The 144,179-nt window shown below is 29.9% G+C and overlaps 2 protein-coding genes across 4 annotated transcripts; one reads left to right on the top strand and one right to left on the bottom strand.

The window, feature by feature from the left end:
* Positions 1 to 2,872: 2,872 nt before the first annotated feature.
* Positions 2,873 to 107,604, top strand: LOC142328938 (lipase 3-like). 3 transcript variants are annotated; one of them, XM_075373119.1, is made up of 9 exons: positions 2,873 to 2,956; positions 61,353 to 61,450; positions 62,701 to 62,893; positions 66,666 to 66,774; positions 76,726 to 76,978; positions 80,739 to 80,906; positions 86,984 to 87,068; positions 92,930 to 93,072; positions 107,219 to 107,604. In XM_075373119.1, exons 2-9 carry the CDS (start codon positions 61,373 to 61,375, stop codon positions 107,480 to 107,482), a joined length of 1,293 nt encoding a protein of 430 aa, XP_075229234.1. In that variant the 5' UTR covers positions 2,873 to 2,956; positions 61,353 to 61,372; the 3' UTR covers positions 107,483 to 107,604. The 3 variants fall into 3 exon arrangements, with proteins under 3 accessions (XP_075229234.1, XP_075229236.1, XP_075229235.1); XM_075373121.1 differs by lacking the exon at positions 2,873 to 2,956 and adding an exon at positions 5,349 to 5,519; XM_075373120.1 differs by lacking the exon at positions 2,873 to 2,956 and adding an exon at positions 36,007 to 36,095.
* Positions 18,647 to 34,629, bottom strand: LOC142329426 (solute carrier family 2, facilitated glucose transporter member 3-like). Its single transcript, XM_075374045.1, has 2 exons — positions 34,469 to 34,629; positions 18,647 to 22,693 (listed from the first exon to the last, which is right to left on the bottom strand). The coding sequence occupies exons 1-2, from the start codon at positions 34,474 to 34,476 to the stop codon at positions 21,286 to 21,288; spliced, it is 1,416 nt and encodes a 471-aa protein (XP_075230160.1). The 5' UTR covers positions 34,477 to 34,629; the 3' UTR covers positions 18,647 to 21,285.
* Positions 107,605 to 144,179: the final 36,575 nt, after the last annotated feature.

Genomic DNA, 144,179 nt, shown 5'->3' on the forward strand with positions numbered 1-144,179 from the left:
AGTATCCAGCCTTCTTGTGAATATAATCTGCAGCGCACAGAACATTTACACTCTTATACGAACATTAGTCTGTATCCTAATTCTTGACATAAAGAAATAAATACAGGTTGAGTTATAAATGTGATGAAAATATTGTGGAAACTGGAAATTGTAAAACATCAATATAGTCTTATCACATCAAGGTAATAAAAATGATATCAACTATTATCATACCTTAAAACAAAATATAAATTAAAGTTGAAGTACAACCATAACAAATGAACATAATATGCAAGGAACAAAAATATACTTTCAAAATATACAAAAAAAAACCCAATAAAACAGCTCACAAATTTAAGAAATCTGACACAATGTATCCTTCAGAATAATAAATTTAAAAAAAAAGAATATTATACACAACAACAAAGTAACACACAACATACCCCTAGAATACAAGCTCCTGCTACTAAATAATTTACGCAACTCAAACAAAGATGGATCTTCAAACAAAGATGTACACCTAAAACCCCTCCACAGCAACATCCATTCAATATCTGTAAACTACCTCATAAAAGCAAACCATAAATCCATCTACATTTACAAAATGCTGACATAATACATATTTACAAAATACTTAACACAGTACCATATCTTGAAGTACACAACCCTATACTAGAAGAATAAGCTAAATTCAAATTCATTCCACTTTTTGATCGTATGCAAAATATGTGACTGCATAACTAAAAAAAAAATATCTGCCAGTCATAACTTCACTAATGTCTGCATGAGAACAATAACATCAGTCGCTAAGGATGGGAGTAAAAGTAAGTTTAAACTTTTATATTAGTTATGAAACAAATGATTATTTATTAAATTTTGTTTAGTTTATTATGTACAAAATTTGTATTATAGCTGCTGGTATTTTACCTCAACACTCAAGCATTATAAATCTTATCAGAAGAGGAAATATGGTTTTATTTGATTAACTAGGTGTATGAAATGTGATTTGGTTTACAAAATCAAATCTTAATTTTGATTTCAGTTTGAGATTTGAATACAGTTCAGATGTCTCAACAGTAGATCACAGCTTCTACATTCAAAATCAACCCATTATTAATTACAAAAAAATTTTAATTCATAATTGTTTATTTTTTCTTGATCATTCAAAATGAATGAAAAATATCATGATGATTATGTAAAATAAGTGAGATTTAATGGTGCCATTGCAACACCTACATAAAAATGCATAAGAAAAAGTGAGGGTTGAGTCTAAACCTTAAGGAAAAATTTCAATTATAGATGAATTTTTTCTCTTTGCAAAATCAAGGTGTACTTCCTTTAAGCAAACCAGTGGGTTATCATCACCTACACACCATAAACAACAAAACACTGTGCGCTATTTATGAACTGCTAATTAAGTTAATTTTACATAAAATAAGGGGGTAATTAAGAAAGAAAAGAGCCTACAAGCCAAGCTTGGAAAATTAGTAGAGATGCGATGCAAGAAACACAGATAAGTTAATCTAGTTCATTCTGAAACATTAAAGAAATATAGCGAAGGTTTTGCGCACATAAAAGACAATAATAATTCATTAATACCCTGGATACTAGTATAGGAAAATGGATGAAAATCACTAGTCACGTACCTATCTATATAACATATCACAATTTATGAATTATTATTTCTGCATGTCATAGATTCAGCTTTTATTTATTAAAATATTACAAAATAAACACACAACCAAAATAAAATATAAAATGAATTTAAATAAGTCTAAGTCTAAGTCTACATAAGTCTTAAGTCTACTTATGTTAATATTTTCACAAAATAAATCATTATGTTTTAGAATAGTTCCAGTGTTTTGAAAAAAAAAGTTATGTTACATAGCCTAGTGGAAATAGTATTATCCTAAAGTTTGCTGAAAATCTGGAAAATACTGTAATACAAATAACATCAAAAATAATAATTAACATTAAAAACGTAAGCATTCCTAATGTAAGAAATAAATGAAACTTATTTTTGAAAAAAAAATTATATTAAGACATCAAAAATGTTGTTAAGAGGATAAAGGGATCAAGGTTAAAGAACAAAGATATTGAGGTTTACTGCTGATAAAGTGTTGTTTGGCTGAGGAAATGATTTTAAAATTAGAAGACATTATGACATAATATAGTAGGAAAATGAATGTTACGAAAAGGAAATAAAAACTAGTGTAGTGTATTGCAGTATATTAAGTATTTAGAGAAAGAAATTGTCATTGCAAGGTAATGTGAAATTAGATAATAGAAGCTTCTAGTTGTATTATGTTTAGAGAAAACTCCTTTCTTAATGTGAAATACATGAACTGTAAGGAAAAGGAACAAAGGAAGGTGAGAAGCACAAAAAGTGAAAAAAAGTAAAATCACAGAGAGGATGAGAAATGAAGTAGTAATAAGAAAATGAACAGGATCAGAATAGGAAAACCAACTCGCTTAAACACAACATAAGAGGTGAAGAGTTAATTAAAACAGTACCAAAAGGATCAGAACAAGGTGCAAAGAAGAGAGGACAAAAATAATTTTAAATGCCTTATGGGAATGAAAATAATAATGATAATAACTTAAAAGTTAAGGTGTAAATAGGAAGATATACAGATGTAGTGCAAGGGACTAGAGGCAGAATAAAAAATATATGACAACAGCTTACTACATTCTACGGTAATGAGTACGCAAATAAATATTGTTTGCTCTCATAATTTAAATTTAACAATTAAAAGATAAACAATTTAATATTATACTACCAATTTATATAATCTCTTATCAACAAGATTATTAATTCATCACAGAAATGATAATAATTAACAGATAAAAAGCACAGTATTTACATTTCTGTGTTATTTAGAAAGTAACTAACTATCTTGATTGCATGTATTTTGTAGTTTTCAAAAATGAAATGTTATTGATAAAGTAATTAGAAAAGCCCCACACATAAATAAATGTAAGTAAAAAGTTATTCATATTTATTTTACAATCTATAACATTAAATTAGTGATAATATTAATATAAAATTTAATTTCTTATATGTTATAGCTAAACGTTTTACTAATAAAAAAGTTTTTAAACTTTTAATTTTACGGTTCATTGTTTCAAATTGACAGACAAGAAAGTTTTAAATAGACTTACTTATTTTAAATTACATTTTTGACGCAAGTTATTTATGTGGACTAGGTACTCTATAAACGATTGATATTTTAATCAAAAATAAAACATTATTTTTTATTAAATATGTATATTTATATGAGCAATATTCTACATTGGTTAAATGTATCTAACCAATTCTATATAAGTTACAGACTTGTTTTCTACACTGGTTAAAGTTTCCATTTAAAGTCTTTCCACAGCCATGTAGTTAAAATTTTCCATCCATCTTATTGCTACAATTTTGAAATCCAACTACCTTTGTATTCCATAAACTATTTGGAAACTAATAATTTTAAACGCACAATATTTTAAATAAATAGTTACAATGCAAATCCAACACACTTTAGATGCCATTATAAATACACATCTAATTAAAACAATTGCCAACAGTAACCCAGCAGATGGTGGAATGAAAACAGCAGTGCTAGTTACTGAATGCAGCCAAAGAAGTAATATAAAACATTTTGAAGTAAGTTATTAGATAATTAAAAAGGTTGGTTCTTTTATCACCACTTAAAACATTAAGAAGGCATTACTTTACTTTCTCTAATCATAAATGTATCAAATTAACAGTAAGAATTTCAATGGAAACTTAGTACATTGGAATTTACTGTGATTCATCATTAGTTATTTAATTATTATCTCTGGCAATGCATTGGCTTTATATTAAAACTGATAGTTTTAACTGGTTACAATTAAACCAGCTATATAACAGAATATGCGTGTATATGTGTGTGTGCGTTTGGATTTTTGGAAACTTTTGGTTGTCAATTCCAATCAAAACCAGAGGTGTACTACTACATGTTATTCTAAATACAAAATTTCAACATTGTACGGCTAATAATTTTTTAGTTATGCGACATACATAAGTATGTACGTACGTACAGACGTCACGCCGCAACTACTCAAAATAGATTCAGGGATGGTCAAAATGGATATTTCGGTTGAAATCTGAAAACGAAATTTTAAGCGCCAATAATGTGTAATCTATCATGTAATGTTAAAATACGATGGGGGGGCGTAAAACGAAAAAAATACCGAAATGCCAGCAATGTAAATACTTCAGAAATCAGATTCGTTAACAGTGGATATCGAAATTTATGTTAATAAAGGTACGTATTTGTAACATAATGTTCTTAATTTCACTTTATTAAATATACAAATAATTCCATTAGGAACACGCAGTATGTCTAAATGTGTAAAAATTGATATAAATTAATTATTATCCGTTAAATAGAATATGCCAACATAAATTGTTATTGTCATACTTACAATTTTCGTAAATGCATGAACTTCACGCTAATATGAGAACGATCAGTAAAAATTAATCAATCACGTTCAAACATTATTTCACTTAGTAAAACTTCATCTCCTGTTTAACTGAACGGCACATGCTTCCTAGATCACATCATTCCAGATTCTGTTCCCGCCAAAGCTATGCCATTTTTTGTAATTACGTTTAGCCCGTCGATCAATATAAATTGCAAACTTTTGGGTTATTGTTAATATCACGCGATATAACCATTATATCACTATTTTTATAACAACTTATAAATATAATTTAAACAAACTTAACCTTCTTCTTTCTTTTTCCTGTTTAGCCTCCGGTAACTACCGTTTAGATAATTCTTCAGAGGATGATATGTAATGAGTGTAAATGAAGTGTAGTCTTGTACATTCTCAGTTCGACCATTCCTGAGAAGTGTGGTTAATTGAAACCCAACCACCAAAGAACGGCGACTACAGGTCGCCGCTGTAGTCGAATGGTCTAAACAAACTTAACCTACGCTTGCTTTGCTCACTAACCTTCACTAATGACAATGTTTACAACCTTTACACGGCAATGTTTTGAGTATTTAAATAATAAATTCAGTAATTATTGCAATTATTATTATTTAAATAATCAAAACATTATTTAGTCGAGATTAACGAGCGTAGGGTAAGTTTGGTTAGATTATAATTTACAATTTACATCTATAATTATAAGCAATAATTCTTATATTTTTAACATGCAATAATTTTTTGACGGGCTAATACGTAAGTAACCCATTTTCAACTGTTGTTTTAACTGTATATGTTAAAATAAATTTTATAATATTTCCGAGGAAATAATTGTAAAATATAAAAATAAAATTTCAGTTCAAAGTTCATTCATAAATTGAATACTTTTAGAGTCGATTTATCGTTAATGATTATCTCGTCGCTCAATTTCTTCATTGTCAAATTTGGTTATAATTTGCAGATTTCCTCTCCTTAGTTGTAGAGATATAGTTTTTTTTTAATACACTCTGTCTTTGGGTTTTTTTTCTTAATAGTTGTGCAGAATCTTTTTTGCGTTCAAGTGTAAAACGTCACCAACAGTAAGTATCAGTACATTTTATGTATGTCATATTTGAATTTTTTAACATAGTTCTCATATTCCATTTATTCAATTATATAACTGAAATTTGTTTTTCGATTTTACAGTTTAATGTAGTAATGAAATCAAATTGTAGGTTGTTTTTTAGTATGCCCAGCATGGTTTTAATTGTAATGTATCGAATTATGTAAGTCTAATGTTTTTTAAAACATTACATTAGAATATGTAAAACAAATTGTTAGGGATGTAGGATGTAGAGGGTATACTGAAATGAAACCACTAGCACTAGTTAGGGAATCTTGGAGAGCTGCATCAAACCAGTCAAATGACTGAAGACAAAAAAAAAAAATGTTTTTTAGCGTAAGTACAGTATAATTATAATATTAGTAGTGTTAAAAAGTAATTTTACAGGCATCAACTGCTATGAATAGTTATTAGCCTTTTGGCAGTGTATTTAACACCAATAATTATGAATTGTGTATATTACAGCATTTATTACAAATTAAATACATTACAATTTAAGTTTGATCCTCATTAGTTACTAGTAACATTAAAATTTAATTTGTAATGTAATGTTAATCTAAATTCATTCTCTGAATACATTAGTTTTTGATGTTTTGAGAGTATTATTATACTCATTCAGTCAGTTGTTTGAAAAATTACAGCAGTAATTTTATTATTATTATTTTATTAATATTATTTTTGTAAAATATCCGACACTGTTGAGTATTTTTTTCTAAAATTGGAATTTAATAAAGAAAAAAATGTTATGTCTCTTCAAGCTGCTTTTTTGGACTTTAATATAAACATGTTTTCATGTTCAAGGCCAAAAAAGCAGCTTCTTATAATTTAATTTATATTAGCAGTATCGTAGTATTATTAACAATTTCAACATATTTAGTTTGAGTTTTTGGAATTTTTTAAACATTTTTTATAATTATTTTTTATTTAAACATCATTATTATTTTATTGTTCATCATACTATCTACCCTCAGGCAGGTCTCTTATAGAGAAGCATTCTTACTCTCTGCTAAACTTTCAAGATCTGTTTTTTTATTTTAAATTATGATATCTCATAACCTTGAAGCTTATGTATGGGATTATGGAAATGGAATTTTGTAGTGTATGAAAACGTTTTTACAAACTACTATTCACCAACATATGCCTTTAGTAATTGAGTTAACAGTGTACGAGTATAATTATGTAAAATAATAAAAGGTAAAGTAATGTATTTAGAGTACACAAATGTACATTTATGTAATGTATTTAGATTACATAAATGGAGTCGGCAGGAGTTAAGAATTTTGAAATGTTTTTTATTCAAGTAAGAAAATCTCATTTTGCAATACAAATTTGTAGTTTTGTACTATCAGCTTGATTGTGTTTTTTTCTGTTCGGAACTAGAATCGTAAATTAAATATTTCTTTTTGAAAGAATTAAAATTACTCTTTATCAAAATGCATTGGAATTGTACTCCACAAAATTTTACTAGAGCTAGTATATGACTAATCTGTCATTCTAGTTGCATATAATTTTTTTTTTTTGCATCTACCCTGAAAGTGGTTAGCTATTAAATCTGAACACATAATTCCTTTTACTGTATTTTAAAAGTTATTTTAATTTTCTTAAAATTTACACTTATTATAATTTATTAATTAGCACTTATAACTGAATTTAATTTGTGCTATTGAAGTACACACTTAGCATTATTCCAAAAGCAGAATTAACATAATTTAACTGCTTGTCTTTATAAGTGTGCGAGTGTTCTTGTACACAGAAAAAGAATTTTGGTTAGTTTCAAGTAATTAATCATAAATTTTCCATTTTATCTCTTATCTGAATTTATTGTTAGGAATGTGCTGTACTAGTTATCAAGGTTGTTGCCACGGCTCCTTCTCTGATATTATTATATATTTAATTTGACCTTCTATGTGCAATTCATTATTTCAGAAATTTTAGATGGATAAACTTCACAATGTTTGATAGAATTGAAATTTTTGTTAAACTAGATTGTGTAGTTTTAGTAACAACAGTGAATGGTTTACTTGAAATACATTTTGATGTAGTCTTTTCAAAGCAAATAATAATTCCATGTGATGTAGTCTTTTCAAAGCAAATAATAATTCCATGTAAATTTATGAAAAATTATTAATTACCAAATTGGGATATGATGTTTCCCATTCTACTTTTTAATTTTCACATTTTTTCAGACAGAAAATCAACTTTTACAAATATTTGAAAGTTGTAATGGCAGTTACCGGGCAGGAAGTACCTGTTATTGTATATATAGGAAAATGAATTTTACACAAACAGATATTATTATGAAAATTAAAGATACATTGAAGTTAAATGTCCAAGTTTACAAAGTCTACTTAAAACTATAACTTAAATATTAACACAATTTTTGTTAGTGATATAAGTATTAATTTACTGGACAGTTCTGTACATACTCATACTCAAAATTACCATAATTAAATCAAAATTACCATAATTAAATCAAAATTACCATAATTAAATTAACAATTACATTTTTATATTCTACAAAAATGTGATCTGTAATTGTTAATTTAACTATGGTAATTTTGAATAAGTACAGAACTGTCCTGTAAATTAATGTTTATATCACTAACAAAAATTATGTTAATATTTATATTGGGCATATAAAATGAAAATGTTTGTGCTATCTTGATAAAGGACTTACTGATCATTACATGTCAGGTGTAGATAGTATTAGTTTAAGGAAAACAATTCTTTTACATTCTAAACATACAATTGATTTTGAGTTTGTGTTAAAATCAAAACTAAATTTGTTTATAGATTCCATGATATTTTAACTAATATTTTAAATCTAGCCGTTGCCATAATCGGTAAATTATGTAAAGCCAAAAGTATAAGCCCTTACTAGGATTAGTACAAGATTAGTACAAGCCCTTAAGTACAGGATTTTATTTTATAAGTACAAGAAACCTTTTATGTTAGGTTTTAATGTTAAGTATTGTTAAAACGTGAAACTGACTCCCATGAAAATGATGTCTATCTGAAAAATATATATAATATATATAAATTGCAACAGTGAGCTTGCTGAGCAATGGAAAATGATTGAGACAATTAAAAAAAACCATCGGCAGAATAGTAATTAAAATTATCACTAACAAAGTCACAGTCACACTGTCGCTTAAACTTGCCTCCACAGGCACAACCTAACTCTTAAACTTTTTTTTTTATTACCTCATCAAACATTGTTGAAGTACTTAGTCATAAAAATTTTAAAATATACCTCATGTTTACAATATATTCCTAAACAAAAATATTTCTGAATTCAGTGTACCAGTATTGTTCATATAACAATTTAAAATCCAAATTCTAATAAGTTAGATAAAAGTTGGGGGAACTTAACATCAGTTAAAATTATGAGCAACTGACTTCCAATTTATCCTAACAGAGCAAAATGTTTAGCATGAAGCAGAAATTCATTTCACAAAAGGGAAATTTACTGTTGACACACTCAATTTTAGAAATTTAAGTTAAATAAAAGAATAACACACTCAATTTTAGAAATTTAAGTTAAATAAAAGAATAATAACAGTACTTTTTTTTTTCTAAATAAATTTTACTATTTAGTTTATAATCCAGTTTTGTTCAAATAAATGCAAACAGCCATTGTTAGAAATCGATTGTGTTATTTGTTTTCTTACCTGTAAAGCCAACAGATTTTTATTAGAGAATAGTTTGTATTGAAAATTGAAGTTGCTGATAGCACCTACTCTTGTAGTACCCATATTGTTACAGATAAGGGAACTTAAACAAGATTAGGTGCTATCAACAACTTTAATTTTTATGAATGACTTATTAGAGAGGAAATGCACATTAAGTGCATTTGCAGATGATATTTTGTTCCCTTGAAAATTTAGAAGTTCTATAGAACATGTAACTGAAGATCCTATTTTAAGTGAAAGTGCCCAAGTTTATGTTAATCATAAAAAGTTTGATTTTTCATTCTTAATAATATATTATAAAATTAAACATGGAGAAGAAAAAAGTAAATGTGAATCTATAAATTTAGTTTTAAATATTTAGGAATAGTTCTAGGTAAAAGTTGTTCTAGGTAAAAGTTAAATCATCAGGAAGCTCACATAACAGACATCTCTTCTTAAAAAAATTTAATTTTCTATATGAAAACTGTACTTCCTTAGAAACGTTTGCAACATGTCTTTGCTGCTTTCTTTAATTCATCCAAAGCCATATTGGTTAATCTATGCAGAAGTGGCAACAGATACATCTTTATCACAACCCGTACATTTTTTGAAAACTGTTTTATTAAGCCTGAAATACTTAGGCCAAAGTTATTTTAATCTTTTAATAAGAATTAAAATTCTTTTAATTTGTAATTAAAGCACTTTTATAAAGTGCTTTATAAATATTAATTTATATAGGATTAAATAGTTATTTTTGAAATTGAGTCTTAATACTCTAAATAAATTGATGTAATTAACTGAAGAATTAACTGAAGTTTAGTGATATCATCAGATAAATAAATGAATTGATTGATGGTTCTAGAAATTGGTTGTGTTAATAAATTGGTGTTGCAGAAAAAACCTATTTTGCTGTTTCAATAAAATTAAAATTACGATTAAATTAATTAAAATTAACTACTTATTGTTTTATACACAAAAATTATTATTGTTTCTACTGTTCTTTTATAAAGTTTCATTATTTTGTGTATATTTTTTAAATATTTTTAATTATGTATGGTAGCTGGCCAAAATACTGAAGAATTGGCACTGATTATATTCTAAGTCAAGATTGCACACTTTTTTATTTTTTAATAAAATAAATTTTCAATTTACTGTTTTACTGTGATGATTTACGGTATTTACTAGTTATAAATAATATTAATATTAAAATTGGAATTTTATTTACAGTTGGGCCATGAGTAATTATTGCTGAAGCACCTTGCTGAAAACCAATAATGATCTTAAATCTGCCAGCAGCATTTTCTGTAACAGCATTACATAATTTTTTCAGTTTGCTTTATGTTATTTATTACTCATTGTGGTTATCCTGGGGATTTCATTTGTTATTATTTTGTTAGCTTTGTATAAATCATTTGTTTTCTGTTATCATGTTTATTTCTTTAGATGTGTGTTATTTTCTTTGTAGAAAAATATTGATAAAGTAAGAACATGTGACCATCTCAGATTGTAAACTTTGTAGAATTTTATATTAATAGATTACTGTAACACAAACAAATGGTTGTGTTTTTTATAACTGACTAATATGTATTTTTTAGCGCACAAGCCTGCGATGGTTGTGTTATTATGTATTTTTTAGCGCTGAATAAGAAAATAACATTCATTTTTTCCATCATGTTAGTACTTTTTTGTAAATTGCAAATTTCAAAATTCGTAAAGTTGAAAAAATGTGAAATATTTATAATAAATTAATATAATATATTCACTTTTTTGGCTTATATTATGCATTCTTATAGCTAACCAGTTGATCTGAATGATCTGAAGGTGAGGGTGGTCATGGACCTCTTAATTTCTAATGAAAATTGCTTCAGAATAAGGCTAATTTCTATTAATTTCTATCAATTTTTATGAGGTACATCATGGCCTTTGGAAACCACTATCCCTCTTTACCCACCCTTGACAATGTATAATACTTACAATTTTATTTCATGTGTCAAAGTTTCTTTGGACTGGTTATACTCTGATTCGCACTTTTCCTTTTATGTTCTCTACAGGGTTCAGTTTGGTGTAACATCCAGCAACATCTAGCAATACACCATTGTGGTAGTCCATTCTCCTTGATACCTCCTTTCCCTTTCTTTCATGTCCTGATGATAAGACATTTACCTTCTTTTAGTAAGGCTTTGACAAATTGCTTCATCAAGCCTAACTTGATATGCAGAGGTAGAAGGAGAATTTTACTTGGATCTGAGACAGCTTTGGCCAATCATTCCTTATCCAATAATCTTCTCTGGCTGCTATCCTATTCACACAAAAAACAAGGAAATTTTGTGTATCCTACTTCTGTCCTAGGAGCATTGATATTATTTTGAGATCATATTTAATTTTATCGAGAGCGAATTCCAAATTATTGTAACCCTCTTTTAAATGGACATAATGTTTGATGGGTATTTACGCACACGTATACCCATCAGACATTATGAACAGGCTTTAATTGGTACTTTTGTAAAAGTAAAAAGGTAAATTGAGTCAAAATTTCACACGTACATCACTGCAGAAGACTAATTCTCTTTCTTCTGAAAAATATGGAAAAGTCATTCCATGTTAAATCAACAAGGCCCACAACCTGACCAACTGGGATTTTCATGAAATTTGGTATAATTAACTGTTGATAGAGTTATGAAAAAATTTCAGATCTCCATCATTAACAATTTCGTTTCTAGGATCCTTCAAATTTGCTGGAAAAATGCAAACTTTGACTTGCAGCTATAGTGTTAGGTCAACATAACTTTCTTATTTATTGAGGTAGAATGATAAACTTGGTCTCATTTTAAAGCTTGCTGGATGCTCTTTTCTATGCTTATGTAACTTTTGATTTCAAGGTCATTAAGGTCAAGACCATTGGTCTTGAATTTCAGAAAAAAACATGTTATCACTTTTTTAATAAAAAATATATGTCATATTTGTCATACTATGAAGCAGTTGAGAAAATTTGAAACTGGGGACTGCTTGGCATCAGGAGATAAAAAATAGAATTTGTATCAATGTTTTAGAAAAATTTACTTAAAAATTTCTGATTAGTTTTGTAGCAAGACTCCAGTGAACATTAATTAAGTCAAAATGAGATTGAAAATCATTATACTTTAAGTATACAGTGTAATGATTTTCAATCTGAAATTAAGTTAATAATTTTAAGTAAAACAATGGATCTCATACATTTTAGATGATCTGAAAAACTCAAGTGCAAAACATAATTATGTGTAAAATATAATTCTCAAGACTCACTTCTCCTAATACAAGAAGCTACAGTAATATAAATAATAATATAATATTATAATGCATATAATTAAAATATAATGTATATCTTTAAATAATTACAGTTATAGTATTTATGATTTGGACATTTTGATCGTCCTAAAATCGTACACAATATACAAAATGTAAAGCAATTCAATAATAATTTTAAATTAAAGTTTGCACATTCTTAAATTAACTGTTTCATTCCAGTAACTGATATTTTAAATAAATATTTTAATTTTTATTAATTTTAACAATAGTTTGATAAAATACATCAACAGCATTTATATATTGATTAATGTTAATGTACTGATTAATTTTTCAAAGTAATATCTCTTAATAAAATTAATTTTTTGTAATAATGATTTAAATCTGATATTTTCATTGGTTTTCAATTATTGCTACTTAAAAATTATACAAATAACTTTTAAATGTGCTTATTTGAAATGATTATTTCGGTGTCAGTTTTTCATTTGTCTTGAGTAGTTTCCATTTTAGATAATTATATGGTGAATCCATTTGAAGTGAAGGGTGGTTGCTTAACAAATTAAAAAAAATTGAAACTTGCCCACTTTTTTCCTACACCTCAGGACTATTTTTTTTTAATTTTTTATTCAAGCAGTTTACCTGTGGCGACCATTTTTGTTACTGTGCACACACCTACTTTTGTGACTGTAAGGGTTTACAGAAAAAATCTTAACTAAAGAACTATTGGTTCTGAAAAGATTAAACAAAAGGCAATTTAATCATATTTTCTCATGATAAAAGAAAGGTTCAGTGGTTTATTTACCTATCTCTCTTCTTTCTGTCTATCTCTCTATCATTCTCTTTGTGAAATTTGTGTGAAATTTTACTATTGGTAATCTTTTTCAAGACGCAGGCATGGTATACACAGTTTGAATTATTTTTTTTTACATGTAGGTGTATGTTAGTAGTTTTACCAAAAAATGTTTATTTAGTAGTGGTCTGTTAAATTTATAAAAACTGATTTTTTTTTTAAATTAAACTTTTGGCTTCAAATAACTGTGATGAGGGTGGTGATAAAAATCTCAAATTTTCACAACTTGCAATGTTTTTATAGATGTTTATGGCAAATAAATAAGTTTCTTTGTATTTTACTAATAAAAAAAGATATAACCTCTCAAAAATCATGAAAAGCCTGTTAAAAGCGACACCATTTTGACTCGCTGAATAAGTCCACCAAGTGTTTCTTGTTTTCTTGGCACTTTAATATTTTTATACTTATTACTGTAGACTTGTTTGAATCATTCAACTGCAGTGTTCATGTTATATAACAAGGGCTTAAAAGTCATTTCCAGTTGTCAGGAAAATTCATGTTGCAACATCCTTATTTATGCTTGTTGCATCATTAAGCTTTGCAGTTATAGAGTGGTCAGTCTGATATTAGTCAGTGACCTGTTCACATCTTTACAGAGTGTCTCAAATTTCATCCTGTGTTTGGAAATATTTATTAAATAAATAAGTTTTACTTAATATTATATTTGCAAATTTTAAAATCAGTTAAATTTTTACATTTAATTTCAAGTAATTTCACAGAAAACAATAGGAGAACAATGTTCCATAGGAATTTATGTGAATGAAGAGTGTCGTAAAACAGTTTATGGTACATTGCCAAAAGAACTCATTAAAATTTGTGAATTAGTGATGGAAAACCAACAACTTATTTTTATATGCGTTAATTTAGATGTCATTAGTGTTCTAAATATCATGAAAAAACGTTTTTTCAAATTCAGTTACCTGTATGGACAGTTCTGTGCGACTGAGAACTCGTAAAAAACAGTTAAGAAAAACTTAAGACAATTATATTAAAGCAAGCTCTTGAACACATTTTTCCAAATTTAAATTTAGTTTCTGGAATTCTCTTTGTGTTTACTGTTTCAAAAGTAATTTTTCTCGGCAGAATAAATTACAATATGAATGCAAAGACCAAGAGCAATACATTGCCCCACATCACAATATTGATTGGATGCTGCTTATAGCATTTTGGGTCTATCATCAGCATTAAAATTTAAAATAAATAAGGTATCTGTAAAATTAAAAAAGAATACTGAATTGTGTTTTGATTCAAAAGTTTCTGAAAATGAAAATCCAGCTCAATATTCTTCACATGAATATGATTATCTTATTTTAAAACTAAAAGAAAAATGTGTTCTTGCTTCTAAAGAAGTTAAGGTTAAAATTATAAGTTTACTTTCCCAGTCTTGGACCAGATGTAAAATAATATCAGAGTTCAATGTGTCTTGAGCATTTGGTTAGACTTACTAGAAAATTTGTTAATGGCAAGGCATTCTACCAGAGTTAGGTAAAAGACATAAATTAGTCACACAATTAAAAAAATTGTGTTCTTTTATGAAGATGACAATAGTAGCAGGCTGTGTCCTGGTAAAAAGGATTGTGTTAGGATGCATGTTGATTGTGTCCCTGCATAAGCAAAAGGTTCTGATGAACTTAAATGAATTGTGTGTCTTCTTTAAAAGTAAAAACCCTGAGGAAAAGATTGGAAGATCAAAGTTGTGTGAACTCTGACCAAAATGGTGTATCTTGGCTGGTGCATCCAGGACTCATACAGTCTGTCTGCCCCCACCACCAGAACATCAAACTCATGATTGATGGTCCCAAACTCATTGTTGATTATAAGGACGTAGTAGATATCTTTGTTTGTGACAAGGATAACTACAGCTGTGTGATGAATGTGTGCACCAAATGTCCCGGTAAGTAGGCAGTGTTTGACATGCACAAGTTTTCCGAAGAGTATCATGTGTTGCCAGATACAATAATGTATAACAGTGGGTAACAGCCAATAGGGAAGAGATGATTACTGTTCTTCTAATAGTACAGAGATGATTACTGTTCAGATCAAAGATGGGTTTTACAAACAATTAGGAAAAATTGGAAAAGCTGAAAACTAACAAGTTCAGTTTTTCAAGAAGAAAAATTCAGAATTTAGTGAAGAAGAGTATTTGGTGTTGGCATAAAGCTTTTCATTTCTTGTTAAAGATGAGATAAAAAAGCTTCCTATGGTCAACAGCCAAGCCACAGTTCACCCTTTTTGTTCTATTTCAAGGAAAATTATGTATTACAACACAAAAGTGTCTGTATTTTTTGAAGCATGATACAGCAACATTTTACTGCTTTCAAAAACTTTTAATAGACCATATCAAGGAAGTACATCAGAACATTAAAAAACTCATTTTATTGATGGTTCTTCAGTCAGTATAAGAATAAAAAGAATTTTGCTAATTTGTGCAGTCTCAAAAAGATTTTGACATTGAAAGTGAATGGCACTTCTTTGGATAATCCCATGGGTAAAATGCCTGTGATTGTGTAGGAGGAACAACAAAACAAGAGGTGGCAGAGGCCATTAAACAGACACTCAACACTGATGAAATGTTTTCATTTTGTAAATCACAAGCTGAGAAACATCAATTATTTTTTTATTAAACTTGATGAGATAGCTAAGATTTCAGAACTCTAAAAAACAGTTTTGACTGCTGTGAAAGAGTTGTTGGTACTAGAAGCAACCACAAATATGTTCCTGTGTCAGAAGACATTGGAAGATGTTACTCTGCTTCAGACTCCAAGGACTATGAAGACAATCCTGTGTCAAGTATTGTACCACTTTCACTTATGGAAAATATCTATTGCTTGTGTGTTTGACGATCAATGGCGGATAGGAGAAGTGGTAGATATATTTGACTTGAAAATGACAATGTGCAGGTTCATATTTTCCCACCCAGCTGGAACACATACATCCTTTCAAAAGTCTCAACAAGACAAAGAGTGGGTACCGATCTGCAATGTCCTGAGAAAGTTGACTCACTTGAACTAACTACAGTGATGAGTAGTTCTCACACAATTTCAAGAGAATTATCAGAAGAGTGGTGGTAGTTAACCACACTAAATAATAAACTTGAAGAATAAAGAAAATTTTTTTTCTTTATACCACACAGGTCTTTGTACCACACAGCACCATTATAAACGCATGCGACAAAACTTTTTATATTAGAAATTTCAGGAAAACCAACTTCTGTTCCTTGCAAAACTTTATGTTATTCATATTCTTCATTTTTGGAAATAATTTTTGTTTTAAGATATCCTTTCCTTGACTGGTAAACAAGCATGCAACTTTTGAGTACCTGGGGATATCCACCGCTTTTGCTAAACAAGGTGCTAAATACTAGTTTTTCTTTCTGATATTCCTCATTTGAAACAAGTATGAAATTCATATTTTTATTATTTGACCGAGCTTAATTATAAAGCAGCTGAGCGACTTGTTATTTCATCTTGATATGGGCATCGTAAACTTGCTTTTGATGCTAATCTTTTTAAGAATACCACCAAGACAATCGCATACACTCTTGACATGTAATTGGCAAAGAAGTGCCATTCCACCTCGGTACCAAAGTTGTCGTTAAGTTATGTTATATTCACAAACATTTTATGATTTTTATATTGTGCTGCTGAGCCATCTTATAAGTAAATTAGTTTATTCACAACATTAAACGTTTCTTCTAAAAATTGAATTATTTATTCAATTCAATTATTATGGACTGATATTGTCATGCTTAAGGCAGCAAGACATAATAAAATTATTATAAAAGTGTCTGAAAATCCTTCATGTTTAAAATAAATAGTGAAATGATGAATTGTAGCCTGTAGATTGTTCCAGTGAAACTCTTGGGTCCATCTTGTAACACAAATGAATAATTTTCAGCAAAGTCACATAATATGATAAAGATTCCGGGTTCAATTACAGTTTTACATTTTTTAAAGAAGTTTGACTGCTGAAAAGCAATGAATGAATGAATGGCAAATGAGAATTTATAATTTTTCAGTAAATGAATCAATAAAATCTTGTATGTTGTTTCTAAAATTGAACGATCCGGTTGATATCCATTGCTTCAAAGTTATTTTGTCCACAGAATTTTCAACAAATAATAAAATCTAAAATGTTTTTAAAATTGTCAAAATCTGGACAACAATTCTTACACCCACAAAGATAACAAATTTCTTGAGGTGGATTACAAATCATTTGTGCCACACAGTGTTTATAAGAAGTGAAATAATTGCTGGACAGTCTTTTGTTACATAATTTCATGTACATCCTTCAAACATTGATTTCATTTTCTGATGCATAACGCACACAAATACACTATGAGTTCCCTGCTGTCTGCTAAAACACAATTTTTAGGACATAAAGCAGCAAAGATAGAAAACCCAGTTTTAATACCTGTATGATATCTCTTTCAGATTAGCCGTACTAGTCTTTTGAACTTTAAAGTTTCCGCAAGGTGATTTGATTGTGGCAGTCTTTATCGCCTGGCATTATACGACTTAAATCATCTGATGTATAAAACGCTTGAACACATCAAACTATGTTTTGTTCCAGACGCTTTCCAGGTTTAGGGTTCAGTGATGACAGAATCCATTTTTTTTACTAGTTGTTTTGCCTGTCTTATAATGTAATTGGTAGTTCCTGGAAATTCATCTTGCGCTTTTTTGATGCTCCAACTTCATGAAAGAAGAGTAAGAATTGTTGTTATTTTAAGACTTCTGTCCTTTGTGCGATTAAATTTTTCTTTCAACTGTACCAAGATTTCACTATCGGGTTCAACTTAGGATGAAGTCTCAGAGTTTTTACTAGCTACATTGTATATTTTTCCCCTCATTGATGACTCAGTTTTTGCAATCTTTTTGGCAGGATATGTTTTCAGATTCAACCAAACCACACCTAGCCAAACTATTCCTAAAGGCATAATCAGACACGTCATCTTCAACCCAAACTCCCCCTGACCCCTCTTCTTCAGACCACTCAACTGTTTAGCTGTAAGAATGCATAGTATAAGCCAGAAATTTCCCTGACTGACCTACAGAATAAAACTGGAAAAATTACAAAGCTAAAAGATAAAAGCATTAGATTTAAACAAAAAACAGACAAACGACAAAATACAACGAAGAGGGTGTTTACGGATGAAGAAAAGAAAGCAAGATCTGAACGGATGAAGAAATACTGGGCAGCTCGAAAGAGTAAAATAACACGCTTTTCTCAGAAAAGATCCAACTAAAATTGACTTAAGTGGTCCCATGTTGGCCGTAAAAGCATAATAATAATAATAATAATAAGCCAGAAAAGTGAATATATTATATTAATTTTTTATTTAAAAAAAATTATTTTACCACATTTTTACAATTTTTCAACTAAAAATTATATTGAAATATATATTTTTTTGTATTCAGTCATTTAACTGGTTTTATGCAGCTCTCCAAGATTCCCTCTCTAGTGCTAGTTGTTTCATTTCGGTATACCCCCTACAACCTACATCTCTAACAATTTATTTTACATATTCTAAATGTTGCCTGCTACACAATTTTTTCCTTCTACCTGTCCCTCCAATATTAAAGCGACTATTCCAGGATGCCTTAATATGTGTCTTAATATGTGCCTATGAGTCTGTCTCTTCTTGTAGCTGTATTTTTCCAAATGCTTCTTTCTTCATCTATTTGCTACAACACCTCTTCATTTGTCACTTTATCCACCCATTTGATCTTTAACATTCTCCTATAGCAACACATTTCAAAAGCTTCTAATCTTTTTTTCTCAGATACTCCAATCGTCCAAGTTTCACTTCCATGTAAAGCGACACTGCAAAGTATACTTTCAAAAATCTTTTCCTGACATTGAAATATAATAATATTAATATTAAAAAAAAAAAATATATATATAGAATATATTAATATTAAAATGAACATTATTTTCAGATTCAGCATAAAAAAATAGAAATCAATAATCAAAAGTTAAAAAACGTTCCAGAAACCAAATTTTGCAGGCTTTTGTATTTATTTGTTAGGTTATAAAATAAAATTTATGTTTTTAAAACACGATGTACTGTATTCATATATTGCAGAATACCAACATTGTTTCCAGTTTTATTACAGCTGTTAGTGCTATTTTAATTACTACTAATGTTACCATGCAACTGAGTTTCTCTTACAGAGTATAGACAGTTTGATTAATGACTAACTGTACTTTCATTGTAACTATATTTTTTTCCATAATTTAAAGGGATACGTGAATTTGTTACTTTACTTCTCTAACTCTCTCACTCTTTCATATGCATTTCATATTACCTAAGTAACTGTAGTAATGGATAACATCAGTCAGAATTGCTTTCTGTAAGAGTAGTGATATTCAAAATAGGCTTGAATATTGGCTTTGATGCAAGCAGTGATATATGCTTTCTCAATAACGAATGTGTGAAACCAGCAGAGATTATTTATAGATTGCAGTAGCAGTACTGTAAGAGAGCTTTGAGTGGAACTAGATTGAATGGATAGATTGCTTTAAAAATGTTTCTTTATGATAAGTAACAGAAAGATAGTCCTTTAAATTTCTTTAAATTTTTAAAAATTCTGTGCTTGCTAAGTTTCACATTATCTGACAGACTTTACAAAAAGCAATAATAAACAATATTAATTTGAAGAAAAGGCAAAATACTACTAGCTATGATTCCAACAAGATGAGCCACTTTGACAGAACTTGTTAATATTTTATAACCTGTTTCCAGTTCATATTATCTCCAGATTCAGCAATATTTTGTGACCAGCTCACTTCCCAGCTGCCAGCTATTGATTAGTTCTATGTGGATACTTCAAAAGTTGAGTTTTTCCAACAGGCCTCATATCATAAATGAAACAAAAGAGAAAATCTGCCGTGAATTAACAGCATCATAACTGAATTCTTCAGAATGTTATACCAATTTTTGCATTTATAAGAAAGGAATATATTTTTAAACATAGGAAAACAAGTTGCTCAGAATTGATCTCACATTATATATATCTTAAAATAAAATAAAAAAAAATATTACATTTTGAAATGTGTCAGTTCCTTTTGACTGTATTTTGTATTGATCGATTCTGTTTAAATTTCTGTGTATGGTTTATAACGTAATACAGTAGTGAAATGTGTAATCATTTTCTTACAATACATATGTGTAGGGCTACATGTAATTTGTATAATGTGTGGTAGTGCATATACATAACTCAAAATAAGAATTTATTTCAAATGAAAAGTAATGTTTTTATATGTATAGTATTATATACTATTACGTGAACATAACACAATTCAAATTATGAGTTTACTTCAAAACAAAAGTAAAATTTTTATATGAATGGAATAACATTTTTATATGAGTACTGGAATGTTTGCCACACTTCCTAGTGGCTACATAATACTTTTAATATAAGGTATGTTTAATGTTAATTTCGCAAGTGAAAAGTAACCTTTTGCAATAAGCATTTAGAAACACGGTTCCCATACAATTTTACAAAGAATTGCTGTTTAATTTCAGAAAGATATATTGAGAAAACTGGTTATTGCCACATTCTACAATCATCAGAGATGATTGCATAATTCCATAGGTCACCTGAATTACACTACAATAATGAGGTCTACTTATGTTATTGTACTTCACTATCATGTTATTGTACTTCACTATCATGGTCTTCTTAGAATTAGATTAATTTTTTTCCTTTTGAAAAGAAACTAAAAGTTTAGTAGCATGGAACAATTAAATAAATAGCTTATCTGCAAAAATGTGTATTCTTTCTCATTTTTTGTTTTAAAAATCAAAGTTTTATTGTTACAAAAGTTATTTTCACTAGGACAAAACATTTTGTTGTCATACATGTAAAAGGTTTTCTTATCGTGTATAAAATATTATTTACAGTGATTACGATTTATTTTAATAGTTTATCTTATTACTGGAAGTTTGCTGAAATCTCCTCATATGTCTTATTCTTTGTTTCTGGTACTTGTATCAGTATGTATAAAAAGAATAGTATTTGTAAAACAGCAAATATAATGAATACTAGCGGCCCAAGTATCGCCTGTATAGGTAAAAACAGGAGACTTACACAAAAATTTGCAATCCAGTTTGCAGCAACTGCTAAACTTGCTGCTAGTGGTCTTGCATCTTGAGTGAAAAATTCTCCTACTAAAAACCATGGAATTGAGCCAGCACCGATTGCAAAAGATACTACAAACAGTATAACCAATACGACACTTATTGCTGAAAAAACACTAACTTCATTAATGAATTTTAATGTAACTGTCAAAGCACAAGTCACTAGGAACATAAACCCAAAGCCAGCCAATAATAAAGTTTTCCTTCCAAAAATGTCTACTAGGAATAGCGATATGATTGTCATTAAAATATTCATGGCACCCATACCTAAAGTTCCATTTTGTGCTGCTTCTTGACTGAATCCTGCATCTCTGAAAGTTGCTGTCGAGTAATAAATAACAGCATTTATACCTGATAATTGCTGTGCCAACATTATACAAATACTTATTATTAATGGTTTCCTTAATATTTTTTGTGAGAACATTTGTCCACATGTTGTTTTTCCTAATGATTGCTCTTTATCACATTCAGCTTTTATCTCATTTAATTCTTCATCTATATTATCACCTCTTAGCCACACTAATGCCGCCTTTGCCTTTTCTTCCTTTTTTGTGCCATAAAGATATTTTGGTGTTTCTGGGCAACAAGGTAGTAAAAGCATTTGTCCTACAGCTACTATTGAAATCAAACCTAGTAATATTGGCCATTTGCTATCTGTTCCTAGTACGAAATCTAACCCGCAGATTTGGGAAATTAAAATAGATATAGTTACAATTAACTGATAAACTGAACCGATAGCTCCTCTCATAACTGTTGGAGCTATTTCTACTAAATACATAGCGCATAAGCCTGAATTTAATCCACAATTATAGCCTGTAAAAAATCTACCTACTACAAACATTTCTGGTGAATTGAATTTTTTTGAAAAGCCCATGAGGAGTCCTGCAATAATTGCAAATATGTTGTTTGCTATCAGACCACCTTTTCTTCCAAGAATAGATGCATAAAGCGATGTCATTAATCCTCCAAGGATACCACCAACACAATAAATACTTACTGCAAATGACCACAGGAAAGTAATGAAATTTTCATCGGCTTTCTTGCCTGATCGTGTTTCATATACTTCCGACATCCACTCTGATAGTAACTTCCCTGGAGCATTCACCACTCCAGTATTGTACCCATGCTGAAAACCAGATCCAACTCCTGCTACTATTGTTGCAAACAGTAGTTTTACTGTTAAACCCATGGGTACAGTGTACCTAAAGAAAAATAATTAAAATGTGAGAAATTTTATTAGGTATATGCTGCTTTTGTGTCATACATTTACATACTTTTAATCATTCATTCGCTTACACACAATGTGATTAATCGATAGGTTATCATTTACTATATGTAACAATACATTTCACTCCAAATGTAATTTATAGATTATAATATATTTAATGTACAAAAATTTGGTCTTTAGAAAATTTGGTTTATAGTGTATTCCAATTATCCAATTTTTCCAGGTTTTTTCCATGTAAATGGATTATTTTCTACATACTCCTGAAAAAGATGACATTGCATACTCCTGATCCTTTTTTGATGACATTTAGCCGAGTATAAACCAGTACCGTAATAAAAAAAATAAAAACTATATGTTAGTATAGAATAGTCACGGAGAAAAGATTTTTTTCCTGGGCGCACAAGAAAGTGTCATTATCAGTGCCTTTACACAATATTAATACAGTAAGCGATCAAATATTCAGAATTAACTATTAAAAATTAATTTAAAAAAAAACTAACAATAATATAAAACCACAGTGTAGATCTAAAACACCTATGTTTATATACTAAAGGTAAAATAAAACTAATAAATAGACGAGAAGCATCATTATATGAATAATTAAATATTTGAATGCAAATGGATGGCCTTAATAAATCATTAGATATTTGATAACATATTCTCATTGTTCAGTAAGATATTTTGGATGTTAGCCCCCTAGTTTAAACCTCCATCGCAATGCCACATTACTGACACAGTTCAAAGGATATGGTGTACATTAGCTGGAAGTCACAGCAAACACAAACTGGTGCTTTGATCCGCTTCTCGAGGTGCCCTATTCACAAACTCCAAATAATAACCTTTCAAAGGTTATTCCTCTTGAAGAGCTCCACAGCGAGACAGTGTTCTTAACCGGATGAAGTTTTTTGTTTAAGGTATCATCATTCTATTCACTTGGACCACCCTCATAAGAAAACAGGCAGGATCATCAGAAACAATACGATTAGCAAATGGAGGCTGCAAACAAGCCTCTTTTGCCGCGCTATCAGCGTGCTCATAGACTGCAATTCCAATAAGGTTTGGGATCCAACAGAAGCTCATATTTGTGTTACAATGCGTCAACATTGTAACTCTTATCGTTTATCAGAAAAAATAAACAAATAAGACGATAGAGTGAATCTCACAGATAACATAGATCGGCATAGAGATGGACTTTATGATATCTTTGTACAGACGGTCAAATATTCTTATAAATCTACAGATATTTTGTTGTAGGTTTCACAAGTGACTTGCTCACAGCAGTACCCTCAGTCAGTCAGTAAGGATGTATTATTATCTAATGCTAAAGTAGTACAATGTTTTTGACATCCTAGTTTCACAACCGCATCCTACTGACACAAACATTTTACTTGTATGTATGTGAATTTTAAGCGTTTGTGGCATTATAATACCGTAGTAGATGTTTTAATTTTCACGCAGTAGGTATCAAATTGCCTCTTTCTAGAACCGACAAAGATCGGTTGTATGACAAAAGTAGCAGACTCTTACTTGCACTTTTTTTTTTGAACAGAAAAGTCAAAATTTATTTATGAAATATTCAGTACTGAACAGTTACCTAAATTAATAATAAGAAAATAAATCCTGAAAAGAGTTCAGCTAAAAATGTTTTTCATTTTCATATTTTTTAAACAAATCAGAGGAAGTATTGAAAGTGTTATTCTTTTATCTTTATTCATTTTTGAGAATGTTTAAAAGAACTAAAATATACACTTTTCCATCAAAATTTTATTTTGATTTAAAAAACTGGATTGAGTTTTTAACAGCTTGAGGCTGTGCAATACATCTTAGGATTTAAAAAAATTGTCTTTTTCGATTTCCATTATGTCAGATTGCAAGGTGTCAAATCACATGTGTGTGGTGATCATTAATTCAATCATTCCTTAGCACCCTACCCGTTTAGGAAACGTTTGCGGATATATTGTTGATTTTATGTTTTTGTTTTCAGCAATCAGAAATAACCCTTTCTAGATTATGTTTAAGGGCTCTTTACTAATGTTAAGGAACAGGTTATTCCTATTTCTGAAATGAATATAATTCTACACCTATCTCTGATCATGAACAGAGGATCTCCAAAGCCTTATTTAGTATTTTCTGATTTTACGTTAATCTTAAACAAATGTGATAGTTCAGTATTGAGATAAAGGGAATAAATGTTACTAGGTATTCTTGAACGGCAGCAGTATCTTTCACGGACACTGCAGCATAGTAAGCCATCTTTTTGTGGACTTAAATGCTATTATTTTCGGTGCGGATACAAAAATGAAACGAATAACAGTTAAATAACAATGATTATTACCTACTTTAAAAATCAAAATTTCCCGCCTGTTATTGTGAGCGTTACAAAATTGAAATCTGCAGAGAAAACCGGTTTTTAGTTCATTGTGTATTTAAAAATAATTATATGAAGACAAAATTTAATTTAAACACATACGCACAGTAGTAGAATCAATTTTTGCAAATTATAAAAACAGGACGTGCATGCTATGATATTAAAGACGGCTCTTAAATTTTTTGTAAAATTCACAATTTCAACGTGCTTAAACGATATGAAATTTATAAACTGAATTTAACAAAAATTAGTTATTATATGAACCGGTAGAACACAGATTCAATTTTTTGATTTCACACATACTAATTCTAAAATTACGTGTAATAATAGTTGAAATTCTTATTTTGTAGTACGACTTAATTTATTAAAAAGATATTCTATATTTAGGTTTTGATTTAACGAAATTTTTAGAACGTTTCATTTATTCTAATCGTTATTTATTTAATGATTGTTAATTATTTATTAAAAAAATGATTCTATCTGTATTGTTTATCTTAAATACAGTCAAATGTTTATTTAATATTACATTTGAATTTTTTTACTGAAATTAATCTTTTTGAGATTCATATTATTCCTATTATTCTTATTTTAAGATTTGTAAGTTCAATAATTAAATGCTATTAAATATAAATATATGCTATTGATTAATTTAAATGCTATTAAATAAACAACCGAGTACAGGGTATATTGAAATAAGAGAATTAAGGTAATATTTCTTATCTCAGTATTCTACACTATATGGCTTATTATATTTAATTATATATATATTTTTTTTTTGTAAATTATTGTGATTACAAAAATAAGACTGTTGCAAAATCTTAAAAAAAAAAAAATGCTTGCTTAAGATATTATAGTGCGCATTTCTGATATGCTTCAATTTTAAAATTTCTTTTCTTTTTTAAAAAAAACAAGTAATTTAATCTGTAACCTTGACAAGAATTATACTTGGATTGCCTCATTTGCTATCGTGAAAAGTTTTGGCTTTTTATTGTACCTTCTTAAATTTTTTTTCAGTAACTAGATATCAAGAGAATTAAAAATTACAAAGATTTTAATTTAATAAAATATTTTTGCAGTCGATTCTCAAAATTATTCGATAATATTTTTTCTAAATAAAAGCAAACGATTTGGTTTTAATTCTAATAAATGTCATACTATGCAAATTACTGCTAAAATAACTACATACAAGTAGTAACACGAGCAATTTTGACTTCAGCGGAGAAAAACATTCCCAAAACCACCGAAAATTCTAGAAAACCCACAGTACCGTGGTGGAGCGTCGATGTACGTATAGCGATTAGCGAGAAAAAGAAGGCCTTTAATTTATTCACGAAACGTCCAGCCCAGGATTATTTAATATCTTATAAGAAACATTGTGCTTACGCAAGAAGTACTACATTGTCTACGAAAAGAGCATCCTGGGAGGCATATGTGACCTCGCTCGATCGATAGCAGGATGTCTGCCGCGCTAGTATGGCTAAGGTTAAGTCTATAGCTGGCCGTTCCGACAACCGTTCGGTAGACACGCTTGACGAAGCCGGTGTCGTTATGATCGATCAGAAGGCTATTGATAAATTAACTGTTAGCCGATCAGTTGGAAACCGTGAGTAACGATGAAAATCATCGCATCGATTTCATTCGCATCGCAAGAGAACAACTGGTGCTAAAATTTGTGATAGACAGCGAGGTTTTTTTCGACGTACCTGTCTCATTCGTCGCATTCGGTTATGTTCTGCGAGACTCCAGTGATACTTCACCTGGATATGATGATATTCCGTATGCGTTCGTCAGAAATCTTAAAAGACTATGATAAATCGTGGATATTACGCTTGCTTAATAGGATATGGGCCTCGGCCTAATATCCACAGGTGTGGAAAGAAGCGGTGGTCGTACCGCTTTTGAAACGGGAAAGATCCTTTAGGTGTTAAACGTTACAGACGATATCTGTAACATCGTGTATCGGCAGACTCTTAGAGAAAATAATAAATTTTCGTTTAGTGTGGTTATTGAAAAGGAAGCAACTTCTTTCATCGTAACCGGCTATAGAAAACGTCGTTCTGAGACTGGCAGTATGATAATTCTTGAGAGCGGTGTACAGTATGCTTTTATTAACATATAGCACACCTCGTAGGCGTATTTTTCGCCGTGAAAAATTATTTGTCATGACCTGGAGCCATGGGATCCTGAAATAAATGCATGAATGGGGCCTACTTGGAAATCTCCCCGTGATTATTGCCAGCTATTTAAGCCGGCAAACTATGAAAGTAGCCTCGGCAATACCTATTCGACAACTAGGCAATTGCAAAATGTAATTCCGCCAGGATCACCCCTCAGCGGTACCCTGTTTCCAACTGCTCTCAATAGGGTTCTACAAACAGTACCGATCGACATTGGTAAATTTATGTCTGTCGACAATCGGCCGATCTTCTATGCCAGCACGAAGACTGCAATGGTCCGGATTAAGTTGCAACAAGCAATCGATGATATCGTCCATGCGGCTGAAAGGTCTGGCTTTAGGTTCTCAACCGAAAAATCATGTGCCGTACACTGTCGCTTTAGAGGAGCACACCCTAGTTCATGACTGATGATGAAGGGTCTCCGTTAAAGCCCCAATTGGCAAGGAACGGAGGGAGTGGTGTAGCGACTAAACACGTTACGAGGCAGGATCTTCTCCCCTCGGGAGGGGAATCGAGATGATAATGAAGGGTTCCCGTTAAAGCCCGACAGGGCTATGAACGGGGGGGGGGAGGGTGCGGCGACCGGAACGTCCCTAGGCGGGTATCCTAAGGGGTTGGGATAATGATGAAGGGTGTTTAGATTCCATATAAAGAGCAGGTGAGGTTTTTGGGGTTGGTCTTCAATAGAGGCCTTACATGACGTCCTCATATACGTCAATTAGTGACAAAATGCAAACTACAATTAAACATACTCAAATGTATGTTGAATATTAATTGCGGATCGGATCGACTACTCCGTCTGCATTACTCCTTGATACGATCACAGATCGACTATGGCTGCATTGTTTATTCCTCAGCTCGAAAGAGCTGTCTAAAAGCCTTAGACTTGATACAAAACGCCGGAATACGATATACTACTGAAGCCTTCTGCACCAGTCCAGTCGATAGCCTTACAAGTGAATCTGGATTGTCTCCGCATCGCTTTCGGATAGACGTCCTGTTATTGCGCTATGCGGTCACTGCCGCATCATGTAAATGAAATGGCGTTTACAAGACACTCTTTCCAAACAGCTTACAACCGATGTCAGACCTATAACAGGTCGCCCGAAATCAAGAGTCGAGAATGAATGAATAAGTACGGCATCGTACTTCCCAGAGTTGTTGAATCAACGGTGTGTGAATCACCACTGTGGCTACTTCCGTCAACACTGTCGATTGGCTTTAGCATCTTTTAAGCAATGTAATTCTCGACTTGGAGAGATTGTGGGCGAACACGACCAGTAGCTCTTTTTATACATGGATGGCTCTAAGATAGCGCACGGGGTCGGTAGTGCCTTCCATTGTGTAGGCATTAGACATTCGTGGTCCTTACCGGCTGCTGCGTCTGTTTTTACTGCGGAGTTGTATACCATCTGGCAAGCTCTGAGGTATTGTGAGCACTATTGTGTAACATCTCTTTGATCTGCAGTGACTCTATGAGTGGTCTTCATTCACTGCGGATACATGCTCGATGGGTGCAAGTGATACTTGTATTGCTCAGAGTGCTAAGCAGGAAGGGGCAACGATGTACACCGGTGTGAATCCGGAACATTGCTGGAAACGAGGCAGCTCGAGTGGCTGCTGACGTGCTTGAGCACGAGAAAATTACAGTCAGACCTGGCGATGTTAAGTGTCACGGGTCTGCTTGTGTCAGACGTAAATGGCACGAAGCTTCAAGCTGAGGGCGTTGAATACTCAACGCCGTGAAGGACGCAAATGAGAACTCCTCGCAGATGGGCGAGTCCCTCTATGATCACGCGGAGAGAACAAGTTGTTATAACAAGGCTACGAATAGGAAATACGAACCTTACATCTAGCTATATGTTAGCTGGCGACAACCAGTTTGTAAGGAGTGTCAGAAACCGCTGATGGTCAAACACTTACTGGAAGATTGCGTCGTGTATGGAGGTCTGCTTCGTCAGTTTAAAATAGAGGGGGTAATGTCTGGAAGTAAAATATATTTAGTTATTTATTGTTTTCCACTTGTTTTTTGCTTACTGAGAGGAGAGCTTTTACATGTCACTAGTGTAATTCCTTTCAGTTGTGGTTTTATTTTGGGAATTGGCAAGGGCTAATGAAAAGCCCTAATCTATTCCCTGTAAAATAGTAATCTATTTCCTATAAAAAAAAAATTTACAAAATGACAAATTTAAAAAAAAAAATTTCCTTACGAAAAAATGTGAATAATCTTAAAAAAAAATATTCATCCTCTGGTAATTATAGAGATGTCCAATTAAAGCTAGCTTATTCCATTTTTGATGATAAATATATTTTTGAAACGTGTGAAAAAATGCCAAGCCTAACAGAGAACTTCTCAGTTGTACAGTTTGAAAATATTTGTAACAAGAACTTCTCAGATAAAAGGTAAAGAATACTAACAAAACCACTATGGTTGAACAGGTTTTGTTGATAAAATGACAAATAAGAGATATAATTTTAGTCAATAATTTGTATTTTTTTTATTTTTAACAAGGAATAAGGAAAAATATTTTTTCTATCCAAAAAATTAAAAGGGTTCGATTCCTGCTCAGACTTTAATATTTTTGGACGCTAAATTCATATTTTATCATTTATATTTTTATAAGTAAAACAGGCGGATGGATATTTGCTGTAATTGGTTGTTGACCTGTACTTGAAAAAATTAATAAATAAATAAGTAAAGATAAAATATTTATATATTCTCCAATTTTTTGGCTAGGTTATGGTATCTGATGTAACCTTCGAATTCATATTTTCTTTTTACTTTTTATGGTATTTCCTTAATAAATAACTGCATAAGTTGGAGACTATACATTTATTTTCTAATGAACAGTTCAGATGAAAAAATATGATAAATCCAAATTTATCAGTTTTTTTTTTTATAATTTAGTATGTTGATGCTTTTGTAGTGTAACTTGCTATTATTGTTCCTTCCAGAGAAATCTAAAAATTTATCAAAAAGTTTATCGGAGAAAGTTACATGAAATAGGAACAAACAAGTTACCTCCCATAAAAAAAAAAAGAATTTAATAAGTGCGTGAATCTCTTATATTTTTTTACTAAAAAAATATTGCAATTACTCTTTTCATTTGCTTTGCTTGTATTCACCCAGTCTTATTATCCCACAAAAATAATAATTTTGTTTTTTTAATGTAGGTCATGTGTATATCGTTTCTTTAATTTATAACTTGGATTATTTTGTGCTTGAATAATTCACTACATCACATAAATGCTTTAAGTTTGTGGGTGGAAGTATGAAAATGAAAACTTTGTAGCGAATGAAAAATCCCATGCCTGATGAAGTCAAACCTGGGAACACCAGATGAAAGATGAAGATGCTGTCACACCACCATGGAGTTCAGCTTATTTTCAAGGTTTCAGCCCCTTTTTTATCTCCATTATAACATTATGTTAACTGCTGTAGAGGAAAGGTAACTTTTCATCTGGGTAGCGGTTTTGAACTTGTGTTTTGGTCAAACATGGTGTTTTTGCTCACTAGAAAAATTAATTTCTTTTCAAGAAAAATGAAAAATCAGACTTGTCACCACTATAGAAATTAATCCCTATTGTATAATTTTGGAGATAATTTTTTTCTTTTTTTACTTTAATTTAGAGAAATGCAAGGTGGCAGTATAGAAAGTCATGTAGTTTTCTGCTTTGATTTATGCAGTTTTCATGTACCTATTACTGAAGCTTAATATTTACATTATGTCCGAGAAGTCATGTACCCTTAGACAAAATACTTTGTCTAGGGGTAAGAGGATTTCTTGGACATTCTGTACATCGCGCTTACAACAGAATATGTTAAAGTTAAAACATTTTGTTTCAAATATTTAACAAGTGGAAATTGTAAACTTATAATGAAAAATATGTAGTATGAGAATTATTCAGTTATTAACCTACCTAACTGTTGTATTCCTTTGTAAAATAAGACAATATAGTTAAATTCCTCTTAATCCTTCCAGTTTAAATGTCCATGTGATTACAATATTTGGTTTTAAGTTTAATTACCTATCTTGTCTTAGAATTTCAATTTTGTTTTAGAAATGTGTATAACGTTATGTGACAAGTTTATTTTTTATATTTTTATTTTAAATTGATACCATGATGATGTGAGGTTAAATTTTTATTTTTGTACATATTATTTATATTTGAATTATTTCACTTCCTAATCGTTAAATAGTGTTAATTTAAAAAGAAAAACCAAAAAACATTTTAACTTCTATAACTACTTAACACAATTATTTTAGGATAAATAAACATTATTATTATTCTTTTTATTTTACCATCTGTTTTTTTACGAGTACTAATCTATATTGTAATTCTTTTCTTATTACTACTAATGTTACTTCAGATGTTTTCATACAAAATGAAACACGGTACAGATGTAAAAATGAAATTAAATGATTAATTTTTATTATTCAATACTGGAAATAATTAAATACTGGTAGATTCTGGGTTTAAATCCAGAACTTTTTTTTATAAAAACTACTTTATATTGTACTTTTTATTTTTATTTACTTTTATTTTAAATATGTACTTTGTAAAAAAAAAAATGTTTACATGAAATTTAATAGGCATACAAGGAAGTCATGTAGTTTCCACTTCAGATATTTTTCTGTACATATTTAAGCTATTCTTATGTTTTTAAAGTATTATTTTAAAAATGTTCTGTTTAATAATTTTGATTTTATTTTTAACATCTATACAGTTTTTACAAAATTATTGAAAATTTTTTACATTTTTTAAAGATGCTACAAAACTGAATTTTTGGAAAAAACTTTATGATTTTTTATAAATGTTTAATAAAATTGTTGTCATAACGAACAAAATTTTAATGTTTTAGACATCTGCAGAAATTTGTCACAAAATTACTGATGAAAATTATGTTTTTTTTAGTTCAACATGCTTCAGAATGTCAGCCACCATTGCAGAAGTATTCATCCATCAAAGATAATGTGTGTTGTTATAATATGAATATAATTTTATTACAACACATTTCTGTTCTGAAATATTGTCAAAATATGTGAAAAATTATTTTTTCTGATTAATATTCTACATAAGTTGTATGCTTTTGTATAGGAATATTGGAAACATTTTTATAGCATATAAAGTCAGTCTGATGAGAGTTTGAACCCAGGACTTTTTGGGTGAAAGGTTGAGTTGCAATCTCTGTACCGTGGAAGTTGCTATTTGCTACTTAAATGGATTCATGCACTTGTACTGTGCATGCTACTAAAACTACCTATTTTTATGTTTCTACGTAAAAAAAAAAAAGTTCCATTATTTAATTCCAAAATTGTAAGCCCATTCCTCTTATGATTAAATAGCAATTGTGTTAACTAAGAAGTGCATTTCTGGAGAAAATATTAAAATTAAGAATAATCTGAGTTTTATAATTTATAAATAAATAAATAAATTTACCCTTGTGTTGTTTCACCCTTGGTGATTCCATTGGAATTTTACTGGCATGTTTTAAAGCTGGTTTGCCATTACCTTCCAGTGTGGTTTATTGAAACTCAACCGCCAAAGAGCAATGATATACGTTATCTAGTATTCAAATCCATATAAAAGTAACTGTTTTTACTAGGATTTGAACCTTAGAACTTTCGACTTCAAAATCAGCTGATTTGCGATGACGACTTCATCACTAGACCGACCCGGTGGGTTTTTTTTTATAATCTACAAGTCATAAATAAACAGATTTTCTGGGTAATTTTCATTAGTAAAAGCTATAGGTTAAATTCTAAATTAGCAGTTTCAATAATCATTTTTTGGATGGTTTATTTTAACTGTATTATTTTAAATATGAATAAAAATTCTTGCACTGTGCTTCTCAGGTAGATTTATTATTGCTAATTCAGAGGCTAGTATTCTCATTAGTGAAAACTAAAATAATAATGGTACTCATAATATAACGTCAATATAATAATAAAGGTATATAAAAATAATTATTTCTTATTCAAGCGGTTAATGGCAGCTGCTTCTGTTAGGGAGTGTCAAAGAGGCATTAAACAAGCCTTGCTTGTAAGACATACCGAGGTCAGGACTGTTCTCATAAATCCATAAGATATTATTAAAAATAAATGTAAAACACATGATGTTTTATGTAAAATTAAGAAATAAATTTAAATTCAAATTTTAATGAAATTCAAACGGTCATTTAAGATCGAGTTTAAACTTATTAAATTACATCACAAATTAAAATTATAATTTGAAATCAAAGTTATAATTATTGATTTTTAAATTTATTTCATAAAAAAAAGAAGAAATTATATATTGTACTTGTTTCATACAACTGTAATGCATCTATGAATGGGTAAAGTATCACAGTATGAAGTACATAAAAACAGGACAAAAACCTCTTATGTTCACTTACTTTAGCGGAATCATTTGTTCTTCAATAGATATTTCACACTGGATAGATTAAAAAAAAATACATTTCATATCGTATCTCTTTTGATTTATCAAGATCGATAAATAATATTCAACAACAATAATAATACCAGTAAAAAAAAATCAGAAGTGATTTCTTGAAAAAATAAAAGAAATAGCAGTATACATCGTCTTTAAATTTTATCAAACCATACAATACAAATATTTTTATCTGAAACAAATGCTTTTACATATGAAAATGAGGACCTAATATGTTTCTGTTGCTATCTTTAATGTGACTTATTTAAAAGATCTTCTCAGCAGTTTACTTAAAACTAAGTGAAAGTATTAACTTTTAAAATTTAACTATTTATAAATAATACTAATTAAAAAAAAAAAAAATCAACTGGAAAAAAGTATGCTTTAAAATTTGTTATCTTATTTTGACATGATTTTATTTATTATTTTCACGTCTGCTTTATTTATTTCATATATATGCTTTTTTTTTAATTGATAAAGAAAATTTTAACGCTTTATTTATTTATTTTTTTTATTCTATGATACTGTCTTCATGAAGGTTTTCGTGATCCTTCCAGGCAAATAAATGTTGAGTTATTTCCTTTTTTGTATATAGATTAAGACATACATTTATGTGTACTGATAGATGTTTATGATGTTTAATTTGAATAAATTGTTGTGTATTTAATGTAGAATGTCCTGATGCAAATGAGAGATTTTTTTTACTTCAAGCATATTATAATAGAACATGTATAGTAATAATATGCATAGTTTGATTAACCTGTTTACTTACTTAGCCATTATCGGTTTTGTTTATTTTCTTCTTTTTAACTATTAATCAATATAGTTTTATAAAATATACTTAACACTTTATAAACATTTTAAAGAGATGTTTGTTTAACACTGTTCAAATCCGCTTGGTGTCTTGTATAGTACAAAACTAGAAATGTAATGATGATTTATCATGTTTTTCCTTGTATTTACATTAATTTATTCCGTCAATTATTTTTCAAGGTAAACATTTTTATCATTTACAACCTATTGATAAGGAAAATGACTAAAAAAATTATTGCAGTATTACTAGGTAATTAATTTTAGTATTTTACAAAGAAAATTTTAAAATATGTCTAATCAGTTGTTTTGCATTTCAGTATAACTTTTATGCATTTGTAATCTGAAGTTAATTATGTATGCAAATTTTTTTGTAATGACTATGAAATGTGACTGATTAGGTATAATTATACTTTATAATTTATGAATTAGATGGGATGTGAATAATACTTTTTACAGAAAAAAGAGTAAAAATGAATGAAAGAATGAGGAAATCTTGTTTTATTTATATAATTATTATCGACCGTCATCTATTATAGTCATGAAACATTAATAAATGCTAAATTCATGTAGTTATAATGCATTACATTCTACTTTGATTAACTGTTGATCTACAGGAAACTGGTTATTAAACCATTCAAATGGGTTTTAAGGGATTAATGTACTTTCTTATAAGTATAATATATTATTATTTCTTAATTTTTATATACCCTTGACAGATACTTGTACCTGAAAAATGTTTCTTTTAATGTAGACTTTATTGTTTAATCGTGTACAGACTACGTTGAAAAATTCTTGAATTTCTAATTAAAGTAGCTTTTTTATAACATCAAAAGTCCCATTTCATCAGTTCATCAAAAGTTCTTACTCGCTGCATAAAATTTTATTAACCAAAAGTATGTTTGATTTACATTTATTTATTTGAGTTTACTCTTAAAAACAATTAATTCTTCTTTGGAAAATTTTCTATGTACTTATTTTTCAGAGCAAAAGAAAGAAAGGTTGTAAAAGAATTCATTTTAATTGTGTTTATAATATAACCAGTAATAATATAACTTTCTATCAAAACTTTATCTTTCATTAATAATTTTGCACTAAGAATCAGATTATTTGTTATATTTACATTGTCTGTCAACATCAAGTTTCTAAAATCATAAATCATCTCTTATACAATAGTTTGATTGAAGTCCCAAACATCTAAGTTTTTATTTTGTTTTAGGAGTAACAGAACACATTATATATTATACTCATTTTTTATTGAAACTGAATGGGAAAAAAGAGAATGTTCTTAGTTTCGAATTAAAAAAAAACATATATATATATATATATATATATATATATATATATATATATATATATATATAGTAGTGTATTTACATTATGATATGTTTGAAATTTTTGTCTGCCATCTTGGATTTGCCATATTGAATCTTTTTTTTTTATAGGAAGGAGGAAATATGATAAATGATTTTAATGTAAAATTTTATGAGATAAACAAAGGTAAAAAAATGTTTCTTGATAAATGCCTTTGTTGTTGAGTTATAAGCAAAGTTGAAAAAACAGAAAAATGGTGGCAGCAATAAATCGAGGTAAAACTCTCCATAGTCACTTTTTTGTTTCATATTACTTTCAGAACTACATCCAATAACAAACTTTAAACAGTTTATGGTGAAATTAGTGGTCCAAACGCTAATAATAACAGCCTTCACAGGAATAAATAATAATAATAATAATAAACAATAACTGATGATGTGCAACATTACTGCAAATTATGAATGGCCTTGGTTAACTGATGTTATTTACTTTAATTATCACAATATTTAATTTAAAAATTTAGTTAAATGTTTTCAGTCCTAAATTACTTGATATGATAAATTTTAGAAAAAATTAAAATATTTTGAAATTTAAAAACTGTATTACAAGTTTTGAGTAGTAAATCAGCTGTTACTTTACAACAATATAATTTGTATTATTTTACAATAATGCGAGTAATTAAATTCTCATTTTGCCTTATTACTTCAACATACAAATACTGTATTTAATGTCTCTGAATTAAATATGTATTGGAAAATTAGTGGTTCAGATATTTGTTCTGTATTTGTTGTACTGCTTTAAAATATTTGTTCTCTAATGTAAATTTTATAGCTGTTATTATTATTATTATCGTCTTTGTTTATTCATTTAGTTTTATCTGATAATAATCCATCCTTTAAATGAAACTTAAACAACTGCTGTTGATATATTATAACTTTGTTTACAATAGGTACGTAATTTATTTAATAAACAGAGAACCAATAAGTAAATCAACTGTGATCAAGACAGTAGAACAATTTGAAGAAACCAGTTCTGTAAGAAATCTTCTGTGCATTAGAAGACTAAAAATTGCGTCTAATGATGCAAGTTCATTAGATGTTTCACAGATGTTTGTTACAAATGACATTTTTTAGACATTCTTTTGTTTTAATGAATCATTGATTAAAAAAAAGATATCTCGGGTATGGTTCCGTTAAATAAAATTTAGAAATTAAAATAAAAGTTTGTTGCTATCAATCTGCAGATTGGTTTGCAATGAATTTCCTGAGCAAGTCTCTTAGTTCTTCCTAGCTTGAGCAACGTTTATCATCCATGATCTATTTTACATACTTCAGTCTACCTGTTTCTTTGTGGTTTTTTCCTTCAATCATACCCTCAGTAATCAACATCAATAAAAAATTAAATGATGTAAAACGTGAATTTTAAACCTACAGCCTGCATCAGTGGTGTTTTTCAAGTCAAAAAGAAAAAATAGTTATAAAAATTTATCTTATTTTATTTTTTTTTTGTCTTGTCATTTGACTGGTTTGATGTAGCTCTCCAACATTCCCTATCTAGTGCTAGTCATTTTATTTCAGTATACCCTCTACATCCTACATCCCTAACAATTTGTTTTACATATTCCAAACATTGCATGCCTACACAATTTTTTCCTTCTACCTATCCCTCCAATATTAAAGCGACTATTCCAGGATGCCTTAATATGTGGCCTATAAGTCTGTCTCTTCTTTTAGCTATATTTTTCCAAATGCTTCTTTCTTCATCTATTTGCCACAACACCTCTTCATTTGTCACTTTATCTACTCATTTGATTTTTAACATTCTCCTATAGCACCGCATTTAAAAAGCTTCTAATCTTTTCTTCTCAGATACTCCGATTGTCCAAAATTCACTTCTATATAAAGCAACACTCCAAACGTATACTTTCAAAAATCTTTTCCTGACATGTAAATTAAATTTTGATGTAAACAAATTATATTTCTGACTGAAGGCTCGTTTCGCCTGTGCCATTCACCATTTTATGTCGCTCCTGCTTCGTCCATCTTTAGTAATTCTACTTCCCAAATAACAAAATTCTTCTACCTCCATAATCTTTTCTCCTCCTATTTTCACATTCAGTGGTCCATCTTCGTTATTTCTACTTCATTTCATTACTTTCATTTTGTTCTTGTTTATTTTCATGCGGTAGTTCTTACGTAGGACTTCATCCATGCTATTCATAGTTTCTTCTAAATCCTTTTTACTCTCGGCTAGAATTACTATATCATCAGCAAATCATTGCATCTTTATCTTTTCACCTTGTACTGTACTTCAAATCCAAATTTTTTTTTAACATCATTAACTGCTAGTTCTATGTAAAGATTAAAAAGTAACGGCGATAGGGAACATCCTTGTCAGACTCAATTTCTTATGACGGCTTCTTTCTTATGTTCTTCAATTATTGCTGTTGCTGTTTGGTTCCTGTAAATGTTAGCAATTGTTCTTCTATCGCTGTATTTGAACCCTAATTTTTTTAAAATGCTGAACATCTTATTCCAGTCTACGTTATCGAATGCCTTTTCTAGGTCTATAAACGCCAAGTATGTTGGTTTGTTTTTCTTTAATCTTCCTTCTACTATTAATCTGAGGCCTAAAATTGTTTCCCTTGTCCCTATACTTTTCCTGAAACCAAATTGGTCTTCTCCTAACACTTCCTCCACTCTCCTCTCAATTCTTCTGTATAGAATTCTAGTTAAGATTTTTGATGCATGACTAGTTAAACTAATTGTTCTGTATTCTTCACATTTATCTGCCCCTGCTTTTTTTGGTATCATTACTATAACACATTTTTTGAAGTCTGACGGAAATTCCCCTTTTTCATAAATATTACACACCAGTTTGTATAATCTATCAATCGCTTCCTCACCTGCACTGCGCAGTAATTGTACTGTTATTCCGTCTATTCCAGGAGCCTTTCTGCCATTTAAATCTTTTAATGCTCTCTTAAATTCAGATCTCAGTATTGTTTCTCCTATTTCATCCTCCTCAACTTCTTCTTCCTCTATAACACCATTTTCTAATTCATTTTCTCCATATAACTCACCCTTCAATATATTCCACCCACCTATAAATTTTACCTTTCGTATTATAAATCGGTTTACCATTTTTGTTTAACACATTATTGGATTTTAATCTATGTACCACAAAATTTTCCTTAACTTTCCTGTAAGCTCCGTCTATGTTGCCATGTTCATTTCTCTTTCCATTTCTGAACACGTTTAATCCACTCTTCTTTCACTAGTTTGCATTTTCTGTTTATAGTGTTTCTTAATTGTCGATAGTTCCTTTTACTTTCTTCATCACTAGCATTCTTATATTTTCTACGTTCATCCATCAGCTGCAATATATCGTCTGAAACCCAAGGTTATTTACCGGTTCTCTTTGTTCCGTCCAAGTTCGCTTCTACTGATTTAAGAATTTCCTTTTTAACATTCTCCCATTCTTCTACATTTTCTACCTTATCTTTTTTACTCAGACCTCTTGCGATGTCCTCGTCAAAAATCTTCTTTACCTCCTCCTCCTCAAGCTCTCTAAATTTCACCGAATCATCTGGCAATTTTTCGTCAGGTTTTTAAACCCCAATCTAGATTTCATTATCACTAAATTACGGTCGCTATCAATGTCTGCTCCAGGGGAAGTTTTGCAGTCAACGAGTTGATTTCTAAATCTTTGCTTAACCATGATATAATCTATCTGATACCTTGCAGTATCACCTGGCTTTTTCCAAGTGTATATTCTTCTATTATGATTTTTAAATTGGTGTTGGCAATTACTAAATTATATTTTGTGCAAAACTCTATAAGTCGGTCCCCTCTTTTATTCCTTTTGTCCAGCTCATATTCACCCACTATATTTCCTTCCTTGCCTTTTCCAATGCTCTTGCATTCCAATCTCCAACTATTATTAAATTTTCATTTCCTTTTATGTGTAATTGCTTCGTCAGTTTCTTCGTATACACACTCAACCTCATCATCATCATGGGCGCTTGTAGGCATATAGATGTTAACAATCATTGTCGGTTTAAGTTTTGATTTTATCCTTATTACAATGATTCTATTGCTATGCATTTTGAAAAACTCTACGCTCTTCCCTATCTTCTTGTTCATTACAAAACCTATTCCTCCCTGCCTATTATTTGAAGCTGAGTTAATTATTCTAAAATCACCTGACCAAAAAGTTGTTTTCCTCTTCCCACCGAACCTCACTAATTCCTACTACATTTACATTTATCCTTTCTATTTCCCTCTTTAGATTTTCTAATTATCAACCTTTTTAATCTTCTAATATTCCTCGCTCCGACTCATAGAATATTATTTTTTAATTTTCTGGTGACACCTTCCTTAGTAGTTCCCCACCCGGAGATCCGATCGGGGAACTAGTTTACCTCTGGAATATTTTACCAAGGAAGGCACCTCCATTACATGGGTTACATAGGAAAAAAAGTGAAATAAGGTATTTATAACTTACCTTAAAAAAGGAGGTTTTCAATTAATATTAAATTAATTAATTTAGTTTTAAGCAAAATCACTTCTTTCCTGGAAAGTTTGATCTACCTATAGATCTAAACTAGTACAATTAATCCAAATTGAATTTTTTTAATGTATGAAAAAGTAAATTGTTTTTTATTCCCATCCCGTGATTGAGGATTATAACCCGAGACCATTTGGATGAAAACCTGAATTGCAACCTTTCTGCCACAAAGGCCTGCATAAATCTTAGTGTTATTCTTAAGAAAGGCTGTATCTCCTTTTGAGGAGTTGTTTGTCTCATGTTGAGTAACCTACAATCACTTGGAATTTAATTTACTACATATATATTACAAATGAATTGCAAGTCATGTTTAATTCAATTCGACACCATCTTACACATTGTACTCGGTTATTTTGCCAATCTACCTCAAAACACATTAATAAATTTATTAAAATAATGTTAAGAGGTTAGCTGTTTCTAACTTCACTTAGATTTAGTTAATGTAATATTAGAAATTAGGATAAAGTCAATTTTGGAAATTTAACCAAAAGAACCAAAACAATATTTTTTTAAGTTAAAAATGTTTTACATGGCAGTTAAAATTAAAATAACTCTTATATCTTCTTAAATTATTTTTTTACATAAAATTCCAGTTTTATAAATTTCCATAAAAAAGAAAAAAAACAGAAAATTATCAGGATGGATTCTGTTCTCACCACCCAGCTAGATGGGAAATCTTTGATGTTGGTCATGAATTCTCTCTTTTTTGAAAATAATTTTTAGCCCTATTTTCTTTCCGATTTCTTTTAGATGCTTTATTTCAGAAATATAAATATTACAAATGTTTTACGTATGGTGTAGACATTGCACTTCAAAATTTTATAATTAAAATTGAACAGTTTTATGTTTTTAGCATTTCTTTTACATACTCATTTCTGTTTTGAGGTAATAAGTAATAAAATTTTAAAAATTTTGAAAAATATGTAGAAAATGTAGGCTAAAGTTACTGAAATACCAAAACAATTAAAACAATAATTTGCATGTACTTGAGTTAAAATCGAATGGGAATTTGTATATTTCGATAATAAGTTTTTCCAAAATTCTCAAGATTTCTATTCAATTCTCTAGATTTAAACTTTATAGTTGGGAACAAATTAAAAACACCTACCGACAATATACTCACCGTTAATTTGGCACCGATTTCATTAAGCTAAAATTTAAAGTAAAATAGAAAAATATCAATCTTTACGTATAGTGAATATTGTGAATCTGTTTTATTAATTGCAATTGTATAAAATGACTCTTTAAAAGAAGTGTGAAACCGATTTCTTAATAAAATTAAGAAAAATACTGTAGGAAAACATTAAGCAACTATTATTGGGAGTAAACTATAGTTTTCGTACGAGCATAAAAATACTTTGAATATAAGAATGGTTTAGACCATAATATTATGGTACAACTATCTAATATCAGTGATGGCAACAAAAAATGAAAAATAAACCGCCGATCTCCGTGGCGGAGTGGTAGCGTCTTGGCCTTTCATCTGTAGGTAATGATTTTTTATCCCGGTCAAACATGGCATTTTTCATACGCTACAAATTTTCATTTCCTCCGTGCGCAAGCTCTAAGCTTATGTGCCAATATCATCAAGTAAAGAAAAACTATGTACAATCGCCGCCTAGTAATGGCGAACTTGGAGTGGTGACTATTACTACCCGATGTAAAAACATGTTCTTCGTCTTAGTAATCCTCCTTATCAAATAATTATTCTATTTTTAACAAATGAACGCAAGAATTTTGAAATGAAATACTGTAATTCTATAATGTACATTGTCACCGAACGGCTTCGACAGCACGTGGCACTTAATAATCTTGCAGTAGCCCTGAGAAGGGCTGCTGTCGTCGAATGGTTTCGACGGCTTGTAATTTATAACACTGTGGTGGCCCTGAAAAGGGTCGTGTTTTGTGTTAGCTCTGAGAAGAGCTGTTGGGTCCGGAAGCTGGTCTCTGGTGAAGTCGGGGAGTTGCGGCTCGTCGATTGAAATTAGACCGGGCTTCCCCTCAGTGGCAGTTGGGTCCCTAACTACAGCGTGACAGTGGTGGTACCCGGAGCCTTGCGGTGTCGGGTCGGCGTCGTTCGTCCTTCGCCGGCGCTGCCGTTGCCGTTCTCCCCGAGCGATCCCGCACTGGGCCGGCTCCTGCTGCTGAGTCCGCCGGCCAGAACGATTGAAGCCCGGCGAGCTGGAGCAAGAAGGTAGCGTTTGCTTCCAGCGGCTCCCTCGGCGGAGATATTAGCATCCGCCTGTAGGTCCCACGTTAATGCGGCCAGGGAACTTCTGTCTTTTTCCATCTTATTTTCTTCTTCTTCTTCTTCTTGGTCTTCTTCGGATGGTGGTCGACGATGAATTAAAAATTTACTCTTGCGCAAGCTCTTTTATCGGTGCCTGAGAGTAGAGAGGCCGCAGCGTCGCTATGGTGGAAGAATGCGCGGCGGGAGTGACGCTTGTACCAGTGTGCACGTATACTGTGCTCCACATAACATGTGAGTGCTATCGTGTTCGTCCGCCGATATTAAATTAGACATATATGTGACTGTCTCCTTTTAGTTCGTGGAAATTCACGACCACAGCTAGAAAGCAGAGCGCAGGCGGCTTTGTCAACCGCCGAAGGCTGGTTGGACATACAAAATTTAAAGATTTCTGTGCCCGAGACGAAGTTAATGCTTCTGAAGGGCGGAGACAAATTATCATGCAGTCGAAACCCCCACATTAAGTATAAAGGCTGTGTAATCAGCCGAGTAAGGGTTCATAAGTACCTAGGTGTTTTGTTTGATTACAAGTTGCTTTTTAGCAACCACATTAAACAAGTTGCGGCGGACGCTGTCTCTGTGATGCACAAACTTAGAAGGATTGCTCGGAAAGACTACGAGCTGTCTGGTCGCCAAATGTGTCTTCGAGAGTATGATCGCATACGCGGTACGCCAGTTTGGGCGCACAGGTTGAATAGAAATAGAGCACTGCTTCAAAATTTAAGGAGTGCCCAGCGCAGAGCCTTAATTGTATGCACTGGTGTTTTTAAAACAACTTCCTACGAGGCTACTACCTTATTGGGAAAGGCTCTCCCTATCGATTTAGTGGTGAAAGTTTGAGCAGTCATGTGGAAGTTGCGAAGAGGTCGGGAAACCGAGGTATTCGGGATGCGGTTTCGGGCCGGGCTAGAACCGGAACGGAACGGCTATCACAATGCACCGGGTCTAAATTTCGAACAGTTGCCCATTTCCCGCCTGCGGAAGAGGCTTTGGAGCCTCGCGATGAGGGCATGGCAGCATGAATGGCACACAACGACTAAGGGAAGATCTCTGTATAGATTTATACAGGATCTGGGGGGATGGTATGCCTCGAGTTCATTTTTAGGGGCGGCGGGTGCCCAAGTGCTCACCAACCATGTGAATTTGATGCAATATCTGTTCAGGTTTCGCCTAGCGGCTGATGAGTTGTGTGTCTGCGGGGAGGTCCAGTCGAACGAACATTTAATGTTCGACTGCCCTGCTCTTGGGGGGGCCAGAGACCGGGCCACCCTGGAACTTAGAGGTCAGGGGGAAAACTGGCCGCTCATAAACGGCGAGTCAATGTGGCGTGAGCCGCATTGTCGGACCGTGTGGGAGTTCCTCGATGAGGTTGCGATGTTCAACCCTCATCGTTAGATTGGTTAATTTAAATAGGATTTATTGATTCCTGTAGCGTGTCTGTGGGAAGTCTTCCTTGAAATAATGGCTGCCATCAGCCAGTAATAAGCTCCAAGCGCTTTAAATGGTGGACAGGCACTAGCTGGCAAACAGCGACCGAGGCGTGGCGGCTTAAATTGCCGTCTTTTTAATGTATAACTCTATAGTTTTTAATTTGTAACAAGGGGTGCGCCTCCCCGATCTAGTTTTAATGTGACAAGTGAGCGGAAGGGACACATAAAGCGGGTGCTGTACGGCACCCAGCTTAACCGCTCACGCAAGTTAGGAGCATTAGGAAAACGAGATCGCAAATCTGTTTCAGAGGCACAGTAGCCGTTTTTTGGCACGGAACATTTGGCTCTAGGGTGACCGAATGGGGTGGTGGCGGGAGAAATGCCAGCTAACCAATAGACATATATGTGGTAACAGCACGTAATAACGGATGACAAAATATTATCTTTTACAAATTACACGGTAAATATTGCGATAGACAGTTATTAATGTAACGTTAATTACTTTCTGGAAAATGTATTATCCGTTTAATCCCTCAGCTGGAAGGCTCTCCTCGCTGTCATCACTACCTTCAGTGTAATTGCCACTATTATCACTGTTGCTATACATAAAGAGACGATGAAAGATTCAGTCAGAGAATCTATTAACGATACTTGACTCCAATATTCACCGTCGACTCAGTAAGGTTTACATTGTTCGTCGCTCATTGAATTAATTTTATCTTCACACAGTTTCTGCACTTCTGATACCTTAAACGCTGGGTTGTGGCTCATGACATGTCGTTTTACCTTTGACATACCATCTCAATCAAATTTAAATCGGGACGGTAAAGTGGAATCCGCAGAACTCGGATATCCCCTTCTTTCCGACAAATCGTCAAGTTAGTATCGTTTTCTGTTACTTTTGTTCTACTAAATTAGTTTATACGAATGCGGTTTAAGTCTTAAAGATGAAAATGGAATATGATGTTCCTGTAGCCAAACAGTCACCTCTTGTTTCTTGATGACACTGGATGTTTTTCAGACAGGTTATTATTATACGGAGCATTGTCAGTAATTACTGTAGACTCAGGAGGAAGGTAAAGAACTAATTTTTCTTCAGCCGGTTTCAAATAATTTTTAGTATTCATGCTATTATGGTAATCGCCACTTTTTGATTTGGTTGCCCCAAGTTAACATTGCTTTTGCAATAAAGCCCGTTTCCCCTCCGGCGTGAATTAAATTTAAGCATTAACCTTTATTTATTGGTAAATGAAGTCCTGCACCGCTATCATCAGCCCTTTTTTTGCCGTTGAATAGAATGATAAACATGGGATTAATCTAAGTATAAGATCGCCTGGTTACAATTTCTAAAATAATTTATTGCCTGCAAATATGAAATCCTGTTCTTCCGAATATCAAGTTTTTCAACTAAAACTTTTTGTTCGTTTTCTGTTTTCCCCACTTAAAACTTAATCCTTTCAAAATTCTTCTTTAACTAGTTTCACTGCCATTAAAATTAATTTTAATTTTTGATTCTTTACAGAGTTTTTAATTATTGGCAGCTTTCCTATCTTTGAGTGAAATTCATTCACAATTCGCATAACCACACCTTTATCAAAATCATCTAATATGGTAACCGGATTAGAACTTTGTTTTTCGTGGTGATGAATGTACATTCTGGCCCCTCGGATGGAAGTTCTATTTTTTTATTTTCTTAGGCTTTGAATCTGAGTCCTGGAAAAGCAACAGGAAGCTGCAGTTCTCTCTTCACACTTCTGTGTATGACTACCGTATTTATTCGAGTACCCCCCGCACCACGATTTTCCGGGCCAAAAATCTAAAAAAAATCGAGTATATACCGGTATTTTAAAGTGCAACAGATATGATAAAAAAATACGTAAATACGAGAATATTCAGAAAGTAAAGCAATTAATTCGTTCATGTAAATTAAAATATTAATATTACATTAATAATTAATTACCTTAGGTACTAGTTTAGTTCAGAATCAGTAGGCCAATAAAACGAAAAGAAAGTATTATGTTGAAAAGGATAATTTCAATACACATTTTAATATGGGATTTTATTTTTAATTAATCACTGTCACTGTCAATGTCTGTAGAAGAGTTACCGGTAGTCTCCACGTCGCTCTACCAAAGGTGATCGTCTTCACTACCATCAAGTTCATTAGTTATTCCGCATCTTTTATCCAAACACAAATCTGGTTAAAATCGGGGCGTTTGATTCTTTCTGTAGGCGCGAGAAAGAAATTTTCATCAGCCATCCATTTACTGTACGGTTGTTTTAATGCAGATTTGAACGGTTTATTAATCAGACATCTAGTGGTTGCAATAGAGATGTCAATCCGCCTGTAATTATTACTTGGTCTGTCATACCCTTTTTTAAAATGTCTTTCACTTTATCAGTCGTATGCTACCGATAACTATCCATTACGAGCATAGCAGTATTTTTTTTATTAAGTAAATCTGATCGCTTTTGCCATACACACCTGATCCGATCTAAAATTAAGGTTTCGTCCATCCAACCTGATTCCTGTGCTCTGATAATAACTCCATTTACCTGTACGGTAGGAAGAGTTTTTCTTTTAAAAACAATGTTTGGAAGTAATTTTGATCCATCAGAAATAATGCAAAGCATAACACTACACCTTTGTTTTTCATTACCATCAGTGCGAATCGTAACACTGTTTTCACCTTTTTTGTTTACGGTTTTGTCAAATGACATTTCAAAATATACGGGGGTTTGATCAGCTTTCCTATTTGAGAAGGCTAATAGTCTTCATATTTTCTAAGATTAATTATGTATTTGTGAAAATGTAATATTTTTTGTTGATAAGCGTCTGGAAGCGTGTTTGCATTTCGTGCAAAAAATCGTGTTATCCATCCACGGCTTGTTTTAAAATCAACTTTATTCGATGATTTAGTGATTTCACGAGCATATGATCGACACATTTCTGTCGTGACAGCATAACCGCATTTCCTTTTTTCCATAACAAAATCATACAGTTTTTTCTATGTCTTTGTATTTTGGTTTTAAGGCAAGAAAAGTCCTTTTATTAGTCCAAAACATTGCGTTGCGGACGATATTTGGAACTCCGTGTTTCGTCAGGAACGCCACCCTCCGATCCGATGCGAGATTGCAATCCGTGTCCGAGGTGGGGGTGACGCAGGCGCGCAGACTGTTCGGGAGAGCGGCTGTGTCTGAACACAGTCATCTTCGGGACATCTGCCGAGAGAACCCAACCCCGACAGTTGTAAGGAAGCGGCCTCACGCCGTACTGGACGAACCACCGTGATGGTGCGGTGCGGGAGCCGAGAATCGACAAACCAGGCTTAGGGGCCTCCATATCTGCCACAACAATATTGAGGGTAAGAGCAAAAACGCGGCTTTTTTTTCGTGCGTGTTTTGTTTCTCTTGTTTCAGAAACGGGAGAGTTTCAGAAACGATTAGGTATCATCAATTTGTAAGTTCCCTATTACCTTTCCTTTCAAGAAAGAAGAATGAGGGAAAGAACCCAGCAGCCATCAGCCCAGCAGTCACCTGCCCAGCAGCCACTGACAGCATGGAAGAAAGAAGAAACCTGCACTTTCCCCCGTTCAGCCCTTCGGGGCCATGGGAATACTAAGGTTAACGGTATGTAACTTCGGTTACTGCCAATTCTCGGAAAGTGCAGACCAAAGAAGAATGAAGAGGTCATAGGAAGAAGAAGAAGGAAGACCCTCTACTCGTCCCAATATCACGGACAGGAGTCCGGAACAGAGCCCAGCAGAGATGCGTCCTGAAAGGCAGCCATAACAGAAGTGGATGAAGACCTTCTACACAACCCTTCCTTTAAAATGTACATATTAATTAACATAAATCAGCAATTGCGACTCCTCCGGAAAAGGGGGCGCATTGCTCCCTCCATATAGCTAGTGCCCCGTTGTGGCGTATTCCTGCTAGCCTATGAAGCGTTAGCACCGAAAGGACTTCAGTGGACGGTCTGAAGGGGAATTACGTCGGGAGGACAGGTTGCATAAGCCTAGCCTTCCGCGGTCGGCCCATAAAAATGGGTTCGATAACGCTGGTTTAACAACGGATTGGAATGCAATTAAATCCGTCCTTAAAAATACTAAATATTAAATAAGACAAAACTTGAAAAATTAGACCCATCACTTAAAATAAACCTTTTAAAAAAAACACGCCCGGTTTAGAATCATCCAGCAGCAAGGGACTCTGTCCAGGTTCTGCGATCCGAAGGAAAAATCTATAAACTCCCGCCAACTTTGCATTCCATTCCATTCCTTTTATTACCAGTGCCTTTCACCAGAAGTTGTTTCTTCTTACGCCAGTCTCGAATGCAGCTTTCATCTACGTCAAATTTTTTTCCTACCGCCCGTTTTCCAATTTTTTCAGCCTCTTCTATAACGCGCAGATTTTTATTTACTGTTAAATATCGTAGACGCTGTCCTTTTATACTCATTTTAATGCCGTAAATAAAATAAATCACCGTATTAAACTTTATAAGATAAACTAAACAGATAAAATGCACATTACCGTCCACATATACAAACAGTACAACGACTATGGCGAATACACAAGACGACGATGGGTAACTGATACTGTAACTGTAGCGTCATTAGAACCGGATGCAGCCTATACAGAATGAATGGGTTTTATAAAACTACCGTAACTTCGTTCCTATCGATAATATGAACAGGATGTTAATAATTAAGGATGTATTCTGTATAAGTGGCATCTGGTATTGATAAGCGAAAGCCTAATGTAACTATATTTATGCGATTGAATTTAGGTACTTCTAAGAAAACGTTTACTTTACATAATTTATCCTAGCTAAAGGCTATATTTCAAGTAAGTCCCGCACCCTTATTTTTTCTCTCCAATTCATAGACAAAAAGTGCTGGGGTACTCGAATAAATACAGTAAATGTTTGACATTTTTTTACTTTCCTACAGTTAAAGATTCGTTCTTCATGAAATCATACGTGTTGTTTACAATTTCACACGTTTGTCTTCGAAGTTTTTACCTTTCACAACAGACTTAAATTCAGTCATAAGTATTCGCATGTGAATGAACTACTTTAACAATTTTGAACCATAAGCCACGATAAAAACGTTTTACAAAATATCATAATCGACTACATAACAAAATAGATGACACATGCCAAAAGAAGTGTACCATGAGGTAGAACCACAGAACTGAACTTTTAGAGAAATAAAAATAACTGGTTTGTATTTGAAAAATCAAGATGTGACGATACTGTAAACACACAAAAACAGATTGTTTTGTAAACAACAGTTGCATCATGTTTATGCTACTAAGAGATAACTAATCGTGGTGTGCCAATCCTTCAGAGAACAATAGTATAGCAGTTGCGTGCGAACTGATCATTCAAGCTCCGCCGTTACATGGCATATACTGTACACAATATTATATTTTATTTAAATTATCTTCTACTTTAGTACTCTTGAAATTTTACAATAGCCCAGCCAAAGAGAATTCCTTTTCATTATAACAAATAACCTTATTGAAATATGTTTGGTAAAGAGTAGGGATTAAATATACATAAAAAATACACTTGGGTCATATTAAGGATATTCTCTCCTTTTATTATGCTGTTAAAATATTATTATTTTCTAATCAATTACTTAGATTATTCTCTAATCACCATAATTAAGTTAGGTGATTAACTTTATTTATTAAAAACCGCTATTCCAATAAGTGATCGTATTATTCCACAGAATGAGAGATGAGAAAAACATTAGATTCAGTTTTAGTATTTTTCTGTTAAAGAACAAAAACATTTTTCCAGTTATGTAATTTGCATTTACGACTTAAAGTACTTTTACCACATTTAGTTCATAAATGTTTGATATTATCATTATTTTTTTAATTAAAAACTAAACTACCGATAAATGTTAAATAAGAAATTTAATGAAAATTAAGCTTAAATATAGTAGAAAACATAAATTTATTATTGCATAACATTCTTGAATAATTTAAAAGAAAACTATTATAAGGTAATCATTATTTAATTTATTTTGTTGTGTAAGTAATGAATTTTTGCAACATTGTAATAATGTAATTCACATCATTTGTTATTAAGGAAATTTTCTAGATTCACTTCTTAATAGTATAGTGTTTTGTAAAGAAAATGATTCTGTTCATAGAAAATTATTGAAATGAATGTTGTTTATTTCCTTGTAATAATTCTTTTGAGTAATAATAATTATGATTTCTTAGAATTTATTGTTGGTTTTTATTTTAGAATATATAATTAATTACATACAAGGAAATATTTTTACTTTCCTGGATGTATCTTCTCTATTTCTGTTACAACTGCATAATTATAAAAGAAAAGAATAACAGTTAGCAAAAAGTTTGAGTATCAGAGGTTTGTAAATGCCAATGTTTCAAGACTCCCTTGTCCAAAAAACACAAAAACGTTGTAGAAATTGTGGGAAGATGTACATATACAGGATGATTCACATAGTGTCTTCAGGGCTTTCTTACCTCATTCTACTAGTGAAAATAATTTAAAAAGTTTATTATAAATTTAGGTGCGAAAATGTTTCATTAGTGAGTTATGGCTGCTCTGATTCCGGGCAAAGAGTGAAACATAGCCATACTGAAATTCTAGGAAAATTAAGGGATAAACATGATGGTCTCTTATAGTTTTTGACCTGATAAATTGAATAAAATAGGTTCAAGAACCATATCTTTAGAGGTTTTCATAACATTTGACGTAACACAGATTATTGTCTAAAAACATCATTTTTTACGTTTTTAATATAAAATCTTTATTAAATGACTAATAAATTCATAAAATTTATTATCAAAACTTTTAGAGAATATAATTCTAAAAAAATTGGTGTAAACTAAACCAATAAAGAACAAACATACGTGCAACAAATTTGATTTTATTATTAACACTTACTGTATTAAAACTTTTAATCAGCTACAGAAAATGAAGTTATTATTCAATTAATACAGTGTTAAAAACACAAAAAGGTAATCGATTCATTTAATAAAGTTTAAAGTAAATTTTCAATAATCTGTCCTTCTACTTCAATACATTTGGCTGCGCACTTTTGGCTTACTAGCGTTGTTCTCTGCAATTCTGTACATTCTTTCCTTAATTTGTGGTGGCACCTGTAGTACAAGCCACCAAATCTTCACGCATATGAACGTTTTTTCTTGTAAACAATACTTTTCATCCAATCCCTTACACAAAAATCTAATTCTGTTAGATCAGGTGATGTTGGTGACCAGGAGTGTGGTCTGCTGTGGCCAGTCCATCGCTCTGTGCTCACTTAAGTATGGCCAATATGGCACGTAAGAAGTGGAGAGGCTTACCATCATGCTGAAAGTACATGTGGTATCTTGATGTTAGCGGAACATCTAATAGTAGAAGCAATTGTTTCTTAAGGAATTCCAAATAGATGTCAGAATTTAGACGTCCTGGGAGAATGAATGGTCCAATTAGCTTATCATAAACTAGACCGAGCCACACATTGACACTAAATCGATGTAGGAAATTACGTTCTACTATCATGTGTGGATTGACTTCTGCCCAACTGTATTCCTTGTGAAGGTTATTGATGCTATCCCGATTAAAATGAGCTTCATCAGTAAATAAAATGAACCTGTGCAATCGGCGGTTATATTCAACCAGTTGCAATATTGCAAACAAACAGGAGGATCTCTTGGTTGAAGATATTTTGTACTTGTTGATTATGGTAAGGATACAGCTTATTGTTTTGAAGTGTCCTCCACTCCATGTGCTGGGAAATTACAAACTGTTGAGAAAGTTATGTACTAAGTTATAAGTTGTATTAAGTTGTGTACCCAGATTACGCGTTGAGTAGCCTCAATAATGGTTTCATCAATATTGACCATCATTGTAGGCAGAATGTTTACGGTGAATTCTAATGCTAGAATGTGACCCCCTTCTCATAACAAATGGAATGTTCGATTAATTGTTTTAGGATTTGGAATTCTGCAGTTAGGAAATGTTTTTTGGTATTCTGCAGCAGCAGTTGCATTTCCATCACACACTTCTAAGATAAATACTAGAGATACTAGTTGTAACTTGCTTATGAAACGTTTTGGACACATGTTTATTGAATGTTTTTCATTATTTTCTAGTAAAATGAGCTCAGAAAGTGCCAGTAACATTTCACGAATCAATCTGTATATGTTAATTATGTTGATTAATCACCCTGTAATTTGATTAATATCTCTGGAATGGCTCAACATAAATTCTGTGATATGGCCTAAGAAAATAACATAAATCAGCATTGATGGCATTCAGTTTTAGACTAAATTAAAAAAAGGATGAGGTGTAGTTTTTGAAATTTTGTTTTTTTGTATAGTGAGCTTAGATAATTCAGCATTAGTATGATGAAAGTACTTACTAAATAAAATTGCAATGTTTTAAGTCGATTAATTTTACGTGGAATCTTAACATTATTTCTAATCTGTTTTTGCTTCATATCATGAAAACCCATTGGGCAAAATAGTTTAATTTAGCACAAATATTTAGGTATATGTATCCCAGCTTTGGCGTGATTTTAACCCAATTGGACAAAAGAGCGTCACAGAACCTGTTTTATTTTTTAGAAAAAAATTTTTTTTAGCCTTTTTGAATAACATTGCATCAAATCAAGCTGACCTATTGGAATAAATAATATCAATGGTAACATAACTTTTAAGCCCAAAAAACAGGAGGCCTGAATAAAATCTGTACTTAAAATATCAGTTTTTTTAAATTTTAGTTTTTTGTTTAGTATCGGTGTAGACAATATGGAAACTTTTAAAGAAAATAGAATCCTGTTTGATCCAATTTATGAATTAAATTTTAAATACAATTTTTTATAACTCCTGATACATTATCACTTTTTCAAGTTGCAGCTGTTATAAGTTAATGTGTAACATTTTACCCTTGGACTTGTCAAACATGGGATAAATGAGACCCAGATTTTTTATTAAGAGTTTTGATTTTTTTCTCAATTATATTTTTAATACTGCATAATTTTTTAGTGAAAACATCATTTGATCCAGGGGATAAAATCAGACCCAAATTTTGTTATTGACCAATTTTTATATTTTTTTTGAAATTGTAGGGTTAAATTATTAATATTTTTAAACTATGGCATATCTTATACATATATGAAAATGAATGTTTCTTTGTCCTGTGTGCATTCCTATACCATTCATTCGATTGCGTTGAAACTTTGGTGAGTTGTGCGCACGCTCATGAAGGTTTCTGAGTTAGTTTTGACCCGCTAGGAGGTTAATTGTATTTAACATACAATTTAACATTGTATGTTAAATTCAATAAAATTGTATTTATGTTCTGATTTGGCTCATATTCAGAATATATATTAGTTACTTGAAAAGAAATATTTTTTTGTAAAAAATGGACCCGATATGTGGCACTGGGGTCGAGATATTTCGAAAAATTGTATTTATGGTCCAATTGGGCTCTTATTCAGATTGTGTGTTACTTACATGAAAGAAATACATCTGCAAAAAATTGACCTGCTAGGGGTTGAGATATTTAGAAAAATTGCATCTATGGTCTGATTTGGCTCATATTCAGAATAATGTATTAGTGTCATGAAAAGAAATATTTTTGTGAAAAAGGGGAAAGGGAAGATGGGAAAAAGGGAAAGGTTAAATTTTGCGAAGTTCCATAATGTTCAGTATTTAATGTTTTATCAAAATTTCATTTCATCTATATATATATATATATATATATACTCAAATCTAGCAAAGGTTTTAAAAAAGCGAACTAGCTTACCCGGCATTGCCGGGGCTGCTAGTTTCAAATAAAAATCTGTTCAGGGCAAAGCTGGGAAAGATATCTTTCCATACTTTTTCAGCTTTCTTTTAAGGAAATTTAAATTATTTCAAATTTAATCTTAGATTTTTTGATTTATGATAATAGAAGTAGAAAAATGGTTGTACCTGTTACACACATCTTTTTTTAATCAAGAAAGAATGGGTTAAAGAATAAAAACTGGGAAAACTAATATATAGAAGACTGTCTCTTATAAGGGAGGACTGGGTACTTAGTAAAACGTTTAGAAGATGGGTAACTAATAAACAGGTTGAACATGGGGTACTGTAGTGAATATAATATCTGAAGGTGGGTCAGTGGCATCCCCTCCACTGCTCTTAACATCATAGTGACTTCTCCTCACACCAACAGCCAAAGTTGTATATTCCGAAAGTCACATCCATTAATTTGCAATGACTTTCACCATATCCAGTTATGATGTTACTATTATAGCAATGAAATATGTTCTGGTAATTTGTTAATACAAATAAATTATTTACGCCTAATAATTTGTTCAAAAGGTATATGAAGTAATTTACATATTTTTTCTTGAAAGTATGTTTTATTTTCAGGTACTAAGGTTTTGTAATAAATAAACATAAACAATGACATAATATGAAATTATATGAAATGAGTTGTTTATTTATTATAGGCTATAATGTTATGATTTTCTTTGATGTGGTATAGTTATTTACGAAAATTTTTTTGAAATATCATGTACACACACCAATTACTAATGTTCTTTTGAGCTTTGTAGGCCTTTCTTTCTTTTTCCTGTTTAGCCTCCGGTAACTACCGTTTAGATAATTCTTCAGAGGATGATATGTAGGAGTGTAAATGAAGTGTAGTCTTGTACATTCTCAGTTCGACCATTCCTGAGATGTGTGGTTAATTGAAACCCAACCACCAAAGAACACCGGTATCCACGATCTAGTATTCAAATCCATGTAAAAATATCTGGCTTTACTAGGACTTGAACGCTGTAACTCTCGACTTCCAAATCAGCTGATTTGGGAAGACGCGTTAACCACTAGACCAATCCGGTGGGTTGAGCTTTGTAGGCCTAAAAATTACAAAATAAAAACATTAAATTGTACAAAAAAAAATACATAAATAATTAAAGTGTTAAAGAAATGTGAGTAAAAGTAATATAATCATAATGATTATTAACTTTCTTATAAAAGAAATTATACTGAGATATTAAGTTCATATTTTAATAAACGTAAAATCAGTTTAATTAATTAAAATGTTAATTCATACTATATTTTATAAATAAATATATTAATACAGTAGAATAAATAAATAACAGATGAAATAAATAATTAATAAATGACAAATTTAAATAACTAAATAATTACAGAAATTAATGAATGCAGTAGAATAAACAATAATAAAAAAATAACAGTAGTAATAAGCACAAGCGATAACATTTGGAGGTGATATTTTTGTAGCGACCAGTAGCAGTGTCCTGCATGATGGGTTATAGGAATGGGATAGAGGAGGCAAGTAAAGGTACCTTGTAGGGAGAACCTATCCTTAGATTTCACGTACACTACGGTGTCAGTATCAATGGTTATATAACTTTTTAACTAACCCTCTTTAAAAAATAGAGTTGGTTTTACCATCTTTGATCCATTTTCCTTTTTTTTTTGTCCTCAGTCATTTCACTGGTTTGATAGAGTTCTCCAAGATTCCCTATCTAGTGCTAGTCGTTTCATTTTGGTATACCCCCTACATCCTACATCCCTAACAATTTGTTTTACATATTCCAAATGTTGGCTGCCTATATCATTTTCTCCTTCTACCTGTCCCTCCAATATTAAAGCGACTATTCCAGGATGCCTTAATATGTGGCCTATAAGTCTTTCTCTTCTTTTAGCTATCTTTTTCCAAATGCTTCTTTCTAAATCTATTTGCCTCAACATCTCTTCATTTGGCAATTTATCTACCCATTTGATTTTTAACATTCTCTTATACCACCACATTTCAAAAGCTTCTAATCTTTTCTTCTCAGGTACTTCGATCGTCCAAGTTTCACTTCCATATAAAGCACACTCCAAACGTATACTTTCAAAAATCTTTTCCTGACATGTAAATTAATTTTTTATGTAAACAAATTATATTTCTGACTGAAGGCTCGTTTCGCCTGTGCTATTCAGCATTTTATGTCGCTCCTGCTTCATCCATCGTTAGTAATTCTACTTTCCAAATAACAAAATTCTTCTACCTCCATAATCTTTTCTCCTCCTATTTTCACATTCAGTGGTCCATCTTCGTTATTTCTACTACATGTCATTACATTCGTTTTGTTCATGTTAATTTTCATGCGGTAGTTCTTATGTAGAAATTTATCCATGCCATTCATTGTTTCTTCTAAATCCCTATTACTCTCGGCTAGAATTACTCTATCATCGCCAAATCGTAGCATCTTTATCTTTTCACCTTGTACTGTTACTCCGAATCTAAATTGTTCTTTAACATCATTAACTGCTAGTTCTATGTAAAGATTAAAAAGTAACGGAGATAGGGAACATCCTTGTCAGACTCCCTTTCTTATTATGGCTTCTTTCTTATGTTCTTCAATTATTACTGTTGCTGTTTGGTTCCTGTACATGTTAGCAATTGTTCTTCTATCTCTGTATTTGAACTCTAATTTTTTTTAAATCCTGAACATTTTATTCCAGTCTACGTTATCGAATGCCTTTTCTAGGTCTATAAACGCCAAGTATGTTGGTTTGTTTTTCTTTAATCTTCCTTCTACTATTAATCTGAGGACTAAAATTGCTTCCCTTGTCCCTATACTTTTCCTGAAACCAAATTGGTCTTCTCCTAACACTTCTTCTACTCTCCTCTGAATTCTTCTGTACAGAATTCTACTTAAGATTTTTGATGCATGACAAATTAAGCTAATTGTTCTGTATTCTTCACATTTATATGCTCCTACTTTCTTTGGCATCATGACTATAACACTTTTTTTGAAGTCTGATGGAACTTCCCCTTTTCCATAAATATTACACACCAGTGTGTATAATTTATTAATCGCTTCCTCACCTGCACTACGCAGTAATTCCACAGGTATTCTGTCTATTCCAGGAGCCTTTCTGCCATTCAAATCTTTTAATGTTCTCTTAAATTCAGATCTCAGTATTGTTTCTCCTATTTCATCCTCTTCTTCCTCTATAACACCATTTTCTAATTCATTTCCTCCATATAAAGCTTCAACATATTCCACCCACCTATCAATTTTACCTTACGTATTATAAATTGGTGTACCATCTTAGTTTAACACATTGTTAGATTTTAATTTATGTACCTCACAATTTTCCTTAACTTTCCTTTATGCTCCGTCTATTTTACCAATGTTCATTTCTCTTTCCACTTCTGAACACTTTTCTTTAATCCACTCTTCTTTTGCTAGTTTGCACTTCCTTTTTATAGTATTTCGTAATTGTCAATAGTTCCTTTTACTTTCTTCATCACCAGCGTTCTTATATTTTCTACGTTCTCCATCAGCTGCAATATATCGTCTGAAACCCAAGGTTTTCGACCAGTTCTCTTCGTTCCGCCTAAGTTCGCTTCTGCTGATTTAAGAATTTCCTTTTTTAACATTCTCCCAGTCTTCTTCTACATTTTCTACCTTATCTTTTTTACTCAGACCTCTTGTGATGTCCTCGTCAAAAATCTTCTTTATCTCCTCTTCTTCAAGCTTCTCTAAATTCCACGGATTCATCCGACACCTTTTCTTCAGGCTTTTAAACCCCAATCTACATTTCATTATCACTAAATTATGGTCCCTATCCATTGATAGGGACCATAATTTAGTCCTGGAGCAGACATTTCTGCTCCAGGGTAAGTTTTGCAGTCAACGATTTGATTTCTAAATCTTTGCTTAACCATGATATAATCTATCTGATACCTTGCAGTATCGCCTGGCTTCTTCCAAGTGTATATTCTTCTATTATGATTTATAAACTGGGTGTTGGCAATTACTAAATCATACTTCGTGCAAAACTCTATAAGTTGGTCCCCTCATTCATTCTTTTGCCCAGCCCGTATTCACCCACTATATTTCCTTCCTTGCCTTTTCCAATGCTTGCATTCCAATCTCCAACTAATATTAAATTTTCATTTCCTTTTTTGTTTAATTGCTTCGTCAATTTCTTCATATACACACTCAACCTCATCATCGTCTTGGGCATTTGTAGGCATATACAACAATCATTGTCGATTTAGGTTTTGATTTTATCCTTATTACAATGATTCTATTGCTATGCGTTTTGAAATAGTCTACTCTCTTCCCTATCTTCTTGTTCATTACAAAACCTACTCCTGCCTGCCCATTATTTAAACCTGAGTTGATTATTCTAAAATCATCTGACCAAAAGTCGTTTTCCTTTTCCCACCAAACCTCACTAATTCCTACTACATCTACATTTATCCTATCCATTTCCCTCTTTAAATTTTCTAATCTATTTACCTTTTTTAAACTTCTAATATTCCACGCTCTGACTCGTAGAATGTTATTTTTTAATTTTCTGGTGACCCCTTCCTTAGTAGTCCCCACCCAGAGATCCGAACAGGGGACTAGTTTACCTCCGGAATATTTTACCAAGGAAGGCGGCTCCATCATTGTTATATGAAAATGCAGAGAGCTACATTTTCTTGGAAAAAAAGCAGCAGTAGTTTTCCGTTGCTTTCAGCTACGCAGTACTCAGAGGACTGAGTGATGTTGATATGGCCGTTTAAGTCGTCCTGACTCACATCCCTAACAACTACTGAAAGAGCTGCTGCCCTCTTTTAGGAATCATTCCTTAGTCTGGCTCTTAACAGATACCTCTCCGATATGGTTGCACCTTCGGTCCAGCTACTCTGTATCACTGAGCACTCAAGCCCCCTCACCACCGACAAGGTCTCATGATTCATAGAGGGAGATAAATTTTATGTATTTGAATAAATATTAGCATTTGTTTTTTCCTGGATTTTAGGAAAGTCAGAAAGAAAACTAATACACGCTTCGAAAATTTATTGTTAAATTATTAAAAATAAGATTGTTTACAAATTGAAGAACGTAGAATTGAGCTAGACTTAAATAAAAAAACTTAACAATTTTTTATAGTAAGTTTTCTCATCTGTCCCCATAGTAAAGTGTTATGTAAGTTCTGAGCTAGTTGTACTGATCTTTTAAAAGTTCTGGGCCAAGCTACTTTCCAGTCATTAAATGAAACTTAGCGACCTGTGATTTCCTTTGGATCTGTTTATTAGCTGGTTCTTGTCTATTCTGTGTTTTATTCATAAGTAGATTAATTTTTTCATCATTACTAATCAATCTTGATGGTTTTTAGTAATAATTAACCCTTTATAAACCAACTAACATGTCGCATTATTGCCCATAAGAAGACAACCTGTAAATATGAGGTTATCTTTTAGAATTATAACATTACAGATGTTATTTTTAAAGCTCCATAACTGTATCTGATGAATTGAATTAGAGGTTTTTGACATATCATTTTTGGAATAGGCTGACTTTAAATTCATAAGAATGATGTCTTAATATTAAGCCAAGGTCTTGTTAATTGATGTTTTAGCACCTCCCTAACTTCATGTAGTTCTGCTTCAAAAAATAGCTTCTGATTTTAGACAAATGAGAGAATTTCTCTCGATAAATACCTCCTCCCATTTCTCCTTTTGTTCCAAATCCATCAGTATATTTTTGGATCCAGGTTTCTGTTGGATTAAAATGTTAATGATCTCAAATGTGATGCTAGTCACTACTGGAAAAAGAAGCAGATTTTATCGACTGATAGTTGTAATTTTAAAATTTTGATTAAATTTTGTGAAATCAAGTTGATTTGTTAACTTTATTAGCCACTATACTTTTAAGTTTGTTTGAGGTACTTATTCTGAAAATATAAGTTACAGTTATTTAATTACTATTATTTCTAACTGAAGGTAGAGAATGTAGTAAGGAAGATGATATTTTATTTGTTATTATAAACACATTAATCTGAATTTAGGTTATTTGAGATAGCAGGGAAAAAATATTTTATGAGAATTTTTGTCTTCAAAGTAAATTTAAGTTTTCAGTGTTAAAAAAATGAAAAAAAAATATGTATTTCAGATTATGTAAATTAACCATCATAATGTATGCTGATTTATTTTATTTTAATTAATAAGACAGAAAATTCTCTGAAAGAAGATGAAGAAATCACTGTAAGGAAAATAAATTTTATAAGGTTCATAAATTATATTTATGAATATTACTTGTTTGTTACATTATTATAATACATTTTTAATTACAATTATATTTATGAGGAAGAATAGAAATTCATTTAACAAATAAGTTCAAACTTAGAAGACACTGTACAGAATATGGCATGAAAGTAAACGTTTAGGAAAGCTGAAGTAATGAAGTTAGAATAAGGAAGAATAAATCAGTTTATGTTTTCTTAAAAAAAGAGAAATCAAGCAAGTGAACTACTACAGATATTTAGTACGATATTAACAAAAGATTTTCCAAGTGAAAATAAATTAAAAACAAGAATAATTGCCTAAGAAACCATTAAACAGAAGAAAAATTATTATATAGAAAGATGGAGTTGGATTTGAAGGGGCATTTTGTGAAGTATTACATTTAAATTTACTTCTGCAGTATGATGTAAAATATGGATGCTAAGAAAAAGAAAGGTGGAAATTTGAGCTTAAAAGAGACTGAAAAAATTAAATGAACAAAGTGTAAATTGAAGAAGTAATGAGAGGAGAGTTAATGAGCGTAGAAGCTTAGTCAGAACACTTGGCAATAGGAAAGCTAACTGTCTGGGACACATCATGAGGAGAAGGACTCTTCAAAACAGTATTACTAGAAAAATCATCAAATGATTAAAACAGAGAGGCTAAAGATAGTAAAGTTTTTAGACAGTCTAAAGGAAATGGGACTGCCAAAATCTAACTAGTCCAGTGGAATTAGAGGAGAATGGAAATAGGCATGGTGCAAGAAACCTATGTCAGGGCATGATGATGAATTAAGACAGTACAGGCAGAAGTAATTGTTTTTCATGATTTTAACTGTGATATCCCATTTGGCTTTAGAAGTATTGTATTTTGTTTTTTACAGAATAAAAATGTCTATTTAAACATTTAAAAAAAAGTTAGTTCTATGTGACGTACGGGTAAATTCACAATAGTAGATTCACATTTCTAAAGTTGGAAAAAACTTCATTTAATTAAATGTAACATTAAATATTAATGTTTCTATATTTCTGTTGTATTTCTGCTTATATCAAATAAACAAAAAATAAATAAAAATTCACTTTTTTATGAATTAGTACAAATTTTTAAATATATTTTAGTTAATTGAACTAACCTGACGTAATTTGTTTTTATGCATGTGGTTTTAATAAAAAAAGAAAGTATATTTAAGTAATTTTTTTGTTTCGTTTATTTACAGTTGTGTAATGGTAAAAAATAATGAGACATCTCATCCTTTGGATGATTCAAGTTTGTCGAGTAATGTCTCGCCAGTGGAAGCCTCAAGATATGAATACTGTACGTGTTTTAAATGCGTTGACTAAAATTTATTTAATTTATACTAAACTGTAGCATTTTAATTCACACATATTTATTTTTTTGTATATAATTATAACACATTGAAGGTTGGTTATAAATTATTGATTTAACCCTTAAATCTTGGAATTTCCTGATTTTTTTTAATGTCTATGTATATCGTTTCATTTTGGCTGGTCTTCTGCTTTTTATTATTTTTGTTTACTTTTTATATATTTTATTTGTTATTTGGATTTATCTATTTATTGAATTTATTTCAAACCTTCAATTAAGAAATATAAAGTTCTTTTCTTGTACAAAAATTAGGTCAAATAACTCTTTGTTCTTATAGTAAACATTTTTAAATGCTTATAATGTCTGAATCCTTGGACCATTATTCAAAATTAAAGTTTGCTCTTTGTTATTATTATTTTCTTTCACATAATGTGATGAGACTTCCGGGTTTATCACTTTTTTAAGGTTTTTTTTATTTTGTACTGAAGAAAGAAAAAGTGATGTTTCATTTAACCATTTAATCTGAAAGTCACAAAAATGTATGGACTGATATCAAAGATTCAGATTTTATTATCTTAACATTTTGTTTTATTCTCTCAAAAAAAAATTAGAAGTTCAGTGTTCACCCTTTTCAGATTTTGTAGTACTCGTACGATAAAGAAAAACATTTTAATTAGATAAAATGATTATTTCAGTAAATTGTCAGTAAAGTGCGTGCATGCGTAGCATAGTATAATTTTTTTATTCTTTCAAATATTTCTAGTAATCAAAATATTACATAAAAATTCAAATTCATAAAAATTAGTAAATATTTTCAGCTATAAATGTACAAGCAGAATATTTGTTTATTAGTTACAATATTATCTTGGAATTATACCTCAAACCTTCCATGTAATGAAATCACCCTAATGGAAAGGTTTGTGTTTGCATTATTGTATTTGCAAAGGGTTGAGTGTATTTTTTCTAAATTGACATTATTTTAAGTATTAAGATATTAATTATTATGTTTTGGTTTAGCTGATGAAGCTGCTTATTTTCATTAAATTAAAAAATTTATTTTCTACTTAGAAAAAGAATGAAGTATGTGATGTGCTGGGTTGAAAAAAATTATTGTGAATAAATAATCTGAAATTAAAATTAATTTTATTGAATCATTTAAGTAATAAAACAATTATTTATTGACCTAAACTTATTGTTTATTCTTTATTTAAATTAGTTTGCTTTGATTATTTTTTTAGGTAAATCTTATTCAGTATCATGGTTATAGAGTAGAAACTCATGAAGTATGGACAGATGATGGTTATTTATTAAGAATGCACCGTATTCCACATAATCTATATTCAAAATCTGTTGGGCGACCAATATTTTTACAGCATGGGCTGAATTGTGCTTCAGATATACTTGTTATAAGATCGCCAAATAAAGACCTTGGTAAGTCAGTGAAAAAATTACATTTTTTGCTGAAAGACTATTTGGTAAGTATTTTTGTTTTTTATGGATTAATTTTGTTTAGTAATGAATTAATAATTCATAATGTTAAAATTTATGTTGTAGGTTTTTTTTTATGAATTAGTAAGTATAATTTGAGATTTAACAAAAATGTTTCCCATTAAAAATTAAAAACTGTGTTTTTCTTCCATATCCTACATGTTCAACATACTGCTCCTGTTATGTACAGTCATTTTAATTCAACAGCTAAGTGGATAAATTATGTGTTGTTTTCAGTGGTTTTGAAAACTACAGTAGAGCTTAAAGGGTTTGGTATAAATTTTATGAAAAAAAAAAAGATGCATAGCTGTAATATGATAAAAATTGTTGAAAAAGACATTTAATGAGATTAGTTTGCAGGAATGCGAGCGCTTTGTAAATGGTATAAGTGCTTACTAGATAAATATGAAGATGTCAGTAGAGCTGGAAGACGAAAAATATCAATGAATGATAAAGGAAATAAGTAAAAAATTATGACTAACCATTCACTATCTGCTAAATTGCTTATGAGTTTTTATCTCATATGGTTCATGCAATATAATGTATACTAAAGTTTTAGGCTAGTCAAGTGGTAATACAAATTTTTAAAACTTGATAAAATAAAATATTGTGTACTGTCAAATAATTTTTGTGGAAATGATAAGTGAAGCTGTAATGCTAACTTTGCTCTACATTGTAGCTGGTGACAAATCATGGGTGTACAAATATATCAAAACAAAAGTCAATCTCAGTGGAAGGTTTCAGATGAATCAAAAGAAAAGCCATTAAATCTTGGAAGTTTTTCATGCTATTTTGTTTTATTTTTATGATATTGTGATTTGTAAATTTTTACCCTATTCAGTGTTGTTAATAAAGAGTATTATTAGGATATTTAGTGATGTTTGATTGAAGCTATATATACATTTGGTCAAGATTTGCAGTAGGACAACTTAGACAAAATTTTTTTGGAAATTTTTATTATAAAAAAATCTGTATTCATGAAACATTGCTCCACAATAGAAGGAAACATTTCTTTCTGTTTTCATCTGAAAATAGAAAGAAGAATATTTTCTCTTGTGGGGAGAGAAGATTTTGCAAATGTTGCATGACTTTAACTAAAGATGTACTGACCAGACTGAAAACTCGGTGCTAGATAAAATGTTTGCTTAAGAGATTACTTTAATGAGATAACAAAGCATAGATGAATAAAGTAATTTCTTTTTTTCAAATAGATTACACAAATGTTTAGATTAAATATCATTTAAAACCATAGTCATCTTAATTTTTTTCCAACATACTAATACAGTTAATTACAATAACTGGATGTATATCACTAACAAATATATATAGGGCTGGTAAATTGACCACCTAGATCAGCATACCATACTCCCTGAGGTTACTGTTTATGGATGAATGAAATGCAAAGTATACAAGTGAAGTGTAGACACACGTGATGAACTAAATGCCGATGCCCTCATCAAGGAACACAAAGATATCATTAGGTTACTGACAATAATGCAAGGAAATGAGTTGAAAAGTGCATCATTGTCAGTGATGGAATTTTCAAACATTTTTTGCAAATTAATACAGTATAAACAACAGTGAGTATATTTTTTAAAGAAAAAAAATTAATTTTTTAAATATCTAAATTTATTTTACTAAAAACAGCTGTTTTTAATTTTTTAAATTCATAATAATTTTTTTAGTAATAAAAGTTGATTTTTTTTTAGTTTTGTTTTCATAGACTTTACATCAATATTCTCAGAATTAAATTATCTACAAGTTTTTATAATAAAATTTATATGTTTATTAGTCATTTAATAAAGTTATTGTACTTCAGACCTACAAAAAGGTGTTTTCATCACCCACTTTTACTGTTTTACATTGGATATCATGAAAACTACAGGAGTTACAGTTATGGGACCTGTTGTTTTTCAGTTTTCAGGTCAAAAAACATAAGAGATCATGAAGTAACCCTTTATATAATGCTTTAAAAATTTCAGTATGACCTCATTTTACTGGGGAAACTGAAATCCAGGCAAAATTTTTCACTAGCCATAACTTGACAATAAAGCGTTTTTGAACATGTTTGTATGTACTTTTCCCTTATTTCAAGCTCTAGAATCAGTTCCCTTTCATCCTGAATCAACCTGTATATATTTATGAGCCTAAAAAAAAATTAATAAGCTCATTTTTATTTTAATATCTTTTATTGTTTATCATTTCATATTTATATTTCATATATGCACTAAAAAAAATAATGACCATTTTATGACACATGGTAAAAATATTTAAAAAGGAATCCTTATTTTTATTTAGAAAGGCAAAATATACATAAAATGAATTACATTTAACAAATTAAAATATAATTTTTTATAATTTGACTTTTTTTAAATGGTTTGCATTTCTCGTAGCGCAAATGTTTTGTGATTTACCGGTGTTTGGATATTTTCCAAACATATTTTCAAATGATTGAAAATTAATGCTGTGCTGATCACAAATTGGAATATGTGTTCATCGATAGCCATTGTTATTTAGAATATTGGCAATCCTTTTTGCTTGTTTATGTAAAATTATTACAATATTTAATGCAGACTTTTCATGAAACAATTTTCCTTTAGAGTGGCATCAGTTTCTTTATTAGGAATAGTCTTTGTATGTTTCCATTGGGATATAAATTATTTGAAGTGATAGCTTCTTCAGAAGTGTAACAATAGTGTGAACTAATTTTTAGTAGCATCTGTTTCAAGCCACGTAAATTTCTTGAGTTATGGTCTAATAAATTGGAACTTTTTTTGCAATTTCTAATGTTTAGACTGACGTGAAGCCATAATAAACAAATATTGTGCTATTTCTTTTTAGAACACTAAGGTAAAGATTAATGTATAATTAATAGCCAGCTCAATAAACTAACAGAAATGTGTAAAAGATCACTGCAATAATACTGATACATTACCTTCCAGTAAATTTATAGAAATTGTAAATATAAATAAAGCATCAAGACTCAATAAAATATTAAAACTGTAGGCAAGACTTGTCAAAACAGACAAAGTACAATAGGACAGCAAGCATAGTCTTTTAGCAACTATTTTAAGTTAAAGCTTAAAATCTGGCATCACCAATAAAATAGTTTGGAAGTTTTTGGTACTTCTGTAACAAATATTTTGTTGCTGTTACTAGAATATGACAACAACATGCTGATGGAGCAAATACTTTAGTTAAGTACAGTAACTCATAGAGCACAATCAATTAGTTGGTTGTAATTTAGAGCAGCGCTAAACCTAATGTTATTAACGCTTGTTTAGCAGGTAGTTTCAAAAGGTTCTTCACTAGGGTACTAATGTGACAACAGATGTAAATGAAATTAAAATTTCAGCAGTGTTATGACATTTTGGTAATGCTCGGTCATATTATACTTTAAACTAAGAGACAGTAAATTCATGAAATATTATGTACATTACGCTATAACAAGTTGGCAATCCACGTAATTACTGTTAGGTAGATGACCAAGATATATTGTAATAAAGGTTTTTCCATTGATTTTCTGCAAAATTTAAAATTGTATTTGAATATCTTAGGGAAATTTTACTGTATCTTTAGAATAATTTTTAGGATAGTATCCACTCTGTTTTGTTGGTGTTACTACTACTAATACTACTTTTGTAACGGTTAAAAATAAATTTGCTATTATAAACCTTACTGAAACATCTTTTTAAAGTTACTGATTTATTTACAGCATACATATTATCTGATTCTGGATATGATGTTTGGATGGGTAATTCACGAGGGAATCCATATTCCCCTGGTTATGTCAGTACATTCAATCAGACATTTTGGAATTTCAGGTTTGTAAAAGTGTATCCTTCACTTACTTTAAATTCTTTTTCAACCTCCTAAAAATCATGGATTAGTTAGTTATTCAGAAAAATCCTTAAGAAAATTTTATTTTTAGTACCAAGAAGTTAGTTTATTAATATAATTTGTTATAATGTAGGAAACCTGTACTTATATATTGAATTGTGTCAAATTACACTTTTATTCTGATTATCTATTCTGCAATCATCCAGTAACTTTGTTATATTTGATGTTAAGTTCCTACTACTGCATAAAGTATCATAAACCAGGAAAGCAAGTTTGTAATTTTCTTTAAAAAAAGCAAATTGCAATTTTCTTATAAAATTATAATAATAGTGGCAATGTAAAAAAAGTGCCTAAAAATAATAATAAACGTTCTTGCTTAGAATTGGAAAGTTTTTTTTTATCTTGTATAGAAATGTGCAAATTAATCCAAACAGAAATGTTATTTAATAAAAAAAAACTTTACAAAAAAATTATACTTGTACAGAATGTGAATATCTAGTAATTAATATTTGTTACCTAAGTAATTAAGTAATCTACTATTATTTAATTAATAACAGAATCCTCCTTTAATACTTCACATACACAATCTGACATCGATTCAACAAGTATACAACACATTTTTTTTATTTCAGTATTACAATATTATTGCTTTAATGAGGTCAATTTTCATAGTACAGTTAATATTTGAGAGTCGTTTTTTGACTATTATCCAAAGATTTTCAATTGGGTTTAAGTCTGGGGAGTTGCCTGGCTATGGAAGGACTTTAATATTTCATTCTTCAAAAACTTTTTCCATTTTCTTGGCAGTATGGCATAGCGCCAAATCTTGTTGAAACACTCTGTTGCGTTATGGGAATTGGTTTTGAAGTTGTATTGCAATCCTTTCCGTCAGAATCTTGATATACCCATCACTTTTCAACATACCATCTACCAGAAATAATCAGCAAGGGCCTTCAAATCTGAAACAACCTGAAAACTGATTATTGAATATGAGCTGATGATTTGTTTCATTGATGCTTTTCTGACATATGGAACCTTTTGCCCCTGAACATAAAAATGTGACTTGTTGAAAAACATAACATTTTTCCAATCTTCATTGATTCAGTTAGCATGTGCTTTGGTCCACAAGAGCCTTTTTTTTGCACATTGCTGTTGTTAAAAGCTGCTTTTTTAGATGGTCAATGAGCTTTCCATCCGGCTACAAGAAGTTGGAAGGAACAGTTGTTACTTGTAAATCTATTCCACTTGCTAATTCTCAATTTAAGTCCACGGCTGATAATTTTGGTTCAACTTTAATTTTTTCAATAATAAATGAACCTGTGTTGTAGTAGTTTTCCTTTTATGGCTGGCTACATTTGTGGTGAAAAGGAACCAGTTTTTTAAAATTGTTGTAAAGTAACACTCACTGTCCCTAGTCCAACACCACCCTCAAACTATTTATCGTTGTGTGATGTTGCTATGCTTAGAAAGAAAAACAATTTCAAACATTTTCTTGTAGTTATGTCCATTATTAAATATCGATTGCAAATATGATTTTGTAATAAAAAATTAATTAAACTTTCTCAAAATACTATTATAACATAAAAATTTCTAAATAACCAAAGAACAATAGCTCACATTATACAGACAACTTAAGTAATGGGTATGGTCAAGTAGGGTAGCTACAATATGGAAATAAACAAAAAATTCCCTATGTTCTGATTAATCTCCACATTACTGCAGATCTTTTTAAAAACAATACAAAAAAATTCTATTTTCATATTTTATAGAAACTTAGTGCATTAAATTAAAAAAATAAATTCAAATATCAAAGTACGATACATTATATAAAATAATAATGTTACTTAAATTTTTTGGTAGTGATTCTTCAATATTCTTTGTTGTTTATACTTCATTAAAGAAAATCTGTAGTTCTAACACTATTTTGAATACATATAACATTATCTTGCAAAAGGGGAAAATTCAGAATGTTACTATTATACAGTTCACACACAACATTAGTCTAATTTTTCTTGTTATCTTTTAAAAATTTCTATAATATAAATTTCAAAAATATATTATAGAAATTTGATTAATTTCTATAATTTATATTTGATTATAAGACTTACAAAACAAAAAAAAAAAAATGTAAATAAACTACAAAAGTATGCCAGAGAAGACAAACAAACTGAAATATGCTGATTTGTTTTCAGCTCATTTTTTTGTGATAATAATCTCCTTCACATGTGAAGGAAATTTTCTCTTTTTTTCAACAAATATGAATATTCTAAAAGGGAAACTAGAATGAGTATTGTTTTATAGATCAAGTACTAGTGATAAGGATGAACATTACGATAAGTTACTGAAACAAATCTTGCAAGTAACATTACAACTGCTGTGTTACTGCTATGTCTGTAAGATCTTGCATCTATAAAAAAAAGGAAAAAAGTTTTTAAGAGGCACACTCACAGCTTAAAATGCAGATGTTATTGCTGTTTGTGTGTGAATGATAGGTGAAACAGCATAAATGAAAAAGGTTTTAAGTAGAATATACAATGTGTGAAGATCCTGAATAGAGTCTTGCATTATCAAATATTGAATAAAATAAATTTTGGGTGCACAGAAAGAAATGATATGAAAAAGCTAGTACAGGCAAGATGTCTAATTCATAACTGACTGGAGAACAAAAAAATTTAAATCCTAGCTTTTGAAATACAGTAAAAATAGATTTGTGAAAGCTCAGATAAACTTGGGATTCTCTGTTGAATAAGTTAATGGAGTGATGTATGTCGTATTGTAGTTTTCTTATTAATGATTTTTATCACTTATAAAATATTTAACCATAAAAGAAATTTGTAGACCAATGAATGGAGTAAAATAATTTATGATAGTCAATTAAAGCAGCAAAAGAATAAAAAGATTTGTTTTTCATTTTTAGCATTAATATGATAACATTTTTTATTTTAAATGTTTATTGTTTAAAATAAAAGCCGGAATATAATTACATAACTTTCCTGGCTTCTCTGGTCAAGTTATGAAATTCATTTTTCAACTTTCTGCCTAGCCTAAAAGGTTTTTTTTTAAATTCAGAAAAAATACAGCGTACGAATGTTACAAAATATTCAAATATTCAATTAGCTAGCTTCACTTATTTTTTTATTGATGTATTAAAAAAAACATGTATTGTTGTTCAGATTCATGTGTTTTCTTCATACGCTTTATAATTTGTAAACATCTTGTCATTTTCTTATTTCTTATTATTTAATAATGAACCAGCTGAGCTTAAGTATTGTTAAGCAATTAATTGCTTATGACTTCACTTTCTTTAAAGTGTGAAATGAAGTACATTAATAATTTTACATCTGTTCTAGCTAGTATGAACATATTGTGATTTAATGTAATGAATAATTAATTCAATGTAAATTTAGAAGTAAATAAAGGAAGTTTAAATTATCCATAGTTTATTTATTTGGTAATTACTCAGTGTATGCTGTTGCCACAACCAATGTATTACACAGTGGCTGGAATGACTGTACAATTGTAATAAATTTTAATGTTATTGATTAAAAAATTTTTTTATTAAATATAAAATTACTTATTTGATAATATTTAAATCATTTAATTTTAATTTTTGAAGCCAATATGTTCAACTAAATAAAGCAATAACAAACATTTTCAATATTAGTATATTAGCATCACAACTTTAAAAAATATATTTTTGACTTTTTGAAAATTTGGGATTCATGCATCAGGTGATTTTTTTTAAGATTAAAATGTTCATTAAAATTGATTTTAAATAAACAAAATTGAAATTTTTAAATTTTTTGAATTTAACTTATTTTAAATCTGAAATTCCTATCAGGGGAGCAGTATTAAGATATTTCAGTGACTTTATTGTTTAACAATACATTTTAAAATTTAAATAGAAAAAGATTTTTTTTTCATTTTAGGGATTTCCTTACTCAAGGGGAAACATTCAGGTTACATTAATTTTGAAGAAAATAATCCCTAAATGGTGATAATGAATTTAAAGAAAAATTGTAAAAGTGTAACCATATTCTGTTATACTGATTAGTAAATTTTGTTTAGTTATACTCTTCATAAGACATAGACATTCAGTACAAGGATTTAATTTAAAAAAAAGAGTGCAATCTGTTCAGTTAAATTCTTTTCTTTTTTATATATTTTCAATATGAAATCCATTGTTAGTCAACTCCACTGAGTTGCACATTTTCATAGATATGGATAATGTATTTACTTAAGAAAAATTATGTATATAATTATATATATATATAATTTGGACATGCACAATATCCAAATTAACAAATACTATATTCTGATCAGTAAATACTTTATATAGAGCTTGTGGGTGTGTATTATCCTATGGAAGGAAGGAACTATACCAGTATTTTCCTCAAAGGATGACAGAAAAGTGTGGGTTATATTTATCAGAGCAACATCACAATATAAAGTAGTAAAAATATATTTAATACTTTAAAAATAAATAAATAAAAATATATAAAATAATAGGGATGTAAAAATATGAACATAATAAATGAATGCTGGATTTTGTCAGAGATGAAGCATCTCGGCCTTTTATCCAGAAGATCCAAGGATTAATTCCAGTTAGGCTGGTATTTTTAATATGCTACATAATTCCCATATTATATTCCCATAAACAAGCTTTATGCTTGTATAGTGAATTAATCCTTAAAAAAAAAAATATTATTTTGAAGATCTTAATTGAAAAGTGTTTGAGACAAACTTACTGTTTCTACTGTTAACATGATGCAGAAAGTTCTGATTTATTTAATTTAAAATATAAATTGCATGTTTATGAAGAAAGCAGTGTAAAATAATTGAAGCTAAAATGAGTTGAAATGAATTTAATTAGTTTTATTTGAAAATACATCAACATAACTGTATTTTAACAATATCAAAAGCTATTACCTAGCTTTAAATTAAACTTGCCTTCAAATTACGAAGGATTGTTCTTCAAGAAAGATCTTCTTATTGCAAATTATATATGTTGCTTTTTTAAAAGCTGATTTGCAAAGGTTAGCACAACAGAATCAACCATTTGTAATCACCACATAACAGAACTTATGTACATACATAAAGTATGTACATATTAACCACAAAATGCAAATTTTCCATATAACACATCAATTTCAAGATTTCAACATGGTTGAACAATTTAAGTTTCTAAAACTTGCTGAATTTGAGATGAAAGAACTCATCAACATATTCAACAGTTTCAATTTATTATTATCGTCCAATTTTTTAATTTTAAAATTTAATTTTTCAACTGGTATTAAAAAAATTTTTCTGTTGACCTGAATAATTTATTTTTAAATCTATCAGGCATAAAAGCAAATAACACATCTGAATTATGTTGACATATCTTGTTCATAGCACTGTCTGATTCACATTGAATCGCTTTGTTTTTATGTGGATTTTTTCTATCAGTTTTGTTAAATTTTTGTTTTATAATAAATGATGAGTAACTTTATAACAGAAAAATATTGTTTGAAAGTGGTTATTTTTGTTCAATATTTCTGTTTGTACAAATTTACCTTTCATTGACAATAATGTAATGTAATGACAATACTAATAATAATGATGATTTGTTTACAATATACAGAAGTTTCAAAAATTATTGACTGTATTTTCCTTTCAAAACATTCTTGAATGTGAATGATAAAATTTGGTGGAGCACTGCATAAGTACTAAGTCCACTTGAATATTTTTTTCTGTAACTTAACAAAGCAGGTCAGTTGTTTTCATTGTGTCAGTTTAATGCATTTGAATTTTTATTTTGTCAAATTTTTTTTGGTTCCATCAAAGTTCTGCTAAAAACCGGTACCCAAACTGATACAGTTATAAGATTTTCAGGAAGGAACCTATGAGGGTTACAGTAATTAAAGAGGGATATAACTGTTTTCAAAGTGGCTGAACTTCAGTTCACAGTAATCGGCAAACCAGTAGGCACTCAATAAACCATGATCTGCATAAGATTAACAATGCGCACAGTTTAATAATATTTAATCATTTGCTGATTTTCCAAAAAATTGCAGATGCTATTGCATGTGTTTGTTATACATATTTTTAAAGAATGATTTGATAGCCAAAAAATTTTTACCAAAATTGCATTTGCTTGAACAGAAAGAGATTTGTATTGACATTCCCCAGGACTTAGTGGAGCGTAACAACAGTGATCCTAACTTGCTTATAACTGTGCTACTTGAATATACTGGTGCAACTCAGAAACTAAAGTTGTCACCGCAGTGTAAGTCATCATCATTCCCAAGGCTAAAACAGGACAACTGAAAAGCAAAGTTAAAGTGATGTGGACAGGTATCTTTACTACTAAGGTGTTGTGTATCACAAATACATACCAAAAGACAAACAGTACTATATTGAGGGTGTGTATTTGTATTTTTGTTGTAGTTCAGCCCAAAAAATTATACCCATGTTAATCACACAAGTGGCAGCTGCATCACGATAATGCATCAAACTTGACAAAGAGGGTTGCATTAATATAACATATAGAAATAAAGTAAGTAAATGCCTATTCCATTTACTTAGTCTAAATAAATTTGATCAGTGTTAAATTTTTCGGTGTAACAATAAGCAAAATTAATGGAATTTATTAAGTTATATATTAAAATGATTTCTAACCTTTTTACATCAACAATTTCACCAGTAAAACTCCACTTATGATGAGATGAATAAATTAGCTCTGAAAAGACTTGATTTTGATTTTTCATCAGCTAGGTTTTGAAACACTTGATTTCTACATAATTTTAAAGTAAACCATTTCCAATTATTGATATTTTTACAAGTGTTACGTTAATATATGTGAATAATATTGTTTTTCTTATAGAAAGGTTTTTAATTTAATTTTAAACAATTTAATCTACAATTTTTTTTAGGTATTTAATGCTTTAAATGGAATCAAAATGTGTGGACCTGTGTTGCAGGGTTGAGTACTACCTAAGTTTTGTAAAAATTGTTTTATTGCCTGGTTTAATTTAATTTTTTTTAAGTTGCTATTTTTTGTTGTTTTTTTTTTTGCCCAGGTAACATTATTAAAAAGAAAAATAATGGAAATGTGACTTTGTTGATATCTTTTACACAACACTTGGTATAATTGTACAGTAACGTAATTTGAACTTTAAATTACGTACAGATGATAAATTATTAAAAAAAATTTGCCTTCTGGTCTTGACAGTATTTATTTAGATTTACATTCGTAATAATCAGTAAGTCATGGATTATTCAATAAAAAAAATATATTTAGTTCCCAGTATTTGTGCTTTTATTATCATAAAATAACATATTTTTTTGTTATTTTTGTGTATCAATATTTTTTAAAATTTAGGCTGTTAGGTTAGGTTTTTTTAACAAATTAGTGTGAAAAAATTTTCTGTTTCTGGTAATGTGTATATCCAATATCTGAGTAATAATAAAATGTTATGCTTTGTTAAATCTTTATTTAGTGTATGCTTATCTGATAACAGTTTAAAAAATATCAAATAACTTACGTGGTTTTGTGGTTAACTCACTATCTTGTGATAATTATATGTAATAAAATTTAATTATATAAAATCACAAGTGCTTGTTTCAACGCTTCGTACATGACTGAGAGAAATACTATGGATTGATAGGTGAATAGCACAGAATGAATCATTGTTATAAGTTAATAGAGTGTAACCTGCTTTAGTAGTGTAATATCAGTCATTGCCTGTCTATTTTATTGATCAGTATATTGTAGTCATTTTATTCTTATTTTAATTTTTATGTACCGTTTATATTAAGTATTTAGTATTTAATAATTATTAATTTTTAAACTATTAATTATTTATTTTTAAATGGCTAAAGTTATCTTTTTTATTTTATTTTTTAAGCGATTAACCAATGGTGTATAAACAAACCTTTTCATAAACATTTTTCTTTTCAATTTCTACCAGATTTTTTGCACTTTTTTCAATTTACCTTTATTTTCAAAGGTCTTGTAATTACAAAAAAGTTATATGGTTATAGGTATTTAATGAGTGAGTTTATTTGCATATCAACTTACGGTATCTTACGAGATCGTGTAACCCTCTTCTGTATAAGATATATACTGATCACAATATGCTTATTAAAAGTAATATTTCTGTTTTGTTTGGATATTTAAGTGCTGCTTTTATTCATCAGTTCATGAAAATTACTTATTTGAAAACTGATAATGAATACTGGTTGTTAAAAATAATGGTGCAATTACGACGTTAGGCTTATGGAGTGATAAATCACATGCTAGGTGTTCAATATGTTGCTCTTACATTACTAAAATAACTTCGCAATTCCGCATTGTACTATTTTTAGGTTTAAATTTTTGTTTAGTCTATTATTTTATTATTTTTATAGACATTGTTATTTTATAGAATGTTCAGTTTCTGTGTTTGTCAACAAACAGAACGTACAATTTGGTGTTTTTTCTCATAATGTATCTATTGATGAAGAAATGGTGCTATATTTTGGTAGGCATTCAGCAAAAATATTTATCAAAGGAAAACCAATTGGATTTTAATTTAAGCTTTGGTGTATGTGTAATTCAGATGGGTATTTGTACCAATTTATTCTATACGGAGGTGCAGACAAAGAAAATCTGAATATGGTCTTAAGACAGAAGTAGTACTAGATTTGTTAAATGTTGTAGCAGTCCTAATGAGCATAGAATTTTTTTGGCAGTTTCTTTCTACGTATGATCTGTTTAATTTACTGAATGAAAAAGGATATTTTGCAACCGGCACTGTTGAAGAAAATGGCTTCCTAATTGCCCATTGAAAAAAAAAATTTGTGGAGTTGCTGGATGGAATGATAATGCAGTGGTGATAGTTGCCAATAATCACAATGGCATATAACCATTATCGAATAAAAAAAGATACAGCCGAAAAGAAAGAAAAGACACCATGTTTGCTCAGCCATTAATGATAGCAGATTACACTAAAAGTGGTTGGCATTGCTCTTATGGAAATATTGGAAATATTTCTAGCTTTATATACTTAATAATAGATAAAATAAAGGGTTTATTTAGAAAAAAATTGCATATCTTTATGTGCAACAGTTAATGGGTTAAATGAAGAAAATTTTGGTAACTAATTTAGCGTACCAGAATTCTCTTTTTACATATTCATGATTTTATAGTAATTTACTTGAATTTAATTGAATATACAATCAGATTATGATTTTTGGCTAGATTACTTTAAATATGTATAATTAACTGTATTAGATCTTGCTCTATTTTATTCTTTAAAAATCTGTTTTTATAGTATATACTTATATGTCTTTTATAACAAAAAAAAATATATATATATCTTGTAAAGATATATTGAAACAATTTGAAAAATTAACTATAACAGATATTCTTGTTTATCTTCTGAGAAGTGACTGGGTATCAAATTTCATTTAAATATTTAAAAAAGTGAAAGATTAAAATATGAATTTAAGATTAAAAATAATTTAACTGAATTTTTAAATGTTATACTATGCTGATATCTACTATCTACTACCTATGCTACTATCTATGCTGATATATCTATACTTATATCTATGCTGATCTCATTTCATCATGGTTTTCTTTTAAATTTTACTGTCTTAATCCTCTCTAAATCAATTAAATTCTAGCTGTTAATTTTGTGAAGTTTCAAGGCTTAACTAATCGTGAAATTATATCATTAATTGAACCACATTCATCAAATACGTTGGTTTTTTTTGATAATGAAATGTGGGCACAGCACCAAGTACTATTACTAGTTCCTCCATTCAATTAGGTCGAGTAGGGAAACTTAAAGAATTGTTTGGCTGCTTACAATTAGTTAATAAGCTAAAATTTTTTAATTTAGTTTGTATTTTGAATTGAATTGAAACGAATGTTTTATTAATAAAATTACTAATTTTTAACTTTTCAGTTTTCATGAAATGGGAGTATATGATCTTGCTGCTGAAATTGACTACATTTTGAATTTAACAAAACATTCAAATTTATCCTTTGTTGGTCATTCTTTGGGAGGAGCAATTGCATTTGTGTTACTTAGTGAAAGACCAGAGTATAATAACAAAATAAATGTTATTATTGGCTTTGCACCATCAGTATATGTGTCTGAATCATGGTACCTGAAAAAAACTTATGTGAGAATTCTTGCAAAATTGGCTCCACTTGTGGTAAATAATTATTTTATTTTACTTTTTTTTTTAATTTTTTATGGAGTCATGAAACTAATTTTTTTTTCTGACAGATTTGAGCTGCAAATGGAAAAATATAGCTTGATTTTGTATCTGTAAACATTATTACTTTACCTCTTGGTTTTTATATAGTCTGCTTTGTAAAATACTGTTGGTAAGTTTTCTTACACACATGCGCGCGTGCGCACACACCCACACACAGACACAGAGAGAGAGAGAGAGTGAGGGGGGTATCACAAAGTTCTCCCAGGACGTTCATAATCTATTCTACTCGTGAAAATAACAGAAAAAGTTCATATAAACATATGTCCTGAAATGCTTCATTGTCGAATTACAGCTACTGAAATTTTTAGGACGTTAATTAAGGGGCAAAATTACTGAGTTCTTGTGGTTTTTGGCCTGATAAAGTGAGTAAAATAGGTCCCAGAATGGTATTTGCAATAAGTTTTAAGAAATCTAGGGTGAAAATCCATAATCCTCACATTCTGGAGTAAAAAAACCCTGTTTTTTGGCATACAATAACTTTGCTTGAATTGGGTAATAAACACATAAACCTTTTATACAGAACTGTATAGAATTTAATTCTGAGCAAACTAGTATAAGACAAATTGAATAAGACAAAGAAAAAAAAAATTGAATTTTATTTAGAAACAGTACACCTGATCAAAGTGCATTATGCATGCCAGTTTATAATAAATGTTCAAAAATGAGTCCGCCATTTTCAACCCATTTCTTGGCACGCTTCTGTACTGCTTTTGTTGCTCTTTTTAGTTCCATATATATGTGTGTACTTATAATATCTCACAAAGAAATGGAAATAATTTCATGATATGTTCTTCTGATGAAATTAAAGGAAAAAATTCATATTATTACAGGTTTAGAAATGCTATTTGAGAGTTATGACTAATGATAAATTTCAGGGTAATATCTGTTCCAATAGTAAAGTAAGAGTATACTGAAATTTTGGGACCAAAATTATGGTAGAGTTGTGTACTGTAATAGATTTTCTGATCTGAAAAATTAAAATATTAATTCTAAAACTACATATTCAACAATTTTTGAAAAATTTGTCATAAATCCCAAAAAAATTAGACATAACAATTTGCCCATTTAAGGTTTATAGTCAATTTGTTTTGTTGTAGTTTTTAGATTTTGTGATAAAATTTATTGGAAATTTAATTCTGAAAAAAATTACTAAGTAGTCAGTTAAAAAAAAAAAAATTATAAAAATTTAAGAAGTAATTTATTTTTAACCGACTTCAAAAAGAAGGTTCTCAATTCGACCCATATATATCTTCTTATGGTTCAGACATAAATTTTCACAAAGTGCACCAATTTTTATGAATGTTTTTTAAACAATGCAGGAAGATCTCACTGGGGTCTACACTGTTAGTGAGTGGAACTAGACAATTAAAAAAAATTGGGTAAAAAACTCCAGTTAAGCAGAATGTATTTATGATTTTTGAAAAATTTCTACATCGAATACGTACCTTAGATTAATCAATACTTGACAAATTCTCTGTAAACAAGTATGTATTTCAATGGCTCTTTTGTTTTGCAATTGTTCATGTTGACACCTTTATGCAACAGTCAATCAATGTGATTGTTCTTCAGGCAATTCATTACAGATACATTTATGAATAAATGGAAAACAGTGTGAGGTTTGTTTTAGTCTCATTTGAAAAGCTCTTGTGAATCAAATCATGTTGAAGTTCCCTTTCAGACTTGTTTTCTTTTGACAACATACGTTTCATGTATTCCCACATATTGAATAGCCTCTGCTAATGTAAGATATCAGAGTCTTACCTCAAAATCCTATGCATTCTTTCCCTCTAATTTTTAAGTAAAATTGAATGAACTTATTTTGTTTCATACAACCTATAAAACTATTTTTTTTTAAATTGGCACCAAATTATAGAATTAGACAAACCTTAAATTAAAAAAAAAAATTGTTATTTGTATCTCGTGCATTCATAATATTCATTTAAGTTTCAAAAAATAAGTTTCAAATTTTGCACTGAGGATGTAGTGGAAAAACTTTTTCTTTTTCAGTGCAAATTTTTTCTTTCGATTTAAAAAAAAAATTTTCTTTTTAAATTGTTAAATTTTATCAAAACTTTTTATTTTGTCAGCAAAACAGACCAAAATCTGGTAAAATAATATTATAATTTTAAACCAAACCAGAAGCCTTTTTGACACAAAAAAAAAAAAAAAATTGAAATCAAATAAAAGACCAAATTAATAGCACTATTTTATTTTGTCTATTTTAACTGTTTTTGTTTGGTTTAAAATATCACTTTTATCTATAACAGATACTAATGCACATAGCGCAAAGCAACAATTTTTTTACCCCTTTCTGTTGTGAAACAAATTTTATGTAAATTACCTCAAGATCAATAGGGAAAAGGTTGTTGTAATTTTAAAAATTAAATTGTTATATTTACTGTTATTATGAATGTATATTTCCTGTAATATTTTGTTCCATGGAAAGATCCTGTAGTCAGATAAAATTTAATTAAATATTAATATATATAATGAATTCATTTTTATTTGTAATTGTTTCTTGAGGTATTCATAAAATGCACATTGTTTTTATTTTAATAGTCATACTTCCATACTTACTCTACTTGATAATTAACATTTTGCTTGCTGATCTTAATATTAATGAACTAACTGAATTTTGTTCATTATCTTTATTTATTTATTTTATTGTTTTACTTTTTATGATCCAGTTTTTCTTTAGGAATTTATTGATTTTTTATTTTCCATTGATGATCTACATTGTTTGGTCAGTTTAATCATTTATCGAGATTTGATGGACATTCTAACATATAAGAATCTGAAAAAAAATGTATGGATTTCCTGTTTGTTGATCGTTGTTTTATATGAATGTAACAGTTACTAACCTAACAAATGGATGTTTTATAAAAATTGAAAAAAATTTAATAATTTTCAGCTTGCTTGTTACCAACTGAAATTATATACGTTAGTTTTCTTATAATTAAACTGTAGTTCCTAACAGGTATCCAAAAAATGATTTTTATATTTGTTACGTTCAAATAAAATGATAATCAGCAAACATGAAATTCAAAAATTGCTGTACCCAGGTTCTTATAAATATTATTATAAATACTATATAATAAAAAATCATCTGCATTGCTGTGTATATAAGAAAAAATAAAAGTAAGAATAACTATATGGGACTTGAACCTGAGACCTCTCGATCATATGACAAAAATCCTCCCCACCTCAGCCGATACCACTGTTGAGACTGTCGTACATATGAAAATAAATTATCACACCATTCAAAAATTTTTTACTGGAGTTAACTCAAAAATGGGGCCAAGTTGGAAATTACTATTTTGGATTGAAAAAAGCAACTCTCCCTCCTACCACCCTGCAGATAGCCATCAATAAACTCTGTAGTAAACTGACCACTTGCCGTTGTAAGTGTTGTGTCATTCCACTTGCAAAAAAAAATCATGCCTTGCATCTCATAGCCAAAACAGAATCTGTGATAGTTTTCATGTTTCATCTATTGCTGTACTACCAGTACTGAACAGAATTAACATAAGTTAATGTCTAACATAAGAGATTATACATTCACTGGTAGCTATTGCACACACTCTATATTACTGTTTTTATTTTCAACATCCAATCATATGGCAGTTTAGATATAATTCTCATACTTTAATTTAAAAATTAATGACTATTTAAATTTTTGGAAACATGTTTTCAGTACAGGTACCTAGGACAACAAAAATATTTTATTCATGGTAGAGATCAACGAACAAAATCAAAAATAATGCATCTATTCAGTGAATGTAGTGAAAACTCTTTAAAAAAAGGGGAATGTGTTAGGAATTTTATGCGACATATTCTTACAGATGAAGAACAATTTGATGTTGTGAGTAAATTAAACATTTTTTTTTAAAATACTTATTCTTTCATATGTATCTCAAAATTATTTTATAAAAAATATTGTTTCTTAATTTTTTTTCATTCAATATGTAGTTAATTAATATCTCATTATTCCTAACTTTTTAGAGAAGCAAATATCAATGGGTACTTAATTGATATGAATTTATTTTCTAAATTTTAGTTGTTTTAAAGTTAATTGAAAAAGTAAGTGGTTAGGTAAAGAAATTTAGTACTAAGGTAAAAATTTAAGTTTGAAACTAAATGTATTGAAAAATATTAGAAATTTTTTATAATCACTATAAGTTATTAATTCTTGTTCTTCTGTTACTGGCATATGTGAATGAAATTGTGTTCCTTGCATTGGATGAATAAAAAATGAAAAAAGATTTTGAGGTGTTTTTTAATGAATGGTCTTTAAATTTAAATTAAATATTCTGAAGTTGTTATTTTAATAAATGGTGGTTGAATGGCAAGCATGAGAAGTGTTCATTTCAAGAAAAATGTACAGAATTAGTTAATATTTATAAGTTTATTGGATATGGTAAATATCTACTTTGTCACTGAAGGAAGATTTTAGAGAAAGTGTCATAAATTCATGTTAAATGTGTAAATTAATTTAAGCTAAAATTTATTATTCCTTGACAGTATAAATGTGATAATATCTTAAAATTGTTTGCTTTCAAATTATTAGAACTTGTTCTTTTAGAGTGCTTTTCAGTGGAATATCTGGTAACAGTTTTGAAACCCACTGCAGTTTATATGTGCTATATATAAAATTTGCATGGCATGGTTAATGAATTTTAATATGTGTCCTGTTTCTATTATGTTCTATTATTTGATTCTGTTTTAATATAAAGTACCTGTATGTATTCCTATATCTGTGTATGAGTGTATACTCAGTCTACATAGTGTGGTCTAATTTGTATAGTCTTGGGTTGTGTTTGTCACAGTGCTATTATTTGCTATGTGATTTTGTATTTTTTTTTCTTGTTTCGAAAGCAGTACATTCTTCATGAAAGTGTTAACAATTTTGTTTACAGTGTGATTTGTTAGTATTACATATATTTCATATGTAGAATTTAAAAAAAAAAATTTGCTGTATATTTTATACAATTCAACTTGTCGGTTTAGTGGTAAAATCATTATCGCAAATAACTGTTTAATGATGGATTTTTGAAGTCGAAGATTCTGAGATTCAAATTCTAGTTAAGTTAAGTTACTTTTATATTGATTTGAATACCAGACAATGGATACCAGTGTACTTTGTGGATCAAGTTTAACCTTTTCCCATCACAATGATCCGATGATTCGCGCTCCGCAAAAATATGTTGGTATCTGATTGCCTCCCTTCATAGTCTTATGCTACCCTCTTGTGAAAAAATTTTCACAAAATTACAGTATATATATATTTTTTTCTTGAATTTTTACGGGCATCGACTACTAAGGTATTAGCCCTTGTCACATTCTTAGAAGGAAATTAGTATCACCATCAGGATCGTCATATGTAAGGGTGTAAAGGGCCCTTACATGTTATTTAAAAGCACAAACTACACAGAACATTAAAACACAAATAACAAAGAAGCACAACACTTACGGGGTGTAAAGGGCCCCTATATTAAAATTTGAGATAAGGTTCTCAATAAACCATGAAATTAAAAGTACAAGTTATCAATACCATTATCTTATTCTACCTGTCTCTATTATTTGTTAATTTTAGAACCCTCGGGGCGACCAGAACCGCCGTTAAGCAGAATATCAGTCGCGCCAGGATGCCGTGGCAGTTGACTCTCCATATAAACAGGCTACAGGCATGCATTGCGCCCACCCATAGCCTCGCGCCCTCAGTCCACTCTTCAGGGGGCCCCATGCCATCATTGGACACACCCCGACTCACTGCTCTTGAATGCAGACAAGCCAGGGTGGCCTAGGCAAGAGGGCTACCTCCCGTCACTATACATGCCACGCTTCAAGACTCCCATATATGGATGAAACTACCTCTTAGAGACTCTTTAACACAGCTTTAAAATTTCCATTTTTATAGACTTTTAAGAAGTCCACTGGCGTGTAGATATGCAACCATTTTTCTTTCATTTCCGTTTTTTATTAGTGAAATTTTTTTTTGCCTTGTGTTTATGAAACATAGTTTGCTGATTTTAAAAATAATACTTTCAAGCAAATCGGTTGAAAATTGGGCAAAATATGATGAAAAATCCGTGTCATAAATCGCAGGAGTGTAATATTAGTATAAGTGAAAGTAGATTCAGAAAACTACATTTTATAAAAATTCCCACCACTCAAAAGGCTATTCAGATTGAAAAAACCCATTTTTACTGTATACTCTTATTCATTACAAATCGATATGTGTTACATGTTTACTGATATCATTTGTCAGAAAAGATATTTATAGACCTCAAGTAAAAGTGACATATTTATGACCACAAATTCCTTCCTTTTGTTTTTTTTGTGTGCTGTATATCATAATTTGTTATGTGTTTCAATACATCGATATGTTGCTAGTAAGATAAGCTATTTTTGTAAATAATAAATAAATTCGTAACCCTCATAGCAATTATAATACACAAGTCACACACACACACAAGCACATTTCTGAGAAAAAAATGGTCATATTCTTTCTAGTCTAAATAAAACATTTTACATCGTATAAACGTCGTTCAAATTGTGTAATAAAACTGATTCCTTTGTGAATACAAAACAAAATAACCAACTTAGATGCCATATAAAATGATTTTGTAACAGCGTTTTAAAACTGACGCCGTACATAGCCAGTTCCAAGGCTACATGATCTGAAAAGGTTAAATAACCATCATCTCACCAGCGGTTGGTCTGAGTGTGCTGAAAATTGCACCTCATTTACATATCATCCTCATCTCATTGCATCATGGAGATGCTTACTGTTCACAATTTGATCAGATTGCAACATGTACATTAGGAATAAAAAGAAATATGAACTATTTTATGTAGCATATAGTACTCTGTCAATGTCTGTGAGTTGCCATTAACTTATGCCAGATGTTACTTTAATTTATTGGATCATTTTACATCTTTATTAATTTAAAAATATCCCTTCTCTACTAAAATTTCTCAGGTATCAAGTTGACTAATTTTAAATGGCGTGGTATATAACAATTGAGTGAATAACAATGTAGATGACACTTTGTTTTTCTCTTTAATTTAATTTACTTAAAAGATATTTCTCATGGTTTTGCTTTAAGGCTAAGAAATAACTTTGGTCCCGATCGGTATATAATTATAAAATGTGTTACTTCACTAATTAAAAAAGAAATTGCCCTAGTAGCAATTGCTTCCACCCAAGCATTACTTCCCAAGGAATCTTCCATAATCTTCCATTGATTAGATTAGATTCATAAAATATGCAATTAATTTAAAATAAAAAAAGAATAATAAAAAGAGTTAAATGTATTATAAATTCATAAAAATAATAAATACATAAAATTTTAATGAACTAAATGTAAGATTTTATTTAAAAAAAAAAAAATTGAAGTCATTTTTGAAAATGACTTCCATTTGCAAGAATAAAAACCATACTATGTCAACATAAATGAATAATCTTTTATTTTGATCACTACATAATGAAATATTATATAGATCACATTATTGTAAGATAGATTATAATTATGAAAACAAATCATAATGATTACAGCGATATGATAAGTGAATAAAGGACCCTCAGATTGAAGAGAAAACATCAATTATAAATTTAAAATGGAGTGAAGAAAGAAAGTACACATACTTACAGTAAAAAAATATGGGAAGAAAGAAAAAGGAAACATCAGAAGAATGCAAGCTTATGCATGATTCTATGAGACTAGAACAAATACAAAAAAAAAATTCTTGCGCAGTTCTGAGCAACAAGAGACTAACTTTTCATTATTTTATTTTGTATGATCTGTATAATTTAAAGTATATTTTCTGTTTATAAGAAAATCTAACTATTGTAACTGTGATTTGATGAAATAATTAATTATAGCAAGTAGATCCTACATACAAACATCAAGTTTAGTTTAAACTCACTCACTACTGTAACTCACTGCATAAGCGTGTATGAAAAATAAACCAATATGAAGTCAACACAACTTCAAATTGATGTTATGTTGTCTTTTGTCAATCATAAATTGATTGTAACTGAAGAATGACTCAACCATCTTAATAAAATTTTCACTTGCACAACTTCAGATACACTACTACAGCGTATTAAATTTCAGTAAAATTATCTAGTAATTTTGGAAATTTTCAAGCCACAAAATTTTATATATAAATGGTATTTTCATAATCCTCATACCCCAAAACAAAGAAAATTCATTTCCGTTCACCAATCCCACTATACTACCAAAAATATACCTCTAATTGTGGTTATGTTGCCTGTTGTACCTTCCTGAGCCAACTCAGGAATGACTCAACCAGTCTTCATCAAAATTTCACATACACAACTGTATATGAAATAAGACATTTATTTCTGTTTTTTTTTTTTTTTTTTTTTTTGTGGGAGAGGGGATTTATAACATTATAAATATTATATTTGTTTATTTTTATCTTTCATTTCTGTTTTAGTGTATCTAATATTCAGTTACACTACTACAGCTTATTTTTCTGCTTTTCTGTATAGCCTTTGGAACATCAGAGGATGAATGAGGATGATATATGCATGACTGTAAATGAAGTGTAGTCTTCTTGTACAGTCTCAGGTCGATCATTCATGAGATGTGTGGTTAATTGAAATCCAACCACCAAAGAAAATCGGTATCCGCAATCTAGTATTCAAATCCGTATAAAAGTAAAGCCTTTACTAATTCGTAGTAAAAGCCTTTACTAAGATTTAAACCTTAAAACTCTCAACTTTGACATCAGCTGATTTGTGATGACGATTTCACTACTAGACCAACCCAGTGGGGTTGGCATATTTAAATCTAAAAGAAATTGAGCTGGTAGTTCTGGAGATTTTCGAGCCATAGATTTTATTCATATTAAGTGAATGATATTTTCTTACTCTTCACACTTCAAAACGTAAAGAAAATTCAATTTCACCTACTAATTCTACCTTGCAACCAAAAATAATGCCACACTTTTCTTCAAAAAGTCAGTAAAAAAACTATAAAATTAAAAAAAAAAAAAATAAATGCAACTAAAGTCCATATTAATAAATTAAATACAAACATATGAAATAATATTAAGGTTATCCCTTAAATATAAATTTTTTTGCGTATTCATGTTTATATTGTACAGGATGCAGATAATATTTTTTTTTTTAATTAATAGTATTTAAAATTTCATCAAAGAGTAATATTTTTTTATGTAAAAGAAATTCCTTTAATCATATTTTAAATAAATTGGTAGAAAGTATTTTCAGTGATTTGATAATTTATTAAAAGTAGAAGTAAAATCATAGTAAGACTCGTTCTTGTCAGCCAAAGTATTGTGAGTTATAGAAAAACAGTTTCATTGTCTGGATATTATTATTTTAAAGGGTTTGTGACCATTCTTTTTAGCAAACATTGCGCATTTGTAAATATAAATATAATATAGTTAACATCATATTTAATTTTATAAATATCAGTATGAATGTTTCACGCTTATGAGTGTCAGATAATGATCTGTCAGTTTATTTTCACATCCGGATTGCTAGAAAAAGTAACAAGTGAAGCAGTTTCCTGTGCTGCCTTTGTCTTCTTCATGGAATTAAATTTATGAGTACAATTGTATAAATGCAACATTGAGCTTGAAATGCAGATAATATTCAGAAAATACAAGTACAATTTAACTCTTTCTCCCACAGCCCTGACTGAATAGTTCAAATCATTCCTTTCGCAAAAAACGAAAAAAGTCTTAACTGATACTCTTATACCTAGGCGTTTTACATATCTTTCAGCCTTAGAAAGACTTGGAAAAATAGTGTACAGTACCAAATTAATGTTCCTCTTTTTGTTTTAAAACAAGTGTTTCACATTGCTTCAGCTCAGTGGAGAAGTTCTTTTGATTGTTTGTTTAATAGTAATATAAAATTAATTTATTTATTTATATTTCTAGGAATATATACTTCCTGTTAGAATTTTAACTAAGTGTGGAACTTCAATGAAGAATATCATTCATATTTGCCAGACTGCTATTTCAAGTAAGTAAATATATGATTTTGGTTATCTAGAACATAAAATGTATTTTGTTTACATTTATTTTTTGGAAAAAATTATTTAGTTCATTTCACTTAATTTTAATTAATTTATCAGAAGTGGTGGCCTACAATACTTACTAACCAACAATTTTTTTTTAGTTTCAAGATCCTGCTTTTTAACCTATTTGCTCATTTTGCGGAGTGGACCCACCTTGAAAACTTTGCACAAAACCTAAAGATGGGTTCAACCTTCCATGTAGATTTAAAAAGTACTTCTCTTAAAAATTGAATCAACAATAATGCAGTGTTTTGTACAGCAGTTATTTAGGTTATATTTCTTATTGATAGTAAACTAAAAAAAATTTATTTATCTTTTTTTTAATGTCAACTTTGTTTTGCTTATATAAATAGATAAAAATCAAGATGTTTTTCTATATTTCTCTTATAATGTCTAATTTAAAAATTAAAATTTGTGTGGAGTATAAACATATTATTTTTAAATTTATTACCTTAATGACATCCAAAATTATTCAGGAATAATATTCCTAAAATAACATTCTAAAATAAGCAAAACAGCCTGCATTAGTAAGTGTGCCCTATGAAATATTTTAGTCTATGATAAACTAACTATTCATAGGTTCTCATTATTAATGAAAAACTGTTACTAGCCTAGCATCCCTTTGAAAAATTCATAAATGAATGAGTAAATCGTAGAATGTAAACTGTGTTACTGTTTACCATATTTTATGTACAATAAATTTTACTGCATATGAAGTGAAATAAGTTAATCGGTTGCATAATTGTAATAAAAAAAATCATATAGAGGTTACACCACCCAGATTTTTACATCTTTACTATAACATAAAGAATTTAACTTATAATGATTGCAATAATTATTTATGTTGATCGTAGTGTTCAAAATATAATTAACTCTAAAATTAACTCTATACATATCTTGCATTTTCAGATATTATTATTGTTATTAATTGTTCCCATTATTATTAAGATTTAAAACTAACTCATTTCTGCCTTTATTGTTATTCAAGGCGTGATAAAAAAAATAAAAATAGTTTTTTAATTTTGTATGTTTTGTCTTTTCAGATGAGTTTGTCTTTTACTCATACGATAGCATTACTGTCTGAAATTTATATTAATATTTTCAGCCAACCTAGTACTGTTGTTCAAATCAGGCAGCTGAGTAATTAAGTCGTAGTTTAGTATGAGTGGTGATTTATTTTGTTTGAAAATCACAGACTAAAGGATTTGCATTAAAAATGGTGTAGTGTAGTAACGAAGAAGCTAGAAAACTCCTTTGGAGAGGATATTATATCTACAACAAGGGTTTATGATTGGTACAAGTAGTTTCAAGAAGATCGTTAGGAGTCGAAAATGACTAATGGAATGGATGCTCTCAAACATCAAAAAGTGAAGAAATTATTGATAAAAGAAAGGACATAGTGATCGTTAATGATTGAATCACTGTTACAGAAGTTCCTAAAAATGTTACGGCTTATGTGAAACAGTTTTGACTGACATTTTGGGTATCAAACAAGCAGCAGCAAAATTTGTACCGAAACTATTGAATTTTCAACAAAAGCAACATTGCAGGACAATTGTTAGCTGACATCACTGATGATTCTGAATTATTCAAATGTGTCGTAGTAGGTGACGAATGAGTGTACAAATATAATATTAAAATTGTTATCGAAACATCCCACTGGAAGCTTCCTGAAGAATCAAGACCAAAAACACACACCAGGTTAGGTCAGATGTTGAGGTTCTCCTTACTGGTTTTTCCAGTTACAAAGGATCGTCTATTATGAATTCTTACCATAAGGTTTCAACAAATGGCATTACTTAGCAGTTACATTCTGTTTAAGGGAGATAATCTGAAGAAAATTACTACAGATGTGGGTAAACATTTCTAGGATTTTAAACCATCATAACGATCATGCTCATATTTTACTATGATTTGGTGATTTATTTAGAAAAAATATCACTATAATAATACCAGAATTTTTTTTTTTGTAAAACTAAAATTCTTGTTATTTTTATTTGATCATACCTTCTAAACTAAAAACCATTAAATTGATTAGCATACATTAAAAGTATGCCATTAGGGGAATGAAATAGTACAGATTTTATAGTTTCTACTTCATTTAATAGCGATTTATTTTATGTATTTTTATTAACTTAAGTGCTGATTTTATGGTATTGTTGTGTTTTCCACAGCTCGATCAGGATATTGAGAGGTTGACAATTTAGAATGTTTATATAATTGCAGTTTATTGATTTAAAATGTTCATAATAACAACGGTGATAAATACAATAATGATAATAACAATAAGTGACAATAATAAACAACTCATGAACGCAAATATTAATGTAGTATTTACGACCACAATAATAGTCAGGATAATAGTAGTAAACTATAATCACATGACATAAAACATAACATAATGAAAACAGTAAGCATGACAAAACAGAGAAAAATATATAGCGTAATCAACAAGGAATAACAATCAAAATATTACACATCAATTAGTGACACTAATGTCAACAGTAAATAAGTAATACAGATTACACATAAGACAGAGCTCAAAATAAATTATCCTTTGGAATTTATTCCAGGTATATAAACAGAAAACTAGTAGTCAGACCCACTAACAAAAGAAACCGCTAGTTTTAACCCTTTTTAACCAATAATGTTAAAAAACAATCTTATAAAATTCACTTGCAAATTCCTTTTGTTGTCTACCCTAACATTTTATGAATGAAGTCTATTGCATTACTTCTTTTCTTTATACACTTACAGTTTTACTGTAATTCATAGATAGTATTTCTTGTATACTTGGATTGACTCATATCAAACTGGATTTAGGACTCTCCTCGCTGGACTGACATCTCGCAGACTCACACCTGTGACTCTCCACTCTGGAACGTCATCATAAATCTCGCTAGACTGGTTTGCAGAACTCTGCTAAACCCACACAACTCGCAGCCTCTCCTCGCAGAACTGCCCTTGCAGGACCGACGCTGTAACGCCTTGCAGACTGGTTCTAATAGAACTCTTTAGTTGGTCTTACTGGGCTATTTATACTTCTAGCATCTTTATCTACTGGATCTGACCCAAGTCAAAGCGTGAGAACAGTTGACCAAGGCTTTTGTTCCCATGAATTCCAAACCTGGTCTCTTCTCACCGTACAACAGGTGTTCATTGTGTGTTAACAGGCAGTATAAAAGGGTTCTCCTTTTTATCCTCCTATTATTGTATTAATTATTACTTTCATAATAATTGTAAGGAATCCATTACTCAGGCCCACTATACCGGTCTTGTTACACTGCTCCTTTCTTATAGCTGTTTGTCCCAAACAGCTCCCTGATTGGGCACCAGGCAATCCAGATGAACCATCATTTTCTTCTTTCTCAAACTGCATTTATTCCTGTAGACCACGTCGTCAACTCTGTACATTGCGGCTTGAGGTTCCTCCTGAGTGGCCTGGAATTCAGAGATCTTCCCCTTATCTTCCTGACCCGATCGCACTGTTTGACGAGAGGTCATACCTTGCAACTGCTTTGACTTCATCTTCTTGTTAGTGTCTTACACAGCGAGCTGTTGGTTTCTTCCTTTTTGGCACCTTCCCTTCTAAACATCTAGGAGCTGCCCAGACTGCAAGCTTACACCTTCCTAATTGGCTCCTCTCGCTACAGTCTTCTTAGTTGGTCCTAAGTTGAAGGGAAACAGACTTCATCTTGCAGTTTACTTTTCGGTAGCTTGGTTTGCCGCAGTTCCAGTAAACTGGTCAACCCTTGCTGTTTGATGCTGCTGTCGGCAATCTCCGGTCCCCCGTCACAGTCGTCTCAGTAACTAGCGCTGTCACAGACTTCTTGATGCTGTCCACTGATTCTCCATTGCAGCCGACTCCCATTCTCTGAAGACAAGTGGTATTGCGAGACAGCATGCCAGTTACCTTTTTTGCTATTTTAATACTTTGTAGTATTTCGAGTAAGGTAGTTGTAGTCGGGTATTGACCTGTAGTTATGAGGTTGAGAATAAATTAATAGTGGAACATAAGTCAAATTTTGTGCATTCAGCATACAATAAATGAAAAAAGAACATGAGGATTATATAGGGAGCCATTCACTGATGGAAAGAATACTGTTATGAATTTATGGTAAATCGATCATTCAGAAAAATAATATAAGAACAGATGTAAAAATAACAGAAGAAAAATATTTAGAATATTTAAACAGGTGAAGACAGGATTAGGCTAAGAAGAGGAAAGGAAAACATGCGAGCTGACAATATACTCCACAGAGGTAAAAGTAAATATAAATTTCAGTTAATACTTAATTTCTGGGATGAAGGGAAGCAACATGTAATATGAAAATAGAAAAGAATAAGATATAGTGGTAACCAGATAAGAGAAAAACAAAGAAGAAAAGTAAAACTGTATGATAAAATTCTTATAGAAGTAAAATGTTTTAAATATTTAGGCATTGAGCTGGTAGAAGATGGGGAGAGTGATGGAGAGATGGAGAGAAGTGTATAGAGTACAGAGAACTAATGTAAAGTAAGGAAGTGCCTTTGAAATGTAAAAATCTTATACAAAGATACACTTATCCCAATTTTAACATATCAACTTGGATTATAAAAAGACAGAAGGATAATAAAATGGAAACAAATTTTTTGATAACATGAAAAGCAAAACAGAGGGATCATGAGTGTGAAAATAAGGGCTGTCACAAATGCAAAAATTTTGTGGTATAGAAAAGGAAAACTAAAATGTTTGGCCATATAAAAAAAATGAGAAAAGAAACGACTGGATTGGGAGATAAATAGAAAGAGATCAAGAGGAAAACCAAGGAATACTTGACTAAATAAAATTTTGAGATTGTTATTGACAAAGAAAGGGTTATGAAGGAGTGGTGGAGGGATAGAATGAGATGGCTGTCTATGATCCATCACTGGTCACAGGACACTGATAAGGGCTAAAAAGAAAATGAAGTGTATGAATAAACAGAAGTACATACATTTCCTCTCTTTTATATTCTTATACAACACAGGCATAACTCTGGTAAATAATTTTTTTTTTGTTTTTTTAATTCAAAGGTGTACTACTATCTATATATTCGTTTGTAGTAACAAGTAGAATGTTAGATATTAACATAAAATCATATTACTTTAAAAAGAAAAAAAAACATTCTCCATGACAAAGTGGTTGCATCTCAGCTTTTCATCCAGAGGTCTCAGGTTCAAATCCCTGGTCTGGCATGGCATTTTTCACATGCTGAAAAACTCATTATCATTCTTCAGCAGCTGTAAGCGGGTATAAGCCTGTTGTGTTACTGTATAAATAAATAAAATTCTTTGAAGATTAACTTGAATAATCATCTTCAGTAAATTATTTTGTTATATCATCCCTTAAAATAATGAAAAGATTATTTATATAATGATAAAAAGGAAGAAGAGACCAGTAAAAACCCTAGGGATTAAACATGGTATTTTCTTTTTTCTATAAATTGTATTCCTGAACTTTTTGTTTGGTTAGTATTTTGTTTGGGAGCTACATTCTCTTTTGTTACAAGTCTCTTTCGTATGGGTTTTGTATATATTCAAACCAACAAAAAAATACTCAAACCAGTAGTTATCGTGACATTTGTTGTTCCCAGTTATACTGTATTTATCTTCAAGACTTAATTTATAAGTTAACTTATTATTAATTCAATTGAAAATTAAATTTACTTTTTTTATCAAATTATAGATATATTTTTTTATTGCTACATATGTAATTTAATTATTGCTTTAATAATTATATAATAATTGATATATGTAATTATTGCTTTCATTGTTTATTGTTTAGATAAATTCCATAAATTTGATTATGGAAGTAGTAAAAACCTCTTATATTACGGTACATCATCTCCTCCGCTTTATAATTTTCAAAATATAACGACTCCTGTTGCATTATATGTTGCTCCTTACGATGAAGTTGTATCACTCAAGGTAAGTATTTGTAGAACACAGTTTCTTTTTCTTATTATACATAAGGCTAGTTCTGCAGTTCTGAAAGGAATATGTTACATTATCATACGTTTTCACTTACACACTATGTATGTATAGAAACATTACTTTTTTTTATTCACATTCTTGCTTCCTTGGACTACAGAGCTTAAAAGTGACATTGAGTTCAACAAATATTTTAAAATAATGGAAATATAAAATATAATCAATATTTTATTCAGGTTGACCTAAGAGAGGCCATGTACATTTTACGCATAATAATTATGCTGGTCCAACCAACTATGTAAAGTCTCTTAGCTGATTGTTGTACTGTATTGGCTCAGTTCGAGAAAGGATTCATCACTATATTTGTAGGTATTATTTAAACAAAAAATCTGTAATGAAATTTATAAGGGTAGATAATTCTTACAATGATTTGCATAATTTCAAACCCTCACCTATATGAAATTGGTAGACATGTTGAATGTAGAGAAGTGAGTGCCTAAATATATTCCTCTACTGTTTGAAAAAGCTGTAGGAGTGGCATTTCTTGATCTTTATGCAAGAGGACAATGAATTTCTTAATAATGATTCCGATGTTGAAATATGAATCTATTATTCAGGAACTCCTTCAGAACTGAAGGAGATCGAGCAGATTTTGAAAACAGAGATGGCAATTATTTTCTGGAAGACGTAAAAACAGCTATACTTGTAGTAAAAATTAGCTTATATGTTATTTTTATACCATGTAAAGTTACTCTGAAATTGTGTGTTTACAGTGAAACTATTGAACTAGAGCTTATTGTTTCATAATAACAATTCTCTCACGGTTAGCTAGATCAGTTTAAATGCTACTTCAGTAACTTGGCTAAGATGTATTCAAGCATACACCTTATAGCTCTGTTCTTACTGACAGCTATTTCTATTGTTTTCAAAACTTAAAGAATTTTTAGAAAGAAGTCTTATTTGAAATAATCATAGCGTTCAAAAAGATGTTAACGTGACTGATTAAACTTGTGGTGAATTTATGTAATGATAGTATAGAAAAACTTGTGATGTGTTATGGTAAATGTTTATGTTAAATGTGATTTCATAGTATATCATGATAGTATTATTTTAAGTACCAAATTATGTATATATATATTTTTATATATATTATAATATATTAAATTTATACTATAAATGTATTATATAATATATTAAATTTTCATCACTTCTAAATAAAAAATAAATATTTATGAATTCGTACTTTAGCTTCCTAGCAGTATGTAATAATTATTATCAGTAATAAACAAAAAAAAAAAAAATATCACTTACTGCTTATTCTTTTTAAAATTGATATACAGTGAGATCCTCCAACCGACCATCTCCCAACGCAACCCCCTCTCTAAATTACAGAAATTCCTAAATGATTGAATTTTGTATACATATGTTAATATTTTACCTTCCTGAAAATGACACTCTCCAATCCGAATGCGACCACATAATTTAGATTAGATTCCATACAAAACAACCACTTCCTTGGAGTTTTAACATCCATCATAGAATGAATTATGTACATGCATACTGTACAGAAGCAATTGTCGTAAACATGCCCATAATTTATCGAATTAAGCCGGCAGACTGTCATCTACTGAGATAAGGCGATGAATCATGTATACAAAATATTGCATATACTTCTTCACTTCTCTTTAATGATAGTTATTTACAAATGTATTTCCTGTTGATGAAATTTAATAAATCTTTGTTGTTAATTTTATCATGTGTTACTGCACATCTTTTAATTTCAGTGTAAAACCGTAACCATATATGTTCAATCGGCTGGTAAAATACTGTGTTATCTTGAAGAATTTTTGTTATAATTCACTTAACCATTTTAAAATGTTGCAAAACAGTTTAAATGTTGGACATGTGAATTTATGTGTAAAGGACAGTAAAAAAGGCCTTTCCTAAAGGTGTTAAGCAGTACATACAAATATGGAAAACCTGTGCTTAGATTCAACAAGTTTAAAAAAAATAAATAACACATTAAAGAAAGGTGATTTAAGAATGGAAATAAGACTCAAAAATGGAGTGTTCACAAAAATTTGAACAAATTAATGAACTTACTTTTGTACACTTTAATGAAGCATGCAGTAGAAGATTACTGATCAGCATGCCAGTAATACAAGAAAATACTTTATTTGCAAAATCTTTAAATAATGAGCAATTTAATGCTAGTAATGATTGACTTTTATACACGAAACTATATTGTTTTTCATGCGGTAAGTGGAGAAAGTGCCTGCGTATGTGAAACTGATGTTAATGATTGGATGTTAAGAATACCAGACATAATCAAAGATTACGATTTATAAAATGATTTTTAATCTGAACAAAACTGGTCTTTTTATCATTCGATAAAATCTTAGCCAGTTAAGGGTTCAAAGTGCATCATTGGGAAGCTAAGTAAAGAACATATAACAGTAATATTTTGCGTGAATGCTGCTGGTGAAAAAGAAAGACCCCTTGTAATTAACAAGCCCCTTAGACCAAGGTGTTTCTCAAAAATAGACATGTCAGCAATCGGTGTACTTTGGTGTGCAAATAAAAAATCATGGAATCATCTCATGTAAAACCTGCATTTTTACCTCCTATCACTTCGAACATGTTACAACTCTTAGACCCAGCCATTATTCAATCATTCAAGCTCTTTTATCATTGCCGTATTCTCCTAGCCCTGGTTACAAGAATGGATGAGTCTGAAAATGTGAAATAGTTAATGATAATAAAAATTGTCTATCAATAATACATTTCACTTCTTCAAAAAGATATCTTGCCAACTTTTATAAAATTGTACCCAAAACTAATAACAAGGAATTAAACAAACTAATTAATAATAATGAATGAAATTATAAAAACGTTTTCGATAAGCCATGTGTGTTCAGAATTAATTGTGATAATGAGAATTGTAGTAAATTCTATATAGGTTTGACAAGTAGTACATTTAAAAAAAGATTTAAGGAACACTTACAAGCATTTAAATATAATAAACAAAAATCAAAATATGCAGATCACATAACACAATAAACATACATTTTCAAATTTAGAGGACATAAAAATATTAAAAATAAGTAATTATCATTTAACAATCTGATTAAGAATGGGGAAAATTCCTTCTCTTTTGAAAACTTTTTTTTAAATATTTAATACATCTGATAAAGTGGTGTGCACCATGAAAGTGCTAATGTGAATCTAAAAATAATAACTAATAAATGATATTTTTATTTTATTTTATTTTTATTATGAATAATAAATAAGTAGCATATAATGTTTAACATCTTATTTAACTTTCTTAATGCTAAATTAGTCAAACTGATGAGTCCTTAGTAAAATAGTAAACTGCATCTATGTTAACATCTAATGATTCTGCAACACCTCAAACATTTCAAGAAGTAGCGGTCTGAAAATTGAAGATTTCTGAAAAAAGAAAAATACTAATAGCCAAAACCAGACTCAATTCCTTGTTCTCATAGATCTCTGAAGATAAGAATGCAAATGTTGTTCTTAAGATTAATAGATACTTAAAAGCATTAATAAAATATTATTATTTATTTTGTATTTTGTGATGTATTCTGATCAAAGTGCCCTACATTCTTCCAAAGTAATGTTGAGATAGTTTTTTCTTCTGTATACCAAGTGTATTTGTTCCTGACATGGTTTATATAATGCAGAATTATAAATACAGAGTGACACATGAAATGATTCAACATTTGTTTTGATAATAATTATTTAGATTAATAATTATTAAAATGTTTTATGCTGGCAGAAGTGACAGCAGTTCATGAATATTATTTTCTTCTATTTCTGAGTGCGCTGTTTGTGTATCGTTTCAAGATGGCTGACAAAGGAAGACTGACTATTGAACAGTGCGTAAAGACTGTGTTCTTTTTAGATGAAACGGAAAGTGTGGTACTTATAAAAAGATGGTTTCATTCCCCTTTTCCAACCTAGTGGTCGCTCTCATTTAAAAACAATACGTAGACTTTATGAAAAATTTAATAATGATAGTTTAGTATTTGAGAGTAAGTGCAAACAGCCCAGTGATGTTCATTCTCCACAGAATATCGAAGCTGTCAGAGCAGTGTTGCTGAGAAGCCAGGCAAATCAACAAGAAAAGCAGCAGCATGACGTGGGATTTCTAGGTGATCTGTGCAGCAAATTTTAGAAACTGATTTACATTTGTATCTGTAAAAAATAACAGTTTTGCCTAAATTAACAGTTGACAACAAATGTCAAAGGCTGTATACCAAGATCTATTGTTTGAACAATGTTTGGTTTTCAGATGAGGCACATTTTAATCTAGACGGGGTTGTTAATAAAAAAAATGTGCATTTTTGGGCTTCCAAAAATTCATACGTGCTTTATGAAAAGGTGCATCATGCTCCAAGAATTACGGTATGGGCCGCTATCTCAAGTCGTGTGGTAATAGGGTCATTCTTTTTTGGGCAGTGAACAGTGAATGTGTAATCTAAACATGCTGCATAATAATTTTGTTCCTCAGCTTCTTACAAAAATGTTTCAATTAGAAAACAAATGGCTTGTGTAGGTTGGAGCCAGATCGCACACAGCTAATGTTGTTTTAGAACTTCTGCATGAAACGTTTAATACAAATGTCATTTCAAATCGATTTCCTAATCATTTTGTGTGTGGACAGAACTGGCCAGCAAACAGTTCTGATTTGAATTTGTGTGATTCCTTTCTTTGGAGATTTCTAAAGGAAAAGATTTTCCTTAAACATCCTCGTACAGTGATGGAACTGTGAGAGCTGATCATTGAAGCATGCAGTGAGATAACCGAGGATATGTGTCGTTGAGTTATTAATAGTATAGGAGTTCGTGTTAAAGAAGTTGTAGACGTGATGTGATGGTGGTCATATTGAACACGTGATAAGCAGAACATAATTTCCGGTACACAGTAAACATGTATTTTACTTTTCTGTATTACCATTTAAATAAATATTTTTTTAACAAAACCAAATGTTGTATGATTTCATGCGCCACCCAGTAATTCAAAGTATAATATTTATGTGTTTAACTTTTTTGTTATTTTTTATCACTATTAATGGAAGTATCAAATCACTTTGTATACATTTGATAGATGTCTTTGGTTCCTTTGTAAGCTGCCATTTAAGCAACATTTGGTGGTAAAAAAGTTGTTTGTATTCTCAATCTTGATACTTTTAATACTAATCTTATGTGATAGGTTTCTATATTTATTTCTGGTCTTATGACTTTAAATTTACAATATTAACGTATGACAGCATTGAAAAACTGAAAATTCAATTTCATAATAAAAGCATTCTATTGTAATCTGTAATCTACTTTTCTGCTCATTGTTATTAACTTTTTTTTAACAATATTGTGTATTTGCCCATTTTGAACTTAATCTATATAAAGAAAAATGTAAATGTTCATTTGATCAAAATCCTAAATCTCCAAAAGTTCTTCACCGATTTCTTTTAAATTTTGATCTGATGTTGCATTCGAATATATGCGTGTTTTTATATACCTACTATTTATGTACCAAGATGTACACCTGTGGCAGGTAAAAACATGCTTTTTTTAAAAACAGTGCTATCTGTTGGATGTAAAAGCAACACACGCTATAGTAAATATTTTACGATTCCATTTCAGTGTTTCTGATATGTGTGTCTGCTACAGTCTAAAATCTACTGGACCGATTTACGTGTGGGGGAAACAGGCAGAAAGGGAAAAATCAAAAAAAGTAGAAAGGGAAGAAGGGAAAAATAAAAAAATAAAAAGGGATAAACGGTCTAAAGGAAAAGGGAAAGGTGAAAGGAGAAAAAAGAGAGGAAAGGGAAATAAGGGAAAGAGCAATGTGATAAGGAAAGGGAAAGGGGGATGGGAAAAAGAATATGGTAAAAATGAAAATGGGGAAAGGGGAAAGGGGAAAAGGGAAAGGTTAAATTTTGTGAAGTTCTGTAATGTTAATTTTGTTAATGTTTTATCAAAATTTCAATTGTGTTCATTTAATCTATATATATAAATATAAACTCAAATCTAGCAATAGCAAAGCATTGCCGAGTCTAAATATTTTTTTTTAGTTTCATTTATTCAGATTCTCATAGATTTGATATATTAACAATTATGAGAAAGTTAACTTTTGAATTAGTCTTTTTTATTGTGGCTGATTTTTTTTAACCTTTTTGTTGAACTTGGCATTCAGAAGATAAGCTTATACATCTGTGCTCTCTAACTAGAACATATACCATTTTTTCCTACAGATTTAGATGAATTTGGTGTGTTTTATATTATTTAGAAATGCTGAAAATGACTATATTTTGTTAACACTTCTGACAGTTTTATTGAATCCAGTATGGTTTGATTAGGTTAGGCAGTCACTTTTAATTAAGGTATCCCAGTTTATTTTGTTTATTACATTAATCTGTATTGATATTAATTTGTATTTATTTTAATTATAAACATTTACAATTTTATATGTTATATACAGTTTTTTTGTATATTTTTTAATCCCTTTTATGTAACTCACTATTGAATGGTTAGGTTCTGCATATATTAGATTTCTAGGATATTTATGAAGTATTTTTTTCTTCTTTGGATCAGACTTATTTAACATTTTGTAATTGGATCTACTGAAGATTTTGTTTGTTTTGAAATAAATAAAGATGTTCTTACATTGACCCTATTTGAATTCTTATTGAATTTGGAATTGGTTGGTAAGAGTAACAGTTACTATGGACAGTACTTGTTGCGTAATATTTAATTGCTAAACTGTATATCCAGAACAAGGATCTATATCCAACTGAAAATCAGCAAAACTGTTACTGACATTTAAGCTGTTAAAAGTGGCATATAATGGTGATTCTCTGAAAAAATCAGGTGATGTTAAATTGCATGCAAGATTCAAAAATAGATGAGAAAATGTGAACAATAATCCCAGAAGCTGGTAACCAAAACCAAAATTCCAGATATGAATGGGAACAGATTGATACTTTGTACAGCCTGACAGATGATCAGTATGTGATTAATGGCTAATAAAAAATGTATAAAATTCTATTCAGAGGAAAAAATCTGAATTTATGATCTGACATATTCATCATCTATTTTAACAAGCACTAAGCCATAGTGTGCTCATTGTGAGAGAGTTTCTGGTCGAAGTATTGAATATCAAATTAGGGCCTACTTGTTCATTCAAAATAGCTCCTGGTGATTTCTATTTCAAAAATTAATGAATGCGCTGAAAGGATAAGCAGTTACTGATATACAGCATAATGTGATTATGAAATGGAAGATCATTCTGGAGAAAGAGTTGCAGGTCTAGTTTTCTAAAATGGGAACACCATTTAATGTGCAAATGCAAAAGATGAGTACTTGATAGACAATAGCAGCTCCTAATGTACAGACAGATCTGTATGTATGCATTGTATTTCTATAACAAAAAAATTACAAATTTTAAAAGCGGTCTCTAAAATGGAATTCTATTTCTTTGGGAAATTTTTAAGTTCTCATTGTTTAAATTATTAAATGGGTTCTTTTATTATAGAAGAGATTTTTAAGTATTATCTACTAATTTTATTAAGTTTGCTCTATTTATTAACCAGTTTGCATATAGGTGGTTATTTTCTATTCACCACTAGCCATTATATATAACGATGGCAGGTCACTGAAAACAGATTTCTTATTACATTTCAAACAAGCCTGTTTCAAATTCAAAAGTACTAGTACTATACCTTTATCTTTTTATAAAGGTATTGTTTCCAATATTTTTCTATCATTCTCTTTACCTCAGTGCACTGCATTCATAATAGTATTTTTCATTGATATGTGTTTGTATGAGTTTAAAGTAGGAAGATGGGTATGAATTTAAATTATTTTCAGATTTTTGTTGAGATTTAAATATTTTAAGGACAATTTAGTATTGATCTTCTTTCATTGTGATTTTGTTTTTATGTTAATATTTGAACAATAATAGTACATGAAATCATCCATTGATAATAATTTAATTTCAGAAATTATTATAACATTGCTAAAAGCAATATTAATAAAAGTCATTAAAAAGTACAAATATTCTGCATGTTTTAAAATAATAAACATATATTTTAAATTTATTAAGTGAAGGTATTTCTAAAACTGCACTTTCTTGTCACCCTTCCTTCTTTGTATAATTGGTCTTCATCTTCGATATCAAATTTGTGGTTGTAGGTCTGAAAGCTATATCCTCTATGCCAAGGAATCATCACCGAAGAGCCAGTCCTTGGTATCTGTTAAGAGACTATCTGATCCAGGCTTTTTGTTTAAGGCTTATGGGATCTGAGGATGCCTTTTTCACCCTGTAGATTAAAATTTCTAATCCTCCATTTATAATAAAATAATATAGTAAATGTGCAATAAAGCATTAATCCTCCATAATAAAGTTTAGTAAGTGTAATTACAGAGATTTGTTCTACTTTTGTTGTGATTAGTAGTGTTTATACTACTAATAGGACAATGAAAGAGAGTGTGTACTATGACAGGATGTCATAGATAGCAAGAAGCCAGTTGTCAGTTCAGTAAATCATCCCCATCTTCTGTGTTGAGTTTTGTAAACTTAGCATAATATTTACCATGTTCACTGTGGTACGGGGTATATACTTGTATGTCCTGTACAGCAATCGTCTGTGATGCGACTGAGAAAGAAATAATGTTTCTCTGTTGTGCGTTAAGTATTTCACCTTGATTATTTTTACAACCCATGTACATCCCGTAATGTAGTGAAGTAATAACACTACTATGTGGAGTGCGGATTCTCTTTTTTGAGTTATTTCCAATAAAATTGTTATTGTTATTTTTTTTGTTCATGGTTTTATCAATATACAATATTTTGTAAATTATTTATAATTGTTTAGTAATTATTCATGTTTTAATATTAATTAGTCATGTATAATTATGCCATAACGTAGTGTAATGGTGATATTTCATATGACTAATGATTGATGTTGTTTGTTTTTTTCTGAGGAACAGAAACAAAAACTTCATGGTTTTTCCATAATTTTCAGTATTCTTATTTTGAATAATTTATTACTTTTTTATCATATATGGAACATTAACACAAAAATAAATTATTAGTAAGCCACTGTGACTTAATAATTTATTAGGTTATTGTGATTTATTATTATTGCCAAATTTATTTACTATAAATAGTAATCATAATAATGTAGGTCAGCATTTGTGACTTAAATTCAGTTATTATTGCACTGGTTTTACGGAATTCTATAAATTACCTCATTCTTCATGTATTCATCTAAAGTGTAATAATATATTCATACGCTAGTGGGTTTAGTTGCCAGTTTGTTTTATGTACTGTGTGCTGTTAGAACCATGAGTGAATGTGCCAAAAAAATTCTTGATATGGCTTTATATATGCAGCAAGGTTTGAATAGTAACATTTCTTTCAATTTGGATTCTGACAGATCAGAAGAGAAGTCAGTGGAAACATGATCGATGCTGATAACTCATGCAAGTTTTTGGATCCTGGTCCATTATCCTCTAGTATAAATAGTAATTGGTATAATAATAATAATATTAATGATAATAATGGTGATGATGATGATGACAATAACAATAGGCAAAGTTGGAAAGACATAACTACAGTCCTTCCGTTCTCATTATCTTGCAGTAAAGAATCAGTTTTAGCTGCTGTTGTTAATGGTACTGAACTAATTCATTATTTTAACTTATTTATTTCTGATGATATTTGGAGTTGCATAGTAAATGAAACTAATAAATATGCTAACGCACTTAAAGAACGAGAAAATAATCGACCAAACTGTAGAATACATAAGTGGGTTGATACTGGCAAAACTGAAATAAAAAATATCTTTTGCTATAGTAACAATTATGGGAATAGATTTACTACCTGAATTGCAGTCGTATTGGTTAAGAAATTTGGTATATAACAACTAATTTGTTCAAATTTAATGTCACGAGAGATTTTTAATTCTTTTGCGCTGTATCTATTTTTGTGATGAAAGTCTTGACAGTAACAATACAAATGATAAATTCTACAAAATTTGTGCATTGCTTAAAAAATTATTATATAATTTTCAGTTATATTTTACTCCAGGGGAGAACATTGTAATCGATGAAACAATGGTTCCATGGCATGGACGACTATCCTTTAAGCAATATATAAAAAATAAAAGGCTTAAATTTGGTGTAAATTTTATAAACTCTGCATCATTCAGGGTTATGTTCATAATTTTAATTTATATATTCGAAAAGGTGATGTGACAGTAGGGGAATCCCATGCACTCCCTTTTGTTAAATACCTCATGGAAAATATATGTGGATCAGAAAGGACCTTATACCTTGACAATTATTACACAAGTCCAGATGATGCTCATTATCTACTTTCTAAAAACACAAAAATTTATGGAATATTTTGCAAAAATCAAAAAAAAAACCACAAGCAATTGTTTCTAAAAAAACTAAAGAAATGCGAAGTAGTAGAATGAAAAATAATATTAAAATAATAAAATAGATGGATAAGCGCCAGGTACTAAAAAAATACTTAATGATAACTAATATCATAATGCTTATGATAACTAAAAAAGAATGTCATGATTTGAGTCTGACATAGTACTTGAGTATGAAATAGATTTGTCTATTTACTGGTAAGTTTTGTTTGATTGAGACTTTTTAAGTTTTGCCTATTGAGCAAAATTAAAAGATTACTGCTCCTGAAAATCTCAATGGAAATGATTTTAAAATGTCACACAATTGCAGAGTTACTGATTAAATATTGTTACATAAATATTTTACTTTTATTATTAATTTTTCTCTCTAATTCTTGCAATAGCCAATATTTTGGGCAGATGATAGATAATATTGATTTTTACTCTATCATACCGTGTGGTTTTTTGCATAACGCAGGTCTTTTGCAACTAGTCCGTATCCATTTTCCTCTATTTCCAGCTGAACTTTTGAGTTCATCAGAGCTTCCAGTTACTTTCAGATCATCTATAATTTTTATTCTTTATTGTATTTTTTGCACTTTCTACTGATCCTTCTAATCGGACGAGGCCTACAGCAAAGACAAAAGCTGAGGAGTTTAAAAATCACCTGTGTAAATGTCTACCAAGGCATTTACATCAGTGGCATCCCAATGAAGCCTGGCTTAAGGAACTTAAGGCTTCACCATGCAATTTAACGTTGCTAATTCCATGGCAATCTCAGAAACGCCACAGTCATCCATCACTTATCTTAAATTTTTCTACTGATAAGTGTTCTGCAAGCTTCTCAATAGCACACTTTGGTTCAGTACTCCAAATTGGAACTCTTGCACACTTTGTTATAGATACCACTTACAAACAGCATCTTCTTGATTCACTTTTCCAGCGGTTTTTAAAATTTTAAGGTTTCAAAATTTTTTTTTGATTTTGCAAATCCATTTTTAAGAAAACAACTTTTATTGTTTCCTTGTTAGATTTTACACCTGAAATGGTACTTTTTCCTATCCTTTATTCAGTCATACTTTTAAACAATGCCCCACAATCTAGGCTTTCAATAATTTTATATTTTTTGGCTAAAGTAGGATGTCACGCTTCCTCTTTTTGTCACACATTTTCAATTAAAAAATGAAACATGACTTAACAAAATACAGTCTTTAGTATTGAAAATTTGTTCTTTATCACAAGCAATAAAGTAATAAAAAAATAAAAATCTCACTTTAAATTAAAAACCTAAACTACTGAATCACACACCAGTAACATTATAGCACATAACCTTGTGAACTGTACACATGTATAATACTGTTTATACAAATACTGTATCTACGGTATAGATAACAAAGTGTATGCAAATTTTACACAGTATGGGTAAAAATGTATTGTTCAAGATTTTAATAAAATCATTAATAAATAATAAGAGCAAAGGATGAAGGATATTTCTAGACTGCTAATTCTCAATTTAAGTCCATAGCAGATAGTTTTGGATCAAGTTTACTTTTTCTCAGTAATAAATGAACTTGTGTTGGTGTAGTTTTTCTTTTATGGCTACATGTGAGGTGAAAAGGAACCAGTCTTTAAATTGTTTTAAAGTAGCATTTACTATCGCTAGTCCAACACCACACTCAGAAGCTATTTTTCATTGTCATACTGGTACGCTCAGAAAGAGAAACAATTTTTGAATGCTTTCTTGGAGTTGCATCCATTATTATACATTTAAGATACAAATTACATACACATAACAAAAAATACAAAAATATGATTTAATAAAAACTGAAATTAACTTTCGCAAAAAACTATTTATTACATGAAAAATACTAGATAACCAAATAACAATAACCTCACATTACACAGACAACTTAAATAATGGATGTGGTCATGCAATTTACCCACATCATAGAAATAAACAAAAAATTCCCTGCGTTCTGACTAATTTGCACACTACTACATATTAAGAGGTAGTAGGAATTGAAGTGTCAAGTGAAGTGTTACTCTGGAATGTACATGTTTATGAATGGGCACTCAGAAAAAATAAAAAAGAAAGACTGAAGCATTTGAAATGCAAGAATGGATAAGACAGAATGGTAAGACAAAGTGAAAACTTAAAAAATAATAAATGTTAATGAGAACAGAACAATTTAGGATGGTGAAGGTAATTGGCTGGGGCTGGAGATATATCATGAGAAGATTGATTAAAACAGCATTAGAAAGTTTACTAATAATTTATTTTTGTGTTAATGTTCCATATATGATATATAAGTAATAAATTAGTCATAATAAGAATACTGAAAATTATGGAAAAACCATGAAGTTTTTGTTTCTCTTCCTCAGAAAAAAAACAAACAGCATCAATCATTAGTCGTATGAAATATCACCAGTACACTACATTATGACATAATTATACATGACTAATTAATATTAAAACATGAATAATTACTAAACCTATAAATAATTTACAAAATATTGTATATTGAAAAAACTATGAACAAAAAATAAAAATAACAATTTTATTGGAAATAACTCAAAAAAGAGAATTCACACTCCACATAGTAGTGTTATTACTTCACTGCGTTATGGGTTGTAAAAATAATCAAGGTCAAACACTCAACCCACAGCAGAGGAACATTATTTGTTTGTGAGTTGCTTCACAGATGACTACAGTATGGGGTATATATGTCCCATATGTGTTAATAACCATTATTAAGTGATAAAATTTAGCTGTTTTATTTTTTCCGAGATATTTTTTGTGGCCTTATTTCTTCCAATCTGCAAGCTTTGCTTATTTTATTTTTGGGATCTAGTGATAATTGTTTGAAAACAAAATTTCCTTGACATTTGTTCTAGAATTGCTTTCTTACTTTTTCTTTAAATTTGTGTATCTTCATTGTTTACTACTGAAGGATTACAGGATGCCCTGTAACTTCTGCTGAAGGATCATAATGAATTATTATAGTGTATAAAAAATTTTTTGCCTGACCAGTAATTGAACCTGGAACCTGTGGCTGAAAGGCAGAGATGCTACCCTATTGCCATGGAGCTGGGCAAAGTGGTATATCCAGAAATAATACAATTGCTACTTTATTATCACTTTTTGTATTTTTCTTGTTTTGAGTTATAATAATAATACATTCAATATCATAGGACATAGTTTCGAACTAAATGATTACAGGATTTTTTTAAATCTCAGAATGTTCTATGAAATAATGTTCTTCAAAATATACATCATTAAAATATTTTCCTTTTGTAAACTGAAGATATTTTGCAGTACAAAGTTTCATCAATCTCATTTAGAATAGTTTCACATTTAAAATATGTTATTTAATAATTTATATTAAATATGATTTAAAATTATATATATATATATATATATATATATATATATATATATTTAATTTTCAAATATATCCTTTTAAAATAATATACTAGTATCCTTTTAAAAATAAGGATACTAGTATTTTAAAATTTATTTAAATTGTTTAGGATCGTTTTTCATCATAAGTTTAGTTGTTTATTTACAATTTTTAATTAATAATTAGAAGGTTATTAGAAATTGAAACTTATCAGTTGTTTATTTTATTAATTTTTTATATTTTTTGTTTACTAATTTTTTATATTTTTTGTTTACTAATTTTTTTTTTTTTTTAGTCTAGCAGGAGATTGGCTCGAGACTTTAAAAATTTAATGCGATTTTTCATTGTGGACAATAATAAATTTAATCACAGAGATTTCATTTTTGCAAGAGATGCAAAAATTTTAGTGTATAATAATGTGTTAAACCTTCTAAAGGAGTGTGTTGATAATTACTCTAGATGTATTTTATCTAATGAAGTGAGAAAAAGACGGGATATTAGTTTTGGTTCAAATACAGACTTATATGATAAATTATCATTTAAATCAATTTTCTCATAAATTGTGATTATATTCTTATATGTAATTGTTATTTAATTCCAGTTGTTAGAGTAATTGTAATTATGATTTATTTTAATTGGGTTACAATTCTGTTAAGTTAAATGATGTGTATATTATTATATAAAGAGGAATTGGTTTTCTTTGTTCGAAATAAACAAAAAACTACTCGATCAATCACAACCAAATTTTTGCCCATGTTTCTTGGCATAATTGACAAGGTTTATATATATATTTCATCTCGAAAAATCATTAAAAAAACATGCTAAAAACATAATGCTTCACTGCCTCCATATGTAGTATGTTGACTCTCCACTAGGCAGCAGATACATTGCACTCAGACAACTTTTTACATAGTATATTGGCTCTCTGCTAGGTGGTGAACATGTTTCGCTAAATTCAGTATACTTAATCTTGAGAGCTTAAGCTGCTGATAATTTTTAGTTATTGGATATCAGAAAATTTTAATTTGTTTCTTTGATATACGTATAGTAAGTACTTAATGCAGTTGTATTTGATTTCTCAGGAAATATGATATATTGGTTCTGTGATAGGCGATAAATATTTGACTATTGAAATTTATTTATTTATTTATCTATCTATTTTGGCAACATTTTTTGAGCGATAAATATTTGATTATTCAAATTTATTTTGGCGGTATTTGTTGAGTTTTTCTAAAATCATGCTGAAACGGAAGAAACATAATATTGGTGGAGAATTTACAGATGTGAGGCGAATGTCTACATCGCATTTACATGAGACTATGAAAGAGTGTGAAGATAAATTTTACGATGCTAGGAAAGCCACTTTTGAAGTTCAGATCTGCTTTTGAATATGATCCTCATTTGGATTATATTAATAGTAAAGATTTACAAATTGGTACAATGATTAAAATATGCAATCATTGTTTTACAAAAAAATGGACAAATGAAGCACCTGGCATATGTTGCTTTGGTGGGAAAGTTTCACTTCCTACACCTAATGAGCTGCCAGAACCAATCAGTAATTTACTTTTCGGATCTCATCCTTTGTCAAAACTTTTTCTCAATATGTTGGAAAATACACTTTATGTCAGATAACTTCTTTCGGTGCTAAATGAATTGTAGAAGGAATTTTATGCTTACGTTTAAAATTCAAAGTCAAGTTTACCATCGCATAGGAAGTTTATCGCCAACACCTAGTGTCGATCACCAATTTTTACAGATTTACTTCCTTTCTGATGCTGATCAAACTTCTCTTCGTACTAATATTGTTCCATATTTCAGAAGTTTTGGAGGAACATAATAATCTGTTCAAAGAGTTTAATTGCAATATTGACAACACAGCTTTGGGTAATGCGGAAGATTTTAAATTAATAATTCGTTCTGAAAATGTATCTGTTCAGGGGTGATCAGTCGTGAGCAGCATAGGGGTCACTATAATGCTCCAACTACTAATGAAGTTGCTGTTTTACTGTTTGATGAAGATAAAGGACCTAGAGATATAATCATATGTTGTGATGGCAATGCAACATGTGTCTGAGCTTCATCGCTGTTATGATACTTTACAATATCTCCTTATGTTTTTGAAGGGTGAAGATGGTTACTATCTAACTATTCTGCTAAATAAATAATGAACAAAATAAAACAGTTTCCTGCATGCAATTTTATGCTTATCGACTTATGGTTCAAAACAACATTGACAATTTTTTACATTGTTACAGAAACTTATTTAATCAATATTGTGTTGATATGATGGCCAAAATTATCACTGAAAGATTAGCCTTTATTCATAATAACCAAAAAAATTATGTGCTGATGATTACAATCATCTTCGAGATACTGTGCTACAAGACACCAATGTTAATGCTAACAATATCAGTCAAAGTGTTATACTTCCCTCATCTTTCACTGGTTCACTACAGAATATGCATGAAAAATCTCAAGATGCTATGACATATGTTCATAAACATGGGTGTACAGATCTATTTACAACTTTTGCGTGCAATCCTGAATGACCAGAAATAAAAAACAGATTATCTTTACTCAAAAATCTACTGATAGACACGATATTATATCCAGAGTTTTCCATTTGAAAATGAAAAACTCCTAGACCTTATTAAGGAAAAGGAAATATTTGGTTCAATCAACTGCTATGCACTAAATGTCAAGTGGCAGAAACGAGGCTTTTCTCATTGTCACATATTTGTATGGTTATTAACTAAAATATGATCTGACAAAATTGATCTTATCATATTTGCTGAACTCCTGGATAAAAATGTTGACCCATTATTATATAACGATGTTTGTAAACGTGTCTTTTTTTTTTTGAGGGCGAAAAACGCTTACATGTTATCATCACCCATCAAATATGTATCCTGGACCATGTGGTGATATAAATAGGTCATACATGATAAGTGGAAAATGTTCAAAAAAGTATCCTCGAATGTACGTTTGCAACACTCAAACTGCAGTTGACGGTTACCTGACTTATTGCAGAAGTCCAGAGGACAGAGGTCATATGACAACTTTAAATATGCAAGGTAACATATTGATCTTGATAATAAGTGGATCGTCCCACATTGTCCATTATTATCACATTGCTTTAGTGCCCACATAAATGTTAAATTTTGCAACTCCATGCAAACGATTTGGTATATTTACCAAAGATTCAGATCAAGCAACTTTTTGGTTGAAAATCAAAGCGGTAGATTGAATCTGTACATTAATTGAGACACAGCTCTGTAGCTCAACCAACACAGCTACTGTCACCATAACTGTATGTGTGACTGGCTGCACTTATCTTCGGTTACTTGACTAAAGAACATAAAATAAAAGAATTGACTGCTGTGAGAAACACAAATAACCATATAGCGCAGGCGAAGCTGCGGTGGGGAGTTAGTATTTATTTATATCTGTATATTTTTAATATGTGTAAGCTATTGTCAGTGTATGGAAATTAATTTATTAACTCTATATTATAATTTGTAGTTGTTATATAAGATGAATCAGAAGTTGTCTTTTTAAAAATTCTATTAAAACATTAACTTATGCGGGATAAATAGAGCTTGTTATTCAACAATTTATACCTGCAATATTGACAATAGATAAAAACTCTTAGGTATAACATGTATTTAAAACAATTTTGCCCTGTTAAGTTCACATTTTAGCTACTTTTTATTTATTTTTATTTAATGTTGGTTAACTGTAATTGTTTTTGAAAATAAAGATTTGTCAGGATTTACTGAATTTTAGGGTTTGTCAGAATCCTTCTACCATTACTTTTGCAATTATATATCTAAAAAAATTTAACTTCGACTGATCAATCTAGAAGTTTAAAATTTAGTTTATTCCTCTGAAGAAATATTGCAATTTTAGTTTTATATCTGTGTTTTTTTAAATATGTGGGAGTACATTTTGTGATATTTTAAATACTTATTATTTATTGAAAATCTTGGATATATTTCAAATGAAGGAACCTAGTTCACAAGCTGCAAATTCTGAATGTTTTTCACTTTTAGTTCGCAAGCTGCTTTTAGTAAGAAATTCATAAAAAACAACCATACCTATTGCATTTTCTGTATCACCTGTAATATCATCACTGTCAAAAAAGACTGAGAACAAACCGTCAAGGTACTTATAGCTTTTTGAGCATTTCATGAAAACCAGTCTAATGATTTTAGTTACATAGATCTAGCAAAAGCCATTTCTTTAAAATTTGGAAATTGATAATAATCTGCTGAGTAGCAGAATGTGTAAGAATTTTTCCTTGCGTAATTCAAACAATTTTTCCATCACAATTGCAGAAGAGAGCTCATGTATTGACTTTGTGAAAAAGAAACTTCTTTTTCATCAAATGTAGTAATTTTTTTTCTTAATTTCCTCATTTATATGATCCAACAAAGATACTTGGTATTGTCTAGTTGTTATCATTTGCCCTTTTCCAGAAAGTCATGCAGATTATACCACAAGCATTCCAAAAGACTATGACCGTTGCCTTTTCTGTGATTGGAACAGTTTTCATCTTCATTAAAGCAAGTTTCACTGCAGTTCATTGCTTTGACCATTCTTTAGTTTCAGATTGGGGTGGATAAAACCAGGTTTCATCATCTATTATGAAACAGCACAAAACTTCCTCTTGATTATATAGAACAGCCCCGAACTGTGTTTAGAAATGTTTATGCTTTCACACTTTTGCTCAGTTGTGATCAAATACAACATTTGTCTTTCAGGCAGTTTTCACATATGTAAATAATATTCATGCAAAATATGATACACCTGCCATTGTCTTAGCAATCTCATGCACTTTCAGTATTCTATCTTCCATCATCAATGCAAATTTAACCTCAGTACAAGTTCCATAGGCTGTCTAGAATGTTTAGCATTGTTTGTGCTTAACATGATCACTCTGAATATAACCTAACTACTTGTAAACTGTTTTAATTGATAGAGCTGACTCACATAATATTTATCTAGCTGGGCTTTAGTTTTCTTTGCCGTTTTATCTTTCAAAAATTATGTTAATCTCCTCATGAAATTTTCTTTTGTCAATTTTTCACAAATTCAATACTTGATCAATTTAAACCTCAACAGCAGAATTATGAATTATCTGACTGAAACTTGAAGTATGCCCCTGGTAGAGATGTAGGAAACTTAACAATCACCTCAACATGTTACTGTAAAACATCTCTTGATTACGTGTGTTTATCAAACATCTTAAGTTTAATATAACATTTAAAATCTTAATTTAATTTTTGGGGATAATAAGTATTTATATGATATAACATTAAGAAATGTAATTTTAATCATTAGTCAACCCCTTTATCATCACAATTTTATATTTACTATTTGCTTTAATGTATGGACAGACATCTAGGAATATCCTCAGTTCAATATATTTAATTTAGTTTCCTTTTATCGATTGAAACTGGTTGTGTCTTTTTTTAAATTTTTTTATGATGAGGTAAATGATCTTTGAAAATATCAATCCTAACATGAAATTGAATATAAGTATAGCCGATAAAAAGCAAGCAAAACGAATTAAAATTAATTAATTTTGTGATATTAGGTCACAGGACTTGAAATTTTAAGGTTGGACCTGAAGTTTTAAGGCTGGACTTGCAAAATCCATCTTAAGATCAAAAAATCCTATCAAAATGTCCATAGAGTCATGAGCTTTTTGTTGTAAATGTTTTCTGTATATGCTTTATTCATCTTTTAACTTCAAAGCGTACGTGAAGATTTATGAGATGGAAATATAGTTATTGAAGGTTTTTAGTTAATTTTCAGATCAGAGAAAGATTTCCATATGATCAAGTTTTCAGGAATTAGTGTCCATTAACACATTTACTGTAATATTTATTTTTTAAATTAAGTGATAAGTGATAAAATTATTTACCCAAAATAACTATAAATATTCAAAGGCTTGCTTTCATAATACACTCCATTTAAACAGTTTTACAACTAAAACTGGACAAACAAACAAAATAAAAATTGTACAATATTTATAAAAATAATAAGCCGCATTGAACTATATAATAATATGTGAAAACAAAATTCAAAGAAAAAATTATTATCAGCAACATGGCACAGTTTAAATGGTCTTTTGTTTGTTCTCTTCCGTAAATAACAGAACTCCAGGTAACATGTTCTACAGCCTGATGGTTCTACAATAGTTGGAGTCGCTTAGTAGCAACTTGGAAAGTAAAAAACTAAGGATAGAATACTAATACTATTCTATATTTAACAAAACATGAAAACCACATTTAATGAACTAGTTTACGTAGATAATTGTAGTTAAACAATGCTGGGTAGAATTGACTGTTTGTCGTCACTTATTGGTAGATAATAACCAGAGCAGCATCTACCATTTAATATTTATTAAAAGAAAGAGAGAAGATAATTGTTACTCTTTTTCATTAAGTCGTATTGATAAAGCAAGATATCAAATAGACTAACTTTTGCAAAACATTATTTTTAAATGTGCCGTAAATTAAAAACAAAACAGAAACTACAGAAAACCTTATTTATCGTAGCGATATCTGTTGCTAAAAGTAAGTTGGCTCATTTTGTAATTGAAGTTCAATACTCTATGGACATTAGGCTTAATGAATGGATCAATCCACGGTGTTATTACGAGTAAATAAGTATGGGAATGAGAGTTATGTCCTCCCTAATTATATGTTAAAAATGCTTAAACTTTTTAAATGCGAATCTAAATCAACTTTAATAAATCTATTGTTTAAAAAAATTTACATCGCAGTGTTCTCAATCGCTTTTTAGTCATCTTTGGTGAGCGGTATTATTGATTGATCTCATCCTGGTTTCAGCTGATGTTATTACCGATGGACTTTTTTTTGTTGAAAAACATATTTAGAATGTGGTTGAAAAGTGTGTTAGATTCTAATTGTATCTGTTCGTTTAGATTATAATTGTTAGATGTTTATATACTTCATAAATTTCAATTTATTAAGTTGTCCATTTTTTTTTTTAAGATATGCATAGAAGATAAAGGTGGGATAACATGGGATGGATTTGTGTTTTGTGTCTGTAAAATTTTTAGATAGTGTTTATGTATAAAGGAGGATTTTGAAGTATTGTTTGTTTTTTGTTTTAAACTTCATCTTGTTTGACTATTGTAGAAATTATGAGATTTAAACATTTCAGTTTATATATTCCATAGTCATTGTGTTTCTTTGGTGATTGTATTATATTCACAATATTTTATTTGTTGTTTTTAAGGCTTTATTGTATCCAGATTTTTTTTTTAACTTGCATGCTATTTTTTTGTTTTTGTTTACGTATGTTACTATGTGAAGTTTTTTATATTTCATTTTTAATTAATTTTGTACAATTATGAACAGGTGTAATGTAATAATGCGTTTGTGTGCTTGTTATTTTATAATGTTTAGTTTTCTGTTTGGGCTTCAGGTGAAATAAGTAGCTTGAATAATTTGTGGATTATACATCTAAAAACAAATATTTCTGTTAAACATGAATGTTGTTTTTATTAGCAGCTTTTTCTGATTGTACGATCAAGAAAATCTATTTATTTTTGGGTTTAGATAATGCTGTAAAGTGTAATCTGTGGAATGTTTTGTCTATGTTTGTTAATAGTTGTTTTCATAGTTGTTCTTGTGTTTTGTGATAAAACAAAATTATGTCACCTTCCAACCTGTACCATTATGTGTACATAGTTTGTTGCTGGAGAGAATGTGTGTTTGTTGTGAATATTGCAGAAAAATTTATTCTAGTGATTGTGGGTATAGAAGAGCCTGTAGGAAGGCTATTGAATTTTATTTGTTTTAAGATGTAATTTTGTTTAAGAATATTATTATTTTTGAGATCTGTTTTAACACTTTCTTGTATTTGATTTTTGTTTAACAATGAGGAGTGATTTTCTTACTATGATGTTAATGAATATAGATTTCCTTTGTTAAAATGATGCTAATGTTGAGATATGAGATGTATGTTGATTTTTTATCTTGTTTATGAGTTCTGTCTGTTTTTTATATATTTGTTTAATATGTATATTTATATAGCTACTAACCTTGTTCATACATTGAGGAAGTTTAAAGAAGGATTATTTTGGTAATTTTCATCAACTATCAAATCAGTACTGATAAATAATTCACCAATACGAAAAACAACCTTCATATTCTACTCGTACACAAATTGGAACTGTGATTTGTACAGATCACATTAAACTGTATTAAATGAATCGGTGCAATCTGAATGCAACACTTTTTCAGCCTCATTCTAAATTCTCTTTAATAAATTCAAAAAATTCACTAGTAATAACATCAATTGATGTTGGGTTAAGAACTGAAGCAGTACTTCTTGAAAATGGCTTCTTAAAGAGTGTCATAATTGTATTTGTGTATTACAAGTTTTAAAAATGTTATATTTATTAAATAAAAGATGCTACCCAAAAGTTCGGGGAATTTGAATTTCGCGTGCGAACCATTGCTGGTATGACCTGCTGCCACTAGATGTGGCTAACAGTACTCTTTGTGAATCAGTGTTCCAACAACTGTGATGGTGAGAGGCTGCATTGTTGACTTTCGTGCATATGTAACGTTGTGTTTTACTGCTTCGGGAAGTTCTAAATGGAAGATTTTAAAGAGCAAAGAACCTGAATCAAATTTTGCTTCATGCTTAAAAAACTTGGTGCAGAAACCCATCGCATGCTTGTGGAAGCATTTGGTAACAATGCTATGAGTAAAAGTAAAACTTTTTTGTGGTACAAATGATTCAAAGATGGACGAATGACAGTCGATGACGATGAGCGTTCAGGAAGACCATCAACAAGCGCAACACCGGAAAACATCATAAAGGGTGAGAGGCTATTGTTGCAGATCGTAAACAAACAATCCATGATGTTTGTGCAATTGTACAAATGTCATATGGGTCCATGCAACGCATCTTGTTGGACAATTTGAACATGAGACGCATTGCTGCAAATTCGTACCGAGACTGTTGATCAGCGACCAGAAAAAAAACATGTAGCTGTCTGTAGTGAATTGAAAAATTCAGCAAGAGATGACCCTAACTTCATCTCCAACATCATAACTGTGATGAGACATGGGTGTACCGGTAAGACCCTGAAACTAAGCAGCAGTCGTTGCAGTGGAAGTCGCCAAGTTCACCGCGGCCAAAAAAAGCACGCCAAGTTCGCAGCAACGTGAAGTCCATGATGATTGTTTTTTCGATATCAAAGCCATTATCCATAAGGAATTTGTTCCTCTTGGTCAAAGTGTCAATGGGATGTTCTATTATGAAGTTTTAAAGCGGTTACGTGAAAGCATTAGGCGCAAACGTTCATATCTATGGGGTAACAATAGCTAGGTTCTGCACCATGACAACGCGCCCGCGCACACATAGCTAGCCGTTTGGAATTTCTTGGCTTCCAAAAAGATGGTAGTGATTCCCCACCCACCCTATTCGCCTGACCTTGCCCCGTACAACTTTTTTCTCTTTCTAAAAATAAAATTTCAATCGAAAGGCCATCGTTTTAACACAATTTAGGAGATTCAGGAAGAAACGCAGAACGTGCTTCGAACACTTACACCTGCAGACTTCCAGGGATGCATGGAATTATGGGAAAAACACTGGGATCACTGTATCAGTGCCCAAGGGGATTACTTTGAAGGAGACAGTGGAAATTATAAGTTATGGTAAGCTATTTTATTTTTATGGTAAAATTCCCCGAACTTTTGGGTAGCACCTCGTTTAATTCAATTTGTCATTCAAAAAAGTAAATAGTTTTACTTTCAATCATCTTCATGGAAAAAAAAAAATTTTATTCATTTTTATTGTATTAAACATTTTAATAACTGTACATATTCCTTTATTTATTAGAATTTAGACATTAAAAAAATATTTTGCTAGGTAGAAAATTTTGTTTTTCATAATAGTGATTTTATATATATATATATATATATATATATATATATAGAGAGAGAGAGAGAGAGAGAGAGAGAGAGAGAGAGATGTATGTATGCATGTATAGAACGTTCTGAAAAATCAAATAATTCATCAAAATACAGACCACTGTGCAAGTTAAACTCAAAAAATAATGTAATCAACAAACAGAAAGAGAAAACCCTAAAAATACTTAATATATATATTAACTTGGTTAAAAACAAAGTCCCTGTGTTTATCTCCAAATCTCAAGCTAGAATCCAGTGTGTTCCAGCTAAGACTCATAAAATACAACTGATAAAGAAGTGATTGAAAATAAGGAAAAAGAGTAAATAGTGGAGAAGAATCAGCTTAAAGATGAATTAAAATCATACAAATTCAAGTCCCTCTCCTGGGAGAGAACAATTACTCCATCCATACTTTCACAAATATAAAGAAATTTTTATTTGGGATGAGAGCTACACATTACTGATTTTTTAACAAATGTAGACAGTGTGAATAAAGCATACAGGAAACAGATGTACAAATGGGAAAATTTCTAATGTAAAAATATTGTCACGAAGTACAATTATTTGATGTTTTTCATCTGTATGACATTACAGCACATACGTAAAGTAAAAGGTGGTTTTTTACTTTATCCTAACCCTATTTTGTTCTCTGTTCAAAAAACCTACCATCTGTGACTTCAGTTAAATGTAGAATATAACCACCACAGTTTGTAACCTTAGGTTGTAATAATAAAGTTAACAAACTCGTTGAAGCATTAACTATTTAATTTTGAGGTGGATCGGCTCATTTCAAGTTATTTAAACTCAGTTACAGTATAACTGGTCAGTTCAGTCCAACCAGTCTTGAGTCTCATATTTTACCCGATCAAAATTTACTCTACAACCAATCATTATCCTAATGACTAATCATTTTACCAGTGCAGTGACAAAACATTTTAATTCAATTAAAAATTAGTTGAGTATTTGTTTTTTAATTTAATCGGGTGTGCAGCATAAGAGAATAACTGATTAGCAACAGTGTTCCTGAATTAACCACCTTGGTTTGAGTATTTGGAGTGGTTATTATTGATTATTACTATTTTTCCCTTACATGAGATTTGTTTGTATGTAGCGCTTTATATATACTAAAAAGTTTTTTATTGACTGAAGAAAGATTTTTTCGGTTGCATGGTGATCGGGAGGGGGTGAAAATGAATTTTCTTTACGTTTTGAGTTATGAGGAGTACGAAAATACGATTTACTTAAATTTTTATATCCTTATAAAATATGTATGTATATATTTATTTATTGGTTTATGTATAAAATTGTGTCTGAATATTTTCAAAACTACTCCATCAATTTCATTGAAATTTAGATATACTGTGGTTGTGGATCTGAAGTTATGTGTGTGAAAATTTGATGAAGGATTGGTCGAGTCAAGCTGAGTTTAATGTCAAAAAAATTTCAGCGGGCAAGTTAGAAGTGTAGTTCATTATGATGCTGTAAGTTGAACGTTGACATCAGTATCTGTTGTTTGGCGTATTCAGGTAGCATTACCTACTTTGAGGGTTTTTAAGACTGGGGGTATGTGGTTTTTATCTAAGGGTTATGTTGACTGTGTTCTTCATATGTACTTATTAGTGAGTCAGTGTGGTGGTGTGTGTAGTGTCTTAAAATAATGAAAAGTCAGTCTTCTTGCAAAGAACTGTGCAAGAATTTTTTTTATTACGAACTAAAATTTTATTAGTACTCAACAAAAGCAAAATCTAAACAGAATTTAAACCAAGAATTTTAAAGCTTGGTGCATCTGTATTACACTGAATTATAATATTTTACTGTGTCTTGTTCAGATTCTATCGTGAAAGAACTTATTCTTCATACAAAAAATTAAGTTTTTTTAAATATTATTGTCTGTAATAAATATTTATTGCTTTTGATTCAACCAATGTAACGCTACACTTTTTAATTCCTCATTACTCTTAGGTTCCTGAATCCTAAAATAGAAAATTTTATATGTGCGAATATACTACCTTTTTTATTAAAATAATTATTCTTAAAATTAAATCAAAGAGTAAATATGTGGAGATGATAGGTACCCTGATACGTGTGAGATGGTCGATAAGACTATGAAAATATTAGTTACATCTTTATTTATTTATTTTTTTTTAAATAGATAATCTTTTTTTATAAATTGTACCCATCTCTAAAAATTAGTGGCAAGAAGTTTTATAAACATTTAATTGAATTTTGGAATAGGAGGAGGTTTTCAATTCAGCCTGTTTGTATTTATTATTGTTGCGAGGGTAAGCTTTACACTTAATAATAAACCAGGATTGATTTTCATAATTTTTCTTTTAATTGTAGAGAAAAATTTGCTCATATGTAATTTTTCCATAAAACATTAATAAAGCCTTTTTTAAATAAAAAATACCAATTTTTTTTTTATTATATATTGATAACCCAACTTGTTTTCATTTGAAGATTGCAGTAAAATAGTTGAAAAAGTTAAAATAATAATATAATACATTCCAAAGAACCATACCTCATATTTGGTTGTATTATTTTTATGTTGTTCTCTGCAGTCCTTTTCTTACTTTTATCAAAGTAAATGTTTTCTTGCCTTTGCATTTCTTATGAACAAATTTTTTCATACAAGCAGTTATTTTTATTGGCCTGATTGTATTATAAATAAAAAGATTACCAAATAATAAAATAAAATTAAAATGTAAAAGGTAAATTTAATTTTTTTTTTTTAAATTTCTAATGTTTGAACTTTTGAAGTTAGGATCAAAATAAACTTTACTTTTTCTTTTAAATTTGAACCATTTTGCAACAGTCTATATCAAAGAATTCAAAAATCATTATTTTCTATTTAGCAATTTTATTTTAATTCAATTTTTTGTTAATATTAATGTTATTATTGTAGAATAACATTTCTATTTTTTATTTACTTTTTATGATATAGCGTCTAATGGAAACAGATTTAAAATGTTATCGCATTGTTAGCTGGTAATACTTACATATGTATGTTATTTCTTGGTTTTTGGATACCTAGAAATAGGAATTTTATAAACTTTTCTTACATTTTATTGTTTCATCTTATTTATTTGATAATTTATTTTAGATTTTTTAAGTAAGATGCATCAGATTTGTTTTAATAATTGATCACCTTCTCGTTAATTACAGCAGCAGGAGGGAGTGTGCTAATTTAAGTTACTCTATTTAATTTTTTTTAAGAACCAAAACCAAAAAGATGAGTAAGTTCATAAAAGAAAAAAATGTTCAACTTCATTGCAAAAAGTAAGGTTAGATTATTAAATGTAAATGGCGGGAAAACAGTGCTTCGTCTGAAAATATTACTTTTTTATTTTTTTCATTTTCCCTCAATATCGTTTCTAGGTTTTACCGAATAAAAAACTCTATGATTAAGGGTACATTAAACAAAATATGGAAACCAATTACCAGTAATGTAGAGTTTCGGAAATCATAGAAGAAGGACGTGGCAGTGGAACGAACAGTTCGTGAATAAATTTGGTTGTTACGAGAGAAAAATTGCCAATAGCACATGGCAATAACACTATTAAAAAAAAACTTCAGCTATTTCTCAAGGCTTAGTAACAGCGTTTGACACAATTCATGTAATAACAACAATAGGAATTATAGTAAGAGTTGAATGCGTTGTAGGGGGAGGGCCCGACCTTAAGAGCGAGGAGAAAAATAAACTATTTGTCCGTAATGAGGAAAGTGTGTCCAAGATAACGAGCTAACGGCACGTGACACGCCTGGTGTCAGACGCTCGAAGCTTGTGTAATAATGACGTCCAGTAATGATGTAATGCTCACCCCTGAAATATTACCACAAAACATTGATTCGTACAAAACTACTATTCATTCGGTTTTCCCCCCACAAAAATGTACGCGTTGTATAAGATACGTATCATAGAAGTTACTTGACTGTAAAATTATCGGAAGAATTAATTTGTCTGAAACCTTATGTAGTTATTAATCGTTACGGAAGTTTATTTTGTATTCAATTTCAAATAACACTTTAATAACTGTTATTTATAGTGAATAGTCTACGCATATTGAAATTAAACTAAGAAGAAATAATGTAATATTTTAACTGCTAATATCTAATAGAAGACTGAAGTTTCATTGAACTATATCTTACAAATATGGATTTTAATAAATCAAATATATTTGTTAAGAGTTTATTTAAATAATATGCAACATCCCAGAAAAAAAACACTTTTAACGATTTTTTTTTTTAATGCAGTTTCTAAACTCCTTAACTAAGATATCTACGTTTTCCAAAATAACGTAGATAACCTACGATTAGATTATGATTTCTACGTTCATAAAATTTTATACGGTTTAGTCGATGAAATTAGGACTTAAGCCAATTAATTTCCTCACCGTATGTACTGTATCGATATACATTTCTTTGGACTGGAGGTAGAAAAAATTAAATTTAAAAATAAAATATTATTGAAATACTTTCAATACATATCTCTTATTAAATATCGCAACTTAACGGGTTGGTCTAGCGGTGAACTCTTCTTGGCAAATCAGCTGATTTCGAAATCTGCCTACTAAAGGCAGTTACTTTCATACGGATTTTGAATATTTGATCGTGGATATCGGTGTTCTCTGTTAATCGGATTTCAATTACTTGCACACCTCAGGAGCAGTCGACCTGAGACTGTACGAGACACTACCCTTCATTTACATTCTTACATCCTCAGAAGAAATACCTTCGGTGGTTCCGGAGGCTAAACAGTAAAGAAAGAACTTAATTTCGCACTCGTCTATACTACTCTAAAATCAAATATGAAGGCATCTAAACACAGATCGATACGAAGTGATCGCGTTGTTGTAAACGATAACCGTATACGTAACTTTTCGCCGTCCGCAGTCGACCTTAAAATATTATGTTCATTAATATAATTTTCAGGGTAAATTGCCAGAGAAAATGTTTAATTATTGATATTTAGTTTATTTTTACACAGTACATTTTATTATTATTTTTTCTTCAATAATTAAGAATTTACGTAAACGAACGACGCGCTTGTAAAATAAATTTGTAAATGTATTCTTTAATAGTGTGAACCATTTTGTTCGCTTATTATTATAATTTTCCTGAAAATAATTAATTATAATAAAATACAAATAAAAATTTTAAAAATCTTATTTTCAGTAAAAAGAAAAAAAAATTAGTCTATTTGTTAGGTAAATTGCGTAGATAAATAGTGAAAAAAATTATTTTTTCTTCACGCGCCACTTCCTTTACTAAGGTTGGTAATCGTAAAGCTATACAAATGTTCAATCTGAATAATTGGCTTATATTACTACTGAAGTACCATCTTTAAGTTCCGCAACTAATAAATACGTCGCCGTCCCGTGGATTTCATTCCTTGAACCTCGCTTTTGATAATCATCTAAACTATTGATATATCTGCCCGCACATTTTATGACCAAATTATTACACTTTTGCGCTTTAAGTATTCTTTGTATTAGTTTTTCGTTAACTTAGAGTTTTCAAAACTCTTTTGTAAACTCATCTTTCAACATTCTCGTGTTAGATGTTTTAAGGGTCCAGATTTCTCTCCTGCATCAATACCAAAAATATGTAATAAGTCATCAGATGTGCTATGAGATTCAGATTTTAAATCTTCACTGTAGAATACGTTTCTTACCTTTGGGAAGGTACTCCTTTGCTTTTCGTACTTTCAAACTGCTTTCAGTGATTCTTATCGTTGATCAATGTATCAAGTTTAGTGTGTTTTCCAACTTTTTCTATCGGTTCGTCGTGAATAAAAATTTGATCTTGTATACTATCTTTTTTTTAAATAATCATAAACTTAGTTTTCTTTGTATTAAGAGTTAATTCAACTTTGTCACTAGTCCTTCTACTTTTTCGAGAATACGTTGTAGATATGCAATAGTTTCTCTAGTTCTTGTAGTTTTACTACAAGAATAGTATTATCTACACATAACTTATATTTTTTTTTGGAGTTCAATTCACTTAATAATACTAATTTCATTCCATTATGATTTGTTGTTCAAAAATTAAATAAAAATCAGGCGATTAGCAGCGCTGCCTCATTTCTGTCTTCATTTCTATTTTATCCTACCTGTATTGTCCCATCTGATAATATAAATTAGCAGTTATTTTATAAATAATATGGTTAAATACGATACAAACAACCTGATTGTTTGCATCACATGAGTACGGTACTTGTACTGAAACAGCTGTTATGATTTTTTAAATCATTTTGTGAAAACCAAATAACATTTTATTATTTTTTCTTTGGTATTGTTATTTAATGGTCTGTAGTTTTTTATTTATTTTAGTATTAAGCCTAATCAATGCGCTATATTAAAATGGTTTACGAGAACTGAAAAATTGTCTTTATTTAAAAATCTTGAGAGTTATGCAGGTATCTCATCTGGTCCTATGGGTTTTTCAGCTTAATTCTCAAATTTTTTCCTTATATTTTTGGGTCACTTTCTTCTATTCCTGTGATATATTTGCCTTCACCAATTTTGTCACCTTTAGATAACAAAAGTGGTTTGACATCTTAGTTTGACATTGTTTACTCTTTTTTGTAAGTGAAAAAATTAAATTTTCTTCCGCTATGGAGATTTGAGTATTGAAAATGATAACCTAAATGCTACACACATATTACTTTTCATGAGTATTTTTATTAATTTAAAAAGTTTTCTTTATTAAAATTTACTTAACATTGCTGATCGAGAAAACAACAAAAAAATTTATAAAAACTAACCGTATGAATTTTTTTAACCGTGTTGTAAATTATTATCGTAAAGATATTTAATAGGATTCTAGTGTTCTTAAAACAGTCTGAAAGGAATTGTTTAAAATAATTACTATTTAAATGCGTCATCTCAAACTGTAAATAAAAGAAGATTGAAACAAACTTAGATCGGTGACAGAAAACTTATTGAATTTGCCAGTTGCATATGTATTATTTTATTGAATACTGATGTCTGGATGTTCAAACATTACCAGAGAAAAAGAAAGTATTTCCTCTTTTTTATCATTGTGTCATGTTTATTTTGAAAAAATATATATATGTACAATTTATATGAATTCAAAAAGAGAAAAAAATATCCCTTTTGGCACGCCGGAAGAGGGAGGTAGATTTCACCTTTGCTAAGTAGGGGATATTTTATACGGATTTGAATATTAGATCGTGGATACCGGTGTTCTTTGGTGGCTGGGTTTCAATTAACCACACATCTCAGAAATGGTAGATGTGAGACTGTACAAGACTACACTTCATTTACACTCATAGATATCATCCTCTGAAGTAATCCTGACGGTGGTTTCGGAGGCTAAACAGAAAAAAAAGAAAAAAGTAGGGGATAAAAAAGATTTCCACCATAAAGTTAAGAAAAAGATACAATTTACTCAATATGACAACGGTTGTATGCGAAACAAGTTTCACATGTTTAGCATATGGCAAGCCGCATCTTCTTATAATTCCAGCAAAATTTTGGTCATCCCTTTCCGTTAGGGTTGATAATATCAAAAAATATTTCAGACAAAAGTTTTAGGTAATGTTTAGAGGACTAATAACCAACCACTTTAAACCGATTCAATTCTGTGTCTATTAAGGGAGGTATGATTTTTTTGTCTTCAAAACCCCATTTTTTCACCCTCTGTGCCAACGGTTGGTGATATCAAAAAATTTAATTACATAAGTTTTAGGCCCTTATCCAAAGAATAGTTCAAACTTTAAATGAATTCGATATTTTAATTAATAAAAAAGTTATAGCGATATTTTGTTTTTTCGAAAAAGCCTCCCCCCATTTCCACCCCATGGTCGAATTTTTATCGTTAACGAACTCGACCGAGATCTTGGGATGAGTTATTTTTAAGGAACAATTTTAAAGTGATAGCGCAAAATTACGGCAGTTATCTTGTCTACAAGAAAGTGAATTATATATATATATAAATTTATATATAACATTTTCACCTCAGGTGGTTTTGGGGTCTGGGGGATGTGAAATGCGAAGATATTTTGTTTTTCCAGAAGTCGAATCATGTATCTATTACAGTAGGTAGCTTTCTTATGAAATCTACCTAAAATTTATGTGCAAAGTGTGGGATAAAGAGGGAAAATTTTATATTAACTTCCGTAATGTTGCCTTTACCATTTACATTATTTATTTATTTTAAAGAAGCTAAATGCATTTATGGGTATTTGTGTTGCTATTTTCAATTTCGTTAAATACTGTTGTATAAATTTATATCAGTGGATTTAATATTATTAATAGTATCATAGAGTTTGTCATTGTTAATAAAATATTAATAATAAAATAGATTAATACAGTATATTATTACATATACACCAATATTACTTTCATTATATTAGTAATGGAAGTAAACAACAAACAGGATTTAGTTGTAAGAATAAGTGAATGAAGAAGAAAAAAGTAGAAAATTATAGACATTTGAGGACTATGGTGAAAGAGGACCGGAAGAATGCGGTGGAAATAAAAGTAAAGTTTATGATGGCCAAAGACCCTTCAGAAAGAAGAGGAAATTACTATGTAATTGAAGTCCTGACTTACAGTGCTATGTGAAGAAGTGCACCTTAAAATACCTTATATAAAAAATCCTGGGTATGGAAGTGAAGCATGGGCGATGAGGAAGAGGGAGAAGGACTGGTGTGAGGCCTTTTAGTCGTGAATATGGAAAAGAATAAAGTGAGGAATGAATAGGGTTGAAGAAAAGGAAACCGGTTAGAGCATGCGGGTAGTGGGAAGACGATTGCATAGGAAGGGTCTGTAGAAAGAGAAAGGAAAGAACAACAAGAAGGATGAAGTTAAGAGATAAGAAGGAGATTGGAAACTACAAGGTGATGAAGGATTTAGGACTAAAATAGATGGAGACAACAAAGGTGTAAGAGATTTGTCGCAAGCATAATACCAGATAATGAATGATTTTTGTAACATTAGTTTTTAAAAGACAAAATTGTAAATAAATTGAATACATAATAAGAAAAGACAAGTCTTTTCCATTTTTTACCCTTAACATAGTTTATTATTACTTATTCTATTTATTATTTACATATTTAATCTACCTCATTATCTCTGATAACCGAAGTACTACTCACAGTTTCAGATATCTGTTTTGTAACTAGTAAGCCTGACTGGAATTCTAAATCACAACCTTCCGAATTAAAATCATGATGATATAATTTCTAATAAAATAATTACATTTCATTTGCACGGGTTAGGAGGCCCGGCTTTTTACAATAAATATATATTTCTGAGATAAGTATTTCTTTTTCTGTCTGTAAGAATCTATAAGTAAAGTCCCGGTATACAACTATTAACAGACTCCCCATTAAACTACGTAACGTCAAACACTAATTTATGAATCCAGAGAGTGTTTAGAAAACTTTACGGGAAACTATCTGGAAAGAAAGGATCAAGGTTAAGGAATAGAAGCGAACCGTATTAAAATGACAAACTATTCACAAAAATACTGCACAACGAGGGAAACATTCAATTTGAAGGAGTTCCTCTGAGAACCGCCTCACTCGTTCCACAGACAATACTTTGGGAGATAAGTATCTTTACCGAGTAGAGTATTATTTATCAACAATTTTGGGTAGCTCGGCCTCAATATACGGCGCAATAAATGCTTTTTCTTTGTATACTAAACATTCAACTGAATATAGGCTCATGCTTTCTGAAGAACTGTCGTTCATCCTTAAAATTATATAACCTCTTAATCTTGCTTATAAAATAAATACGTGAAATTCTTGGGCTTCCCTCTGTCATTCGTATAAACAAACTGTCGATCAACGTAGGATTAACTTCCTTATTATTGTGTTACGAATATAATCGATTTTATTTGGTAACTTTTTACTTCCTCGTGCAAAGTAAAGGAAGTATTGCGATCGCAAAATTTTTGGTTTCCAGATTTAAATGGAAAATATCCATTTTGACCATTTCTGAATTAATTTTGATTAATTTGTACGTACGTATGTATCTCGCAAAACTCAAAAACGATTAGTCGTAGTATGTTGAAATTATGGATTTAGGACTGTTGTAATATCTAGTTGCGCACCTCCCCTTTTGATTGCAATCGATTAAACAAAAAAAAAAAAATGGATTTTGGACTTTTTCTTAACTGCAGTACTAAGCCCTCATTGAGAGCTTTGCAACGATATATCATAAGTGGTACTTATTTTCATCGGTTCTAATTATAACCAAATAAAATTTTAATTACTGAAATATTTCGATCTTAGGGGAAGGCACATCGGTTTGAATCAGACTTCATTGCCTTTTAACAAATGTATTTGATTTATTAATAATTATTAAGCTGTCATTGTAAAAAAAAAATTACGATGAATAATAATACAATAACAAAAAAAAAAGAAAAGGAAAATACCTGAAGTTTTCAATGAAATAAAATTTTGTTCTTTTCATTTTAAAAAAATATGTAAATTAAATTTAATAGGCGTGCATGGAAGTCTGGACGTTATTCTGTTGTCCACATCAGATTTTTTTAATTCAAAACATAAACTATTCATCTTTATTTGATCTTTTTGTCTTTTTTAATTTTAATTTTTGTACTTAAATTATTAAATAAATTATTTTTATATAAATAAACTTTTATAATAATTACCCACATAGTACACTTTGCGTAATTACTCGGTGAACAAAATTAGCTTAAAAAATTATTTATTTTTTTAATATATTAGAATAATACTTTCTAATAACGATGTAAGTTTGTATACAATAATTTAGCGACTGAAATTATAATTATCTGAACGTTTTGAAGTTACATAATAACAATCAGGCCCCGTTTCCATCCCTCCCCCCAAAAATATTAAATTATAGAAGCCCTAGCTGACTGCCGTGCCGGAGCGGTAGCGACTTGCTTTTCATCCGGAAGGTCCCGGATCGAATCCTGGTCAGGTATACGGTACTTTTCAAACTGTGTGAAATTTTCATTAAATAAAAAAAAAATGCATCGGTTTAAATATTACTCTTGTTTTATTGAAATTGTGTAAGGAGTTTCACCGTTAAGCATACAAGTAGGTCTACAGCATATTTATACGAAGTGATCACTAAAATTTTCAAAATTTAATTCTTTGTATTATTTACTTATGGTTTCGTCAGGAGAAAAAAAATTGTACATTTTTATTCTACGGCAAAAAAATTTAATCTGGTAATATTACTAAATATTAAAGAGTAACTTGCCGAATACTAAATAGTTGAAATATTATCATCAGCGATAATTTTTTTTTTTATTGTGCACGTCATAGATCCAAATCGAAATCGCTTCGATAGGTCACTTCATAGAGCGATCGATTTATTTATCTACTGAAAGAACCGGAATTTGATTCTTAACATAGATTTTATCATTCACCATTAATCTCATTAACTATGTACAGTTGCATTTGTAGCTATAAGCCACACGTAGAAAAAAAAAAGAAAATAATCTAATTAGTTTTACTTTGAAATAAGGTACCGTAATGCTACTGCGGTTTTCTTCTTTATTTATGATTTAATTAACGGCACTGTAGCTGAATTAGATGGCTTTAATTTAGATAAGATGAAATCTAATTAAATTAACAGCCTATTTTGAGGCAGTAAATTGTTTATAAGTAACCTTTACTTAAAAAAATCAAGGAAAAATTAATTGTCTGGATTCATCTATTTTGTTTCGTGGTCAACATTTATTGACTTAAAATCTTTTGAACGTAAAAATCTACATTTAAAAATACACAAACAGGTATTTGTAAATTACTTTTTTTAATTTATTTAACAATGTAACTGCAGTACATTCACAACATTTTTATAACAGAAATTGTTAAATATTTTCGTTTCTTAAAAAAAAAAAAAAATGAAGAAGCAAACGATTCCGAGGGAAAAAACATTTAGAAAAGTAAATAAAAAGATATACTTTTATAATTAAAAATTAATTCTGGAATTTTTTATGTTACATTAGTAAGAGTTTTGCGGCCATCTTTTTTATGTTTTATTTTACCGGAAACTCATAATCGCTTAAAAGGCGAGAAAGCGAATATTTGAAAGCAAATTTTGTCGGCATGTTGTTAAAATGTATTATTGACGTCGATGTCATTGTAATTTGAACTTATTTTTTTATTATCTCATTATAAAGATAATTAGTAAAGAGAAATATAAAAAGGAAAAAAATGGAGAATAGAATTTCTGCTTTTAAAAACATTCAAAAACATATATACTATCGGTTGTTAACATTAACTTGAAAAAAAATGTTGATAAGAAATAAAATATACAAGTACTTTTGTGTACAAGGTTTTTTTTATTGGAGATGGCACTGCGGTAGATAATTTTTTAAATTCTTTAACAAAAAAAAAAAAAAAAAAAAAAAAAAAAAAAAAAAATGTTGGAAACTATATAAAAAAGGTGATATCATTTAACGAAATTTTAGTTTCTTGCTTATTTATTATTATTATTATTAGTCAAGGTTTATTTATAAATAAATATATACATTTATATATATAGGGGGAGAAAAAGAGAGAGAGAGAAAATGTAAGTTAATATTTTTGAATTATTTTTCAATTTTCTCCAGTAAGGCAACAGCAAAATTCATTCTTTATTAAGATTAGATATATTAAGATACAGTTTTTATAAAAAGTTTGTTTAAACTAATTCTTATTTACCTTTAAAACTTTTTTTTATTTTATTTTTTCTAGAAATATTTTTTTCTAGGGATTCTAGTTCTAAAATGTGTTCATTACAGTAAGGCTATCTAAATAGATAATAATTTGAAAAAAAAGATTAAATTCATCCCTTCAAATAAAATAAAATGAACGACTTAAAATAGAGACATTGCCGACTATAATGATGATAAAGTAAATTAATTTCTTATCGTTATTCGAGATTATGTATATTTTTCGGTTAACGTGAAGAAAAAATGTCGACAAAGGGTTACACAACTTTTTCAGCATTTCCGAACTTTTCCTTAAAAAATTTAATTTCAAATATGCCTCACCGTTTTTAAATATTAATAACGTAATCGTGCAATATTAAAAGTATAATTACGAAAAAAAACAAAATGTTCTGTCGAAAAAAACAATTTGTCTGGTCGACTCCCTTGAGCAGTTGACGTTTAACCTTAAAGATTATGCAGTATTAAACGTATAGTTTAGAAATAAAAACAAAACTCTTAGTAAAAAATGTTTGATTACCAAATTACGTTTTTATAATTAAATTGTACTGAAGTTAAATTAATTGATCGCTAAAATAGAATTAACTTTATTTAATAAAAGGTGTTTTCATCCCACTTGACTTTTTTGATCTCGTATAATTATTTTAATAACAGGTGCAGCTTGAAAAATAGATTTTATGAAGGTATTAAGAAAAATGTTATTATTAAAGTCCGGGTGTCGTAGGACCCATTTTTTTTAAAAAACTCTATGTCCTCTACATTAATACTAGATAGTTTATTTACTTTTATTTTTAACGGATTTCTGCAGCTGACGCCTTTTCTGCGCATCCAGTTTCTCTCGTTCTTTTATATTCTTCGCTGCCAAATTTCTCCCTTCATTGCCTCTTCTAGCCGCTTTAGGGCGTCCTTCTTTCTTTTTATCATGAGTAGCCGTTCCAAATTTTATTAGGAATGAAAACTTTAATCCATCTATCTTACTCGCTCGGCCAAACCACCCGGATTGCCTCTGCTGGATATTATCCGTGACGATTCTTTGCTGAATTTATAATATAGAAAATTGGTATTTTTAAGTATGTATTTCACTCGGTTCCTTATTTTTTAGAACTTAAAAGTTATCTATCGGATAATTATTTACCCCGATAAAATGCGTGCGTTAGTCAGTAAATAAAGCTAAAAAGATTATGGTTTACGAAAAAAGGGTGCCGTAACGGCTTTCTTGAACGATAGGGTTGAAAATCAGGACAAAGTTATATATAACCAAATTTTAACTTTTTCCGACGAGTTTTCGAGATACGAGACAAGAAATAACGTTCGATATCCTCCACTCCTAAATACGATTGATTTAAATCTTTGGAATTATAGGTAATTTAATAAGTACTATCATCATAACAAAAAATCAGTTTTCTGAGTTTTTCTTACTGCTATACAAAAATTGAAAAATTGAAAGTGGCAAAAACAATTTCTTCTTTTTAATTTTTGTCCAAATATGTAATATCATCAGTGTCACATACTCAAACATTTTTTGAACCGTTTATGAGAATTTACGTCGAGCCCGTTCGGATATAATACAAATACAGGTTAAAGAAGTACGTTCGTACATCTTGCAGAACGCGTACTTATAACCGGAAAATATAACTTTTTTTGTGATTTTTAATCGAAACGGTTTTGAAACATCGACGTTTACTAAAATGCCGATACCCAAAATTTTGGCCGATCGCTATAGCTTCCTTTTATACCAACACTTTTGCATTAGCAATAAAATTGTAGCCGTAAAAATAATATCGTAAACCGTAATATCTGTAAGCCGTAAAAGTAATCGATCAAATCGGTTCTCCCGTAATAGTGTGCAAAACTATTTATTTCACTCGATCTATCAATGTTTTATCTAATATTCATAGTATCTTCTATGTTTTAGGCTAGGACTTTACGGGTTCAGTTCGGTTTACTTAACCTGAACTAAATGCGTTCGTATCCGTACATCGTATTACTTCATCTCTTGCGGGAAATTAATCTAAAAAAATAACTTTCAAAACTCGCTATAATTTTTTAATAAATTTTTACGCCCGATAATTCTCAACATAACCAAACATATTTTGACTGGAGTTTAGATCTGTAAGGATTTCTGGAAGAACTACTACTCAATTTTTTGTATCGAACAAACGGATAAATTATAAAAATTAAAAAACAAGCACATAAGATCATCATAAACCAAAATTAAAGTTTAAAACACTTTAAATAACAGACAAAAAGAAACAGTTAAAACAAGAGATAAGTACGTAAAATATACTGTAATTTAAAGATTTAAATCTCAATCCTTTAAAACCGTTTAAAATGTCGCATATTCTTATTTTAAACATTTAAATAAGATATATTTTTCGACCTGATGATCGACTCGTAATGTTTGATGGTTTTTCTCTTCAGTCTATATCAAATATATCATCTTCCCCTACGGTAATACGATCGTAATACAGGTTTTTAGACCGTAATCCATTAATACAATGCAGTATTTAAAATTCCTATTACTAAAACCAAATGCATCTGTCTGTCAAGAATAAATTATTTCATAAAATAATAAATATTTTTATTTAACTTCAGCACCTTAATTTGCTGTAGTATTTGTAATTTTCTGTATCTGAGTGTCATCTGTTAGTTATTCTTGAAAATCGATACAGATAAATCAAGCACTCTCACTCATTCTGTTGGAAAAGTGAATCGATTAAATTCACTAATTTAAAACCTAAGAATTTTTTCCAAAAATAAATTGGAACATCCTTTTAAAGTTTATCTTCTAATGTTATATTTAAAAGTAAAAAAAAAAACTTGATACAAATTCCATTATTTAATATGTTAAATTACAGAGATTACGTACATTTTAGAGATTACTATTATTAAATTTTAAATTCTCTTTTTGACTTCTACCAAGTCTTTTTGACTGCGATTGAAATAATCCCTCTTACAGTTTAGGGCTACCCGTATCAGAATGAAGCATTATGACTAGTCAAGTTGCGTTAACTCAATTGCTTTAAGAAAAAAATCTGATGTGGGCATCACATGATTTCCTTGTACGGCTATTAAATTACATATACGCATTTTTTTTTTTAAAATGAGAAGTACAGAAAATGTTATTTCGTTAATAACTTCTGATATTTTTTTATTGTTATTATTTATCGTAAAACCTTTTTAGAATCAGAGATTAATAATTATTAATAAATCGGAATATTTAAATTAAAAAAGAAGTTAAAAAAAAGGAGATGAAGACTGATTCGAACCGTTATGCCTTCCCTTGCAAGATCCAAGTAAAATTAAAATTTTATTTGGCTATAACTCTGAAACCGATGAAAATAAGTACCGCTTACGTTATATTGTTGAAAAGCTTTCAATAAGGGCTTATTACTGCTGTTAAGAGAAAGTCCAAAATCTAGGTGCAAAATTAGATGTTACAACAGTCCTAAATCCAAAATATCAAATCTTACTGCTGATCGTTTTTCAGTTATGCGAGATACATACGTACATAGGTACAGATGTCAAACCGAAACTAGTCAAAATTCCTAGGGATTCAGGGATGATCAAAATGGATATTTCCGTTGAAATTTGAAAACCAAAATTTTTCGTGATCACAATACTTCCTTTATTTCGTACAGGGAAGTAAAAAAACGAATTATTATTTCAATTTTTTTTTGAGCAACGTTTACAAAGTTATTGTGTTGCAGAATTTATTTTCTATTTCTTTTACAAATACAGCTCGATTTAGACTCAAAAACGGGCTGTTGCTGCTGGTTTCATCAAAAATCAACTTACATAATAAGAGATAATCAATTATATAATTATTTTTTTACCTTATCCTTTGCTTAAAATCGATAATATTTAACCTGCATTTAACAAATACCCTTAACCGTCGGCCAGAAGGGTCACTTCTGGATTTATTCTGAAAAATTTAGATTAACATAACGTATCGTACAGTTAAACCTGGGGTTCAGAATCCGATTTTAAAATTATTTTTGACTCATTCCTATTCTTTTTGATCGCGTTAAGGTTACTTTTCAAAACGTTACGTGAATTTCACCATAATTTTATTTTATTCTAAATAAAGAATTTAATTTTCTCATTATTTTCGATCCTTTTGTTTTTAGTCAACTAAGAAAGTTGTTTTTAGCGGAATAAATTTTTCAGAATCTTTTGTCATTAGACGTACACGCAATCCGGAGTCATAAACGAAATTTTTAATTTTTGATTCACGATGCTTTGTATTGATCTGAAATTTTAGACAGATTGTTTTTTTTTAATACTGCTGAAATTTTTATCTGAATCGATGGACCGTTAATAATGTGAAACGCTATTATTAAATGCCGTGTTCGTATTTACGCTTTCCTTACATAACCCTACAAAAGTGTACTTTATTTAAGTAAAATAAAAGATAAATAAATATAAACACGGTTTTGAAATTAACATAAAAAATGTGTAGAATTAGTATTTTCTATGTTATTATTGATGTAAATGTAATTTAATTTTTTTTTTTTGACTAATCTTAAGATAGGTAAAAAAGTACATTTAAAAACCTTTATTGATTTTAGTAATTACTTCGTCACGAATTAGTTTAATAAATGACAAAATAAACCAGTTGCGTTTAGCACTCATCATTGTAAAACAATTTATTATTATTTTTTCTTTATTAATATTTCTGTTAAAGCTTCTATTAAAACATTTTTACTTTCATTTTTTTATCATCGTGTGGCTAATAAAAAAATGACGGTTATCAAAAAAATCTGTTCCATCATCATCAGACTTATTTGTTTAGTCTCTGGAACCACTGGACCGCCGTTAGGTATGAAAATGTCATCCTGACCGGGATTCGAATCTGGGACCTCCGGATAAAAGGCGGATACGCTACTACTCGCGCCACGGAGGTTGGCCTGTCATCGTACTTATTGACACGAATTAGTACTAATAACTTTTATAAGTTTGACGATAGAACATTCGAGTATGTTCTGAAACCTGTCATTGTAATATGTACTTCATTAAAGTAGAAAATTCGAAGCAAAAGTCGTGTAAAGTGTCATCAAAATATTGTGTATAATATAATATGTCGTAAATCAAAATTATTTCTTACATGAAATAACTTACGTGAAATTAATAAGTATCATAACCAAACTATTATCAGTTTGGCGACCGGACATAAGACAACGTTATTCCAAAAAATAAAATAATCGTTACAAGACGCACGGTTAATTTGCCAAGAAAATGAAATGAAGTGTTTTTTCGGTACTTCTTCAACGAGCCGAATATATAGTTTTACATAACCGTAATGAAGCCACCATATGTAGTTGATATTCAGCCCCATAATGAATATCATTACTATCAGAAAGAGAGCAGATCTTACACCGGTGCTTTTTGTAATTTAGATAATTTACATGCATTACAACCGTTTAGAAAATTAAACCAAATAAAAAGGCAAAATAACCAAATATAAAGGGAAAAATTAATGTAGCTCTTTCTACCGTCAGAAATATATATATTGTATAATACAAAAATTATATTATCTTAAACTTACTGTACCGATAAATCTATTATAGATTCTTTTTATTTGGGGAAATTGAATTATAAAATTGAATAATCCTGTTATATTTCTTAAAATTATCAGTCGGGAACATTCAGATAGTTTACTTCGTTAGCTGTAAATAGTTGACCCTAGAACATTACAGATTATTATTTGTTTAGAATGTTTTAATTTCACAACGATTTTAAACGCTTTGAAAATTGAGTTTATTTATTATACAGGTTAATTAAGTGCGATGTAAATTGTTTTCTATATTGATAAACAAATATTTCGTGTGAAAATATTATTAAATCGCTGATATAAACAGAAGGGGACTAAAGTTTATACGTGGGAAGAATAAAAAAAAACAAGATCAGTATGCAAAACATAGGCCTCAAGTTGAAGGGTAAATACTAGCTCTTAGGCACGATTCACAGGCGTGTCAAGTAATATGAGGGCATCTCTTCGCTCATTCACTCTTACTGAGTTATTCTCTTGTAATATTAATGCAAAATATGTTCGTAGCTTTCCCGAGAGAAAAATTATACACATCTGTTTATAGCATTCATTTTAGTATTTATAGAAATAGATTCTTATTTACTTATTGATCTTTGCATTATTACATTTTTTCCTCTTTCTCTACTGAGCGCTTTACGAGATCCATGCTTCGTCAGAATGTATGAATATATAAATTTTTGGTTAAAATCATAGCCAGAAGGAGTATTTTATGTCAGTAACCGGGACGGTAAACATGTTTTAATTTTTAACTGTATTTTTAATGAAAGTTTATATATTTATACATTCCAATAAATATAAGATTTCTGTGAAAACACTAAACACAAAAAACATTCTGATGTAGGCAACACGTGATTTCCTTGTCCGCTTGTCAAATTATATACACACATTTTTTAAAATGAAAAGTACATAAAATTTTATTTCGTTAATAACTTCTGATATTTTTTCATATTTTTTTTTATTGTTATTATTTATCGTAAAACTTTTTTTACAATCGGAGATTAATAATTATTAAATCAGTATATTTAAATTAAAAAAAAAGTGAAAAAATAATGAAGTATGATTCGAACCGATGTGCTCTACCCTTATGAGACCCAATAATTTCATTAATTTAAATTTCATTTGGCTATAACTCTGGAACCGGTGAAAATAAGTACCACTTATGATATATAGTTGAAAAGCTCTCAATGAAGGCTTATTATTGCAGTTAAGAAAAAGCCCAAAATCCAGATTTGTTTTTGGATTTTGGGCTTTTTTGGACACTTTTGGTTCAGTCGATTGTAATCAAAAGAGGAAGTGCATGAATAGATGTTTCAACAGTTCTAAATCCAAAATATCCTACGGCTAATCGTTTCTGAGTTATGCGAGATACATACGTACGTACGTATAGACGTCACGCCGAAAATATTCAAAATAGGATGGTCAAAATGGATATTTCCTTTGAAATCTGAAAACCGAAATTTTTCGCGATCACAATACTTCCTTTACTTCGTACAAGGATGTAAAAATAATAAAAAGCAGTAAAAAATGAGATTTATACACTTTTAAAAAAATATTTATATTTAATAATAATTATATTATGCTGCTAGAATGAAATTTGCTGGACCATTTATTAACAATGTATTCAATGTATTTATTGTTTGCTGTGTTTGTAAAGCTTTATATATGAAAATTATATTCATAAATTAAGTTAAATTAAATTTTAAATTAAGTTAGGTTATAGGCAAATAGCTTAAGTGCTACTGTCAGTTGCCATGTAACACACTCTAAAATGGAGTAATTAATAATTAATTTTTTCAACCGGTAATTGAATATCCAGTAAACCGTTTGCACAGAATGTGCTATTGTGTATTCACATGCAGTGTCTGCTCTAACGAAGTTCATTTCCAGAAGAAGTTACTTTAACTCTTGTCCGCAATAGGGATTATACACATTACTCCGGGAGAGAAAACGTTTACCGGTATCGCTTTTAACTCGGATGATTTACATGTTGCACAATCATAAGAAAGATCGATTCAAAAGAATACACCGGCAAAATAATTTACTTTACCTTTTTTTGTAGGATACAATATATTGTATACGATCTCCATTCGCTAGGGGAAAAATATTTCTTTAATTTACCTCTTAAAAATAATATATGTATAGACTTTTATTCTAATTAGTATTTAGTAATACATTATATAGATCACGTCGGGAATGAGTAGATATATACACCGCGGATAAAAAGAGGAACTGTCCCGCTATTCGCCTGGATGAATCAAGGGAAACCGTGTTAAAACACGGAGCGGCACTACACAATTATTTATAAAATAAAAAAATAGACGGATTTTTCGTATTAAAATTTATACTTTTTCCGTATTAATTATTTAAAAAAACTAATGTTAAGGAAAAACCAACAAGGTACAAATTATTCAAAATTAATTATTTTAGTAAACGCTGAACCGGATGTAGGAAATTCGGAATTAAAAGAAAATTTTTGCTCGGTACTGCGCAAGAAGGCCGACTTTTCGTTATTTATTTTGTTCCCTTTTGAAAAAGTACGACTCATTTCAAACAAAATTTAAAAAAAAACCTTTGAACTCTACACACAAACATCAAGTTTCAACAAGCTCCCCACTGTGATCCACTGCATAAAGGTGTTTGAAAAATACACCACTACACAGTCAACATAATCATTAGACAAAAGAACACCTATCCGGTCATTATGTTCCTCAAAGTAGGTTCCTGAAATACACCGAACAATATTGCTATTAATAGAGGAATTTCAACGTTCCCACTTGCAACGTGTAACGAACCACGCTTCTAACTTTTCCTGTTGAAATTTTTTCGACATTAAATTGCGCGTAACTCAATAACGACTTCACCAATATTCATCAAATTTTCATATGCACAACTTCAGATACACTACTACAGTATATATATACATTTTGATGAAATTGATCCAGTATTTTTGTAAATTTTTGAGCCACAAAACTTTATACTAGGCCTATAAAAAAAATATATATATATATTTATAAAACTATACTATATTGTATTATAATCGAAATTTAAGTAATGGTATTTCCGTAGTCCTCATATCTCAAAAAATAAAGAAAATATTTATTTCACCCCCTGTCCCCCCTGATAATCATGTGACCGAATGTAATTCGGTTGCAAGTTATTTAGTATTATTATTAAAAAATTCATCAACAGAATAATATCTTTTTCTGTAAAACAAAACCTTTTTATTGTATTTTAAATAAATCTATGAAAAGATTTTTAAAGTTTTTTGGTAATTTCTCAAAAATGACAATGGAAGTATAAAAGTTTAAAAACAGTTCGGTTAACCCATTTGGTGGATATTGTTTTTTTTTTGTTTTTTTTTAACAATAACTATTATTTTTAGCAAAATTCCACCCACTACACAGTATTTATTCAATTTGTTAAATCCATTTAAAAAAAAAGTTGTGTGATTTCAGTCGAGTATTTTTCTTCTCACCGGAAAAACCATCAAAAGATTGTTTCTTTTTTCCTTATTGTTCCTTTTTTGCTTGTTGTACTTTGTTTCTGTTTTCCATTTTTTTTTTTAAGATAGGTTAATTAAAACTTTAAAATTGCAAAAGTTAGATGATTGCCATCTTAGACATATAATGAATCATTCATTCTGTTATCAAAATCTACTGGTTGATAAATAGTACCTTTGTTTTTATCAATTTAATTATATAAATTTATTTTAATATTTTTCTGGATCGGTTATCAATGTTCAAATTTTACTTGTCCATTAGCTACATTTTAATTTCTGTTTTTTATTTAGTTTTTTTTCCATGCGTGAGGAAATTAAATTTGTTACTATTGGTTTCTAACATTTTCACGCTTTCTAGATAAGAAAATACGTGTTTATTTTATTTAATTAGATATTTTTTGTTATATTTATATGCTTCTTAAAGTTACTAAAAGCGGGTTTTAATTTTTGTATTTGTCACTGATGAAGTAATTTTTTTTTTTTTACTATTTCTACAAAATATATAATAGAATATTTCATTAAAAGCTGGTTTTATTTTAAAACATTAATCTCGAACAAATTTCTGTTATTATTAATTAAATATTTATGTATTTACAAGTAGTGTATTAAAGCAGGTTACCTGTTAAATTACATACGAAAGTTTTAAGATGTGTACAATTAGTGTACAATTACGTCCTATTTGGTACCGTGTAATGTAATTATCAACTACGTTCTGATTAGTTAAGTATTATTAAACAAAATATTTTATTTTAAATTTTAGAAAAAATACATTAAGTGAAACTTGTGTTTTATTATATTATATTTTAGTCGAAAGATCTGATAATAAAATATTACTAACCGTTTACCTTTTAACAGATAAAAACTGTTTTAGAAAACGAGTTGTTGAAATACGTTCGGTTGAAGTGAATATTTATATCCGATAGTTTTATGCTTTTATTATACTTACTGGTTTTTAAGCGACCGATTAGGTTTTGATATGTATTCAATATATTACAAGGTCTTATATTAAATTTTGATAAAATCTTCAAAATATATATATATATATTTATTTCACTTTTGCAATCCAGTTCCTTGTCTGATTTTTTATTTTATTTTAGGGTTTTACATACATGTAATAAAATCCAGTTAAAGAATTCTGATCGATAGCAAAATATAAAGAATGTTGAAAATTTAGTTATCCTGTTTGTCGTTTATAAAATGAGTTGAATACTCGTTATAAAAATTTTTAAATGCATTTTTCTTTTAAGGAATTTAATAAATTAAAAATTTCTAATATCATAATCTTTGTTTGTACATTCATTTTAAATATATGATATCATAAATATATTTTTTACGGCACAACTTTTCTGTCTGAAAAGCAAATCAAAATAATCGACTTTAATTGGGGAACGTGTTAAAACTCGTATTTGTAAAAAAAAAAATCACTTTTGGAACCCTAAATATAAACCCTAAATTTTCATTAATACGCATATTTTTCAACTAAATTTTCTTGTTTTTCCTGTTAATATTAAAGATCAACTGACTTCAATGAAGTATTTTTTCTCTTTGAATAGTTATACTTTCCATTTTAGTATCAGTAGTTTACAGTTAAATAAATAAAGATCTTTTCTTGTTATAAATAAAAATCATAGAAAGATTGTACCGGTTAGAAAACTGACTAAAAAAAAATATATCTGTTCATAAAAAACCTCTTTAGTATACTACTGTATAGAAACCATATCATTTATTATAATATATAAATATATATAGGGCTCCGAGGAGCTGTTGTCCAAACTTAAGGACTAATTCAGTAATGTATAAAATAAACAAAAAAGGTTCATGTGGAAAAATGCACTATTTCTCTTTCTTAATAAAAATATGTTCTTTTTGCTTATTTTGATATCCTGAATCAGTTCCTACTATACACACACACACACACACACACACACACACACACACATACATACATACATACATATATATATATATATATATATATATATATATATCCACCAATGTTCTTTTTGCTTATTTTGATATCCTGAATCAGTTCCTACTGTACACACACACACACACACACACACACACACACACACACACATACACACACACACACACACACACACACACACACACACACACACACACACACACACACACACACACACACACACACACACACACACACACACACACACACACACACACATACATATATATATATATATCCAGCAATTACTTTATATAAGTTTTAATTTATAAAATTATTTGTGTTCCTACTAAAATCTCAATGTATTATTCTATATACATACATACATACATATATATATATATATATATATCCAGCAATTACTTTATATAAGTTTTAATTTATAAAATTATTTCTGTTCCTACTAAAATCTCCTTAATATATTATTCTATAGAAACCAATTAAATATTACATAATATATATGTATCATGGATTACAATATTAAAATCTTGATGTAAAGTAAAATGAAATATCAATGACTAATACTTTTGAAATAGCAAGTGTGAAAATTGTGAAGTAGTGATAATAATATTAAAAAAATATATATTTATTTTTTATATTTTGCAAATATTATTTGAAGGTGTAAAAATAAATATGTAAAAATTTGATATTACAATAATAATTGGCCAACCAATCGTTGAAGTGCACTCGGTTTGTAGATTAAATTGGTGTCTAATCTCTTGGATTCGATTCTTGGCAACGGTCTGAAATTATTACACCGTCATTCCACACCATTTAAAGGAATATAAAAAGTAATTTGTATAAAAACTGATATCAATATTACCGATCTCCGTGGCAGAGTGGTGGCGTCTCGCCTTTCCCGGGAGGTTCCCGGGTTCGAATCCCGGTCAAGCATGGCACTTTTCATACACTACAAAATTTCCACTTTATATTCCGAGCACAAACTTCCAGCTTAAATGGTGAATTAATTATCAAAAAACTTCAAAAAGTCATATTTTGAAAACTGAAAAAATTGTTTTTAAAAATAAATTTTAATTCTTTAATTTTCTTAAAAACTTTTATTCTCTTTGGTTTTATTTCTATGTAAAATAGGATAAACCTAAAAACTGCTATTCATATAGAAAAAATTGTTTAGAAAAAACTTAGAAGCGAAATACCTCCATTGTGATAAAAGTAAGAAAGGAGTACAGAAAATTTACCTAAAGAAAAGACTATTATAGAGCATTCTCTGGAATGAACAATTTGTCTTAAACTCTTTTCTTTTTACCTTCTCCCTCGGGCGGGATCCTGCAGTTAAGTATTACACAGCCCGGGGAAGTGTCCTTTACTCTAACGGGCCTCCACGTCCTGGTCCGACGGTCGGATCTTACTTTGCGCCCGCCTAAATCTCCTTAGTGGGATCCACCAGGCCCGGCTAAGCTGTCCCTGGGTCCCGTGAGAAAATTGTTTGAATTTATGTATCGTAACGCTATAAAAACCAGTATTAACCGATTACGACTACAAAGATATGAAAATCGAGTCATCTTTTTCCGAGTTTTTAATGGAATTTCATTATTTCTGAAGGAATTTCATTAATGACTGAGGCTTGGTAATTGAAAAAAGATGAGTAATTAAGATGGTATAAGTATATATTGAAAAACAGCTGGAAACGATGTTAGTGTCCTTCATGAAAATTAACCTTGAATATCGAAAACTTATTATTCGAGTAGTTTACAAAGCATAGACAAATAGATGCGCAGTAGTTCTACCGGGACGTCTAAAGTACTGTTGGTATTATTATATTATTAATGGTATAATGATACGTTGTAGATAGTAGAAATCCAGCCGCCGGTCCAACAATCTGTTACCGCCCTGAACTTTAACGGAGCTTTCTAAACTTTGAAGAGTATTTTAAATATAAATAAACTCCTTTTTTTTTAGAAGATCTATTCTTACCTGTAGCATCTGATAAATATAGATGACGGTTTATAACCGTAAAATATTTTATTTGGAAAAAGCAGTAAAAAGACACATTCAACTTCATATTTGAAAAGTTAGAAGTATTTCGAAATATTGACAAAATTCAAATCTAAAGGAGTAGGGTTGTTATTGGCATACTACATTAACATTCTAAGCAGGGTACCTATCTAAATTTCATAATTTTAGGTTAAACTGAATCCTTAGATGTAAAACCAAATAGGGAGCGGTACTTTTGCAAATGTTTACATGCAGGGCTTTGTAATAAAAGTTTTATATATAACAGGCGATTCAGAAAGGACCTCACAAATTTAAGAGCATATAAAAATTTATTTAGATAACTTACAGATTCGGTTAAGGTCTCGTTTCAGAAAAATTCATCGAGTTTGTCACACAATATTTACTTCTGTTCATGCAGATTCCATTTGTAATGTGACATACATTCCGCCTGGAGTCGATTTCATTTCAGACTGTAGCCAGCAAGTCGGGCGTTACCTCTGCAGCTGCGACGTTAATTTGTAGTCTTAGCTCAATAAGCTCTGCAGGCAAAGGCGGTACATAAATCCGATCTTTAATGAAACCCCACAAGAAAAATCTAGCAGGGTCAAATTTGGGGAGCGAGTTGGCCATGCGACTGGATCTTCACGACCGATCCACAGACCTGGGAATTGAATATCAAGAAAATCTCGGACTTCAAGCCGGTAGTGAAGTGGCGCTGATAGTAATAGCGTTCATCTCAATCATCATCATTGTCTAACTGAAAAAATTAGAAAATCTTGAAGCACGTGCAGATAAACGATACCATTTACGGTTGCCTTCTGTAAAAAGAACGGGCCGTACAGTCTTTGTTTTCTTAGGGGACAAAATCATCGACCTTAAAGCTCTCACGAATGTGCTACAAAGTTTCATGAGGGTTTTTGCTACCCCATATTCGGGTCACATGGGGTATTTCGCATTTATAACGACCCATAATACGCACCAAACAGTCGTTTGTGAATGCCAGTCTCATGTGACGCACGTCGAGTTGATTTCTTCGGACTACGCGTAAAGCTTTCTCTGAGTTGTTCCATTAATAAAAACAAAATTCCAGTAGGGGTTTATTTTTTTAGTTATAGCAGCAGTCGTTTCCCCTTCCTATATATTGTAATAGATGAATCGAAAAATTGGGAAATATAGTAATAATATTAAACGCAGATAATGTACGTTGCTGGTTTCATTTATATATATTTTTTTTAATTTTAATTTTCTTGTAATGTACTTGCGTGTGAGATCACTGCTCCTCTTTTTCTTTGTCTATGTGTTTGTGTTGTGTATAAGTTTATAAATACATTATATATATATATATATATATACTGTACTGGCTTCTTTTATATATATAAAACCAGTTTTGTTTGTGAATGATCGTATCGAAAATTTCCTTATTCTATATAAAAATTACGATGCTTAGCCTTCTGTTGTGTTAGGGAATCCATTTTTCTTAAAACAAGGCCTATATTTCCTAAATAGCGTCGAATGGTTTTTTTTATTTATTTTTTAAGGTAGAAAAGAATGCTTCGTCCAATTAGAGAGACTAAGGTTGGTTTATGGTATTGTCAAACTTCTGAGTCCGAATGATTAAATCGGTAACTGTTGATT

The sequence above is a fragment of the Lycorma delicatula genome, chromosome 8, assembly GCF_047948215.1.
Source record: "Lycorma delicatula isolate Av1 chromosome 8, ASM4794821v1, whole genome shotgun sequence".
NCBI classification, from domain to species: Eukaryota; Metazoa; Arthropoda; class Insecta; order Hemiptera; family Fulgoridae; genus Lycorma; species Lycorma delicatula.

Excerpts from the sequence above, each read along its gene's own strand:
- LOC142328938 (XM_075373119.1), top strand. The coding sequence starts at position 61,373 with ATGAGACATCTCATCCTTTGGATGATTCAAGTTTGTCGAGTAATGTCT. Across the intron at positions 76,979-80,738 it reads CAAAATTGGCTCCACTTGTG|TACAGGTACCTAGGACAACA; the intron begins GTAAATAATTAT and ends ACATGTTTTCAG. Across the intron at positions 80,907-86,983 it reads ATGAAGAACAATTTGATGTT|GAATATATACTTCCTGTTAG; the intron begins GTGAGTAAATTA and ends TTATATTTCTAG.